Genomic DNA, 144,179 nt, shown 5'->3' on the forward strand with positions numbered 1-144,179 from the left:
ATAGCCGACTCAACGTCAAATATCACTTTAAATTTTAATGTTGGTAATAAAGTTAGTTACGGGTCGCACAATTTGACGGCCACCATCACAGTACCAGAGTTTGGGATTTGTCTGTTGTTTATACCCGTGTCAGTCCTATGGCGAGTCGTTATTTTTTGTTAATCTAAAGTTTATTGTTATTTATTCATATTATACTTTGATTTGTTAAAATGTAGTTTGTTGATATTCAAAATTACAAAAAACAACATTAGTTTTGATTATAATTTCAAATTTCGTCTTTTTCGTCAGTCCTATGGCATCAGTCCTGTGTCAGGTATTTAGTTATTGTTCTTTAAGATGAATATTTCTTAATTTTGTTCATATTTGTTCATTTTGTTGATTACTTATTTGGTAAAACTATGTGAAAGTTATAAAAGATAGTTGAATAACGTTACGTTAAATGTCGAAAGTCTGTTTTAAAAACTAATATAGTATTTTCTTATAGTATTACATATTAATAATTGATTTTAATTGTTACTAAGTGATTTTAAGTTATCATTAATAAATCCTAAGAGATTTTTACTAATTTGTATAAAATTTCAATATAATACTTTCAAAACTGTGTATACTCGTCAGTCCCCTGGCAGTCAAATTCTGAAATTTTCAAATATCATACAATGTACTGAAAAAAGTGACTGGCCCGATTGGGAGCAATAATTTTTTAAAAGATTAGCTATCATATACACCCGAATTTGTAGACGTTGGATTTAATAACTATCGTAAACAAAATATCCTCAAAAGTTACCCATTGTATAACGTCCATTGACATTAAAGTTCAATAAAAACCTTAAATTACCTTTTAGTCCACGTCCACATGGGAGCGACCAACTAATTTAGCACAAAACTTAGTTCCGATTTTTTAAATGCTTGGGCATTATAATTCTTTTGTAAGGGGTGGTCGGATTCAATATCCCTAGTCCCAAAAATTCAAAAGCATATCCAAAGGTCGCAAAGATTTAAATTTTTCTTAAAAATGTTTGGTATTCAAATCATTACCTTGCGGAATTAATATAAGTTTATTTATATTTAAAAAAAATAAGAAAAGGAGTAGATATACATAATTGTATATAAACTTTTTTATTTTAAATAAAACTCAATATATACGGTTTAATTAATGTTTTAATCTGTATATTTTTTCTTACATATTGTTCTGACATAAATTCTTCTTTTAACAAATTCTGATATAACTTAATGAAATGTACATTTTTATTACATTAACATATTTTACGAATATTCTGTTTGTGTATTCAATAATTACTAAATTTGAGTTTCTTTTTATTCGACACCAAATTATGTTTTTACATCATAAGCATCCTTTTTAAGAAAAAAGCACATAACGTATGAAATCTTGCATTCTTTTATAAATCTAAAGACAGTTCCAGAATTCGAGACAAAATTAAATTAATTTTTTATTTGCGGACAATTATTTATGCATTTATATAAATTATTATATTTAATATACATAAATAAGTAGTTATTATTTTTAAGTATGTTTAATTGTTCACGTTTTATTTTATTTAAATGTCCTTGTATATATTTTATGAAATAAGTGGGAAAGAGTATGGTATGGGATTTGTATTGTTTTAATGTTAGCTTACACATGTTTTCATACTGGTGAACTGGTTTTATTTTGTGTATATTTCCCTAAACGCTGTATGAACCCAGATGTTAACATAAGCAAAGGTTTAATTACATAAATCTTGACTATATTCAAGAATTTATGAAATCGAAATTGAGTACGTCTAAATTTTCTGTTGGTACTATTCTTAGGTTTTATTGTTATATACCTACATTTGTATTTAAGGCAAACAATATATTGTTGAAATATTTGTACGAGTATTATTTTCCATTACAATACGAATACATCTAACAACAAAGAGCTAAAAATGTATTCTAATTCAACTTACTGAATGAATGAAGCGCATAGATACCAAATTATTTTTTTCAAAAATTGCTGAATCAAGCACAAAACAATCACAGTTTAGGGACAGAAACAATCAGGAATATTGGCGTTATAAGCGAATAAGAAATGCTATCGAGTTAAAAAAAAAAATAATTTAGTTGATATTCTTTTAATCCACAGATTTTGTAGGAAATGGTTTATGTAAGCATTAAAACATTGTTTAATACATTGGAATGTTTCAAAGCACGAAGTACAGGAACTTTTAAAAGGCTGTACATGCAGAAAATAAATAAACAACATAAGTAGGTAGGTACATAATGACAGGTACTTCAAACAATGGTTAAAAAAAGGTACCATCAAACTATAATGTTTTCTATAATTTACATTGAAATAATTTAAAAATAGAAGATACAAAGTATAAATGCATTTAACACTGTCTATAAAAATTAATCTATAATTTTTAGTATTGCTCAAAAGCAAAAGCAAACAAATTTTCTTCTTTTTCTCTAGTTCGCATTTCAATTGCAAAATATGAGTTCAATCCACTCTGCGGATTGTTTTATTGGTCACCATTTCCAATCCTAATGCAGGTTTGCCTATTTATTTTTCATCTATTTCAAACACAACATACAACCTAGATAACTTAAATGTTCAGAAATTTTAGTTAAATCAATTCACTTGTTACCGTTTTTGGTATATGCATATATAATGTATTTTGAAAGCTAACAATTTTAATAACCTATTATTTATTATAGTATTTTAATGCATAGTGAAATTTTTCGTACTGACAATATTGTGTGGTTTGCATATTTCAGCCTATTAACACAATGTTCTTTTTAACAATATTAAAACCCATAACTCTAATAGTATATACATTTAACTAGATAAACTATCGATGTATGCTTCTAAGTTTTTTGTTGATTAGGTGTGGTAAATGTGCATATTTGTGTATTATTCGTGTAATACATACATATCTTGATATAAAGTTATTTAAGTTATATAATTACTTTAGCATTGAACTTATTCTTAATTATGCATTTGATTCTTTAAGATTTTGTAAACGAGCCAACTGGTGTGGAGCCAGTTCTTCTGGTATGCTAGCTCTACCCCCAATGACTTGCTTGGGTGTTTCACGTTCAGCTTCGGCTGAGGCAAAAGCATCATCAAAATTAGCTTCAAAATTTGCCTCGAAAGCATTTTCATCGCTTTTATTTGTTGATTGAACTTCAAAATCAGCAGCTTTTTCATTAAAAGGATCTTTGGGTTCCGATTTAAATGGCTCAACAAGTTCCATGTTTGATGGGGCCTTCTCGTCCGAATCAGAAAGCGGTTCAGAGTCGTCTTCCACGTTTTCGTTTTCATCGCATAACTTCTCAGCACTTCCGTCATCAACAGCAGAACGATTCGGCTTTTCGGCTGCTCGTGATCCACCCCTCTCGCCTACAGGGGGGAAAGATTTATCTGTTCCATCTTCAACCATAGGGGTTGCAGCTGTTACAATTATTTGTGCCATACCTAAGTCTAATGTATTTGAATCATCCTTCTTGGCAGTTGCTTCTGTGGCTAAGGCTGATGACTTTAGTTTTTGTGAAACTGCTTTCATGTTAGTCTCAGTATCATTGTCCTAAACAAATGTAAAACCTATTTTTAAGTACGCTCACAAACTTAATTGCGTTATATTGAAAGAAATAGTTAAATAAATTAATTTATTTAAACACAAAAACAAATATCATAAGAAAGCATTATACGATGACAGGGAACAACCGTGTTTTTCAACACAACAATTTATGTATGTTTATTTAAAACAGATTCTTTTAACAAAAGAAAGCAAAAAATTAATAAAAATAATAGTAATTCGTTCTCTTACTAAAAGTACAGTACAAAGGTCGTTAATAGTTTCATACAAAATTCTGACAGTAATTTTTTCACATCGATTCACCGAGATTGTATAAACTTGATTCAGGTAGTTTTGCCCCTGAATTCATGAAACATGTTTTTTTATTGGCTAATGATAAAACCACAAAAAATCAACGCTATTTACATTGACAACCAGGAATGAACACCCTGAGAATGAGGAATTAGCTGACTTTTAAACAAAATTTGTTTGACATGTAATTTATATTTATATAATTTTTTTAAACTTAAGCCACTCTATAACGTAGGCCCCTTAAGTGCCAACAAATGTAAATTAATCATAAGTATCATATTATTTAAGATCCAAATTGTGTATATTATGTTCAATAAAAAAAACTCTATTTAATGTCTTTAAGTTCAGTTCCTGTTTCGCAGTTTTTAATTTCAGTACGATATCTTTAAGATCAATGGATTTCAGTATTAGAACTTAGTAAGCTCCTCATCTCAAAATAATTAAAATTGTAAACATTTTGGTATTAACAATACTAAAACAATCACAATCAAAAGCTCGGTCAGTAAGAACTATAAAATTGTAACCTATTCAGTTAACTCAATATAATAGTATTCAAAAATGGGAAGAAATTATAATTGAAAAATAAAACTGAGAGTTTTATTAAGAAAATTTAAAAAAGAAACGGAACAAAAAGTTTTGTTTTATTATAATTGATTTGATTTAATATTTAAAATTCACACGAATAAAATGTGTCAAAAAAAAAAGAATTTGTTTATACTTTTTGTTTCGTAACTTCCTTGCAACATTTTCATATACCGAAAATTGTATTTACCTCTATATCCGGTTCTTGAATGATAACTAACAAAAAAAAGTTAAGTTACTTGTAAGGTATTGAATAAGTGTATATATTTTATAATGTATACAGCTATTTTGTTTAGGTATTCACTTTTCGTAGTATTTTTTTATTTAGTTAAAAGTGAAACTATTTGCTATACCAGATACTTATTATTTTTAAACAATGTTATTGTTTAATTTTTTTTTAATTTTAACTACGTCAAGTGAAACCATTGTACAAATAATTGTACACTTTGTTTAAAGAAGCATAATAAATGAAAGATTTGATGTAAAACGAGAGTAAAGTATTTTGAAATTTTGTGATTATGATGCGATAAATATTAATAAACATTTATAAGTAAGTACTATAAATACTTTTGAAATTGCCTTTATCTGTAGCAATAAATATATGAAATGTTAATTGAAATATTGTAAAAATCTAGACATCAAAAAGTACAGTAAAAGCTGGTAGATATTTTAGATAATTAAAAATACATTTAAATATCTTACCTGGTGGAGGAAAACTTGGAATTCCATTCGGTATAGGACTTGAATCATCATCTGAAAATCAATAATAATTTTAGTTCGTTTTTTTTTTTTCAAATAAAAAAAAAGATATTTTCAAGAATACAGGGTAAAAACAGAATCAGTTGTTATATTATGCTCATATTGCTTACAAAAATTGAGTCTTTAATTTGTTTGTTTTGATTCTATAATTATCGAAATAAGGTATAATTTTTATCTAAATTCACATACAAATACTCGTATGTATTTGAAATTTTTGAATCAGTCATCATTTTTTACCATGCAGCACTGGTGCTATTTGCATCAAAAATGTATTACAAATCTAACGTATAGCTACGCAAAGTTATTGCTTTAAAACTCTGATACGAATATTACATACTAGGCATTTATTCAAAAGTGGAACTTGTTAAATTCTTATTTAATACGTTCGAAAACATTATCGGAAGTGCAAACATTATTCGCCTTTTTATACCACATTTTAAAATTGATAGCTATGCATTTTTTATTTTAATTTGGTAAGTAATAAAATAATACCTGGAATATCCGTTGACTGGAACATATCCTCATTTAACTCGTCAGCATACTCCTGTGGAAGAGGTGGAGCCATAGGAAGCGCTATGCTGGGTGGTGCTGTTGGTGGCGGTGATTCATCTCCACCGTCGGTTAGAGGTTCTCCATTTTCGTCGCATTCTTCCACGACCAAAGATGGGAAATTACCAAACTTCCCATCAAGTTCGCCTTCCCACCATCCATCGTCAACTCCATGTGCGCTTTTTGTTACAATCTTTATAATTTGACCTTCCTCAAAGGTTAATTCATCTTCAGCAGTGGCATCGTAATCATATAGAGCGATACAGAATTCTTGTTCAGGCTTTTTCTTATGCGGTGCCATTATTACAGAAACCTGATCAGGAGACTGTATGGAGTCTACAGTAGGATCCTCGTTATCCACTGTATAATCAACTGATGAGAATGATATCTGAGAGCGAAGTTGGTTAGTGTTTGAAGTATTGCTAACGGATTCTTGTTCTATGTCCAAATAATTATGTGGAACATAACCTTCTTCCCCACGGTAATTTCGCGCACGTAACCAACCATCACCATCCCCTTCGCCAATAACTTCTAACTGTTCGTTTTCAACAATGGTTAGCTCATCAGGATTTTGAGCCTTCATTTTGAAAAAGTTGGTGTTTAGTATAATTTTATAGTAAAATAATTTGAAATACGTATACCGTATAGCTATATAGGGCAGTGCATTTGAATATGGGTTCCTTAGCCTCGGGAATGGCAAGCTCTTCATCTCGGTCATCAGCACCCCAATTGACTTCAGTTGGGTCTTCCCAAGCTCCTACAGAAGGAGCAATAGCTTCTACAACGCGAACTTCGTCTTCTTGTTCTGAAATAGCATGCTTTAAAAAACAAACCAAAAATAAAAAAAACTCTGCTTGCCTTCATCACTTTCACTAAATGTCCTTGCTCTAGCCAACTCCTTATCTTCTAAGGGCGTTTTAACATGAGCAACAGCTTCAACTGCTTCCTCTTTGTCACTATCATAGAAAGAGTCAGAACTGGGATTCTCCTAAAATAATAGTTTATTTTACAATAAACGTAAATGTAAAGCCAAAACTTATTTTTGAATCGAATAAATTAAATACATACACCCTGCCCTGAAGCATCTGTTCTCATTGACAAGGAGCTTGCAGACCTTGTTAGTTCTTGAACACCCATAATTTCAGCTTCTTGTACCCACTCATCTACGTTGATTCCTCCATTCCTTAAACACTCAAGGCAAGCTTCCGCTTTAGCCTTTTCTGTTTCGGAACGTCGAATGGATTCTCGGAACTCTTCTATTTTCGTGTCCAAATCAGGTCCATTTGGATCATTAGGGTCGGTTCTTTGGCCTGAATCTCGTAGCGCAACACAAAGAGCTAACTTCTTTGCATTTTCCCTGACACTACTATTTTCCTTAACTACACGCCCTGCAAGGTTTTTGGCCTCCTTAGTAAGAGTCTCAGTTGCTGATTCATGTTCAGCTGTAACCTTTCGCACTGGGTCGTTGTCACAGGGTTCAAAATCATATTGAATATGTTGCTTTAATACAGGGTAAAAGAGATAACAACACTGCAAATTGTAGTCTCTAGTCAGTTGTTGTGCTTGATCTCTTATTTTTCCAAAAGAATTTTGAGTTGCAGAACATGTAAGCAGCTCGGTACGTCCCATTAATGTCAAGTATTCAGCAACCCGCTCAAAGACGTAATTTTCCATTGTAGTCATTGTTGTCTGTAAATCAACGGTGAAGTAACGGTTTTGATGTGCATTGGCTGCTGATAAACTAAGAATGTAATCATTTCGAGCTCCCGTGGATTTTTCTTCAAGTAATTCTTTTCGTGAAGTAACACGTGCACTATTTTTTTGCAACGACGTAATGGATTGAAAGAACGATCCTTTTTTCTTTTTCAGTTTTTCCTCAATGTCTCGAGCCTTATCCCGAACGTCATGTGCGCAATGTTCCTCGTCAAAATATTGCTTTTTCGTCTTATCTACATCTCCTACCGTTAGATGTAGCTCCTTTTGGATATTAACAACTTGATTCAAACATTTCTTCGCAATCGCTAGTTTGTAATCGCGTAATACTTTTGCTTCATCAGCGATTTGCTGTTGGAAAACTTCGATTGCTGCAAGACGAGCACGAGCCAATTTTTCATTTTCTTCTAAAACTGTCCGCCAAACGCTCCACATATTCCTAAAATTAAAGAATTAAAAGAAAAAGGGTGTGAAAATGGCTATAAAATATGAATAATATAAATAATATAATAATATACCCTCTTAAGCTTTCTTATAATATTTTATCGAATTCAATAAAACAAGTAAATTAAATTATTCTACTTTTGTATGTATTTTAAAATAAACATACCTACAACTTGTATTCATAGGAGTTAAAGCAAAATAATTTAACTCTTCAAAACTTCGACTTTTAATACTAATCTGGGTGCACTAGACTCACTTTAGCACAGAGAGTAAAGATGAGGGATTAAAGAAACGCTTTTTAAAAATAAATTTTTTTCTCGTGAAGTAATTTTAAAACAAAACAAATTGTGAAATTTTTAGCGTGCCGACAATTTTGATGATAGTTACTCACATTTCCAACTAAAATTACCACAAGATCTATCAAACAACTACTCATTCATTAAAACAAATGTAAAACTCATAAATACATTTTTTATCAACTCAATAAAATCACATCATTCACGACATCATTTGGTGTGTGAACTTTACATGTGATTTCTTCTACCAAATTTTTTTTAGAAATATTATTTTTTCAAAATATACATTTTTCATTATTTTTTTTATTACTAAATGTTTCAAATAGTTAAGCAAAGGACAAATTAATACATATAAGACTTAATTTATGTTGTTATGTTATTTATGGCCCAATCATTGCAATGAATGTGTATACATAAGGGTTTTTTTTATTTAATTTATTACTATACATAAAATGAACGAGGTACGTTTGTATGTAGCTAAACAAATTAGTAATAAATATATTTATTCTGATTACTGATATAGAAATCAGGACAGAACGGCAGTTATTTTGCAACATCGTAGAAAAATTTAAACAGTTAATTTGTTTACAAAAAGATTTATAAGCCTTAAAAAAAGAATTGAATAAAATCTTACCATCTTTCCTCCATTCCTTCCATTTTGATATCAGGAATATTTGGAATCTTCTTATTCAAGTATGCCGAAGATATCTTCAGCAGTGCTTCACTGTAAGATTTCTCGATGCTTGACCGTTTAATAGTAAACTGCCGGATGTCCTCCAACAAGTCGCACTCATGTTGGTTTTTAAGTTGCAACTTAGAAACTTGCTCGGTATGCAAATTTTTTAAAAATTTAACATAATTTCCCTTAAACAAAAAGAAAAGTTTCCCATTCAAATTGATATATGCATCAAAGCTGCTGATATAGAATATAATTAAATAAGCAAGTCAAGAAACTTATATTAAAACACAAATTTGTAAAAAAAAAATAGGCAATGGTTAACGAGAAACTATTAAATTGCATTGTTCTCTTGTGCACAAACGCACACAAGACGAGTTCTTTTACTTATCGATTAAACTTAGAATTTTGTATGCTAAATTGATAACTGAATGAATGAATGAATGAACAAATTTTCTGTTTTTTTTTAATAAGTGCAATGAGACATGTACTTCAATTGAAAAGATGCTATGATGCTTTACCTTTCGCGGTGGTGGCTGCATGGTTTTTAGCTTTTTGTGATTTAGAGATTAACTTCAGATTAACAAACTGGAGCGGTAGTTGATTCGACTATGACTTTTTAAAACGCCCAAGCAAAAAGTTAATGATACATATTAAGTCAAATTATGTTTAAGGCTTTTTTTTGTCTATATAATACTTTTTGTTATCACAGTTAAAATAAAAATAATAAAACTATTATATAATACTGTTTGAATCATTAGAAAAAATTGTTAGATAGATAAGAATATGAAAATAATGTTGGTTTTACTAAATACATTTATTTTACAGTGGTTTTTTATGTGGGTGTGATGAATTTTAAATACTTTCGATAGAAAAAATGTTTCAAATAAAATATATGTATGTTAGAAAATATAGTATTATGTATCGAAGCAGATTCATAGAAATAGCATTTAACTTTGAAAAATAATTAAATAATTAAACTTTTTTACAGTAGTATGGTTTTAATGTTTTTTTTTTTTTGTTATAGGCGCAACCAAAAAAGTTTTTTGCTGTTATATTTTATGTATATAAACTTCGTTTCCTCTAACAGTTTTCTTGGCCATTCCTTTTCAGCTATAATCACTTGTCTACTTTTTATATTTTTCTATGCTGTTTAAATATCCTTTTACACATAAAACACAGAATAGTAAGAAATATGAAAAATACTGACAATTTTTCTGTTATCGATTACCAACTCCGTCCTTATTTTTTTCTACTTCCAGTAAAAGCTCTTCTGGAATAGAGAAAGTTCTCAAAACTTGGCGAAATGGGAACACATGCTAAAATGACATTTAGAAAACTAAAATTGTAACGCGCAAATGCCAGTTTGATTATTTTTTACTTTATCAAAAACCACAAAAAGAAACGTTACTTAGGCACTTATTCCATAATAATTTAAAATACTTTTGATTTTCAATTTCCTTAAACGTGATTTTTTTTCAAAAAAGATTTCTCCAGAACAAAAATTCGTACATAGGTTCATATATGCTGCAGGTATAGAAATACTATAAATCCAGAACACTTTCTATCTTGACTATTTTTTTCAAAAATGATAAGAAACATTATCTATTTAAAATAGTTAAGGGGCCGATATCACTTTATCAGTGGCAATAATAAGATAAATGAACTCAAATGAAATATTTATTGAGTCACAATTTAATCAATTGATTGATAAAGGGTGATTCCAATTTCATTGTTTAAACAATTATTCCTTTAGTTGTATTTTTTTGTTTACAATAACTGAATCGTAAATAGTTTTTAATTCCAATAATCACGAATTTTTTATAAATGTAATAAAAAGAAATAACATTTTGAATGTTATCATTTTGTAAATTGATTGTATTGGTTCATTTGCATAACTCGAGTTCTCAATTAGTCGTGAATACTTGTAATTTAAGTTACAGAAGTTTCGTTATTATTTGATAATTTATTATTCTAATCTAAAAGCATTTTTTTTTATAATCATCAAAGACTTTTGGTTATGCAGTTCTAAAAAAATAACATTTTAAAATTAAAAAAAAAAATCTATATTATATTATGCTTCAGATTAGTTTTTTCTCTATTTATTGCTTTATTATTTATTAACTAAACCTGTTTAAAACAGAATTTATGTCACTCTGATATTTAAGGTTAATTGAGGAGGTTTCTGGACGACTCAGGAAAAGAGATATTTCGATTACTAGGGTAAATTTATGTTTTTAAAATAATGCTTTTAGATAGACCGCAGAGTGACTTAAGAACTTAACGAATTAACCTTTTTTAATTCTATCTTTAACAAGAATTGTCATTTTGTGAAATTTAAATTTAGCCCGTTTAAAGCTCTCACGAATATTTCTATTAAACTTCATAAAAACTCATAACTCAAAATTTCAGATTCTTATACAACTTAAAGCTGGTATTCTTTTTATGTTATTAGCTAACAAAAGATATGTTTTCAATAACAAAAGGTTTTAACGAGCATTATTTTTTTAAATAATGTATTGCATAAAAAAAAGTGAAAATCAAAATGTTATAGATGTTACGACCAAGTTATTTGGAAAACGTAACATACATTTAACAAAAGATATGTTTTCAATAATAAAAGGTTTTAACGAGCATTATTTTTTAAAATAATGTATTGCATAAAAAAAAGTGAAAATCAAAATGTTATAGATGTTACGAGCAAGTTATTTGGAAAACGTAACATACATTTAAATTATATTATATAATAATTCATATTTTATTTCAAATGTATCATATTATATTTCAAATGTATATCGATAATTACTGAATTCAACCAGACCAAATCGTACTTTTTAACAGTCGGTTTTGAGTGCATTAAAAATAATTTGAATTTATTCTGTATGAGATTATCTGAGGTTTATCTACCAACCTAGTGCCAAAGGGACACTAGAACATGTCCGATTAGCTCTACATTGAATTATATTAGCCAACCTCTACGTGCGAAAGGAATTGTAACCTTCGAACAAACGTTATAATTCAAGTCAGTTCTAATGAAAAATACTATAGTCGTAACTTTCGATCATTTCAAACAAAAATATTTATTATTTATTTATTTTATTTGTGCGCTTTTATCACTTTATTGGGCTGTACATACACATTTTTATCATTTACTGTATAACGATGTGATTCATCTAGGAAACATACTATAACACTTTCCTTATTACTTGATAGCATTTTTTTCCCCAAGAGAATGTAGCAATTCGAAGATCCTTCTATTTGAACTTTTGCAAGGCATGTTCCATAAGACTCTTCTCTTTCAACAATTACTCCGTTGGAACCACAAATTATTTCCGTCCGTTGCTCATAGTCTAAAAACCCTGTATCAGCTTTTGCTTTGTTGATGGCTTTTCGAAAACTTTCCGAAAACCCACCTTTTTTGGTTGTACATTTTTGCTTAATCTTTTTTGTTCGCCGGAGATCCTTCTCTATTTCATTAACGAAAGAGTCCAGTTCACAATATGAATCATCATTTGGACGGATTTTTTGGCTCGAATTTCCTTCCGTTTCAGACTCATTGGAAGATGACCAATTGATCTCAGAATCCTGAAGTGTACGTTTTAAATATTGTTCTCGGTGCGTAACGCGCCGATTCTGGGCTAGGGATTTATTTTCTTCATTCTCAGACTCATTAGAAGACGAACAAGTGAAGTCAATTTCATGGTGATCATTTTTTAAATTATATCTTGAAATTGCAATACCTACACAGCCATCGGACTCCTCGTTTGAAGAAGACCAAACGATTTCCGAATCCATTATATTACACTGTGAAGAATTTAATTTGCTGGTTGTGTTTGTCAAGTTAGGTGTGGTTTTTTTTCCAAAATTTCTAGCTTTTTTATTTTGCTCATACTTTTTTTTGTTTTGAATAGATTTTTTTCCAGATTTGACTGCGGTCACTAAAGTTTTATCCTTAACCAGTTCGAATGTGCCCAAGACTTTGCGCCATTGATCTCTGTTTTGCTATAAGAAAAACATACATAGGTTATATTAAATACCCGATTTAAGTTGAAGTTTACTTACTTTTGGACTATTTACCGTTTCTGGAGATGAATTATAGGAAAAACTAAAAACATCTTCAACTTTTAAAGAATCCTTTTCGAACATTTTTATTTTACACTTAAAATTGAGTGATGACTTTATTTTTAATTAATTGTTTAAGATTTATTTACTCACAACATACGATACTAAAAATTAACAAAGAAGAACTCTACAGCATCACAGCTGCTGAGTGCTGATCATATGTTAATGACAACAAGAACAAGTAGAAAAAATGTAAAAATCACCAAAAATTTCACCAACATATACCGCGTTTACAAGGAGAATTGAATCCGAATTGAATCAGGATTTAGCGCCGTATAGACCTGGATCGGATCGAAATAGGATTACTCGATCCGATCCCACTGAAAGAGGTGAATCGAATCGAAAATTTGTTTGTAAACCTGAATCGGGGAATCGAGTTAATGGTGTGTGAGGTCTTGCTTGTGTGCGTGCGATAAATTTTTTCTTTCTTGTTTGTTCTAAGCAAAAATACTCCATTTAAATGAAGTATTTTTGGTTATAAGCTGAATTTAATTTGGCGCTCGTCTTTGTGTTGAGAGCATTGTTTTAAAATTTGAAAATTATTCACGTAGCAGTACGCACACAAATACAACCCAGATGTCATTTCGATTCCATTTGAATTCGATTCCTCGATTCAGTGCCACCATATACCTGGATCGAGATCTCAATTCGATTCGATTCGATTCCTCGATCTACTCTTGTAACCAGGGTAATAGTACGTTTCCAAGAGCATAGTACGTTTACAAACTTTCAACTGTTTGTGAATTGTGAATCGATATGCCGAGCCGATTGCAGATTGAGAAATCGAATCGAATTCGAGTTCAGAATTCAATGGGTAGATTCAGGTCATAATAAGTCCGGTATTACACAGCGCATGATTTTCCTTGCATCAATGAAGTGCGAAAAAGAAGGGAAGAGATAAAAAATGAAATAGAAATACAAAAATTTGTCTTGGCATGCACGTACAAGCTATTCCTTGCATGTTTTTGACGTTTGTCTCTGCTTTTCTTCGTATTTTTTCGCATTTGCTTTACTTCGTGTTTGTGTTTAGTACAGCTTATACCTCAATATCTGACACCAAAGTGAATTTAAGGGGACGATAGGCACAAACAAAGTTTGTGTCCATATTGAAAAATAAACATAACCAATTGTAGGTAAAAATGACCAACATAATCCAAGTGCGAACAATTTGTAGGCACATTTTAATGAATTCATCACATTTTTTTTAACATATTTTCCATATTATGCAGATGATATTTAGATTTTAACTACGTACAAATAAACTCACATAATCCCTTACAAATTTAATTAGATTAGATTTAGCAAAATAAAGATGAAGAAATATAGAAACAAAGCGTTTTAACATGATCACAGTATATAAGTTTTTACAATAGTTTTATTAAAAGTAGGTTGGCTCGATTTTGAGAATTTTTACGGCTTGTGTATTGCGTAGATAATTCTCTCTGTTTCATATTCCAATTCAGATCAAGAGTTTATATTTGCTGAAATAAGTTTTGTTTCTGTTAAGCCAAGTGAGTGTGTTAAAATAATGGTTTCGTTACTTTAATCGAATAAAAAATGACCATTTGAATAAGTGAAAAAATAATGACCAAATTTGGAACTAGATGACTAATATGGCAACTGTATGTTAGGTACACTGAGAGAGCAACCAAAGTAGAAATAAAAGATGTCTGTCAAAATAATGCACAGACTTAAACATCCGAAAAGTCTTCGTGTAATAATGCGCGCATCACCGAATGCCACTTTAAAACAAAATAACCGATTAATGCGCATTAAATACATGCGCTGTGTAATATCGGACTAACTTACCTCATTTGAAGTCAACTACAGGCTTTGAAGGCAAAATAAAAGCTTCGATTTCAGCTCAAAAAGTGTTTTCCTTTTCTTCCAATTAATAAAAGATTGTTCTCGGTGAACCACAACTCCGGTACCTTTTAACATAGGTGCAGCATTTAAGATATTTTGTGCAGTTGCTTTGTCACTGAACTTTAATATCATTGTTTCTTTATTGTTGTTCTGGTTGATGAATTCTTGTGATTTCTCATACTTCAGTCGTGTATTTACATCTAGATCGAGAAGGCTGAGACAAGTTTGTTTTGCTTGACTATCCTTGTCAGTTTTCTCATCTGGGGGCAAATGCAATACAACCATTTTCTTATGCGAATTTTCATGTAGAAATTCCAATTGTTTTTCAAGCGTTTCACAATAGCTTTCAACAGCAGCTAAACGTCCCGTAAGGTGTTCATTTTGAGACCGCAAGAGCTGTATTTCGACGGAGATAGCACGTATGTCCTCTTTAGATGAAATATTTTTCAAATGTTCTGCCATCAATAATAGATTTGATTTCATTAATTTGTGATAAAGTGCTCATATTTGTGCTTCTATTGAAATTCCTTTTTCGTGGGGTTGATTTTTTGCTTGTGGGAGGGGTTTAGATGGAAATATTTCTCCCAATTTTCGTTTCGATAGCATATGCAATTTCCTCACACAGGCAAAGAAGAAGATGGCTTCTGGTTCTGACCGTGCGAAACTTAAATGAATTTATAAATCCTACCTTTTAAAATTCTTTAGAGGATTTGACTTTAGATTTAAGTATTAGATTTTAGACTGTTTATTAGAATTAATGTTAACAACAAATGTTTCACTTTGAGGTAAAGAGTAAAAATTTAAATAGACAGGAACACTTCCACCTCACTCACTCACACTTACTTTCACTTTCAAATTTATACCAGTTCCAAATCTTCTCTTTGTTTTTGCATTTGGTTTCGATTTCTTCCCCCTTGAAATTTTGGAAAATAAAAATATATTTAAAAATATATTCTCAGTTTTTATAAAAACGATATCTCCAAGCTGTGTTCAACTTGTCGATTTTTGAAAAGAGGGCTAATCTAGTTCAGAAAATGGCGTATTATTGTGAATAACGCCATAAGCGAACTCTACTACAGGGACATCTAGTATTCAAATTCAACAACAATCACTGTCATTAAAAATAAGTACCTGAATGTTTCCAAGCCTGTGAGTTAGCATAGCACTGCAGAGCCAGATATATAGAAATGGAGGCGAAAGCTGAAACATTTTTGGAATTGCTAGTTTTCTGTTTAAAAATATAATTTCAATCAAATTAGATATCAAAATAGGAAAATAATTTGGGTTTATGAAAACAACACAAAAGTTTTCTTAGATATAATCATTAAAGTAATCAACAATTTCAATGTAAGTTTCACATTAAATTTAATGCAATTATACCCAATTGAAAAGAATAAAGAATTGAGTTGGTAAAAAAAGCATTTTAATCGATACAATATTTCTTAATACATGAAATCGTCATCTTTTTTCAAGAAAATAATTATCTTTTTCATTTCAGTTGTTATTTGTGGGCAAAATAAAAATTGAATAGAATAATCATGTCGAAGAGATTAGCGGACGAGGCAAGCAATGCCAGCGGTTCCACCATCGGCCAACCTCCTATCAAAAAGGTTCATTTTGAACCTCACTTAATTGGACCGGTTTCTACTCTAGAGGAAATGGATATTAAAGTTTTAGAATTCCAAAACAAAAAACTAGCCCAGCGTATCGAGCAGCGAATGCGAACAGAAGCTGAGCTGCGTCACAGAATAGAACAACTTGAAAAGCGACAGACACAAGATGATGCTGTTCTCAATGTTGTCAATCGGTATTGGAATCAACTCAATGAAGACATAAGGGTTCTTTTGCAGCGTTTCGATGCAGAAACAGCGGACGAATCAGAGAACAAAAATGAAAATGAAGTAACAACATCATTTTTGACACAATTATCTACTTGGGATAAGGAAGAACTCGACGATAAACTCGCAAATAGAGTTCAAGTTTCCAAGAGAGCGGTGGCAAAAATCGTCCAAGTTATAGATCGATTAATGCAAAGAAATGAAAAAATAACCGTGGCACTGAAAAGTGAAACTGTTGAAGATGGTGAAAAAATAACGCCAATAGAAGAAACACTAAAGGTGTCGCATATTGAAATTATGACGGAAAATAGGAACTTACAAAATTTGAACACGTCTCTCCATGAAAAATTTCACACTATGTCGTTGAAAATGAAGGAGTATCAAGATGCTCTTACGGCAAAGGAAACAGAAAATGCTGAGCTAAAAAACCAAATTGATGAGCTACAGTACGACCTGGAGAAGATCCATTGCCGGAACGACAAGCTAGAAAACCACTTAGCTGAAGCTATTGAAAAGTTGAAGGCTTATCATCAGATGCATGGTGATCCAAGTAAGTCTACTACATCGGCAGTCAAAGGTACAACACCTGCCAACGTAAACAGTCAACACTTTGAGGATCTTCAGAAAGAACTTGAAGAATATCGCGAACTAGCTAACAATCGCCTTCAAGAGCTAGATAAGCTCCATGCAACACATAGGGAAACCTTAAAGGAAGTCGAAAAACTTAAAATGGATGTGAGTCTGATGTTTGTTTGTTCTTTGAATTTTTTTCTCAACTATCCTTAAAAATATCATTTAGATACGTCAGCTGCCCGAATCGGTGATAGTTGAAACTACGGAATATAAATGCTTGCAATCTCAATTTTCAGTTTTGTATAACGAATCTATGCAAATTAAAACGATGCTCGATGAAACAAGAAACCAATTGCAAACCAGCAAGAACCAGCACCTTAGACAAATCGAGGTTATGGAGAGTGAGGAGCTTATTGCCCAGAAAAAGGTTCGCAGCGAAATGATCCAAATGGAAGATGTACTGGCTCAGATTAGGAAGGAATATGAAACATTCAGAATCGAATTCGAACAGAATATGGCTGCTAATGAGCAAACAGCACCTATTAATCGTGAAATGCGGCATTTAATTACTTCTTTGCAGAATCACAATGGTCAACTAAAGGGCGAAGTCCAGCGTTATAAAAGAAAATATAAAGACACATCGGCTGATAACGTAAAGGTAAGGCCGATTTATTAAAGCAAAAGATTTCTTCATATACACATCTTTGCAGTTAAGAAAGGAACTCGAAGATATGGTTATTAAATTAGAAGGCACTAAAAATCAATCATCATCAAACGATGAATTGAAACAAGAAGGATTGGTTAAAGAAGAAGTTGGTTCCGATGCATTGGTATCAGTCAAGGAAGAAAACAGTGAGACTCATGTCAAAGGTATATTTCTTTGTTATTATTTTTGTACTACTAAAAATCTTTCATACTTTTACATTGATATTTCTTTAAGAAAAGAAATTCTATCAATTAAGGATAAGAGAGCATAAATCAAATGTTTATATATACATACAAAACGTCAAGCATTTGAGTAAAATTAACTAGATATGTATCCTATTTATCTGAAACCGTTGCAATATTTAAAACCAAATAGGTATTTCATTTTCAAATTTACAGAAGCTTTAGAATTAAACGTCTATACAAAGTTTACTATTGCCTAAAGTGCAATAAAATGGTGGAAGCCGTTGCAACAGACATTAATTTCTCTTTAGAACAAAAATTACTATTCAAATTAAAATACTCGTCCTTTTTCACCTTATTTTCGATAAAATACAAACAAATAGAGTAAGTCTATTTTTTAGAAATATCAGATACCGGCCTTTTGTTTCTTGTCAGTAAAGTTTAGTAGGGCATTCGAAAGTAAATCTAAAATTAAAATCTAAATGTTTAATAAATTAAAACTTAATGTTATTTTTCTTATAAGTGGAAGGCGATGATGCAGATGATGATTCCAGAGAACCAAAGGACGGTGTTAAACAAGAGAAAAATCTTTCGTCTTCTCCGGTTGACAAAAAAGAATTGCAAACTTGCACGAGTGGGTCCAATGTCAAGGTTGAAAGAGACACAAAAGATGTTCAAAAAGTCAAAGAAAATAAAATAACAGAATCCGAGCTTGTTAGAGATTTAAAGGCTCAATTGAAGTAAGTATACAAAAATGTTTTTTTTTTTTTGTTTAATGACTACCAACATTTTGTATAGGAAAGCTATAAACGATCAGAAGGAGATGAAACTTTTGCTAGATATGTACAAAGGAGTACCTAAGGATCAACGAGATAAAGTACAATTGATGGCTACAGAGAAAAAACTTCGCTCAGAGATTGATGAGTTAAGGCAACAAATAAAAAAGATTCAAGAGAGTAAAAGGGAAGAGCGTAAAAAATTAGCCGACGAAGAAGCAATCAGAAAGATTAAGCAACTCGAAGAGCAAAAATATGAACTGCAGAAACAAGTTGCTAGTCAAAAACCAGTTGAGAACACTTGGGGAGCTGCACCTGGTTATGTTAGACCATTTGTTGGCTCGCATGAAGAAGAGGCTTTGCTTAATGAAATGGAGGTAACTGGGCAAGCGTTTGAGGATATGCAGGAACAAAATTCGCGGCTTATTCAACAACTGCGTGAAAAGGATGATGCTAACTTTAAGCTGATGTCCGAGCGCATTAAAGCCAATCAAATGCATAAATTATTGCGGGAAGAGAAACAAATATTGGACGATCGAATGGCTACAAGAGATACACAAATTGAAGCTATGCACATAGTTTTGCGAAAACTAGAAGAAAAAGAAAGAAACCTGCAAAATACGGTCGCAACAATAGAAAAAGAGCTTGTTTTACGTCAACAAGCAATGGAGATGCACAAACGGAAGGCAATAGAGTCTGCCCAATCAGCTGCAGATCTAAAATTACACTTGGAGAAGTATCATTCTCAAATGAAAGAGGCCCAGCAAGTGGTTGCTGAAAAAACAAGTTCACTTGAAGCGGAAGCCTACAAAACTAAACGTTTGCAAGAAGAGTTGGCACAATTTAAACGCAAGGCTGAACGTATGAAGAAAATAGAAATGGCAGGAACTACTATAGACGAAGTTATGTTAGAAGAAATTCGTGAATATAAGGAAACTCTGACTTGTCCTTCGTGCAAGGTAAAGCGAAAAGATGCCGTTCTCTCCAAATGCTTCCACGTATTTTGTTACGACTGTTTAAGGACACGATATGACACCCGTCAGCGCAAGTGCCCCAAGTGTAATTGTGCTTTTGGAGCAAATGATTATCATCGCTTATATCTTACATAAGCACCTTAGGTTGTTTAATATTCTAGACATTAAAACAAAATTATTTGTATTAGATATAAAAAAAATTCCAGAAATACATTCTAGGAATCAACATTTTTTTTTATTTTTTTCCAGAAGAATGCTTACATTTAAATGCATATAGAAATAAAGAGTTAGTCTTCAAAAATAAAATGATTGTTTCATACATTTTTAAGGGAATTGTTGGTTAAAATAAGATGATATTGTACGCAGATCATTAAAACGAATAGTTGATTGTTAAGGCAACCTTAAGTGATATTATGTTTTTACACTAGGCAAAAAACAGTTTAAAAAATTATTGGTTGGTACCTACTTTCTTATAGATACAATTTTCCAATGAACTCTTTGAAAACAGAAATATTTTATGTACTGAATAGAGCACAAACAATACCTATTTTACTTATTCAATTAAAAGGTAAGAATCTATTTACATATATGACTTGAAATTTTAAAAATCAAACCAAGTTTTTACTAAAACTACGGAGCTCTTAATTGAAGCGTCAATTTATTCGTGTATACATATAAACCAAAAAAACAATGAACTCCATAAAGTTTCCGACAACCAGGTTGCTGAGAGGACGCTAGGTCTTATCTGCTTGACTGCATATTCCCCACGAACAAATTTAGTTGCGAGCAACTTTGCAAATTTGCTTACAACATACGGCTAAGACATATCGACCACAACATCGATGTTGTTTGACAGTAGCGTATGCTCTTGAGGCCAGTTAAACAATTACAGTTTATCTATTTTAACTTAAGGTTATCTTCAAAATGAAAAAGTGTCATCATCTCTAAAAAAAAGACGAAAATATTTTTTTTTTTTCAAATTTGTATATGGAGATACAGATTCATTTGAATATGCCATTATATATAATATAATAAATGGTGAAGCCTTTTATTTGATTAAAGTGTTATTAGCTATTTAGAAATGGTAAATAATTGTAAATTTTATATATTTAAAATTAAAAAATGTTTTAAAATATGTCTTGTACACAAACAAAAACAGTTTGCGTAATTTTCTGGTGTCGTGTCAACACAGCCTTAAATATTCTTTTCGCGTGAACACGTTCACTTTTATGTTTTGACACTTATACAGATCGAATAGCTATTGTGAATGCGAATTGTTTTATCAAATCGTCCATCACTCATTTTTAAAATGAAAAAAAAAAACATCAAACCGTCAGGGCTTGATATTGCAATTGATTTTTTTTGCAAAATTGTAAAGTTTTTGTTTTTTGAACAAAACGAACAATTTCGTTTGGAATGTTAGATAATACATATATTTGCCCTCCATTAACTATTGTTAGTTTTAAATAATCACTTATGTGTAAATATATCAAACAATTCGAGCCATTCGCTTTCGCACAAACTAAAAAATCGAAGCTGATGAGTTCGTTCGTACTTCATTTCGTATAACAGCTACAGCGTCGTCGGTCGGTCGGTTCGAAATCAAAGCCTGTGTAGAGTTAATTGTGTCTAAAATAATGTTATGTTTTTTTATTTTAATCTAAAAGATTTTCATTGAAATGAAAAGTGTCTACGTTCGATGCGTTTATTTTGTAAAAGTAACTATAAACTATTAATTTTTATTGTATTGGCTTTAAAGTGCAAAACTTCTTTTTCATCATTGATAGTAAAATGGTACTTTTATATTTATGCTATACTTTTCATAATAAACCAAATAAAAAAGATGAATTTTATGTCTTGTTGCAAAGAAAACACTAAGTTCAAATGTTTTTTGTATTACAAATTCCTGTAATTTTCAGCATGCCCTTGATGAGTATAGGTACATACAGAAAATTAGGCAAATAGGTCCTGATATCCAAAAAAAATAAAGGTTCATGTTTTCAATGCAATAACCTCTGCCCTTTTATATGTAGTAATAAAACCGAGGCATAAATGAATGTTCGCAATTCGGTATTAAGTCTAAGAGCTGATTACATGAAACAGTTTATCACCACATTCTTGGATATAATACAGTGATGGAACGATGTAATACAACTAGTCTCATATTCAAGACAATGTTATACCCGTACTAATAAAAGTGTAATTCATTAATTAACTTGGGCTTAGGCAGAATTGCTTTTAAATTTGAATGTGATATTTTTAAGGTATCTGTCTCAAATATCAATAACAATTACAAGCTTTTTTGTGAATTCACTAACAAAAGATTATAGGTACATAGGTATACTTAATTTAAGTTTTTATTTTCACCTATTTTCCTTTAATAAAATACTTAAAATTTTTGATGAATTAGTAGGTAATCAAAATGGAAATCAAGATAAAAACTTAATTCAATTTATATACCCACTAGGCCTTTTAATCTGTCCACTACTGTATATAAGTGTGAGATAAATAAACATAGTATGTAGGTGCCAAATTTGTAGGTAGCTACTTTCAGAACTTGTTAACTAAACTTTGTCAACTAATTTAATACATTCCTATAACTTCCAATCTACTGTTAGGCAATAGGAACCATGATTTTACTTGTAATCAAATATGAATCCAAAATTTGTTTGGAATGTTAGTTCGTTTATTGAATTTTATTTTATAAAGAAAGTACTTATTCTAAAAATGTTTGGAGTTTTTTTTATTTATTGGTTTGAGTAAAATTATTAGACGCACTTAGATTTTATGCAAAATCTTAATTTCTAGCTATTTTAATCAGGTTTCGAATATTGTAATGCATTTAAATTATTTTGTATGCAGAATATAAACTACTTCCTAGAAATAAAGCAACAGATTTAAATATTTTTTCAGTTTTTTTTGTTGTTATTTTTGTAATTTGTTTCAATATTTTGTTGAACCTCTTCTGTTCTGGGTGACATACTGTCAAAGAATGATTTGACTGTTTCCAGCATCTGTGGGTGGTGATTGCACACATAAATTACTCCTTCAATAAGTGACCGCATCTTTAGCTACTTCCCTATCCATCATCTTCCATTCGTTTTCAATTTACATTTGGTTACATTTGGCTTACATGGACTTTTCTCTATTTGATTTTAATATTGCAGACGCAAATGGAAATAGTTTTTTTACTATTAAACCGTACAAAAAGATCACTTCTTAATATCTACATATATCACTACTTTCATAAATAACAAACTCATATTTCACAATTCATCTTCTCAAGTGTAAAGTAGTAGATCCCCATGAGCGGCTTCAAATGAGGTCATTTGCAACTGTTCTAATACTTCAAGGAATTACTCTAGTGTAAAAATATGTACACAAAAGAAATTTGCAACCCTAGAACCTAGTATGAAAATGCGCAGCCAGAAACTGTAAGAACTAAAATATCATATTGCTTTTTGTCGTGTAAATTCTAAGCTATAATGATCACATCGCAATTATATGTTTTGCTTTTTCTACCTGTCTAATTTGTATTTACTTGTCTTTAAATTTACTGTAATTAATTATTTTAGTAATGTTTTTTCTTTTTCAATTACAATACTATTTTTTTGGAAATCCGATTTAAAGTGATTTTTTTTTCTTAATTAATGATTAAAAATAGAACAATTCCAAACAACATATTCTATTATAAAAGAATGTAATGAAGGTTTTTTAATAATAGATAGTACTTTTATTGAAATGCTTTTTATGTAAGATTTATTCTTTTTTATAATAAAAAAATTTCCAACATAACGTTTTTGTATTAATTTTTTAAACACAAAATTATCAAAATTTGAAAGTTTAATTTGCATGTACCAAGAAAGGTACCAGAAATAGAATACAAAAAAGACATTGTGTGTTCTAAATGCGAAATTTTAAAAGAAACACTTTTCTTGTACTTATTTTAAGGATGTAAGAAAAAAGCCAAAAGGGCAAGAAAATATACCATGTATGATATAATTTAAATGAGATTAATAAACACAAAATTAATTAGGTTGGTGAGATCTGGCAAATTATCAAGTGTTAAGTATTATTATAATTAGATATTGGTTGGCAAGAGATGCAATGCATAGCACCTTAACCCAAAATATTTGTAGGTACATTGTTTATACCTACGCTATTAGGTTGAACATATTGTTCACTGTTTATAATGCCCTTAGCAAAAACTTCTTATACAATATTTTGAATTCTGCAATAGTTGTGATAGTTGAAAAATTTTATCTTTTTGCTATAGCTATATCATTAAATACTATAATAATGCTGCAAATAACAAATGGAGACAGTTCTGAAGTGGAATTGAAAAACTCTGTTCCGATCATAGACATCCCCGATCAAAAAGAAGATGTTTGTGAAAATGTTTTAGAAGGCAAAATGATAAGTACAGAACTAAACGGGACTGCTGATCCATGTTCCAAAACTATTCTTAACTATGATGGAAGTGATAGTGGTTTGGATATAGCTACAACTGTAAGTCTACGTTTGCAACGCGCGCTAAGCAGTAATAGTGGTGATTACGCTAGCAGTAGCGGTGGGATAGATGTTGAGTCAAATGTCAACGATAATTTATCATGTGGATCAAGTATGATAAGTTGTACATCTGACTTATGCAGCGAACATAAAACAGTTAGTACAGTTCCTCACCAGAAAGCCAATTATGAGTGCTGTAGTGAAAATGGAAGCGAAAGCTCTTCAGTAGCTGTTGGATGTAAGATTCGGAAAACTAATAATGTCAAGAAAAAAGTTGGAGTGTTTGACCCAAATTCCAATAAATCAGTTTGGAAGATGAGCGATGGAAATCAACAAAGTACACAACTGAATAAAATGAGATCCCGTGTGAGTAACACATCACATACAAAAACAGAGAATTTTTCTTTGCAAATACGTGAGCGTGCAAGATCTCGCGAAAAAGCGGAAAAACCACTTTCAAACTCCTCAAGCAAAAATGGTACACCTCCATTCCGTTCGACTCCAGTAAGACGCACACCAAAGCCAGACTCGTTGCCAAGTGCTTTAAATTCCACAGTTTGCTTACAACGCGGTTCCTATCGTACTCCCTCAATGACAAGAGCACGTACACCAGGGACTCCCTCAGATGATGGACGCTGGCCTTCAATTGGAGGTAGAGGTGCAAGCGTTGGTATAGGTCCAAAACGTGGCACCTCTGTAACACCAGAGTTGGGGTCACTTAAAATCCGCGGACAAATAATGTCTTTTGACTCTAAGTGCTTGAATTCTAGTGGAATTTCATCAAATACTTTACCTCGTAGAAGAAAACAGAAATCAGTTGAAGATTTAAGGGGTCGAGCTTCAAGAAGTAGCTCAAATTCCAGAGATAATGGAATGGTTTCATCGATTACAGTAACGACAAGGAACAATATGGGCCCAGCGTTTTTTACACCTAAAACTTTTACTCCCCCAAACAAAGTTACTAATAGAAAAACGACTTCAAAAACAAGAATTTATCATGAGATGGGAATACAAACTGTTATGATTGGACACGATATTCAAAGAGCATTCGACGGCAAAACATGCCGATGCGTTCAAATAGATTCAGCTGAATTTGCAGAAAAACAAACGCAGTCAGATATAAGAGACATTGAAATAGAGCGTCTTCGCGGGGAGATACAATCGCTTATAAGTAAACAATCAGAGTTATCAAATAAGTTAGACGAAAAAACAATAAAAGTTCAAACTATGGAACAACAAATAATTAAGGAAAGAGAAGAAAAAATTTCAATTCAAAGAGAATTAAATCAAAACACTGAACGTGTGATCGGTATGTTAGAATTTACACGCCAATCGCAGCCAGAAGAAGGCAGTTGCGACAGCCTTATGATGTTAGAATCTCAAATACAGATGTCGGGTCACGAACTAGTGGAAAAACAACATGAAATTATAAAATTAAGAAAGCTTTGCCGCACCTTACAAGCAGAAATGGAGCGGGTATTGGTCTCACAAGAATGTCTGATGCAGGAAAAAATATGCATGGAGCGAGAAGCAGTTGAGCTGCAAGACTTCCTTCAGCATGAAAAAACAGCAATGTGTGATGCACTCAACGAAAGTGAGCTTGAATATAAGCATTGCAAAAAAATGCTCTCCGAAAAAGAAGAAGAGATCAAGGTCTTACGTGACGAGTGTCGTCATTTAGTTAGATTAAATGAGCAACGAAGGTAAGACTTTTATACCTACATACATAATATTAGTTTGTTACATAATTTACTTATTATTTTTTTCTGCAAAGGCAAGAAAACAAACTAATGCAATCAAAATATTCACTTCTTGAGTCAAAAATCAAAGACCTTAAACTCAATCAAAATACAGCAGTAAATGGGGCATCTATGGCGCTTTCAGGCCTACATGCTAGGTTGGACAACTTAGTGGAACAACTTATATCATCATATAATATATCCGAGCAAGATTTAGAGGTGCACATTCTACTATTTTGAATACAAACTTCACTTAAATTAACTTTTCTGTTTTATAGGATTTTGCATATCACAATGAAGCTTACCCCAATAGTATAAGCAGCTGTAACGTAACTCCTGAGTATGAAAATAATGCCGATGTGGGGCATACCGACCAAACTGATGGCTCATTGTCGCCGCAAAGAAATCAGTCATTTATTGCAGCAGTCATTAGTGCCATTCGAAATGCTACAGTTCCAACTGGTAAAAAATTCCGGTCGTTTAGTAGTAAACAGTCAGAGGCGGCTAACGGAGGTAATAAGAAATTAAATATCCTTAAAGCTAAAAAAAACATAGTTTTGTTCTTATTTTTATAAAGACGAATCTGATTCTACGGAAATGCTTGATTCTGAAACGGAACCCTGCCTCATGATGGACAACGTGTTAGAAGATGTGACAATGCCTGACTCTCATTCGCATAATATGGTTTCCTCAACAGGAATTGCAATTTCTCAAATAGAACTGCCTCCCGATTTAGTTCATGCAGGGGACGATTCACTTCATAACTTGTCGCAGGCAATTACAAATCGCCAACAAGCTGAATTGCAAATAACATCAACAGCTTTGAACGTAGTTTGTCAGTTGGGGTAAATAAATTTCAATATAAAATGTTTTTATTTTCGGGGCTAATGAGAAAAAATATGCATTTAAGTGCCATACAAAAAATTTTGTTTGCTTCAATAAATATTTTAATAAATATTTTATTTCCAGTAAAAACGTTGAGAACAGCTTGGTGGATGAAATAAGTTTCCATGAATCTGTTGCTGAAATGCCGTCTATTGTAGACTACTGTTCGACACAAGCACTTGTTGATCAAGTGATAGAGGTTGATAACCTTATTACAAAATTACTGAAAGTTTTGAGACTGATTCAAATGGATAACGATCTTTGCATTCAGCAACTAATTGTTGATAAGTAATTTAAACAAACAATGTTGCTTTTAGTTAACATAAAATAATGATTTAAACATTCAATTTCAGAAATAAACTTCAACAAAACAAGGAAGATATGTTGGAAAAACTCAAAGATCTTCAGGATATGAATAACAAGTTGCAGGACGAACTGATGGATGCTACACAAGAGCTAATGATGAAAACCGCAGATCTTACTACTTCTAAAGCTGATATTCAGAGACATAGAAATGAAATAGATGTAAGATTTTAACCCGCGATACTATTTATCTATTTAACCAAACTTCAAAAATTTAATCTTTGATTCAGAAAACATGCATCACATTTTTTCAGTATTGTTTTTCTTTTTTTTTGTTAAATTATTTTTTTTATCAAGTTTCATAAAAAGTGATTCACTTTCTTATAATTTTCGGTGTGTTCGTTTTGATATTATGCTAGCTATGGTTAAGTAAAAAAATATCTATAGGATTTTCAGTCGCATCATTAAATTTTCTCATGTCATTAAATTTTGACTTAAAAAACACGTTCACACATATGTAGGTACATAATTTTTCTATGCCGATAATTATTTTGCCATACATATTTGATTTTGTAATTTTATTTTATTTGTTAAGTTATATAATATAGTAATTGCTGAGAGACATAAATTTAAACATGCGTTTTTAATATCTTGTATTTCTAACATTAATCCGTTAAAGCTCAAGATTGTGTGTGAGCTGATTTAAGGTAAAGGGTCATTTTGGTTTAGCTTCCAGATAACAGTAAAAATGCAATAACTTTAATGAAATCTCTTTAGATTGAAACATATGTGATGTGCACAAGTTGCAAAAAAAAAATCAGAAATAATATATTGGATATATATTGCCATCAATTCGCAACATATAACTAAACCAAATATTCAAATTATTATTTAATAAAAAAAAACATTTGAGCAAGATCAAGTATGTCCATACAAATATGATATATACTTTAATAAATTGAATTTAATTGAGTTCTACCATAAAAGAAATACTATCTATGTATGTTTATTAGGTTTTATTATATAAAAATGGAAACAAGAAGCAAGTTTGTCAGGAATGACATTAGATCGAACAATTAGGGCCTGATTTTTTGTAATCAAAGAAAATGGAACGGAACACTTATTTTCAACTTTGATGGCCAGAAATGTTTTCGATTTTAAAGTTTTATCCTCACCTTTCCTTGTTACAAATCTTCAAAAAAGTGGGAAGCGTCATGTTTTGTATCAATATTATATTAAGTTTTTTTCCAAATTTTAAGACTGTGTAAGAGTCATATAAAATACAAAAGTAAAGAAATTTAGCCAAATTTATCAATTACTACTACAATTCCTTCTGCAGATGTGTATGGAAAAGGCTTAATATATACAAATATTTTTTGATATAACACTCTCTCTTCTAATTGAGAATTCAAAAAATGGTGGCTTAAGAAACTGTTTTGTTAAAACTTCGTATCATTAATGTGTGGTCCATAACATTAACCAACAAAACGATGCAACAAACAACTTAATTCTGTTCAATATAATAGTTAGTAAAAAGCGGTTTTGTTATTTTTGACACTTAAAATGTTTTTAACGAAGAGCCGTTTTCACATATTTTTCAAAATCTACTGTTAGCTGTTGGTCTATAAATTTGTAAGCTTTATGAACAATTTTATAGATTTATAAGATAGTTTGTAAACTTTGAGAGTCACAGTTTTTATTACGCTTTAGAAACGGATCGAGCTCAAGTTAAATTCTTGCAAAAAAAAAACTGCGGCAGGAAACGAAAACAAAGAGACGAACGGCGATGTTTCTTTATTCTTTCGCAAGATAAGTGAATAAATGGATTTATGGTCAACTTAACTAAACAAAATGAATATGTAAACAAGTAAGTACAAACATTTTTATAATATGATGGTACATTGGATATGGATGCAATTGTCTAGTTTATCAAACTAAATTAAAACCAGATTTTCTACCATAAAAAGATGTTATTTTAATTCAGACCCATACCAACTGATTTAGTATCATAGTTGGTTGGAAGAATGTGTAGATGTTAGAAGTTATTAATAGATCATTTACTTATACGCCCAAAGGTTTTCTTAACACTCAAGCTTTTAAATATTTGGTACACAATACCCAGTTTTGTTTCTAATTAATTTAATTTCTAAGAAATTTTGAATAAAGTTTAAAATACAGACATATGGACCATTTTTAAAAACCAACATGCCTTCTGTTTCGAAACCCTTAGATCTTAACAAGATCTTGTTAATTAAGTCTACTTACATATACCTTAACTTGGAATACATGTAAATTTCAGCAAAAGTTATTTAGCTTTGTAATTTATATATAAAACATTTATTAGTAATCCAGGGACTCGACTCAGAGGATTGATTTGAATGGCTCTGAATTTGGTATGCGATTTTAATTAATATATGAATGGAAATGACAGCCGTTAAATTAATTTAAACATCTTCGAATAATAAACGTCTACATTGTCTTTTAATTTTTTTTCTAAGTTAAAATATATACTATATCTGTTTTTTGAGTCTGAGCACACTCGTTATATCATGTTTTTAATTTAAAAGTTGTATGTTTATATTTTTTAAAATGATATTGTTGTAAGCAGACTTATTTTAATTTTTTATTTTATTTTACCATAATATCGCACAATCGCCTTCATATTAAATGTTCACGATCAACATATTAAGCAAATAAAGGTTACTTGTAAACTTACATTTTCTTTTTTATTTGAATAGAGACTCAATGAAGACATTTGCCAGCTCAGTACATTATGTAGTCAAAATAATTCACAATGCAATTCTTTGGAGCAAGAGGAAACAACGGACGGTATTTTGAGAATGTTAAAAAACTGGAACCAAAATGGACGTTTTGAAGAAGCAGATCTTAAAGGTTATCTGGAAAGCGTTTGCATTGAGGTACTGTTACTGTTATTTAGATTCTATTTTTAAATTAAACACGACTAACATATTTTTCCGAACTACACACAGCCCCGAGAAACTTTAAAAATTCAAAGAAACTTTCTATCTGTTTCATATGAAAAACCAATACATGAGATTCGTCGACAGTGTGAATTGATAAATAACGCTTTAAATGTTCTCAATAAACTTGAGAACATTGTTCGCGAAAATCCATTACTACTTCAATTGCAGCTCGACCTTGAGAAAGTCAATGTGGAATCCAACAAGACTCTTTCATTTTATTCATCATCTTCACAAGAAGATATTAACGCTAATGACTCATCAGTAACTTTAGCTAAAATTAGTTGCGAAGATTCCACAAATCAAACACCGGATTAAAAAGGAACAAAATTGGTTGGTATATTTTTCAATTACAAATTTAAAATAGGATGTTTAAATTATAAAAGACAGTATGACGTCCATTTTGATTGTACCTAATTTAATTTATGTTATATTATTAACATACCCATTACTATTAAGAATGTCCGATAAAGATTATGCTTTAGCGAAAGTATACAAAAATCTCAAAAAGCTTGCCAATTGAATTATCATATAAGTCATAAACAATAAATTATATACAATAAACTAAGTCCGCATTTATTGCTTTTAGATTTGAAAAAGTATTTAATAAAAGTTAATGCTCATTTATTAGTTTTGTTTTATTGAACACCGACACATTGTAGATTCACTAAAGGTTAATCTATATTACATAAGCGTTAAGTTTTTGTTTGTTTTTAAAGGAAAATGTTACTCTCTGTAGTGTAAAAGTGGTAAAAAATAAAAAAAAATATATCTGTATTTAAAAACTCTTTTTAATGATGGACTGGAACATAAAAAGAAAGTTGATAAAAAAACAAATACCCCCAATGTTAAAGTATATATTTAAATTGGTTTCTCTAGGTTATGATGATTATGACCCGTAACCGTTAAATATTTAATGTATTTTTTGCCTTCAAATTGACAAATAAAAACCTAAATCTGAATAAACTTTAGATCAATGTTTGAAACGCAGTGGCTTTTGGGATTATAATTTTATTAATATTTTACTTTATTAGTAAACGCAATATCAAGGTATAGCTTATATTTTTTCAAAGCCTTATTAGCTAGGCCATTACGGAATCTGTGGCAATAACTACGTAACATGGAATAAATTTAGAAAAATCTATATGCAAAAGTAAGTGGATAGATTATTATTTGTGAAAGAGTCTATCGAGAGAAATCGATTATAATATACTTATTTTTTAAATTAATATCACAAGTGTGTATCTTTTACTTTGAAAATCTACATATGTACATATAATCTACAAATAAAATGAAAACTATAAGCAATTTACATTATGTAGATATTATTATTATTTATACGAAACAAACAATCCCCAACAATATCGCACAAGCAGTGTGTATAGAAAATACATACATTTAGTGACGAAAAATGCACCCACCCTTTATTCATAGCTATTTTTTGGTAAAGCTAACATCAATTTCAAAAACTCAATAAAAATAAATTTAGTGTTAGGCGTGAAATCTCAAAAAATTATATACATAACACACATACTATAATACCATTCCATAGTTCCATTTCGCGTCGAACAATGAGATTTTCATGGAACTTAAGTATTTTCGAAAGCAAAACATTTAACGGATGTATTTTTGGTTCACGCATACAATGGTGTCACGCTTAAAATGATGTTGAAAACGCAAATTTCGATGGAGCTACAAATTACGTTTTGCTTTTAGTTAAGGATTGATCTTTGAGGAATCTGGTGATTTTCAGTTCGGAATAATTTTTCTTTGACATAAATCGAAATAAAATAAATAAAATAAAATGAGTACTCCTTTTGTTGTAAGTGCAATATTTGTGTGTTTGAATTAAAAAGTTCGGAAATAAAAATGTAAATTATTTTATTATTTATTTAAGGATGAAGATCTTACTCCAGAGCAGATTGCCGGTAAGTAAATAATGTAGATATGTTCTTTGTAAAAATAACACTTACAAATTATACTACAGCAACCATTTAGGCGTATAATATAAAAATCCATATATGTATGTACATGTTAGATGATGAATAAAGTGCTTTAAAAATCAATAAAAATTAACATAAAATAAAATATGGGGGACTTTTAAAAATACTCATGTATACAAATTTGCATACATATATAAAGTTTAAGGACTTTATTTTGTTAATAATTTATTATCCCCAAAAATTTGCTCAAAAGATTGAAAAAGATTTACAAAAATATACGTTTTATGTGTTCCTATAGTTCTTCAAAAGGCTTTCAACAGTTTTGACAACCAAAAGAGCGGATCTATCCCAACCGAAATGGTAGCCGACATTCTACGCTTGATGGGTCAGCCCTTCGATAAGAAAATTTTGGAAGAACTTATTGAAGAAGTTGACGAAGACAGTAATTAGAACACATACATTTGCTTTAGAGTTTCACTTAGAAGAATTTTTTAACAGAATCTGGGCGTCTGGAGTTTGGAGAATTCGTTCAGCTTGCCGCCAAATTTATTGTTGAAGAAGATGCGGAAGCGATGCAAAAGGAATTGCGCGAAGCTTTCCGTTTATACGATAAACAAGGCAATGGTTTCATCCCAACTTCCTGCCTCAAAGAAATTCTTAAAGAATTGGATGACCAACTGACAGAAGCCGAGTTGGACATTATGATTGAGGAAATCGATTCAGATGGTTCAGGAACCGTTGATTTCGATGGTGAGTAACAACTTTTATTTTCAAGTTCTATTTAAGATTTAAGTCCTAATATATGATATTTAAAACAGTATGCATTAATAGAAAATGGCTAATCTAAAAAAAATAATTTCATATTTTTATTGCGGTAAAATCTACATTTTTAACAACATAATAATATATGTATGTAAAAACAACTAATAAAATATTAAATTATATTTTTAATACCACCGACCACTCCCACGGAAAATAATCTCGAAAAGTACTATGATTAAAATAATTCCAAATCATTAACATTCTAAAAATAAACAATAAAACATTCAGTAGAAAAAAGCCATATTGCTGATTTGTTTTTGTTTTTGTTATTTCCATGAAACTGAAACCATTTTTCGTTTATTTTTGGAATGTATTTGTGTTCAACAATTTTTCGATGTATTCATTTAAAATCTATTTCTGATTGAAAATACTCTGCCGTTAGGTATATTTTATCTGCGCACATGAAAAGGTGTAGTGAAAGTAATATTGCTAGCAATTAAAATCGTTTCTTTTTGTTTACAGAATTTATGGAAATGATGACCGGGGAATAAACTGAAGAAGATGGAAACACCACCTGTACTTATTTCGATCCTAACTCTTATTCACTGTTGTAGTGAATCTCTTCTGTTAACAAAAATATTTTACATTAATTCTAAGTTTTTTTAAAATATATTTGTTTACTTAATTTTAATAGTAACAGCAATTACATTCTCAAAATGGAGCCTTTTATTAATTATGAAATGGGAATAAACCTTATTTTGGAACTATTAAAAAGTAAATTATTTTGAATGTTGTTTTGAAAGATAAGTATGTATGTATATAATATGCAACTCGGTATATTTTGTTTTTAAATTTTTGAACTACAAAAGTATTACGACTTAGGATTAAACAACTTCCAATTTAATAATTAATTTGGTACTAATGACGAGAACCACGATCTTTTGCCTCAACCATTGTTTTGAATAAAATAGAATTGGTTTTTGCCGAACTCAAACAGTTAAAATGAGAAGCACACTTTTTCGAGCACAAAATATTTATTTTTGGTGGATTTTTTATTTTCGTCGAAAAAAAATGTATTCTATTTGCTACCTATTCCATAAACAATATTTAAAAAAAATTGCCATGGCACCTAGTCCCATACATTGTGTATTACCAATAAAGAATCAAAACTATAACCACGTGTATGTACACATGTAGGTATACATATGTATTTTATAATTTCACATTAGTGGAACATTCCGTAAAAATGGTTTTACAAAAACTATTGATTAACCCTTTTCAAACTATAACAATACAATTTCTAAATAATATGTTAAAACAAAGAATTTGAACTTCAGGTAAGCATACAATAATCAATAATTAGCCATCAAATTTTCGAATTTATAAGGTTACTTATAGCTTGTTTTTATTCCTTATACAGATTATACATATACAAAGTAAAGTGTATAATTTTGAATTCTATCGAAGGGACTACAGTTGTAAAAATATATGTTAACAAAAAGGTGTCAAAGCACAGAAAACGAATACCAGTAGACAGACGTTGAAATGACTTCAAAATGTTTGCAGTCGGGAGCAGACGCTTAAACAAACCGAACCAGTACATATCTATGCTATTTAATTTTTGTATTGTGAAGATAGTGTCCTAAAATATATGTCAAGTAAAAGAATTAGACCTTTGAAAATGAAATTATAATTGCAGACACTGCGAATACTATTGCGTATAAATTTGTCAATTAAATTATAGAGATAATGTATTGAACTACAATAATGGTTTTTCATGATCACACTAACGTGTCAGAACAATAAATCTTATTTAAATGGTTAAATATTGTAACGTCATTGGTACCATTTAAAAACCTATTGTTTGGATAAATCATCTTTCCCTCAAAACGCAGTTTAATATTGCTCAACGTACCATTTTCAACATACATTTATGTTCTACAAAAAATATTTGAGTTTTCTATTTCTGAGTACATTTTTCCCAACTACCAGTTTTTAACAAAAAAAAACATCTTTCAATACGATTTGATGTTTTTTTTTATAAATAAATAGTATTGACTATTGCGGCAGCGGTGAAGTGGAAATTAACAGTTTCTTTCAAAACGAAAAGGCCAGGAATTTTATTTGACAAAGATAATAAATAAATACTCTGTCAGAGATTTAATAAAATTGTAGGTATGCGTTTATTTTTATTATTATTTTTTATTCATTTATTTCGAAGCTACAGTTAAGAAAGAGAAAATTGTAAAATTAGCAATCAATAACTTACAACAATCTAAGTTAAAACTTATCTTATCTATATCTTATTAAAAATGCTTTTCGGTCTACGAACTAACTTTACATAAATCCTAAGAAATGTTTTTTTATTTTTAGCAAAAAAATGGGTTTTTATGATATATTTAAAAATAAAATTCCAGGAACCTTAAAAGTCCACAAATTTGGTTTTATAGTAGGTTACGGAAAAACCGTTATCCGCGTTAAAAAAGTTGTAGCAACAATACAAACTAATACTTATTTTAGTTTAGGCAAAAAATATAATACCCGAGAATCGGTTGAAATTTGGCAAAGTAAAGTCAATTAAAAAAAGAGCTGAAATGAAAAAATTACCTTACAAGTTTTTCGACTTAAAATACTTCAGGAACTCATCGTTGCTTCTGTGGGACGCTCTGTACATACAATACAATTAATTTAACTTCTCAGAACAGTTAAGGTAGGCATTTTGGTGTTTTTATGTACATATTGTGTAGGTGTGTATATATAAATTTTTGATTTTTTATGAATTTAATTTAAAGAATGAAGTTTGTTTGTTTTACATACAACACTGTTACATAAAATACTCAAAATAATTAATACGTTTAAGTTTCTATAACCGAACATTTTTCCACGAATGATGTGATTACTGATTTCACGTAGATACCTTATAACTTATTGACTTCACCACGGTCAGCTGTTGGATGTTTTGTGGGGTAATGACAACCGAAGTTCTCTATCTTTATTATTTTTTGTCTCAGGTTAGGTTTGATGTTTGCCTGCTATGGTATATGGTTCTATCTTATTATCGTAGTTTATTAATTTCTACATGTCAAAAATGGCTGACACAGAAAAAGACGAAGCGAAAAATTTAGTAAGAATTTATATTTATTTGAATTTAACTTAATGTTTGTATAATTTAAAAAAAGAAAATAATAATCCAAGCAATGGAAGTTAAAACATGAATGAGAAATCTTAGTTTGTAGCGCTACACATCTCTTTTGTTATTGATTGATAAGTGTCAGCTGATAGTACTAAGCAATAAACCAAAATAATAATTTTATTTAATATTAACAAGACTTATATAATTTCCAGCAAGTTGAGTTCGAATGGGTTCTTCGTGATGAGGTGCACCCAATACTCAAACAACTGCGGATGATCCTTATCGTGAGTAATACATTTTTAAGTTATTATGCTAGTCTTATTTGTCTTATCTCAGGAATGTGCACATCGCTTCCCAGTGCCTCTCTATGAAAACGAAGGAAAGAAGACGGAGAAATTTGTTTTAATGGCTCCACACGATCAATTAAAGTGTTCAGTAACTCTTACGGGAGACAGCATTACCCAAGCGGTGCGAAGAAGTGCATGATGATAAAAATAATTTTAAACTTATTTTATTTATTACAGGATATCAACTTTAAACTCCAGAAAGCTCCTAATCAGGTGCAGAGAACTTCAATTACACAAGATTCTCCTTGGAAGTTACAACAAGTTCAAGATGCTGCTAACCATTTACAGCAAGCAATAAATCATATTGACAATGTTGACGAATCTTATCATTTTAAGTAAGGAACTATTTATTTGCTATGTTCAATGTTTTTAACTGCAAGAAAACTTTGTAGAACATCTGACGAAGTTCTTCACATTGTTGGAGATATACTTGGTGCCTTGCAACGAGGTCGTACTAGTCTGGTTATACCAAAGAAAAAGCCAATCGATGAACTTATGAAGGGAAGGAACATGGTAAACGAACAATATGAAGATAATAGTATAGTTTATTGGAATTCCGAATATTGTTATCACAAGGCTTTTGATCTTGATTTGAATTTTACCACAGTACATATGAATTGCATGATTGATTTCTGTTACTGCAAACATTACATAATACTTTACAAATTCCTATCATTTAAAAGTCTACTATTTAACTTTAATGAAGAGCGATTTTCAATTTAATGTTACTCTTTTCTCAATTTATTATTGTAGTTCATTAGAACAATAGCATCTTCCAAAATAAACAAAGCTGACCTGCGCTATTATGCATGATCATAATAATTATTCTATAAAGTTCTTCTTAGTTCTTCTAGAATTTTTTTTAAATATTTTTTAGTATCTACTTTCAATTTTATGAAAACTTTTATTCTAATATACTCAATGAAATCCAAATTATGTTTTTCCACAGAAATCACTTGCACCGAATCTGCCTGAGGATCTGGCTATAAGCTTCTATCTTCAAAGTCACAAACTTATAATCGCCGTGTATCAATTGACAAACATTCAGGGAACTATGAAATTTGACTCTTGTCAAGCTGAGTTTTCTGTTCCTTGGTTAAATGAAGTGTTGGTTTTATTTACTGTTGGTTTACAGCTTTGTCAACAATTGAAAGATAAGGTAATACTACTTTCATAAATAGCTTCTGAAAAGCCGAGTTATTTAAACAAAGTTGGTATATTGCAATGAACAGATATTGTAATATACCAACTTTCATGAACACTAACAACTAAAAAAAAAAGTGTCCTTGCTGTTCACGATAGTTTGTTTTTTAGTTTAAACTTCTTAAGTCTAATTTATTTATTGACTTGTTTTGATATAAATATAAATAAATATTATATTAAAGTTGTATCAAGACACGGAACGAAACTTAAGAAAGCATTTTTTGCATCCAAAAATTATATTTCAATTAGAAGTAATTAATTGTTAAATATGTTTTTGTTCTTTTTAAGTTTTATATTGTTGAAAACTTTAAAAACAATATTTGAACGCACATCAAAAGAAAAAATACTTTTATTGAGTAAAGTAATGAATAACATCATTAACCAAATTTATATTTGAACGTAACACAAAAGATATTAATGACAAAGTATTGCTATATATATTTTCTTAGCCGTAAACAAATTTCATTGCAAACAAATGTTTTGTTATTTTTTAACATGTGTTTACTTTTTTGCTTTTTGTATAATTTCACTTCATATTCCAGTCAATCAGATGTTTTGATTTATTACGTATCATAACTTTTATACAAAATATTTTTAAAGAGAAATGCAACACAAAATTTTGTTTTATTTGTTTGGAATTTTGTCATCATCATGTTGTTTAATTTTTGTTTAATTTATTTTGCATTGCAGATATCCGTGTTTTCGCTGTATAAAGACTTTACAGTTGGGTCCCGATCACCGTCTGCGCTTTCATATTAAAATAAATTATCAGTTAAGTTTAAATTTATTTTTGTCTTTATATAGTAGAAGTTAATTTATTGTATTAGCTAAAGTTGTCGATATAGCAATTTTATCGAAAACAAACAACTCTCTACCGTAAAAATGTTAACTTAATAATAATTTTTATATGATTTAATGTTTTAAGTTTTATTTTTTTTTGTCAAAAAAAATGTGTATGCTAAATAAAAATCATTTACAAATTTGACATATTACCTTTAGTTTTACTGATTATATTACATTTATTTTGTATTATATTTTTCATGAACAATCACATATTTGCTTTTTTTTGTTGTCAAATAAACCATGCCACGAAATAGATTTGTCTTATTAATACGTTTTGGAAATTTCTTAAAACTTCGCTTCCACTTACCTGCAAATTTCATACGATTTTCTGACGTACCAATGTTCGAATTTATGAAATAAATCTTACGAAGAAATAAGGAAATATTACACTTGTGGAATGGTTCAGAGAAGAGATTTTTTGAAACGAAGAATTTTTGCACTAAATTGACTAAATATCTAAACATACATTTTTAATTTAAATTAAAGATTTAAAAAAAGTTTCCCTAGGTATTCATACAAAATCTAATTACGTTTTGTGGTGCTGTTCACAAGGTCGAGGGATTTTAATCTTTGCTTTTTGTTTAACATTATTTTTAACCACTGAAAATAAACCTTGACTTAAATTTTCCAATTCAAGATATTCCAAGACCTTCGATTTCAATACGCAATTAAAGAAGATCAAATTATTTCTTTGCTTGCGACGAAAAAATGTGTGCAACAAAAATCATGAGATCTCATTTTCAGGTTCACATTAAGTATATTAAAGATATGTTTTGTTCATATACGACAAAACAAACTTTAACAAAATTATTCCAGCCAAACTTTACAGTACGTACACCTTGTCTTTGTATCGGCATCATCTATTCAATAGGGATTTCCTTATTATTGAAATATTTCGGACGTTTGATTTAACAATTGAAAGAAACCTGTTCAGCAGCTTAGATAGAACACTTCTTTTCCAAAACGAAACATGAAAAAACTTGTTTTATTAAATAATCTTTCAAACATAAAAAAAATTTTAATTCTGACAAATAGTTTACATTTTATGGTCGATTTGTAATCAAAAATTAAAATATACATTCAACATATGTATGTATATATGCATACATATGTAGATACATTTTCAAACCAAATAGAAAAATGAATTCTAAAAACATTTATTCTTTTATCTACAGGTAATGATCTAAGGACGACTCACTTCTGACACTGGAGACAATGTTTATCCTTTCAAGTGGATTTAAAAACATGTATTGTTTTCTTTTTCTAAATGCGCCTTTATTATCAAATTAATTACAATTTGATTTAACTAACTTCCAAAGTAAAACTAGGCAAATAGATGTTGCAATTTTACCTTGACGAAACAATAACATACTGTTCCAATGACAATAATAATTATATGGAGTGGGTGGTCAATGAAGATAACTAAATGAAACTACAAAATTAATATTGATACAAATTTAAACTACATATATTATTGCAAAAAAACACAACATTTACTTATTATTGTATTGTTAATTATGATTTTATGCATAATAAATACATATACTCGTTTAATGTAAACAAGAGAAAATAAACAAAAACGAAATTTTTTAGGATATTGGTAACGATCCGGAAGATCACCATAACTACTATGTACACATTATAGCATAGAATCTTTTAAGATCTTAAAAGATCCTATAAGTGTTTCAAACTTTAAGTTTAGCTGTCCAATAGTATTTTCTCCTAACTTAAAAACTCCTAAAAAAGAGTTAATACATGTGTGGAGAAGTATATATATAAAAATAATACGAATTCTAAATAGACCCTATTTTCACTATTAAAAGAAAACCTACATTCAATTATTGTTAAGAAAATATAATAATAAAATAACAAAGTTATGTATGGTAGTTTTCTTATTGAAATTCGAAAAACAACTTTAAGTTTTAAAATCAATGAAATAAAACTTGGTTCAAATTAATAATTAATTGAACTCTACAACTTGACGATTGTTTAACAGTTTCTTTATTACTAATAAAAAAATCCAAAAGATTATATAAAGTGCAAATATCGAGTAAAATATTACCTTTTCGTATAATATTTTGGAAAAGTCGTTTCTTTCGAATTTGTACAAATTTCCATAATTTCCAGTCAAGTCCCATAGAAAAATCTCAGATGTAGAAGCTGAAAACAAAATGGGTTAATATTAAACATATGAAAGAGGCAACACTTTTTAAATTTAATTAATATCCTCAATTTAGAAATAATTTATTTAAATTTTCTATCATTAGACTTTGATTAACAAATATTAAGTACTTATGTACAAATGAAAACAGGTCTTTGTAAACAGGTCAAACGAGGAGAGATGTTAACATTTTTGAAGCTAAAAACCCAATACCACTTATACAAAGAATTCCTCAAATTTGGTTTTGAAAAACTACTCAATAAAATTAATTAGCTGTTATACGTCGATGAAAAATGTTATTGATTAGATATTTGATACACCCATACTAAAAACTGATATCACTTTGAAAACAAACAAAATAAAATTACGATATATGTATACCTATGCTTTGAAACACTTGTGAAGTTTTTAAAATGAACTCTAATCTAGCTTAAGGATTATTTTAAAGAAGTTAAATTTAGTTAGAGCTTTCATGTAATTAATAATGTAACTTCATAAACTTAAACACTTTCTTAATCCATATAAATAAATAAAATTAGCCGTGTTTTGTTAAGAGTCAATTGTTTAAAATAGAAATAAGTATACAAAATATTTATAAAATAAAATAACATGCGTTCATATATAACAAAACATAAAATGTTCCAATATTTAAAAACAAACGTTAATTTACTAAATACGAAAATCTGATGAAGCAATAAATAAACAAACATTAAAAACAAGTTATGCTTACATGTTTAATTGCGATTGTTATTGTAAAAATCAGTGTAACTATTGGAAAACTCCGCAATTTGAGATAAATATAATTGCAGGTAAGACTTTTTATTTTCCAAAACCATAAGTATAAGTTCTTAATACATTTACACCTTTTTTTATTGATTTAATGGGACACTTTTATATACATAAATACAAAAATGACAATCTTTATAGAAAAATGCGAGCTTAAACTTTTCAAGTATCTCGAGGATTTAAAATATTTCGTAATATTTTTGAAGGAGATTATTCTAGAAATTTAAAATAGAACAAAGTAGATACCTTTTAGATATCAACTAAGTTTTTGAAAAGCAATTTTTTTACCAAGAAAAACGATTTATTTTGATTTCTCAAAATGTTTAAAGTTGTATAATAGTTGTATATATTTACTCAAAAATGATCTCCATAAAAAAGTTAAAGATTTTCAGGCAAATATTATTTAATTTTTGAATACTACGACTAGTATCATTATAAATAAGTTTTGAAATTAAAAGTTAAACACTCTTGTTTTTTTAGATTCATATTTATTCAAAAAATAAAACCGCATTTTATTTTTTAAACATCGAATCCATAAATGTTCCATAATTTATAAAACTTTAATTCTTTAATTTTGTCTTATAATGTAGTTATGAATTTTTAAAATGATAACTCAGTAAAATTGATTTTTGAATTGTTAAGTCACAATATTTGTTAACAAAAAAAAAAAAAACACTCTTATCCCCATGTCTTTGATAAAACTTAGTTAAGCAAACGGAAGACCTTCCCCTACCATGATTATAATCACAAATAGTCTCATACAGGTAAACAAACAGTTTCTGGTTATTGTATCTGGTGGTATCTAGCCGTGTCTAAGATGCTTAGCTGGTCAGTGTCGAATTGTGTAGTGAGTGCGCCAAACGTGAACTTCGTCTTTATTCAAGTTTCTATACCTACAAGTGAGTGGTAAATTTTTAATGAGGCTGTGAAATTTTATTCTACCATTTTTATTGAAAAAAATCTTTTAAAAACACTATGATGAATAACTGTGGAAAAGTGAAAACTTCATTAGTGTACTTTGATGTGAAGCATGAATGTGTGAATTTCCCTTGAGTTAATACAAATCATACTTTTATTTTCTATGAAATAAAAATGATTCTCATTTTTTCAAATTTTGTGTGTTACAAAATTGATTCCGCAATAGAATTATCTCAGTGAGACAGCTGTTAACTTTTTCATATATTTGTACCTGTTTTATACTAATTAAATATGTGTGTTTGTAATTTTTCAAAACAAAATACCTCACATGAGCGTATGCTTAGAGCTTGTTTTTTTTTAATGAGTGGTATTCGTAAGTCAAATATGCGTTACTTCTTAGTCGTTGATCTTTCAAACTCGTTTGTTTTTTCTCCATATTATAATTAATTATTAATTTCCTGATTAGCGAAAGGGCCTTATTTTAAACATGCAAATATGTCAAGGTTGAATTGTTTCCTCGACCTTTTATAATGTTATTGCAATGGTGTGAATGCGATGCGTTTGTGGTGTTGTGATGAGATCTGCACAATGCATGTGCGCCAGAAAAATCTGCGCAAAGTTTTGAAGAATTAATGTTGGTAGCTTAAATGAATGTATAATTGTGATAATAACAATATAAAGCCTTAAACAAAGCGGAAGTAATGATATGATTCTTAAACTTACAGATTTTATTTAGGTTTTCAACTAAATAGAAATAAACTTAAAAATTAGTATATTATACATTATTTATAAAGAGACTTAATTCGAGTATAAAAAAAGATATTTTCAGGGATTTGTGTGTTTTAAGGAAAAATTATTATTTGAAAGTTTATAGCTTTTATTTTTGTTTTACAAAACTTAGTGATGAAAAGTAATCAAACTTCAGTTATTTAAAAAAATTATTCTTTTGTAATATATTCTAAGAGCAAATTTCTCTATAGTGAGGCCTACTCTGAATTATGTATATATGAATTTACAGAGGAACACAATTAGAAAACTGCTGCAGGTTTTCCCAAATATCACTTTTAAAAATTAAAAAGATATTTCCTCCTGCCGATCAAGGGAAGGTTGTAGAAATTCAACTACTCCAATTTCTTTAAACTAATTGCAATTCCATTCAATGATGGAAACCAACGAACAAAAAAATAATATTTATATTTTAAATAAAACAAATATTTTACCCTGCTATATATATAGATGGTAAAACCGTCTTACAATTATTTGAAACCGCTCAGAGTTTGATGAGAAAACTAAATTTTTAATATTAAATATTTACTTACACAAACATACATACATATATTTATTGCAGAAAAACGTAAATTAAATAAACATGGCCGTCAATGAAACTGTTCTTGTCATCGGTGGAAGTGGTTTTCTGGGACAACATTTTATAAAATTACTTTTTCAATTTAAGGACGAGCTAGAAATAAAAGAGATTCGGTCTTTAGATAAAGAGCCCTTCACAAACAAAATTGGTAATAAAATGGTATATTAGATATGTATGTGTTTTTTAATTTATACTTAAAAATGTTGAACACAGGGGATTTTGATACTTCCGAATTGGTCACATTCATTGGTGATATATGTGAACCCGAAACTTTATCACCAGCCTTCATTGGTGTAGACACTGTATTTCACTGTGCCGCGTACGTGAACATTCAATACCCTCCAAATTATGATGAACTTGAACGCGTTAATGTTGACGGTAAGTATCCAGAAACAATTTGAACACCATTTTTAAATTATTAACACATTTTGGCGGAACTAGTACAGATACACATTTCGGAAGAAAAATTATGATGAAAAGATATCTTGTCGAAACAAGTTTGTGTTGACGATCTGTACTTGCGCGAACTGGGTAGGTACTTAACAAAATAATAAGTATACCTACAGCTTTTCGTGGCCTAGTTTACTTTATTAATTTGTTTACCTAATTACCTACAAATAAAAATAAAAAAATCTCATTTAACGGATGATATGTAATGTTATTGCATGTTTTTATTACATTTTATTAAAAAAATTATATAAAGTAAAATAGCATATCTATAGAATTTTTGAGTCACTTTGATTTATATAAGAGAAAAAACATTTAAAAATATCGAAAAACACAATTTTTGCCATACAAATGTCCGTTTTAGGCAGTTGTTTACTTTAATTTAAACATTATCAATAAGTCAATGCCTACCATTAAAGTTTAAGAGGAAAAAGTTAGAAATGTATTTGAATTACAATTATATATTTATTTTTCAATAATTAACATTTTTTTATAATTATAGGTACGCGGTCCGTAGTTGATATGTGCGTGAAAAATAACGTCAAGCGATTGTTGTACACGAGCTGCGCATCTGTTTGTTTGATCCCATTCAAAGGCAGCACTTTTTCCATTATAATAAATCAGACTGAGTCCAAGGCCAAGACGCCTGTTTTTAATACACAAAAATCACCGATAGATTTTGATAAGGGATTTCTTATACCAGGGTACTCATCGTCTAAATTAAGAGCTGAAACAATAGTGCTAAACACATCAGGAACTACATTAAGCAATCAAACAGGTTAGTTCCTCGAAAATATTACTACGTACTTGTAAGGTTGAAGCTGTTCCGTCTTGGCCAGTTAATTAAAATTGCGTGAAGACATTTTTTTTTTAAATAAAATATCGCTAAATTTCTACAACTTTATAAACAAATTTGGGTAGTACTTATATTAACTTAACTTATTTTTAAAAGACGTTCAACTCTTCAACATTTCAAAACTAATAGTATATGCCAATAAATTGTATGTATACAAACATTTCCAAATTTAAAAAATCATAACCTGACAATTTACAATACTTAAAGATTACCTTCATACGGTTGCAATACGCCCACCACTTACATATGGAGAAGGCGATAATCATTTTGTGCCTGCAGTTTTCAAGTTTTTGTTAAAAAGGGGCAAGGTTTACCCGAGAATTGCTGGTTCAGGGGGAAAACAGCAATTGGCCTATGCAGGTAAGTGTACTCAGTTGAAATTCTATAACACCAAATAATTATTAATACAAACATTTTCAGGAAACGTTGCATGGGGACACATTTGTGCTTATAAAACTTTAAAATCAAAGCCGAAAGCAATTGCAGGCCTTCCAGTTTTTATAACAGATGACACTCCTATAAATGATATGGCTAGATTTATACAGAAAATGGGAAATGCTACCGGTACACTTAAGTTCAAGACAAGTTTTTGGTACATACCACACTTCATTTTTTACTTCCTTGCATTTCTAACTGAAATGTTCATTAAGGCATCAAATCCTTTGTTCAATTATAAACTTAATTATTCCCTTCGGGCAATAGCCTCGTTTACAGCATCAGTTTTATTATTTAATCGTTTACGGGCCGACATACACATTGACTACGAACCACTTTTTGATGAGAAAAAGTCATTAGAACAAAGTGGAAAATGGTATAATAAATGGTACCAAGAGTACATGCAGAATTAATACAGTAATTTGATTGACAAACTTGTATCGTGTATAATTTAAGTGGATAAAGGAATTGAATAGTAAAATTTATTAAAATTAAAAACAATATTGTTATGTGTATATAAAATTCTTGTGTTCATTTGAATATCAAACTTCAAGTTATGTCAAAAAATTTGTTCGCTCTTTATTGTTAAAAACATGAAAAAAAATATAGTTAAGCTAATTAAATTTAATACTTGCCGTTTTTAATTTTTTATAACCTTTCGTTTTAATCCACAGGCATTTTTATTAACATTTTCTAAAAAGGTCAAAGTGTAAAAGAAAAAGAAAACACGGTTTTTAACATTATCTGTTTTATTTGTTTAATTTTTTCCAGTATATCGTAATCAATATTTTAATATAATACTTTTCACATACACACGGCACGTTGTGAAGAATTTTCCACCATATTTTCCCTACACTTAAATTTAAATTTAATGTATGTTTATTCTATATCTGTCCCTCTTTATATATATATGATGTTTTTTCTTAAATATTGATTTAAACGTTTGCCTTAGCATTCGTTTATATTTTATTTTTCAATAAAAATTCTATACATTTTGTTGTAATTGTAATTATAAAGATAAAGTAAAATGAAAACTTTGGAAGTCTTAAAAGACTGCTAAACAAGTTTTCTTATCTTTTTCGTGTATGCTGTTCTTTACTAACAATAGTTATACATTTTTGCACTATATGTCTTTTACAAAATGTTCAATTTAAATTCTTTTTTGATTTAAATATATATATTCCTTGTATATGGTATATGGTTTGAGTTTAGTCATCAGTAAATATGTTCAACATGTTCATTAAGATAAAATGGCTTGACATTACTTTTTGTTGTTTCTAAATACAAATCGTCTTGTTTACAAAAATTAAAAGTTTTATAATATTATTCTTGTCTATCAATATTGGCAACATGAATCTGACGATTCACTTTCTTTTATGTACACTAATTTATCTTGTCAGATTCTAGATACATATTTTTAAAAAACATTGATCACACTAATGACTACAATGTATAGTTACTCTAAGCCAAGGGTTGTTTTAAGCCTGGGGAGGACTTGTAGACATGAAAAGTTTCTTCAAGGTATCAGCTATTACTCATGTTCTATTTTCTAATTAATTGATTTATTTATGCTAAGAATAAAAGCATTATTGCCTTACAAAATGTATCTACTTGCAAATAGTTAATTTGCAACGATTATCTTCATTTTAAAACTATTACAGTTTATATAAGTTGGGTAAAACTTTTAGACTCTGTTTTCTTAAAATCTATATGTCATTATATGTTTTTTTGTAAATTGTTTACTTTATATTTGATTAATATATATTTTTCTTATTTTGTAAAAATGTATGTTTATTCATTAATAATCAAACTGTTATTGCTTTTAATTCTTTTTTTAAAAAAGGGATACTTAAACAAAAATAATAAAGGTAAATAGTTTCTTTTACTTTCACGTCGGTAAGGCCCATTATAAAATGAATAAAATAATACAAAAAAAAAAACATTTTTTAATAGATTTAACCTACTCTATGTAATTATGAATTACATAAAGCAGCATGAAATATGTAACATTTCTTATTTATTTATCTAAACAGTTTTGTATGCTAATTTACAGACTGTATATAGAAAGCTACATATATACATATCATTATATATTTTTCGATATGTATACATATAGGTATACACATATATATTTTTTCAAATGTTCCTTTACACTTCTCAGTGTGTGTATAAAGATTTAAATTCTTTAATATAATTATTCATAGTTTTTTTTTTATAAATATGGTTGTTTGTAAAATTTATATTATATTGTCAATTAAACATAATGAACCATTTTGCGGAATATTCTTGTTATTCAATAATTCTCCGCAAAACAAATCCACAGTCGAAAATACCAAAATCTAGCAATTCTGCTTTAAAAATTGCTTTTAAGTGATAATCAATTTAGTTACGCAATTTATTTCCCTTAGGCTGAAAATTGTTGATTTAAAAGGGCTTATTTCATTTAAGCTGCCCCAAAAAATGTGCAGTTCATGTAAAAACCCATTAATGTTATGTCTTTGTAAAAAAAGAGAAAAGTATGATATGTCCTCAAAGAATCAGTTTATTTGTTTGAAAAAAATTAAGGGTTGCCAAAATAAGAAAGTACGTATGTACAAGTATAATATGTTGTATCAAATATAGTTTATCTCTTGATTTTAAGATTGATCCTTGTTTTACACATCAGTAAATTTTTTAATTTATAGATTTCAAATTTCATATCAAAGTAAAATTGACTCTTCATAGGGTGTTATTCTTACTTTTATTTTGAAAATGGGTTTAAGTTTGCTTATTGACTCTTATGCGCGATTAATAAAATTCTTTTAATAATTCATTAATATCTAACCAAAAAATATGAAATTAGAAATAATTGACTGGTTTCAAAAATTCATTATTTATAAATAAATGTAAAATTTAAAAACTCTTCAATCGGAGTCTGACTATAATAATTTTTAAAAATAAAATTTTACATCAAAATAGGTTCTAAATTTCCTCACTTTTCTTAAAGAAAAAAACTCAAGTGAATTTAATTAGTAACTTACTTGAAACCAGCTATATGCTGATGTTTAGTTCATTTCTATAAGGTTTAATATAATTTACTTTAAAGAATTTCATTCCTCCCAAAAAGATAACAATTAATTGTTCAATACTCTTCATGAAAAAAATAAGTAACTATTTAGAAAATAATTGATTTTTACGTTTTTCTATTTACATTTAATTTTCAAAATAGTTTGAAATGTTCAATATATAACTTTTGTCATTATTTCAGAAACTATATTAAAGAATTGCACATTGTTTGTTAATTCATTTTAACTTGTATTGTATATAGTTTTATTGCTTTTAGAACTTTTCTTATACATATATATATATTTAACTTTTGTCCTTATATTATATAGATCATAATACATATCTCTAAACACTTGTGTAGAGACTTTATCTTTTAGTTTGCTTTCGTTATAAAAGAAAAATTAGTCAGTCAACCAATAAACAAATAGAAGAAATGATGTACAGTTTATTATTCCTCTATGTCACTTCGATACATATTTTTAAATAAAATGCATCCAAATGTTTTTCTTTGCAATACATTAGTTTACCATTTTTGTTTATGTTAATCAGTATATCACTATCTATCTTACTTAATTATAGCATCTACATCTGTTTTGTAAATATATTTTTTTAATTTTTCTTTGTGTAAAATGTTATCAATTTTTAAATAGAGTTTTTTTTTACATTTGCTTTGTTATATATAATTGTAGAAAAGTATAGATATAACTTTTTTAATTTTATTTTATAATAATTCTGCTAGGCAAATCAATTTCGATAAATTAATTTCGATAACTTGGAAAAGGCAAATTCAAAAAAAAGTTTAAACAAATTGAATTTCAAATGCTTCCACATTTTTAAGAAAGAATAGTTGGTACAATGATGTTGCATACAATTTTTTGTACAGAGCAATCTAAGATTTTTGTTAATACATAGTAAATAATAACTAACTAACTAAAAGACACAAAAGAGAGAAAAAAGGAAAAAACGGAGATATTTAAATAATAATTGTTATTTTATTATCTTACTTGAAAAGGAAATAGAACTTATGTAAGGTGACTTGGAAAACCTATACTATCTATTCTTTCTTTAACTTTTGTTGCCTATCTATGAAAATAAATAACATTGAAATTATTGCGTGTTCGAAATGGTGGATGTATATCTGAACATAACTATTTATGTAATATTGATAAATCTTAGTATCTTAAAAATTGGTGTTTTTGTTTGCTTGGAATTTGTTTTTTGGTCTGATGCCATTGTGTAATATCATTTAGTGTGGCACAAGCGAATTTTTCTGAACTCAAAAAGGAAAATACCTATCGAATAAAAAGTTCATTTTTTTAATGAAAATTATTAAATAACTCCATTAACATTGATAACAATTGCTGTAAACTGGATATTTAAATAATAAAAATTAATAACAAAGTTTTTGACCGTACTATTTTTTAAAAAACATTTTCTATCTAATGACAATAATTTTAATTTTCAACTTTTAACTAAAGAACACATTTAAAACTTTGAAAATAATTTTAAAAAAACTTATATTTTGATTACATTAGGGAAGATTTTTTTCACTTGCAGATATTTACAAGTAGTTAAAAACGGTTACAATTTTCATGAATTTTTTGTATTCTCTCTTACTTTTATGGGCATCTCTAATTATCTCCTTTTAAATTTATGTTTTATTGAGTAGTTTTTAGTTAATTTTCATCGTATCATGGCTTCTGTAGTCTTATACTGAGTATATTTATACAAATGTTTGTAGTTAAAAATATAAACTGTTTTTATATCTACGTTTCATATTAATATAAACTTACACAATATATTTATGTATGTATATACCGATATATACCACCTAGTTGGGTAAAATATGGTTTATTTATATTTCACTATTACTTATTCCATTAATCAGTTAATCATTTAATATTTTCTTACAGTTTCAGTTACATAAATCTTATGTTTTAAAATATGTATTAACTGTTGTAGCCAAACATTAGAATGGGTGCTTGTTAAAACCTCACATTTTTAGGTTGGCCAAATTTTAGTAGATGTGACATCTTAATTGTTTATTGTTTAATGTGTGAAGTGGTTTCCAGCAATTTGCTGATGCGGATGCTTCAGTAGCCCAAACAAAAACAAAGTTTACAAAAGATGAATATTTTAGTGGTATCCATTTGTGAAAGCTGCAGGAATGAGTGGACCCTAGAAGAGAAACATATTTTGCTATAAAACAATTATAAATCATATTAAAGAAAATTTAAATCTTTCTTATAATAAATAGGTGAGTATATTTAAAAAGTTTAATTTATGCATTTCATAATTCATCATGGTAAATTTACTATCGATTCACACTCTCTGAACGTGTTAAGTGTATTAAGTCTATTTTGTTTTGAGACATTAAAAAGTGTGTGTTTTTTAGTTCAGAAACATTAGCAAATTAAATAACATTTTAAAGCATTTTGGATATGAAATTTGGAATATTTGATTTTCCAGAGCTCAATGTAGTTTTTAGGTATGTTTAAGTTTAAACGTCATAACCCTTTGTTTTGTACTTACCGGACTGTAATTTAATGGAGCCCGGCTAACTGCTATAGGAAATCCTGATGGCTGCGGACTGGCTGCCTGGACATAGCCAACGCTATCTGCACCACTGGAGCTGTACATATCAATAGTTGGACCAGGCGAATTTGTTGACGGAAAGCCTTGCCTGGGAGTTGTTGTATGAGGTGATGCTGACGGTCCAAAACCTTGGGCAGCTGCTGCTGCCTGATAATTATTCATTACTGTAAATGTTTGGTAAGAGGGTAATTCTATCAGAATTAGGTTAGTGTTTGTAGTGGAAACCGATTTTTTTAAATACAAAGCTTAATAATAAAAACCTAGTTCATCATAATATTTGTTTACCTGAAAGAGCCTGAGTGAGTAGCGGTGTGTTATTATTTGGAGTTAATTGGCCATTTGAAAGATCAACTGGAATAAAGAGTAAAAGAAATATTTATTATTGTAATGAGTCAATTAACTTCTCCACAAGTCTATTTTAATATATTTTCAACTAGGTGAATCTACTTCTTAAAAAAACATGAAAAGTAGAATACATACTAAGCACTTATGTATATTTTGACTAGTAATAAAACAAATTTGAAAAAGGAGTATATTGGTTAAATTTTGAATTAATAAGTGTTTCTTAAAACATAATTATCCATTTCTATACCACTCCACTATAACTCGATATACCTAATTGTAATATAATAATTTATTGAGAAAATCAATATTCTACTAGAATATAAATTTTATCTATAAGATACATTTTGATCGTCTTAAATAAGGATTTCACTTATCGGTATTTTGTCAAAAGCACTTTAGCGAAGAATAAAACGACTTCCACAAATATGGAAACTTAATATTACAATCAAATGTAATGACACAAAAATATAAAAATATATTTTATCTTACTTAACAAAAAATATATTGGAGATTTTAAGTATGCAAGAAGCTTATATTTCAGCTCAGATCACATATGTTCAGCTAAGCCATTTTCAATAGTGCTGAATTGTATTTTATATTCTTTATACAATTACACATAATGTTAATAGCCTACTTCACTTGACGAATTTTTTCTTGCGCCCTTTTATCTCAGAAGGTAAACATATATACAATATACATACATATGTATGTATGTATGTATTTACTATTTATTGCCCTCTTATGTTTATTAGCAATAGGTAAGGCCATTAACTATATATTTTAAGAACATGAAATCTAATTTTGATAGATAATCGAAAATAATCAACACATTGAAAACTCTTATAGGTACTTTCCATACTATTAATCCATTTCGTTTGAAAATTCTATAAAACTATAGGAAATTAAATCCAAATTTACGATACTTATACACATTAATGTACACCTTTCCATTAAATAATTGTTCATCTAGAACTCAATTAAGTTTTGGATAATTTATTTTGTTTCAATTCACTTATACCATAGCTCAGTACATCAGTAGCTAACAGTTCAGCTAGCTCTTTTGTTTGTGCACACTCGCTACCCTGCATATTTCATTTTAATACAAAAGCCAAATTTTAGTAAGCGAAGTCAAATGTTCTTTATATTTAAACGTCGTTTTTATTTATAAATAGGGATAAATAAATTAATTGTGATGAACTCAAACTTTTTTGTTAACATATTATTTTATTAACCACAAATTTAAAAAATTAATTAATTAAGTTTAACGTATTTTTGTATTGTTATTTATACGATAGTAATTTTGTTACTAGCTCAACAAAAAAAAATCTATAATATGAACGGTCATATCATTTAAACATCCAAAGGTCATATAAAAATCATCCATCGGCTCCTAAGTGCAAAAAAGTATTAATTTGAGGGCTTTTTGATTTTTGAAAAAAGAACTTTTTGAAATGTATTCATATCGTTACAATCCATATTGGGGTCATCGCTATTTTCATCAAAATCGGCAGATTTGTTAAACTTCTCTTCATAAAACGCGAAAATTAATTAGATTTGATGTAACTGAAAAAAGACTTTTAATCTTCAATACAACTCTCAAAGAGAATAGGTTCAGTGGTGTTAAGTTATTGTAAAAATATTGTTTGCATATGAGTGAGCCATAGATAAAATTATAATAACATCATGACACTTTAAGAAAGTGATTGCAACTACCGAGATTGCCTCCACCATACATATAGTAAGTTTAATATGATTTAATCTATGGTATGGCGATAAAGTAGTAGTTGTTGATTTGAACTCCCCTTCATGGGTGCAGTTTTTTTTATTTCATAAGTTGTTCCAATTCGCATTTCAAATATCCTTTTTTAAAAGATTTTTTAACATTATTGATTAATGATTTTGAGATCCCTAATTGGAATATGAACTCAAAACTGCTTATTTAGTTTCTTTGAGTAGTATTTGTATTCTTAATGTTAAACTTCAATATGCATACAACAAAGTAGAATATTTAACATTGGCATTCTTGAAAATCCGTTTATGTGGTTATCAGGATTACTGAACATATCAAAGGTATTAAGTCCAAACCGTTAAATTTTCATAAGCGACATGATTACTTTGTATTCAATAAAACCAATAATGCATTAGTCTAAGGGATGTATTGAACATAATTATTGAAAGTATTTTAACTGAATCATGGTTTGATTGATACAAGTGCTACTAGAGAAAAGCTATAATTTTTTTCTTTAAAAGTTTTTAATATAGTAGCACGAGCATACAATATACAATATTTCATTATAAGTGACATTTACAGTTTAAATGCAAATTATTCAATTTTGTTTTCAACGTGATCGACGCAGTTAACTGATTTAACCGAAATCGCTGCGCGATGAAAATTTCTGCAGTTATATTATTTTTATTTATTATTTATTTAACTGAATACAAAAACTTTATACATAAAAACATTTATTTTATGAAAAACAACGAAAAACAATACATTTATCAAAATATTCGGTATTTTTTCTACTTTTACAGTGCTGTCATTCAAACGAGATCAGAAAGTTTTACACGATCTTCTATTTTCAGAGTAAAATCAAAATACTGATGCTTTGGACATATTAAAAATACATTTTTGCACCAATGAAATGAAATAAATAAATTACTTCTTAATTAAAAATTATAAAACGGTGCAAACCATAGAACAGAAGAAAAACGTTTGATAAAAAGGAGCATATAAATTGGAATATACATACATACATATATTGGGTTTGGTGGATAAGAATTAAATAATCAGTTTTTCGTTTTGATTTATATAAACTAATAGTAAAATGTTTTAAAATAATGTTAACAAAATCTACATACACACACTAACAATGAGTTATCTAAGGCAAAACTATGACAAAATTATGTTCTATGCTAATACAATCTCAAGCTTAGATTATACACCAAGTCGAGGTTAAATCAAAGCTGACAAATTTAACGAATGGGACGTGAACAAGAAAAATTGTAATTAATTTAAACTTAATTACTGATCGGAAAACATATTTTCAAATACTCACGAACGTTTTACTTTCCTTGAACATATAAATTAAGCTTGAGACTTTATACATTTTTTAATTTAACTAAGTTTCTAAAAAGGTCATGAACTCAGTAAAAGTTTACTAATCAAATTATAGTTGCCTACACACAAGTTTATACAAGTATTTTAGTATCTGACCTTTTTTCGTAGTGATGTTGCCTCTGGAAACGCGATTTCAGGTGCAATCCGTTATGTGTTAGCTAGTATTTCTCATAGTCAATATTATAGTATTGATAGTGTTTCAAAACCATTTAAAATAAAATTATTTTGAACCTTGAAAACATTAACTAAACTTTTACTTGATAACTGAGTCAAAATAATATCAAAAACATCAGTAAATGATTTATTGTCATTTATATAGAAAAAATATTTGTTTTTGCGGTATCGAAATAACTCTTTATTTTGCATAAATATTTTGTGCTTAAATCACAGATTACATAAAATTAGCAAGCAAGAAGCAATAAAAATATTTTGTATTTACACAGTTGCATTTATTTTGGCATCATAAAATAGTATATCAGGATCATTTGATAAGTGAAATTTATTAATGAAGCAGCTTACTTTTATTAAAAATAAGTATATTAAGAGATTGTAATCGTTAAAATATTGTTTTTTATTTTGCAGATGTATAAATTTAATGGAAAGAATCTCATTCGCAATATTGATATTTTTTAATTATTTAGTTTTCTTTCACAAAAATGGATGGACATTTTATTTTAAAATACATTTCTTTTGAGAAATCGCTTCACTTAATTACTATATATTAATACCGATATATTTAAAATATTTGGCAAATAGATATGTATGTATCTACCGTTAATCCAAAATACTTAATGGAATAAAAATAAAAAAACATACAGCTGTCTGGTACTACAAAAGCAAACTACACATCAATATCAAATTACTAAAACTAAAAAAATTCTACAGCTAATTTATATCAAAATTGTACGAATATATCTTTGGTATGTTTTGATTATATCAACTATTACTTTTAACTCAACTACGCCTATATTCTACTTTATTATAGAAAACGAATTTGGTTCTCGTAAAAGAAGTGATTTTTTTAAATAAACCTTTATAAATTGGTATCTACAAAAACCATTTATGTATATACGCTAGATCTCGTATGTGTTTTTACCTCATTTTTCATTCTTATTGTTTAATTATTTTTTTTTCTTGTAGAAAATGAATTCACTATTAGACGGGAAAGATCATCTCAACATAAGGGCAACATATTGAGGCTCATTTTTAGGGTCATCACGTAGACATACATACCGGAATTGGTTGATTTGCCTGCTATGATAATATTTCCACACAGAAATATATTAATTTTGCGTATTATAAAATTAAAAAAAATGGCAACTTCCGATCTACTGTAGGTATATTAAAAATAAAAAAAGGTTACAAAAACGACTATGAAGTACATTATCCCGTAAACAGTTTGGTTACAAACTTAACCCTAAGTATGTAAATCCAATCCTCTTAGCTCTATATGCGTGTATATTTAACGTTAATTGCGTACGAACGTTTAACTATAACATTATATTAGCGAAAAGTATTCGTCCACTTGCCGCATAAGCGCAGTTTTTTTAATTTAAAGTTCTGAGCAAGATCGGTTTCCAAAGTAAAGACGAACTATGAATATTGCCAATGATTTGAAATGGAACCTATAAAAAAGTATTTAAAATTAAAGTACAAATGTTTTTCTTTTCAAAAATTAAAATCACATTTAAGAATAGTTAAGTATGTTCCATAAATTGTATCAGAATAAAATCCAAACGATTACAATTATGAATTTTATAAAATCTAAATTCTATAATACTCGTACATTGCATTGTTCTCCTTTATTAATTTTGTTATCATGCATCATGAGACCGATTGAGGCAGGATGAAACTATGGTAATGCTTTTACTCTTTTCAGATAGTTACCTACTTTTTTGAAATCTAAGTTTACACTAAAACAAAATAAATACAAAACACTAATAAATGAATTAATCTTTCAAATTTAGTTTGGAAAATGATAAATCTGTTTGGTTTGTTCGAGCCTAGAAAATTATTTTAAAAAAATATATGGTATTCCTTTATGAATTTGTTTCATTTAAAATGTTACATTTCCCAGGAATTGTGACTTGATGGCTGTTGTACGCGCAAGTGCAGTTGCAATTGGCAGATTTAAGGCCTGTTGGTATCCTGATGAAGGCTGTGTGGAACTTGTATTACTATTGCCACCGCGCCTTACTGAGTTTAATGTACTACATGTGGTAAAACTTCTACCAATTCCACAAATTGTTAAACCTAAGAGTTTATAAAGGAAATTAAAAAAATAACAAAGTATTTTATTACAATAATCTATCTACTAGTAAATGTTTGTTTTGATTTCATCATCAACTTGAAAATCGATCGAAAAAAGATAACGTGGAATAACTGTATATTTACACATAAAAATACCTTCCATAAATTATAAATATTATTAGTTAAATTTAAATTCTATGATACTCTGTGGATACTCTTCTTAGAACGTGTAAATTATTAAACAATAAAAACTCGTTATTCATTCAAAGAATAACTGATATTACTACATTTGTCACAAAATAAAACAATTTTTAATAAATAACGAAATGATTATATAAAAATGTTTGTTTTTCCAATTAGCACTTGTTAAAGCTTAACTGAAAGGACATACCCACTAAAGGCATTCCAGTACAAAACATTAAAAATAAATAAATTTCCATAATAAGATCTCATTATATTTATATATATGTATATATTTTGTGGTATGTTTTTTCTTCCTCAAATAACTTTCATAACTATTACTAGTGAGGGACAAATTTGATTCTGGTTGGAACCAAAAAAAAATAATGTAAGGAGTAAGGTTTATGTATTTTGTTCTGTGGTTTGGACCTTTAAATGCTTTAAAGGTGGTCTAAAAAATAAGGGAAATACCTCTGCATGGTAAATACGTACAGTACAGTAGTTGCTACATAAAAAAGAATATCATAGTCTCTCTACTTCAATCGAAAGTAATTTATGAAGTCGATTAACCTTTAAATGCATCTTGTATCAAAAATGATACAAAAACTTTTACTCGCTCTTAAAATATTTTTGTTTTTGTTATTAACTAACGGTTTTTTTTTAATGAGAACAACTATTTCTTAACCAAACTAAAAAAAAAAATTACGATCGATCTGTTATTGGTGATTTGTACGATATCGTTGACTCGTAGGCGGCAATTTTGCAATACAGTGAAATCTAAAGTTTTCTTTTTTTGTTAATAATTAATTGTGTGGTTAAAATTAAAAAAAAAATAATCAACAAAGGTAAGTATTTTGTTTATGTAAATGCGTGGTAATTTTTTGTTTGTTTTACCTTTGGATGTGAAAAACAAGTGCTTTTTTGTTTGTATCAAAAATGATACTTCATGCATTTAGGACTTGTTTTGAACTAAGATTAGTTTGGTCGGAGATGTGATTTCTTGCATTTTTTTAGAATAGACGAAAGACCAATGTTGGATACTGATTATTTAAAACAATTGGAAAATGGGTATTTGTCAGAGGATGATGACGTAGATGAAGGTGACCTTGGGGAGTTGTTGACTCGTGCGCAGTTGGAAGCGCTTTTTAAAGATGAAATAGAAAATAAAATTGAAATTCAAAATGAAATTGTAATTGAGGAGCTTTTCACTGAAACCCATGAGCAGAATGCCCTGCTGGATAAAGATAAAGACGCATCGCCGGTAATAGTCAATGAACCAGCCCCATCTACTTCTCGTGGATCTATTCCTAAGCCATTTGATATGCAACGGCTTATATGGAAAAAAAAACTCTTGTCTTTGATGAGGAAAAGATCAAATTTCAAGGTTGCAACACCTTTCCATAAAATTTGATGGATCTTGAAACTCCTTTAGATTTTTTTTTCTTTTTTTTACTCAGGATCAAGCGTTCGTTCTTATTGGAATAATGGACATGGATTTCAGGGCATAAACGATACAACATAGACCGGTAAACGACCCTAACCATGACAGGCTCCATAAACTCCGCCCTCAACGAAAGGTATGCTAGCGTACCAATGGATCAACGTCTTTCCATTGACGAACAAATATGGGGCACTCTATGAAACAATATTTGCCCTTGAAACCACATAAGTGGAGTTTCAAAATTTACGTACTCTTCTCCCTGGCAGGGTATGCGTACAAATTTATCATATATTAGGGCAATGTCACATATATGCTCAGAGCTGGGACCGATCAGTTTGCCAAACGTTCCCATAGGTCGTTTTGACATTGTGCCATTTTCGTTTGTCCGGTGCATTACTGCATTCATCATTATTCCCAACCACTCAGCCATGGATACAACAGTTTTTATAAACTTCATTTTCTTTTACCGAATAAGATTTACATTATAATAAATTTCTTTTTATCAAATACCTAAACTCCTTTTGATATCTTAAATTAAAAAAGAAAAGAAAAATATACAATAGGCAAGGACAACGAACCGAATGTTAGAAAATGAGATGGACGTTGGAGCGGTTGGAAACGTTGTGATAAAGCTCTCGCGAGCAATTGAACGGAGAGTGAAACATATCTTGTACTTCGACAATTTGTATAGTTCCTTGCCACTAATTTACTATATGGTCAAGGAAGAAATTTTCTGCCTAGGAACAGTACAGAGAAACCACCTCGGAAAAAACTGTAAGCTTCCAACCAAGCAAGAGGTAATGGCAAAATCTGTGGAAAGGGGATACTACGACGAATACCTCACAACTTACGACGGTGTTGAGATGACTACTGTAAGTTGGAAGGACAACAAACAGGCTACTCTCTTGTCAACTTATGTAGGAGCAGAACCTGTAACTACAATTGAAAGATACGACAAGGCTGACAAAAGGAGGAAAAACGTCAATTGCCCAAAAATAGTCAAAGAGAACAACGCCCATATGGGTGGAGTGGATTTGATACGTGATGGAACCGATCACAAACAAATAAGGCAGAGCAACCGTATGCGATGCATGATGCCAGGATGTAAACTCCTAAGTAGCATTATGTGTGAAAAATGTAAAGTTTACTTATGTTCAAAAAAATGCTGATTGTTTCAATAAACTCCATTCTTAATTATTTCTAATAAATGAAAAAGTCAAAAATGTTTACATTATGTTTGTCTACCAATTTCCAAGTCGCAATGAAGTCCTAAATGCATGATGTATCAAAAATGATACAAACAGTTTTTTTTCAAAAAAAAAAAACGTTATTTCATCAACAGGAATTTTAAAATATTTTTTTTCATCATTCGTAAACATGTTCCCATCCAAAAAAAAATGTTTGTTTTTAGAAAATAGAAAATCATGCATTTAATGGTTAAATGTATAAAGAAATCGAAATAGTAGGTACATACAGACTACCAAATTCAATTTAGAACACAACAATCAAAGAGTAATTAATTTGATCTTTAAGACTAATAATGGTCACGACACTATCTTGGATGCCTTAAACTTTGAAGAATTAAAGGAAATTATCTAAAATGTAGATGATTGATAGGATTCGCCCGAATCATTACCAACATTTCTTCGCAATTTCTATCTTGAATATTAATTATAATGCACTAAGACACAGAAAGGATACCGTTTGAACTCTTTTGATTTCTTTTTGAAGGTCACTAGATTTAAGAGAAGGTTAGATATTCGTTTATTAGAAGAAGCCACTTTCCCATTTAAAAATATGAGTTTGTATTACCAGCTTATCGCATTTGTACATAAAATTTTGTAGTTTTACATTTAAATAAGAGTGTTTCGTCAACGGTTTATATGAAGGTACCTGTTCAAACGATTTTAACAATAAACATAGACTGGTAGTCTTCAAATTAAATTTAGTTTCAAACGTATAGATTCACCTTTGAAGTGAAATTAAATTTCAAATAATTAATACGAAGGAAAAATGCTTCTTACCTGTAGGATAAGGTAGTCCAAAACTGGGATATCCGGAGTACCCTCTGCCTGCAGCGTATGCGGCATAAGCAGCTGCTGGAAAGCCTATAATAGACGTTAAATTGAAAAGTTATTGTGGCTATAAAGCTTAGCATATATGGTATATACATAAATATAAAGCCAAATTAAATTTTAAGCTATTTGTTACAGTTATTTTAAAAGTAACAAAGTTTAATTTAAGACTTAAAATTTGGATAAAACTAAGGGTTGTGGTCAAGATTTGGCAATACAAAATTCTGCACCTCAATATTCTGCTTCGTCAATTTATTTATTAACTACTACCTACTTTAACAAGACATTTTAAAATAGGCACGCGGCCAAACAAAAATTCTTGAATAACAGAACTTACCATCAGGAAGTGTTCCAAGCCCCCACATTATATTATCTGTGAAATTAAAAAAAAGAAATTCATTGTTTAATATTAAAAGAAAATTTAAAAGATGTTTCGCATTGAATACATAACTCCTTTCTTATAAAGATATTATATTGAAAATAATAAATATATATTATCAAACTATAATTGGCTAATAATCCTAAAACAAAACATTGATATAAAGGTATATTTAAGACTGGATGTTTGGTCATATTTTGTATGTCCACTACAAAATTATTGGCTTTCTAGTGAGCCTCTTAGTTTGTACTTCAAACACTCTTCTAATATAAGTAAGTAATAACATCGAAAAAACTGTTTGAGTTATAAATATGAACAATAATTTTTGCATACAAGTATCACCCAACTTCATATTAATAGAATGTTTAATAATTCATTTTATGCAACAAAAAGTTGTATTTGTTTTCAAATTGCACGGATATGGCATTAACAAAAACAACAGTTTAGAGTAAATGCTATGGTCTTCATTATTTTAAATAAATTACTTACTAACCGATTATAATTTTGAATAAAAAGGTTGAGTCTTGCTGATTTTAATTATATTGTTATACTTATCATCTTATCATCTCATACTTTGTCTTCCTATCTCTCTCCCTCAGAAGTTCAGAAAGAAACTTATTGAAGATGCAATTATTTATTACCAACTTTTAATTTAAAAAGAAAAATGTAAGTTTTGAGCACATAAGTCGATTTCATGTAAAAGATTTTCAAGATTATGCATTTAATAAGCTTAACTTAACTATTCGTTTATCCTGTAAAATATCGAGTTTATTATTGTGTGGATGAAAAATTTCATTTTGTTTTCTTGTTAAGTAAATTTACATTACTTTTTTTAATAATAAAAATAAACATTCTGAAACATAATTCCGAAAAATGAAAACATTTTTAAAGATAATCAAACTAAACCAAACAAGGTACTTGAACCATATCAAAAAATATTAGCCAATGGAAATAAGATTCGAAACTCTAACCATCTAGCTAAAAGCTTATGACCTAATATTGAATTATTTTAGGTGACATGAGTAGTTGGTAGAATCAATTAAAAACAAAATATTCTTTTATGTTGCTTGTAACTGAGAGAGAGATACAATATGGTAGATTTATAGCCTGAGTGATACGAGTAATACAAAAATTATTTTTATAATTTCTACAACATTTTTCTTATAATATTAGTATAAAATTGTTGGTCCAAAGCACAAATTCACAGAACACAAACAAAAATTTGAAGAAAATAAAATTGAAATATATTTGTAAGTCTAAGGGTTGCTTCCAATCGCAATGCCTTTATAATGAAAATCGGATTATTATATTTCAAACTTATTTTTTTGTGAATTTTTTCATTGAATCAACTCTATAATTAAAATATATCAATGCACAGAAGCACTGGTAAATCTAGAAATAAAAACTAAATAGATTATAATGTATTTCATAAAAAATGTTATGATTTTGCATAGTTATAATAAAACGACACACACACATTGTTCTAAAAACTGTGCTACCCGTGGAACTAACCCACAAGTACTACTTTAAACTAAATAGCAGTTAGTAACCTAAACAAAAAGATTAGATTAATACTAAAGCGAATATAATATATATGTAAGTGTTAAGATTTAATCACACTCTATAAAAGAAATTTTTAAAAAGATAAAACATTTTTTTTTATAAAAGCCAGTTATAAGGATATAACCTTACTATAAAATATAATTTAAAAGACACAATTAGACGTAATTGTATGTTTTTTTTTTTACTACAATGCATAGTTTGTTTTCCAATGTATTTCCAAATATTCACTGTATCGGTGCTTTTTTTTCATCTGGATGAGGTTGTTTAAAGTATGTCTAAGTAGCATGTATAAAATAAGTAAATGTTTTGTGGTTATTGAGCAAATAAGACATTATTCATTGAAAAAAATCAGTTTTCTTAAATTGCAGCAGTTATAAGATTAATAAGTAAATTACATTTTCATATAAACGCGGGATGTTTTTATAGCCCTAAGTCTATAATTTTAATTTAATCTATAAACGAATAAATTATTACACACGCATGATTTTAAATTCTTACATATAGAATATTCAAACTAAGTTATGATTTTACATCCTAATTATTTCATTTTAACATTTCATTTCTAATACAAAAACAATGGATATATTTTAATTTTAAAAATATTTGATGATATAGAAATAAGTTTCTAATTTTTGTTTAATTCAATGAAAACCATAAACAAGTATTAAGATAGATAAAATGTGTATATTGTAATCATTATTTGTATTCTATTTATTTATAATAATTTTTAGTATTTTAAATACAAACGTTGAAACTAAGTTAACTGTTAGTTTTGTCTATTATTTTAATTGGTAGTATAATTTGTTTAAGTATATTAACAATTATCTTGTTAAGTTACCAACGGCTTGGAAGCCCTAATTTTTAAAATAATTTTTAGATATTATCTATACCTAGTGAAATTAAAATTATTAGGTACTATTAAAATAACAAATACATCAAATGTTAATGAAACCCCCGAGGATATAATTTAAAATTGCATGTAGGCACCTTATTATCATCAAACTAAATACATAGGTATAATAGAAGTACGTTAAAAAACTAAAAAAAAACGAAGTTTTCAGCGTCAAATGAGTGCAGTACACAATCCTGAATCTTCTTGTGTATACTGTGTTAAAGCCAAACATTTTTCAAGCGCATGCGTTCGGCGACGACGTATAGATGGAGACTTTTGTATACAAACATTTCTGGCTATTCGAAAAGTTCTTCTTCTTGAAAAAAGAATTTGAAACTTTTCAAAAAAGAAGAATTCAAAGTATAAGTGTAGTGGCTACTTTTTTTAAAACAAACCAACCTTGTCGAAAGTAAATTGTACAATTATTTAACAATCTTTTGGGTTGTGGAAATAGTTTCGAAATTATTTTAGATGTTTTGTTAATTTTTTTTTTTTTAATTAATAAATTTAAATTATGATTTGATATTGCAAACAATGTTTTAAGCATTATCTTACGACACACTTGTGTAGAAATAAAAAAAATCAAATTTTGAATACTTTTTCAAGGTCCGTAGGCCATTTAACTAAGTTGCTGGGTATAGTTTTCAAGCCGGACAGTCAGTCCAACATGAATAACCGGAATTTATCAAATCTTTAGAAATGGATAAATTAAAATCTATAACGAATATGATAAATGTATAAAATTAAACTGTTCATGATCATAAGGTACCCAAAAAATATTATTTTAGTCGTGAAGTATTTCAGTTTAATTTGACCAATATACCAAGAACTTCTTTCTTTGCAAAAAAAAGAAAACAAATAACACTAACGAGAAATAACTATTGCTGACGGGGAAGCTGAGTAATTACCGTCGTAGGTGGTCATAAGCCAAGTGTATTAGTTCCTGGTATTTGGTAAAGGGTAGCTGTTGGCAAGTCAAGCCCCTGCATTGACAAAAGATCGCTCAAGGGGTAGGTGATCGCGGTTGAAGAGCGCATTTGGGGTTGTTGCGAAGGAGTTGCATTCGCTTGTGGTCTTATTTGTGCAGCAGCTGCTGCTAAGAGGCGCTTATAACTAACTATTGCTGCTGCATCATACAAAGAAGCTGTTTGTTGATTGTTTGCAGCTGCAGCAGCATATTGTAAAAACGTAGGACCATGATGGGTTAACTGTCCTGCACCCGTATTTGTTGCAGGGGGAATAGGGATTATAGTATGAGTTGGTGCGGCAGCCACGGCGGCAGCTGCCATAGCTGCCGCATTTTGTTGTTGATGCTGTTGATGCTGGATATGTTGCTGGTTAGCAGCAGCCGCTGCAGCTGCTGCAGCTGCAGCAATATTAGCTGGCATCGGATATGGTGTATAACGTATTGAAGTTGAAGCTGGACCCGAGCTCACAGAGCTAGATTGATGAATATGGTGATGGTGATGTGCGGTTGAATGGGCAAATGTACTTCCCACAACACCACCACTACTACTGCTATTTCCCCAAACTACCAACTCACCGTATGCTGTTCGGCCTGCAGCGCGAGTCTTAGCCAGATTTGCTGGTAACATGACTTCCTTAGGCTGGGCCTTCTTGCACTCCACCTGTAAATAAGTAATAAAAATAATATAAAATTTAACTTAGTTGCAACATTTAGGACAGATCTGTTACTATACTAGGACATAAACATAATCATATATAGGTATTTTAAAGTTTAATTATAGGTACATTGTTTTGAGCATTTTCCTTTTATCAAAGATGCTGTTTTTTTATCATTAGGTATACAGACGTTTTTAAAATTTGTAATTGACAAATCATTTTCACGATATACATATGTACATATCTATAACAGGTGAAGAGTAATGACAAAAATGGAACTATTTCAAATTCATGTTAAGGGTTACTGATACTGATAACTATCAGTAAAATGTTTATACAATTTGAAACAGCAGCAACCTGAAATTGGTTACCAGGCTATTATAGCAATCAGTAAATTTTAACATCTGCATTAATTATTGCAGTTTGTATGCATAACTTTCGTTGAGAAACTTTAAGTAGAAATACACGCGTCGTCTTTCAACACATTTACAAATTGCAAAGGAAATATCTTCCCTCCAAAATTAAAAAGGACATGTAAGATTGAATTTATATATACATATTATGGTAAAATTAACAACGTTTATGCAGGAATTTTTCCTTTATAATTCTTTTAGTTAGGTACTTTGTAAATTTGTGTTTTTTTTAGAATATCCATTACTATTCAAAATATGCATTTATATCATAAAAGCTTGTATTTGGGTATAAGGTAAGCCAACTTGTTATGAATTACCAGTAAACTTTTATAATGCCGGGTAAGCATGGTTGTATTGTTTTTGAATTGGTATAGGTAGGTACATTTATTTGCGTAAAAAAAAGAAGAAAAATGGAAACAAAAACTTGTAAGATTTTTTAAAACAAAAATGATTTAATTGTTTTGAGTTAAGTCATTTCGCAATTAAGGATGGTAGATAAATAGGCATATTTTTTTTAATCTCACCATTTTGTTGTTAATTTCATGAAAATGAATTTCGCAGACCTTATCAACTACATCTTCGCTCTGAAAAGTAACAAATCCAAAGCCTAGAAAGAGAAGAAATTTGCAACTATAATTTTTTTAAATATAAAATGAAATTTGAAAAGTAGCATAATTATTATCTGTTTTACTCATTAACTAGGGTTTTTTAGAAAGCTTTGAAGCATACCTGAAAAAAGGAAAAGCTTACTTAATACTAATGAACTGACTTTGATAGATATGTATTAGCATTTAATCCAAAACACACTAAATTATGCCTGATTCCTACAAAACAATTTTTAGTAAATTTGAAACTATAGAAAGAACTTTTGAGTGATTAAAAGAGAAAAATGATTTTAAAACTTTTATTAAATATAACTATTAACCATTAAAATTACAAATTTTAATTTTTTCGAACTCACAGATTTATAAATTAATCGGCAAGCTTCTCAAAGAGAATAAAATATCCAAATTTAATCCTTGTGATCTGTAATTCAGGTAAACATTTTATTATAATATCACGGGAAATTTATATGAATTCTTCTTTTATTAGTATGTTAATTAATCTAGTTACATTATGTAAAAATAAGCCAACTATGGTCTTAATTTACAGTACTAATTTACATATACTAATTGCTCATTGGCGGAACCAAGAAAGTTTTATGACATTTTCGAATTAATAATGACAGGACTAGAAAGATATTATAATATTCGTTTTCACTTTAAAGTTTTCAAAATTGGAGAACCAAAAACAAGGATGGTAAAGATGTTTTAGTCAGTAATACAATTATATTTGTTGTACAGCGATCAGCCATTTACATATTTGACGAAGATCTTTTAATTAAGGAATTACAAGTGCACTTATGTACATTTATATAAAAACAGCAAACTTCAGAACTTAACATTGTATTTTTTTATATTGTCAAGAATGTAATTGTCAAATCTAGTATCATGTCAGCAACTATCCTAATATACATTTTTTAGTTATGTGCCAATCACCTGAACTTAATGTACATACATATGTAGATCTCTTTGTGTTTGAAAAGAAGATAAGTATGCAACAATTTTGTTTGATTGTTTTGATTTTATAATAAAGTTTGGACATTGTTAGATGCCATTTTGATTGAGATTAAAAGATTAATAATAATAGTTTGTGCAAAAACTTACACATTCGAAGAAATGTACACGCACTTCTATAAAAATAAAATCATTAGAGTACAAAATAGATATGTACATAATGTTTATAAAATACTCTGATTTATTTATAAGAAAAATAACATTTAAGCTCCAGTACTAATTAAAACTACACCATGAAACAAGATTTTTTCTCGATTTAAAGGCTATTTCTTTAATAAATAAATAAATTTGTAAATTTGTAATGTAGTAGTATCCCTGATACCGGGAACATAAATATTTATGTTTTGTGTATAGCTACGGTACTCCAATTATATTAGCTGAAGAGTCAAAGTTTTCAAACGAAAACAATAGCACAAAAGTTGTTATTGCTTGAGTCTAAATGATAAAAATGCCCGATCGTTTACATGATTGTGTCTTGGTTCGTAATTTTCAAATCCATACAACTAAACTAATGTACCTTTGTATTGAAAAAAAAAAGTATTTTAACCTTTCTTAGATAAACATTTCAAAGAGATAAACACATGTATGTAATGTCCTTGCAATATAATTATAAAGGACTTAATAGAAGAAAAGTAAATCTGATGGTGATAATTTTATTAATAATTTCCTTATTGTTCTTAAATTATGATGTTATCACCGTTTTGTTATTTTAGTCTATAAAAAATTATTATATATTTACAGGATTGTGTTGTCTTTATATGTGTCTTACCTCTGTGTCTATTTGTTTGTTTATCAAACATAAGCATCGCATCTTCAATCTGAAAGGATGAAATTATTTCATTAGTGACAAGATCAAAAATAGATTTCAGTTTTTTTTAATGTAGGTATAATGCATTTTTAAAAGTAATTTTTTTAAAAACAACAGCCTAAGCATTTTTAAAACGCTTTTTACTTGGACTTTTACATATTAACAAATCTTAATATTAACAAAATAATAATTAAATTATTCCAATACGCCTTATAAGAAACATAAACACATCAAGCAAAATTCTTAATAATTGTATACATTCCTTTCTTACATTCCTCTCCAATTCCAATAGGCCTTAAATAAACATTCAATCAAAACAGGTACATCAGTTTGCTTTTATCTGTACTTTTTCCTTAAATTCTCATTTTTATTTTGTACACCTTTTCCAAGGTTACCTTTAGATGTCATTTTGACTTCTTTTTAGCGTTCGCACACCAGGAGAACTATTTTCAAAAATAAGGCAATCTAACAACTTTTTGGACACTATTTTAAGCAAAACAACTATTTGTTGGAAAACGGAACGCAACCCATCAGTCGCAAACAACCAAAATAAAAAATACCTTACCTACTCCAAACTATCTATTTCTATCTCTATCTTTCTTATCCATATGTAAAATCTGTATATTTTTGCATTTGCATTAAATGCAATTCACCATGCACATGCACTCACACTACAGAAAACGAGAGCTTTGCAAGTTGTTTGGCACATGGATAACTGCGTACATTATTGACGCACGTATGGGTGTTATCTGTTATGATGTTTATTCTTTGGTTTTTATTCCTTCACCTTCCCATCTACATAATGTGCTAATCTTTGTGGTCTGGTCGGTTCGTCTGCGTGTCGTTTTGAATCCGGTGTCTAGAAGTGAATATTTCTTTCTAAATAGAAATTAAAAATAGACAGGTAATTCCAAATTAATGTGGTGATGCATAAAAGCATATGATATTGTTACAGATTTTATTTCCAGCTTCATTATAAGAAATCCAAAAAATGACCCTTCAACTCCCCAAAATTTGCAAGATGTAAAGAGCGAGAAGAAAACTTAATATTAATCTATTTCTGATTCAGAAACTACTTCAAAAAAAGAGAAGAAAATTTCAATGCGAGTGGGAAGTAAAATATATATACCTAAATGGTAAAAAATGGCCTGTATATCCGCCGTCCTTTTTGTATTGTTTGCAAGCTAATATTGACGAGTCAAAAACATGCAATTACAAAGAAACATACAGATATCTCTAAAAAATTGCTTCCGAAGCTCCACAAATCCTACAAATAACATCATTTTTGTCAAGAAGTATAAAAAAAATGTAAAGTCGTCCGAATGATAAATAACAATATTGCGAAAATGGTAAGTCTTTTTTTTTTACTAAGGAAGGCGTAAAATCATTAATCCAAATCTAATTAAAGGTAACTTGTGGCAGAACTAAATGAAAGCAAATAACCCAATTTTTGGCAGAAGAAGGTAGCGGTTTACTTGTGAATAAAATGAAAGCAAACACACAAAACAAATGCCTTGCTTTTTGATACGTAATTTGGTAAAAGTTGCGGTAGTTTCATCAAGCTATTTGAGTTGGAAAACGGGGCAGGAGAAGCTATAGGTATTCGCTAAACTTTTATGGTCCTTGGAGGAAAGTGAGATTCCTTTATCCACATTTATTTTATTTGCATCCGATAATGCAGCAGTGACGATGGATCTAAATAATGGTGTAGTGGGTTTATTAAAAAGACGTATGCCAAATATATTTTATTTAGGCTGTATATATAAGGCCATTCAATTGCCTTATATATAATGCTGCTAGGAAATCTACTCCATCCAATGTAAAATAACTTTGCATAACTGCATATAAAAATGCATTTCTTCCTTACAAGTTTTATCATTCTACTAAACCTAAACTTAATACTCAATCACAAATGGTAAGTCAGTTTGCTTTTATTAACACTTTTTCCTTAAATTCTCAAAAGCTATAAATATTTCTTTTATTTTCTACACCCATTACCCTTCCATATACACACAATACATTGCAATGCAGGCGAACAAAAACACTCTATATAAAGATATAAATCCCCGGTAGACATCTTGGTTTGCCTACAAGCTAAACCGGAAATCAGCCTCATAAACTTTTTCATAGTGTGCGTGTAATTTCTCCTCCAATTTATTAAATTTCCCCAAAAAACTCAGTAAGTGTGTCTATGTATGCGTGAAAACACGTCAATTTTTTGTCGTTGAATTCGTTCACATTACAAATACAACAATGTAAATAAATGGGTTTTGGAGGGTGATACGTACGAAGGATTTATATCTTTACTAGAGTGTTTTTGCAGGCGAAGATCATTTTTAACTTTGTCTCTATTCATTTCTATATTTCTTTCTTTTTCTTTTCAACCTAAGAAGATTTTCAACATAATCCTCTCATCCCTGCTTTGACCATTTCAGTAAGCTTCAGCATCAGCACAGCACCTATTTTATTTTATCCTATTGTGAAATGTAAATGTAAGAATACCTTCTCTCTTTAAATAGAAATACCAATAACAACAAGACTCAAACTTTACGTTATTTGCGAGCTTTGTCCTTACATTTAATTTGCTGCAGTGTGAAAATATTGAGAGACAATCAGTGAATGCCGAATGGAGCGCAAGCGCAGTCGTCGCGTCGTCTTGTCTATAATTAGTACGCGTAATTCATTAGACCGCGAGTTGATAGTTTTAAAAGACCGTTAGATTTCTTCCGCGATCAATGAATGTAAAATAAAAATGTTTTAATTTAATAAAAAGATGATGTGAAGTATAAAAGAACTAAAGATTTAGAATTAAAGTGAAATAAAAAAAAAATAAGCAATGACAACGTTTTTATTTCGTTTCGTCGTTTTTTGTTCTTTCGGTTATAAAAAATAAGAAATTAAAATCAAAGACTATTTAATTTTAATGAATGAATACTAACTCCTTTCAGTGATTTAAAAAGTTTGTTTTGATTGAAGAAGAAAGGTCTTAAGCAGCTATAAGTAGGTCATGTGCAGGTTGGCTGAAGGATTCCATAAATAATATTTTCTTAAATTGTAAGTAATTTTTAATGTTTTTAACATAACGTATTCAATTTGTTAACTCTTTTTACAAAAAGTAACTTTCTAAAATTCGTTAATGGTTGATTTTGAAATTTCTTCCCTTTTTTTGGGGGGATTTCCTTGATTTTAGTGCTTAAATATAATTTTCATCAACCCAACTCGCAACCCCCCCAAATCCTGTAGTGATCCCAAGTAATGTTAGTAGGCGCCGTGTTATCAATTCAAAAAAAAAAAAAAACTTGTTTTAGACCCAAAATACGAAATACAAAAAAGTAGTGATAAGTCCGAAAAAGAAAATATTTTTGTTGTATGACTTAAAGGTGTTTCCTCGCCTTAATATTTAAAATATGTTCTATTGAGACTCCTACCTAACAGAAAAAAAAAAACAAAGAGGGTTACTCATGCTGCGGTAATGGAAAGTCGCCCCTTCAGTTTAAATATTCATTGTATTCGGAAAATATATTCGAAAAATTTTCATAAGTTGTTAGATTTCACCTGTCTTACATAAATCTGAACCATTTTTGCTAAAACGATTTTTAACAGAAAAACGCAAATAGGAATGTAAATATTAATAATAGTATTTTAAAATCAAAATTTGTATTTGGTTTTTGAGTGGTCAAGAAAGGGTGTTTTAAAGAAAAAAATAGTTTCCTGTTCAGTGGTAAAAAAGTAAGGCTTGCATTAAAAGAACGCTATCCGACATGCAGTCCATATCTTTGATTCATATAATGTACTTAAACTAACTTTAATTTTCGCTGTCTACCCTGTTTTTTGCCATCTACTTTGAGTGCATTAAAAAAGCTTTTGTAGAGCCTCAGGATGCCACTTAATTGGGAAATATTTAATAAAGCTTATGTAAGGACCCATTAGAATAGGTTGGATGTTACAAAACGTAAGGACAAAAAAAGCACCAATTAATTCATACTTTTTCAAAGGATTTGTTGTCTATGAGATCCATTTTAAAATATACCTCTTTAAAACATTTAAAAAAATATAAATCACATGATTTTGTAATACCTGACAGAACATTGTTTTACATAAAAAATTGTGTAATCATTTTAGGTACATTTAAAATCCTTTAGTATCATACTTACTATCCTGAAATTATCATTATTTAGAAGAGAAACGGAGGCTTTTATTTTATTCCACGATTAACTACATACAGTTGTGTTCAAAAAATAGGAGTGCCTGTTCTTTTTAGACTAAATCGTGACTCAAAAGTTGTATAATTTTTTAAATTTATTTTTTCTTTTGTACAAAATAGGTAATACAGTCCTTTATTATTATGCTTAAAGACTACTTTGTTTAAAACAAATAACGTAGTAAAAATATGAATTTTATCAAAATAAATCCAAAACGAATTGTTCAAAATAATAGGAGTAAACAAAATAAAGTAAAAAAACTAAAAAAAATATTCAATATTAAGGCGTGTTTCGTATCGTTGTGTTGTTGAAATACCCATTTAACCGGCATATTCCAACTCGCATAAGGCAGCATCACACTGGACATTATATCCACATAAACGCGCTGGTCCATCGTATGGGGCCAACACCAGCATATGAGAAACTGCCCCATGCCATCACTTTAGCACCTCCGTTCTTTACAGTTTTAATGGTGTACCGAGGCTTAAACTCGGAATTTTCTGGACGTCGGACGTATTGCCTAGAGCCAGTTCCACAGAATAAAACAATTTTGGTCTCGTCAGTCCACAAAATGTTTCGCCATTTCTCTGCAGGCCAATTAGCATGGCTTGTTGCAAATTTCAAACGAGCGGCTACATGATTTTTTGTAAGCATCGGCACTTTTCGTGGACTGCGAGCGAAAAGATTGTGTTCCAACAATCGCCTTCTTATTATTACCCTACTTACTGCCAGTCCTAGATCTTCCTGGATTATCTTGGAGGAGGCAGAAGGATCGTTTCGGCTGTAGTGAACAATACGTCGATCGTCATTTTCACTCGTTTCTCGTTTCCGTCCCCGGGTTTCGACTTTTTTTTTCATATTTTACAGCATTGGCGATCATTTGGTCAGAGCATCCCAACGACAACTTTATATCCTTATAAGTTTATCTTTCATTTCGCAACTTTTTTATGATTTCCCGTTTTTCGTCGGTGCAGTGCTTTCCTCGGCCCACTAAATAACAAAACTTGTTTAGATATTCGATATTCCAACTACTTAATATTCCTATTTTAATTTAGTTACTGTTTATTTGTTTAAGTTTTTTTTTTACGTACAATATAACTCACACTCCTATTATTTTGAATAGCCTGATTGAGAGTAAAGATCATTTGATCTCTGGTTACAAAATATGTAAACGGTTATGAATTCCAAACCAGTTCATTGTTTTATCATCTTTAATGTCCCGTTATACTTACCGGTAGAGAAATGGGCTGATTACTAGTATACACATGGTAAAAAAAAACACTTGAGCAAATTTTGTAAAAGCACTCCTATTATTTTGAACACAGCTGTATAAGAATACATTTCTTTCTTACATTCCACTAAGCCTAAACTAAACACTCAATCAAAACAGGTACGTCAGTTTGCTTTTATCTGTACTTTTTCCTTAAATTCTCATTTTCATTTTGTACACCTTTTCCAAGGTTACCTTTTGATGTCATTTTGACTTCTTTTTAGCGTTCGCACACCAGGAGACCTATTTTCAAAAATAAGGCAATCTAACAACTTTTTGGACACTATTTTAAGCAAAACAACTATTTGTTGGAAAACGGAACGCAACCCATCAGTCGCAAACAACCAAAATAAAAAATACCTTACCTACTCCAAACTATCTATTTCTATCTCTATCTTTCTTATCCATATGTAAAATCTGTATATTTTTGCATTTGCATTAAATGCAATTCACCATGCACATGCACTCACACTACAGAAAACGAGAGCTTTGCAAGTTGTTTGGCACATGGATAACTGCGTACATTATTGACGCACGTATGGGTGTTATCTGTTATGATGTTTATTCTTTGGTTTTTATTCCTTCACCTTCCCATCTACATAATGTGCTAATCTTTGTGGTCTGGTCGGTTCGTCTGCGTGTCGTTTTGAATCCGGTGTCTAGAAGTGAATATTTCTTTCTAAATAGAAATTAAAAATAGACAGGTAATTCCAAATTAATGTGGTGATGCATAAAAGCATATGATATTGTTACAGATTTTATTTCCAGCTTCATTATAAGAAATCCAAAAAATGACCCTTCAACTCCCCAAAATTTGCAAGATGTAAAGAGCGAGAAGAAAACTTAATATTAATCTATTTCTGATTCAGAAACTACTTCAAAAAAAGAGAAGAAAATTTCAATGCGAGTGGGAAGTAAAATATATATACCTAAATGGTAAAAAATGGCCTGTATATCCGCCGTCCTTTTTGTATTGTTTGCAAGCTAATATTGACGAGTCAAAAACATGCAATTACAAAGAAACATACAGATATCTCTAAGAAATTGCTTCCGAAGCTCCACAAATCCTACAAATAACATCATTTTTGTCAAGAAGTATAAAAAAAATGTAAAGTCGTCCGAATGATAAATAACAATATTGCGAAAATGGTAAGTCTTTTTTTTTACTAAGGAAGGCGTAAAATCATTAATCCAAATCTAATTAAAGGTAACTTGTGGCAGAACTAAATGAAAGCAAATAACCCAATTTTTGGCAGAAGAAGGTAGCGGTTTACTTGTGAATAAAATGAAAGCAAACACACAAAACAAATGCCTTGCTTTTTGATACGTAATTTGGTAAAGGTTGCGGTAGTTTCATCAAGCTATTTGAGTTGGAAAACGGGGCAGGAGAAGCTATAGGTATTCGCTAAACTTTTATGGTCCTTGGAGGAAAGTGAGATTCCTTTATCCACATTTATTTTATTTGCATCCGATAATGCAGCAGTGACGATGGATCTAAATAATGGTGTAGTGGGTTTATTAAAAAGACGTATGCCAAATATATTTTATTTAGGCTGTATATATAAGGCCATTCAATTGCCTTATATATAATGCTGCTAGGAAATCTACTCCATCCAATGTAAAATAACTTTGCATAACTGCATATAAAAATGCATTTCTTCCTTACAAGTTTTATCATTCTACTAAACCTAAACTTAATACTCAATCACAAATGGTAAGTCAGTTTGCTTTTATTAACACTTTTTCCTTAAATTCTCAAAAGCTATAAATATTTCTTTTATTTTCTACACCCATTACCCTTCCATATACACACAATACATTGCAATGCAGGCGAAGATCATTTTTAACTTTGTCTCTATTCATTTCTATATTTCTTTCTTTTTCTTTTCAACCTAAGAAGATTTTCAACATAATCCTCTCATCCCTGCTTTGACCATTTCAGTAAGCTTCAGCATCAGCACAGCACCTATTTTATTTTATCCTATTGTGAAATGTAAATGTAAGAATACCTTCTCTCTTTAAATAGAAATACCAATAACAACAAGACTCAAACTTTACGTTATTTGCGAGCTTTGTCCTTACATTTAATTTGCTGCAGTGTGAAAATATTGAGAGACAATCAGTGAATGCCGAATGGAGCGCAAGCGCAGTCGTCGCGTCGTCTTGTCTATAATTAGTACGCGTAATTCATTAGACCGCGAGTTGATAGTTTTAAAAGACCGTTAGATTTCTTCCGCGATCAATGAATGTAAAATAAAAATGTTTTAATTTAATAAAAAGATGATGTGAAGTATAAAAGAACTAAAGATTTAGAATTAAAGTGAAATAAAAAAAAAATAAGCAATGACAACGTTTTTATTTCGTTTCGTCGTTTTTTGTTCTTTCGGTTATAAAAAATAAGAAATTAAAATCAAAGACTATTTAATTTTAATGAATGAATACTAACTCCTTTCAGTGATTTAAAAAGTTTGTTTTGATTGAAGAAGAAAGGTCTTAAGCAGCTATAAGTAGGTCATGTGCAGGTTGGCTGAAGGATTCCATAAATAATATTTTCTTAAATTGTAAGTAATTTTTAATGTTTTTAACATAACGTATTCAATTTGTTCATGGGGTTTAAGTTCTGACTGCATCAGAAGAGAGTTTCGAACTCTTTTTATAAAAAGTAGATTTTAAAATTCGATTATTCTAATAGAAGTTTTACAGTTTTTCAGAACGAGGAAGCATTTATTTCTATTTTATATTTAATTTAAAAGTTCACTTTTTCACATACAACACACGCAAAAATGGTTGATTTTGACATTTCTTCTCTTTTTTTATTTGGGGGGGATTTCCTTGATTTTAGTGCTTAAATGTAATTTTCATCAACCCAACTCGCAACCCCCCCAAATCCTGTAGTGATCCCAAGTAATGTTAGTACGCGCCGTGTTATCAATTCAAAAAAAAACTTGTTTTAGACCCAAAAAACGAAATACAAAAAAGTAGTGTTAAGTCCGAAAAAGAAAATATTTTTGTTGTATGACTTAAAGCTGTTTCCTCGCCTTAATATTTAAAATATGTTCTATTGAGACTCCTACCTAACAGAAAAAAAACAAAGAGGGTTACTCATTCTGCGGTAATGGAAAGTCGCCCCTTCAGTTTAAATATTCATTGTATTCGGAAAATATATTCGAAAAATGTTCATAAGTTGTTAGATTTCACCTGTCTTACATAAATCTGAACCATTTTTGCTAAAACGATTTTTAACAGAAAAACGCAAATGGGAATGTAAATATTAATAATAGTATTTTAAAATCAAAATTTGTATTTGAAATTAACGCAAGAATTATTTGATGTGGTTTTTGAGTGGTCAACTAAGGGTGTTTTAGAAAAAAATAGTTTCTTGTTCAGTGGTAAAAAAAAGCAAGGCTTTCATTAAAAGAACGCTATCCGACATGCAGTCCATATCTTTGATTCATATAATGTACTTAAACTAACTTTAATTTTCGCTGTCTACCCTGTTTTTTGCCATCTACTTTGAGTGTATTAACAAAGCTTTTGTAGAGCCTCAGGATGCCACTTAATTGGGAAATATTAAATAAAGCTTATGTAAGGACCCATTAGAATAGGTTGAATGTTTAAGACGTAAGGACAAAATATAATGTTGGAAAGTTTTGCTTTCAGAACGATGAAAATCTTATTTATATTAATTCATTTTTTATATTTTTTCTTACTTGTGTAAGTAACCTTGCCTTTGCTATAAGTTTTATATTTCAAGAATATGTTTATTCAATTTATCAAAGAAATAAAATATATAATATAATATTCACACATATGAGTATGTATTGTCTCAATAACTTCCTAGAAAAAGTAAATTCAGTTTTAATGTTATATTTTTTTAAATTATTATATTGTTAATGTTTTTTACGTACATAGGATGCATGTATGTAGGTATACAACTTGACATTGAAAAATCTCCAGGATTTTATAGAATCTATTAAGGAATAATGAACATATACGGGAAGTATAAGGTACTCGTGTATATATACATATGTAGTTGTTTTTCAAGTTTTTCCTGAGAATATAAATTTCAAATGCTAAACCTTGTATCTACCTGCCATATCAGTTCTCTGTGGCATATGAAGCAAAGGGAATGCTTTGTTTAATGGTAAATTAAGGAAGGCGTTGAAAGCATCTGAGGGCTTATGAGTCATATTATTTGTATGTAGTACGTATTATATATTCGCAAATGATGCACTGAAGGGATGAAAATGTGCATGCCACATAACACATATTCTTCTATCTATATTAAGAACGATTGAGTCTTGGATGTGTTGTTTGTGAAACTCTTGAAAATAATGAAACCGAGTCGGTAACCTGCTTTAAAATTCTTGTTGTAATTTTTCCATATTCAGTGACTTAGTATGAATAAAACAATAAGTCAATAAGATATCGCTTGTGTAAAAAAAATTAATTGAAATATTTTAACCTTCCGAGGGAGTTGCGGTTTTAATATTTATTTTATAAAAATTATAATATTCAATTTCGAACGTCAAGCTGAAGCAAGGAGTAAATTTTTACTCCCAAATATTCATGTACATATATGTATGTATGTGTCGTTGTAGTTCTAAATGCATGCAACTTTTAAATTTCTTAACTAACATTTGGTACGCTTTTTATCGTGGCATGACGAAAGTTAAATTTCCGCATGAAGCAGAACTTTGCTTAAAATATTACTACTTCTTACATAATATTATAAAAAGCATAATGTTTGCATATTTTGAACAATGTTAGCCCAGGAACGAAGTGATTAGTGGAGTTGTCTTGAGGCCTAATGTACTCGTATACGTAGGTATTATCAATTGCCGAGATATCCGCCAGAACTTTAATTTGTATCTACTTTAATGTGCAACGATTACTATCAAGCATGATAAAGATTGACAAAAAAAACTTAAACTAGTTATTAAAGTGAATATATACTGAAAAGTCAAGCGAACAGTTTTTCTTTAAACATATAAATAAGTAATTCATAAGGTGTTTTTTAGTGCCATTTTTTTGTAATAAAGTTGACTATCAAGCTTTAAAAGAAACTTGAAAGTGTTTTGCACAACCTAATACATTATAAGCTGTACTTACTCGCAGCTAAATATACTTCTTGAACGCTTACGAATCTCTAATTTAAAGCTTATATCAAAACTACTTATAATCGTACTTTATAATACATATGGACTTACCGGTCCAAACTGCTCAAAATAACTTTTCACGTCTTCCAGTGTTGTAGGAGCTGAAAGCCCACCGACAAAAATTTTTTTCGTCCTCGTCACCATCTGAAAACGAAAATACATTTTATATTTCATTTATAAACACTATAGAATATATGCATGTATAATATTTAGTACAGTTGCAAGCAATGAAAAAGTAGTGATTTTCAATTTGGAATGAACTGTGTTGTGTTTAATTTATTTTACTTGTTTTTTAATTCTCATCTTATACACATTTTCTTTATTTTATTTAGAGGTAAAGACTGACGTCAAAAAGTGTGCAGTCCCTCAAAGGCAGAACTTAAATCTCGTTCTTAACTGAAACGTTAAAATATGGAGGATGCAGTCTTATGATATAGATCTGTTTTTCTAAATATAGAGTTGGTTTTATACCTTGGCTCTAAAATATCATGAAGCATCCAAATGTAAAAAAAATAAGAAACTTTATGCGTGGATACGCAACTCAAAGAAGGGCATTTTAATAAAATAGAGACTATAATTGGTTCGAGATTAGAACTATGGCCCTTTGGAGCGGCATTCTCAGTCTCTTGACCTAAATCTAATAGGGAATTTTTGAGTAGATATCAAATAGAGGGTTTGGAAGACAAAACCGAAAAAATCAATGAGCTATGGATCGTGGTTAAGAAATTATGGAAGGAAATTTACGGAGTTCAATATTAAAAAAAAATGTTTAAAAAATTAAAATAAAATAAAAACAAGACATTTTAGTCCAAATTGGATAAACTTGAAAAATCACTACTATTTTATTGCACGCAACTATGATTAAGCAGAAAACCTAGGGTAGACATTTGTTCAAGGTTTTCATTTAAAATTTAAAATATTAGATTGGCTAATCTAAACTTGCGATACACCCAAGTACATTTTTAAAACAAAAATAGGTTGTTCAAATATTTGTATTTAATTTTAATTAGGTAGTGGGTACAAAAGTTATACTACGTCTTTTAAACCGCAATTAAACAAATATAAACTCTAAAAATGCAATATTCAACATATTTTAACGTACCTATTAAGAAAGAAATTAGAATTTTAATTTTAACAAAATAAGATCCGTCGTTAATGAGTAATACTTAATGATTAAATTAAACTGAAAGATTCAGTTGTTTTCCCATCTAAAAAACGTACAATTTTCAAAATGAATAATCGACTAACCGATTTTATACTTACAATTGACTCTTACGTTTTACATAGAAAAAGTCATTATACGAGTATGTATGATTTTCAAAAAGCGGTTACAAAAAAAATTACTTAAAGCTTCATCAAATAACTATTTAATTTCTTTAACTGTTTTTAAGAGAACTCGAGTATAATTTAAAAAGAATACTAAAACTCGGATATTTAGGTAGACATTTATGTCTTTATAAGCATTGGCCATATTCTTTAAATAACGTTATATTGAATAGTTTATTAACTTTAATTTCGCGATTGAATTGCACTTTAAAAACAATACGTATACATACATACATACATATATGCATATAATTTTAAACGAAATACAAGTATCTAAAAATAATTGTAAGATACTTGTTAAATCATAGTCGTATTCAAATAAAATTTTTATAGTAAACATGAATTATTTGAGAGAACGAAAATATTAAATTAGAAATCGTGTGCAAAAGGGGTAGTTTAAGCGAAGAAACTACCAGGGAGGGTGGTTTAGTAGAACAAATATCACGCGCATTATTAACACCGGGATGCATTAAGACCATCAAATTTAAGAATTTGCTAAATCTATATATTATCTGAACAATAATTCTTATAAGTGCAGTGGATAGAATGGTCCAGTTATAATAGGTCCGTTTAAGAGTATAAGCTTCGTTAATTTTCACGAATTGTCACTTTTTAGACATGTTTGGGCTATCGTTTTAAAAAAGGCAATTAGCAATATATAAGTAAGCAAACCTTAGGAAAGGTTTAAAATTTGTTGGACTCTCTTAGTATATTGCTAAATATTTAGCAACTTGACAACTAGTTAATTGTTTAACCGTTAAAAATAGGTTGTTTAAAATGTTGCGCCATTTACTTATGTACTTACTTTACTAAGTGAACTGTGCTTTACAAACACTTTTTCTGGTAAAAGCAATTGTTGATACACCTATGTTGGCTGCCTGAATATTAAATGTCATTTAAAAAGTATTTTTCTCTGTGAAAAAGGCATTTAGCCCTTTATTTTTATTTAAAAGAAAATACGAACTTTAAAATCTTGATAGACCTTTTCAAGTTATCAATATGTGAAACGCGGTTAAAAAAGTATTATATTCTTATCTTAATTTTAAATCAAAACATTTAATAACCGTGAAAATTATTTCTTATACAAAATAATCTGAGGGTATAATTATATTAGAAAATTGTTTTTAGGATAAAATCATAGTAGAAAATGATAATTTAAGATTTCAGATAAAATTTACATTTATAAAATAGACAAGGAATTTCGAAACTTAGTATTTAAGATAGGGCCAACACAAAGCAGGCATATATTTTCTTTTGAGATTGTTAGCTTCTTAATCAGCTATGAGCACTATGATCTCAAATAATAATGTAATAGTATCGCGCGGGAGAACTTTTGTATCCCATTGTCAAAAAATCCAGGGACTTGACATTCGATTGCCTATACCTTATAGGTTGTATAAAACAATATGCTTAGCAAAGGGGGGAACTGTTTTTCGATGTTTAATATAAAAAAGAATTTGTGTCTTAAATCAAATCTGCTCTGTGATAACTGTGTATCGATTTATTGTGTACTGATTTATAAACATAAGAAACTTTGCTTTTAAAATACGACTTTGGGCTTTTACAATTATGCTCTTGGTACTTGGATATTATCTATTGATTATGCATTTGTAAGTTTGAATTGATTGTTGGAATTCTCAATCAAAAACTAGAATTTTTGACTTAAATCTTATAAAGGTATAAATAAGATAGTGCTTATTTATTTTTTTTCAACTAGAATTTCATACCAAATACAAACGCAATGTTTTAAGGAAAGACATCAACCTAACTTTGTTACTTCATATTTCGTTATTTAAAATATCTTTGGTAATTTTTTCCTAAGCTTGATTAAGAGTTCAATTGATATCTTTAAATGATATCATTTAGTTTTTTTATTTTATGATATCCTCTCACTGTTAGTGTGAAAACCTGCTTACTACACATCATTTTTATATGTACATACATACATTATAATATTTTTTCCAAAAATTGATTAAATGGAAAAGCTTCCAAATCTCCTCAGTTTTTTTAAGTTATGTTAAAAGGTCTACACATAACATTTGCATTTTTCTTAAAATTCCTATTTCATATTTTGTTTAGACCGAATGTAAACCTCCATTTTGTTTCACATAATACTTAATCATAATACACAATATTTGAACCCTAAAACATCGTTATAATAATTTAAAGTTTTGAAGTTCATTGACTGACTTTAAAACTAAGCAAATACAATCAATATTTTCTTGACTTTAAATAAAAGTTCTTGTATAAAGTAATAGTAACTACACAGAATATGTTAAAATCTTAGTTAGGAAATGAAAAAATCTTATTATGTACACACAAAAACTGTACACCGACAAAATCCCCCCCCCCCCCAACACACACATACACACAATCCAAAAGGTTTATAGATACCTACATTATGTAGATTGACATTAGATAGGTAGCTATAATTTTTGTACGCACACATTATTTTTATGTTTAAGACAAATTATATAGCTTAAGGTTGTTTAAAATGTTTGCAAAATTGTTATTGTAGAAAATCCAATTTATAACAAAATATTTTTTCGCGCTCTGCCTTTTTTCTTGGATTATATGGAAAACTCTTATCAGTTGTTACATAAGTCAATCCTTCATTTTACCTGAGAAAAAGTTGTTTTTACTTCAAAAGTTCATAGAACTATTTCAGATACCTACACATAATTTACATAATATTTTGTATTTTGAAAATGTGCACTTATGTATGTATTTTATTGTTAATGCGGTATACTTACAATTAGTTTTTTTGGAATTGACGGGTTTGTTAACACTGGTGGACTGATTGCTTTAACAGCCTGCGTTGGAGATTGAAAAATCTCCGCGGGCTGTTTAACGTAAAACAGATTAACTCCAAAGTGTGAAATTTTGTAGACCTTAGTTATACTCCCGACGAATCAAAAATTAAGTCGTTAGACTATCACTGGAAAAATCGATTTTCTTGGCAGAAAATTTGTGTCTTTATAAGTAGTTAAATATCCTCAGAACACACTTTTTTAAATTGCAAAAAGTCATAAATTTTTTGAGCTTTTTAAAACGTAATCCAAGCTAAGCACTCATTAATTTTGTTTGCAAATGACGCTATTATACATGCAAAGAGTCTGATTTTTTTTTACGAAATTAAAGTTCCGATTAGTGCACACAGAAAATACTTCAAAAATCCTTTACACAAATGCAATGTGTGAAATAATTTTGTTTAACTTTGTGTCGAAATGCCTAGTCTAAACATTAATTATTATATTTAAACAGGACGGTACAATCGATGCTGATTCGTGGAAAGCTTTATAGCGAATGCTTAGTAAGGAAAAAGTGGCTTTTCTTATCCGGGTCTGGTTATGACGCTACTTTTGATATGAGACACAAATTTGCAAAAATTCCTTCACACAACGCTAAGAATTTACTTGAAAAAGCAACCACTAACTCTATATTCTGGTTATTGAATCTAGACTGAATCGAGTTGGAAAAATCCCAGCCTTGTGACGACAATGCTATGACGGTGAAGCTATATTTTTTCCTCTGAGGGGAATATTACTGGAAATATTGTATACCGACTAAATGGTGGAGAACTACAAAAAAAAAAAAACTTTCTATTCCAGCGTCATGCAAACATTTACCTTTAAAGCGGGGGTGGACATAAAAATACAAGCAATATTAACATTGCGCATGACTATTTTTTGTTTAAATATGAAACGAGATTGTCTGACAAAAAATCTCAATAATTTGAAAGGTTTGTACCTACTGGACTAATATAATTGATTTTAATTATAACCAAATGCCAACAAGACTGAAAGAATATAAAAATATGTACATACAAATGTATATATTGTTGATAACTTATAAGTTTCACTTTCATCGTTATGTTTTAAATGCGGAGCTCAAAATAAATACATTCCAAGTTAAAATTACTTAGCCCGGTAAAAATAAGGACAAGGCAGCTAAAAATAATATTTTAATATTTGTTAGCATGAATTAGTAACTAAAAGTTATAAGTATATTGTTACAAACATAAAATAATCGTTACGTATACGACGAAAAGTGCGTAGAAAACATAAATATACACATGCGCAGGATTTTGTATTCAAAGTTACCTAATCAAAGTTTTGGGAAGTTATTGAACTGCAAACAAAAACTATATTTCAGTAGTAAGGAATAAAAGACTTTTAATAAGTGATAAATTTTAATTTTGCTCCAGATTTTAGTTTTTAAAATTTGGGGGTAAGGTCGTTTCATTGCTTTATAATAATTGTATTGTAATAAATTTTGCAGCTTCATTATATAGATCATGCGCTTATTGGATAAGATAGAGAGAGCGCCTAAATTCTCACTGGAAATATTTATTTTCCGGAAGCAGACAACCCCCTTTGTTCTTCATGTACCTACTTTGACCTCCAAAAAGGTTTCAGCTCCCGAACTGGAACAGTTAGTTACATAATTTTTGAACGTTCATCATTTTGATTGTTTAGAAGTAAAAATTTATTAAAACTAACAACATTTTTTTCCATTACGTAACTTTTATGTATGTATGCATATGTAACTATATATGCATAGTCATGGAGTTTTTAAAAATCTTCATTCATTTTCAATTAAAAAGAAGAGGAACAGAATTTTAGTTTTAACATTTACATAGTCCAAAAGTTAATGTTGAAAATGGTGAAAATTGACTTTTGTTATTATTGATATAGTTTTTTTTTATTTCAGCCAAACATTTTTAATATTATTTGTTATTCGTCTGAAAAAAAAACAAAAAGTCACAAGGGGGATATGATTAAATGATAAAAGAAAAAGTGTTAAATATTTTTCTTTTTGCTTTTCATAGGATTTAAAATTACAGGCTGTTTCCTATTTTCTAATAGAGAATGTGAACATTTTAGAAAAGTTCTAAAAACTTCTTTTTAATTTAGCTACAAGGCTTCTCAGAGTCCATATCATTTTTTTTTTTAAATATTACTAACAATATAATATAAGATATACTTGATATAGATATGTACATAATATGTTTTATCTAAGGATAAATTATTGATTAGAACACTAGTTTGGCTCGACTAACATTTAATTTATGTTCTTGTTCAGTAAGAAACTCTTTAGAGATTATGAATGTATTAAAATTTAATTTTTAACCGGCACTCATTTGAAGGCAATTTAGGACACTTTATTTTAATAATTGTTTTGTGCAATATTTATCAACACTTACTTTGGGATGTGCTCTTCTTGGGAACGCCACTTTAGGGTCAATCTGAAAATATATACAATTAGGTGCTTATTACGTCTCCAATTTAAAAAAATGTATGTATAAATGTTAAATCAATCTTTAAAGTTATTAGAACTCTACGATTGGCCAGTAAAACTTAAAGATAAAATAAAATAAATTGCGTGTCAAATTCTTGCACCGAAATCTTTTTGTCTTGTTGGCGTTCTTGTTTCTGAAAGGGATATACAGGTAAACATTCTTGTGACTCTACAACTTTAAGTCTCAACGTTCTGCTGCAAATTAATACGTATTATTGTTTCAATGTCCTTGAAAAATGTTTGGTGTTTTTTTATGATCATTTTTTTTTCCGACAAAGTTGTATGGTTTTATAAATATGCATTGAATATTTCTGTTTCAAAGATAAATATTTCTAAAAACACCAGTTTATCTGAAACTCTGGATTACCAAAATGTATGTCTTTGAATTAAAAAAAAAATTGGTTGAAACCTTTCCATATTTTTGTTTCAGGGAAATTTGAGATGCATAAGCTTAATTTACAAATCCAATTGGATTTATTTTATTTTCAAATTTATTAAAGCATAAAACAACTTCTAAGAATTATACATAATGCTCTTTGCGTGATGCTCGCTTTGCAGCTTTAAAATTTATTAAAACATTACCTTTTTACCATCGAGTTCATGTGTACCCTGAGCTAAGACTTTATCTACACTAGCAGGATCACTAAAGGTAACAAAGCCAAACCCTCTGAAATGAAAAACAAAAATAAAGACACTTCAGTTAGGATGCTTTTTTATTTATTATAATTTGTATTTAAGGATTCTTTTTTGAAACTATTCTTTTCCGATCCCGTACTGAAATTGTAAATATTTGAAAATAAAAAAAAATCTCTGAAAATTTCAGCCCTTAACACTGGATTGCACGCGTGGCCTGCTATAGTAGACCACAGTAATAGTTTTCTTCATAACTTAACATTAGAATTGAAATCATTTTTTTTACTTTACACTCCAACCTAAAATTCATAAATTATGGTTATTAAATGTTTAAGGCTAATTGGATGTTACGCACAACTATTTATTTCATTTATATGTTTTTAAAATAAAAAATTATTAACATTATTAAATGGTCTATCATAGCAGGCCACGCGGGCATTGATGTAAAAAAAATAGAGCGTGTGTACTCCAGTGTTAATAGTTACATAGTTCTCTTCCTCTTTATTAAATATGTAATGTTCACCAGCCAATTATGTTATAATTTTGGGCAGCAAAGAGTTTTTCTTAGAATTTTACGTCCGACAAAAATTAAAAACTGCGATTTTAGTTAATTTAAAAAAATGCATTTCATTTTGTTGGTAAGTTTGTATCAATTTGGTTGACACAATATATAAAATTTGACTAAAGTCGATAGCGTAATTGGTTCTTGAGATATTTGTGACCAACCAAATTTTTCAAACATTTGGGCGTATAAACTAACGTGTACACACACATACAGATATCGTGCCAAAAACCATGGATTAAATTCTAGTGACCTTGAAACGTCGAAAAATGCTAATATTTCAGACCGATTTTAATAACATTTTAGAGGAAGTCAATAAAATTAAAAAGTCTTGGCATTAATCGTACAAAAAATAAGAAAATTTAAGAATGGTATACAATTTTGTACAGTCGATACTTTTCTTAGTGCCCAATTGCAAAAAGAGCGAATTTAATAATATTTATATGTGAATGTTATATTTAAGAATTACAAATCTGGATCATTTTGCTTGTAAAAATGCAGTTCATTAATTGCGTCAATTCACAAGCTCAAACTAATTATTTTAGCTGACCACATTTCGAATATTTTTTACTTTATCATATTTATTTAAAACATACACGTTCGCATAAACTTACCTTGACCTTCTCGTTGTTGGATCTTTCATAATCATAGCTTCTGAAATTTCACCAAACCTGCTGAAATAGTCTCGCAAACTCTCTGCAAAAAAAGAAGGAACACATCAATTTTTGATAGACTAATAAACAATTAATTTGATTCTTTTGAGATACTGTATGGGTTTAAATCCAGAGGTGGTATTTTTGGTTCTAAGTACATTTCAATTATTCTTGTAAAACTTACATTAATACTCCTTTGGTGCCCTGGTTTGGTGCCCTACTTTGGGCATGAGTTAGTTTCTGTCTTTATTTGTTTTTAATTAAATCATAGAACGAAGAATTTGCATATTGATTTTAAATACAAAAATTTCGAACACAGCATAATTTTATTTATATAAGTTTAATCAACATTGTCTAGTTCACTTTTTATTTATTCTTCAAAAAAATTAAATAACTATGTGCCTACTTGTTTAATAAAAACTATTTCCATTTTATGGGTTACACTTACTAGATTATTTCCTTAATCGAAAATGTTTTGTCAACAACAAATAATCAAATTAACTACAGGAAAAGAAGTATGAAATGAACGCAAAGTATGTACTTGCCTACTAGTCCCACTGCTATCTATGAAACCATTTCCTTACTAATTCTACTTCATCAGTCCTTGAAAATCAATTAAAATGTTTGTTTCGTTTTATTTTTCGTTTATGAAATTGTAGGTTATTTTTGCAACGGAAAGGTAATAAATTGAATTGAATGCTTCAGCTTGAAATTTCCTTTAGCGTCAGTTATTCAATATTTTTTTGATAATGAATGTTTAACATTTTATTTAAGAACTAAAATGTATTTGCTTCAAAGTTGTTATGCCAAATTTATTCATGTTAAATAAATACAATAGATTATTATTTATAATATCCAAATCATGCAACGAACTTTTAATATTAGTACTATCATGTGTATAGTTATAAATAAAAAAGGTAACATACGTTAACTCGTTTCACCATGTTTTTTATATCAAATAAAAATAAAGCTTTTGCGACAGTACGAGTTAAAGCAACATAAAATTGCGTGTCTGACGTTTATCTTCAATGTTGGTGCCTTGTTAATTAGGATTTATAGTGTCTACAATTTTTGTTTGTAGATATTAAACTTTTTGGTCATGATTTTCTGTCCGGGACCATAATTTAAAAAAATTAAACGTTGTAGTTTCGTCGCAAAACTTAAATATTTTTAAAAGATTTATTCCATACCAGTAAAAAATGAGATTGACAACACTTCATAACCAAATTGATGGATATTTTTAAAATGGGTATAGTTATCTAGGTCTACACAACTACATCACAGAAGAGTGCATTTTAGATTTGACATATTAAACAAACAAAAAAAAATGTTTGCTTTAACTGACACTGTCTTGGTTTGGGATGTTATTGTGGGTTTTTAAATCTTTTTGCTACACAAAAAATATTGTTGTAATCTGTTGTTCCTGATACTAATTATTTCCTTGCAATAATCAACATCACTTTACATATTTTTTGCCGAGAATTAAAACACCACTAGGATGAATAGATAATTCAAATCTCGGAAAACCCGGAATATCAAAAAAAATATATAAAATGTGCGCAATTTTTATTTGTTGTATACGATAATAATCATGTTTGCATCAAATTATTTACAGTATTTTTAAAACTGCCTTTTTATACCTGCGTTATGAGGGAATATACTTTATTAGTTGGGTAATGAGCTTCTAACTTCTTTAAAGTAACTCCTATTTTAATAAGAAATTAAAAACTGCAATAATTTTAAATATAATACAAACTTAAATAAAAAAAAACAGTAATTATAAACACGACCATAAATTATTTAAATTATTATTACTTCTTTATTCTTTAATTTCTTATACGTTGAGAACGTTTAGTTCAAAGATATATTCTATTTTATTTCCGGGATTTGGGTTGTTGAGATCTTAGGTTTGACCATTTCTGTTAAATTTCACACAATATGTAATATAAATATATATGAGAAATTTATATTTAATGTGCCAAAATATCGAACGATATATTTAAGAAAATTATTTTCGTTTGATAAGACGAAAGATCAACATTCACCTTAAGGTTTAGTTTTAACACTACACACGCTATATATTTATATTATGAAAAGAGTCAAATAAATCTTTTCTTGAGTCTATTCGCTTATTAATCCCAAAGTAAAAATGGGTTTAAATAAATGTATACCAATTAATATGTCATTGAAAGCATATGGTGATAACTCCTAATGACATGAGTTTGTGCAATTGTTTTATGAAGTGCGATGCATTTATCACATATTTTCGTGATTGATAAATGCACTTTTGTTGATTTGCCAAACACTATGTATACTTCACACTGTATTGTAAATGTGTACTAAAAAAACTTTGATTTCAGATAAAGTGATTATTGCCAAACCTAAAATTTTAAAAAAGCATTTTTTTTTAGAGATATAATGTCTACAAAAACATTTGTACATTTTACAATAAACAGTTTAATTATTTCCTAGCCCCTGGATACCAATTTCAAAGATGTTCGGAAATTGTAATTATAAGTTTGAAGTGAACTACAAATACAAAAATAAAAACATATTTCGTATTAAATGGAAAACTCCTAAAATTAAATTTCTGTTTTTAATTATAAGAACAATAAATATGTAAATATTCAATCGTCCACTTTGCAAAGATACAGTGCACAAACATAAGCTGCGCTTAAGTTTGATCATGATCTAATTTAAATATTTGATTTACAATTCTTTCTTGTGTCCCAGTAATAAAAAAATTTGTTGAATTAAATAAATTATTTACGTTAATTTATAGAAAATAATTTGATAATTCGGACAAAACAGGCTTAACTTAATATCTTGTTATTTTTAAATAACTTAAGAAAAACATTTATGTAGTATGTACGACGTACGTGTAACGTTTAAAAAATTGTCCCAAAGTAGAGAATTAGTGTTCAATGGTTTCGTATTTCATATACAATATACAGGATTTTCCATAACTGTTGGGACACCAAACTGAATATGTGAGGTCAGAATTTGGTAACTTGTATGTACCTTATCCTTACGGATTTCGAGTATCGGTTGTTTTAATAAAAAATACATTTTTAAATATTAACTTCGAAAAATATTTTGTAGTTAACAAGTTTGAAGGCATTGCAATTCAGGAAAAAGTGAGCACTATACGATTTAAAGTCAAGTTTGTACTTCAATCTTTGGTTTTGGCTGTTTTTTATTCTAATTCTTTTGATTTTAAACTTTCTAAAAATATATTAATTTTATCACGATAAGATTAAATTAAAAGTTTTAATTTGGTTCTAAACCATCTCATTTTCTTCATCTTTCGAACTACTCTTATCTATGTACAATTTTAAAACCTTTCAGAAAGTTTAAAAAACAAATAAAATGTGTATGTGAGTATACATATTATATATACACATTTTTGTATGTGGTACAGACAAGTTCCCAAATTTCCCAAATTCTGTTAGGGCATGATACCTGGACCTTCAATATATTCAGCTTTAGCGATTACTTATCAGACACCCTTAACATTGTATCAAAAATGCCTTAAATTGTAGGAAGAAGATACAAGCAATGATGATAATTTTTTTTGTTCATATAGTTATATGCAGTTTGGACACATTTGTTCTTCATTCAACTTACCTTACATATTTGTTTTGCATTGGTAGCCTTATTTTCCTTTCATTCATTCGACAACAGACAAACACAACTTTCTACACTAATATAAAAACACTAGTTATGATCTTGGTGAAAAATAATACAAAGATGCAAGGAAATGTATCACACTTGCAAAAGAGAAACTTAAAAAAACACATTTTATTATTTAAAATGTTTAAATATCTTTTTCTTTAGTTGTAATAGTAAGAAAATATTCGAAATATTAAGAAAACATCATTTGTTTTCACAAACATTTTGTATTAAAAATATAAAAACGAATGAAGCGTGCCTAAACATTTTTTAAGCATAATTGGTTTCAACTAAAAACAACTCCTCTTTTAATTTGTCTTGTTAATATTGAGATTAATACTAAAGAAGTATAGAACGCTTAGAAAGAAGGTGACACTAAAAGCGAGTGGTGTAAGGCTTGTCATGTTTGATAGTAGTTAAAGATAACTCAGGCAAAGAAGGCTCTCGAGGAAAGGGTTGATGACTTGCTCTGTATTAAAAAGCTGTAAAAAAAAAACAATTTTATAAGTACCTCCGTTCTCTCTTAATACAACAACATATCGAACTTTTAGAAGCGTGGCTAACGACGTGAGCTATAATCTTATAAGAAGCATTTGTTAAAAAAGCGCTTCCCTTTCATAACACTAACACAGTTGTGATTCAAGAGCATCTAAAATTACAACTGTCAGCTTATTTAAGACAAGATACATATGTACATAATATGCAATAAAATTATACGATGAGCTCAAGGAAATAAAATATTAATTGAATATCATTTACTGTTTTTTTTATGGAAACATTTTTTTATTTAAACCTAAATACCATATGAACCAGCCGAAATACAACCTTTTAATTGTTATGTTCACTTTCCCGAAAAAAATTCTATTTTTATTTAAAAATTCATTTAAAATGATAACTCAATAGAAATATTTAAGATCAATTTAATTTACTATTAGATAGATATAACGAAAATATATGACCTGCAAAATGGGTAGGTTAGGTACACACAATTTCGGGACAAAAACGAAGACGAACTAATGTGCAATATTTTTAAAATGGAGTAAAATATAGATTACTGAAACTGGAGTTATATTTTTTGTTGTAATCTTATTACCTTATGGAAATATCCAAGATAATAGGAAATCATGGTCATAATGAATGTTTAAATGATTGTCCAGATTGGTTTCATCTACAGTGTTGGCCCAAACATTGGCGACTATAGCTACTTCCATCTTTATGTCATTAAAAAATTATCAACATAAACAAATCATGTTCATTTTTTTTTCCAAAATTTAATACATTATGTATTTACTTCTAAATAGACCACAAGAGAGAAAAGTTTTTATAACGGTTCATTAAATACGACATAGGCAACTTTTTATTGTTCATTTGAATCTATTTATTAGGTGTAATTTAACGGGCAAGTTAATCAGGAAACAAGGACTCTAACAAAATAAAATATTCCATTTTAAAATCGGTGATTTACCAACTAATAAAATCTTACAAATCTAGAAAGTCATTCCAAACGTTCATCGAGGTGGCAGACCAATAAAAAAGACAAAACGAGGAGATTCTACAATAATAAAATCAATTAAAAGACCCTTTTATATCATCGAGAGAAATACGAACCCAACTGGACCTTAAAACGTTATTTCAAGAAAACCGAATTGACGTGTTACAGTGGCCAGCACAGTCCCCAGATCTCAACTGCATACAAGAACTAATTGCAAAAATAAAAACGATCTATTTGATCAAATTTAATTGGCTTGGGAAAGTATCCCAAAACAGCATAATAAGCAATTTAGTTGACCCAATACCTCGAAGATGTGCTGAAGCTATCAAAAACAAAACAATCAATATTTTAGAAAGTCTCAAAAAAATTAATGTATTTTTTTAAAGTCGTTTTGACCAGTGCTATATTTAATGAACAATTACAAAAAAATGTATTGTATTTTCCATTAGAAACTGTAAGAATTTGTTTAAATTTTAACCAATGCATGGTGACCTACTGGTCTGTGAGATCGGTAATAAGTTGATTTAATATTATTATTTTATTGTCACGGAGCATATATATTTAATAAAAAGCAAGAAAAATGTTGTTACACATTTAGAAAAATCTTCCGTGAGACCGGGTCACCATTGATCAAAGTCAAATTTGCGTCACCAATGGCGAATATAGAATAATTGAATCTTAAACTTGTTTTTAAATTGTTTAATAACCGCGGCAATTAAAGTTGCTTTTGTTTTGGCCAACACTATTGATATCACCAGTCAATTTGGTATTGATTTGTATACTATGATTAACCCCATATGGAGTGAAATATCCCATAACGATCACTAATGACCCGACGACAACGTGCTGGACACTCTGTTACATTGGTTTATGAAAGGGCGTTTGATGTACGGTCTTTCACCATTTCCAAACACTTAAAATAATATTCGTCACAACAAACGATCAAATTCCAAAAAAAAAATATGCTGTTGTGAAAATGCTTCGTGCGTAATATTTTGTTTTGACACTATTCCATTCAGGTTCTTATTCTTGAATTACTCATATTATACTCTCATATCATGTTTGCTCATTTTACTAAGATTTAATTGTTTTCCAGTTAAAATACACTAAAAATACATAAAAAGATAATTTGAAAACGTCCCAATTTAAACGGATGAAAAAAATAACCAAATAAACTGAAATCGATTAAATGGCTTTATTATTTGTCCACTTGCATCATGACCGTATGACAAATAACGGCGAGCAACTTGATTACATGTGAATGTTCTTCTTCGTCATATGTGTTTTTCTTACTAAGTTAACAGTTGTTAATGGTCGTTAAAGAAAAGAAATCTAAATTGGTGCAGAATCACAACAGTTACAAATAATGTTTGTATTGCGGATAAGTTGTCTGACCGCCATTGCACATACATATGTATCTTACTATTTCAGCGTAAAATAATTGCGTCGATATATTTTTAAGATAAGGAATAAGCCCTATCAACGTTTATGTAATTTATTTTTATACCAAATCAACTGGGAACTGGTGCAGGCTCCATAGAGACAGCCTGGACCGTTCGACTTTTCACTCTTACTGCAACTACCTCCTTTGACCCTAAACTATTCATAGGGTTATAGATTTTTTACCGTACACTATTGGTACTAAATCACAAATATTTATGTTTATTTTTTTAAATTCCGATCAGCAGCCGTCTACTGATTACATGAGTATTTTAAGTTTGACATTCATATATGTGCACAGTTCGTTCATAATAATATATATCTATTAGCTTAACATAAACATAATTCCCCTCTTGTAGGTATGTATAGTACATCTAGAGAATGCACATTTATAAGTAGGTAAATATGTTTACCTACAAACAATGCAATATACGCATTTCAATGCTCTTTCATTGATATTCCAAGCTTTTGAAAGCTTTACTATGTTTTCCGCATAATTTCAGTTTTATGAATGAATGTTAAAGCTTTTACAATCCAAAATAAGAGATTCCTTTTATGTACTCTCTGAGTAGTGAGTATTAGTTGTTTTTAGTTTGATGACATTTGCGCACATGTGTTATTACGTAATGCTTTGTTTGGGTTCACAATTCTTTTATATTATATTTTGTGTTTATTTTCTTTAAATTATATCACAACATTCATAATCTGAGTTCAATTCGAAACTGTTAAGTTTTTTGATGATCTCTAAAAACTTAACAAATATTGAGTTTTACACTTAAATACTTGAGTGTTAAACTTATTTTGTTGTAAGAGCGATGAAACCTTATAATTATTGAATTTTTAATTAAACTTTATTGGTAAGTAGTTCATTTCTCTCATTACCGCAATAGTGAACGCACTCTTATGGACCACTATCTACTTATTCCAATGTATGAATAAGAATAATTAATATATGTACCTAAATCTTAGGTATCCAGATTTTTATCATTTTTCTTTTCAATAAAATTCGATTATAAAATTAAAGTACAGATTTGTGGGTGTTATTATGAAATGTCCATACCTATATGTACACCTACAAAACGCTCTAAACATTCAAACGTCCTGATTATAAGTTTTAGAAAACAGATCTATTGAGTTAGTACTTACTTAGTATGGTCCTAAATATTTTAAGTAAATTTTGCATTTTAATGCAAATAATCGGCAATGTGCATAAATGTTTTTCTACGGAAAATATATGTCTTTGGGAACTATTAATTAGGGGGTGAAAATAAAAGCATTTTGTTTAGTATGGTAGTTAGGTTTATGCAACTTGGTTCAACTGTATGCTCTAGATTGAATCGCAGTAGACGTAGGGAGGAAGTGCAGACAGCCATATAAGGAATATATAATAGCTAACTTTTATTCTCTTAAAAATTGCTTTATTCAAACATAATGGATAATCATTTTTTGGTTTGATTTTAGGTCTCATTTGCAATAGTATGTTTTTAAATAAATTGAAAGGATCCGTTTTTATTTTAAATGGAGCTTACCTGGGCTTGTTTGCCAACTAAGTCCACCGACGAACATTTTCCTAAAATATAAAAAAATTCCTGAATTTTTATAATTATAAAAAAAAATAATATATAAAAAACAAACATTTTTACGAAACTGATAAATTGTATAGACAAAAATGTACATATAAATTAAGTCAAAAATTGGAGAAATTAACATCAAATAAAATACGTAATCTCTAAGTTGGCACTTAAATACTTGGATATATTTTAAACGTTATTCTATTGCACGACTCCAAAAACGAATAAGGACATCGACTCTAAATTAAATTCATTTTAGATAATAATACGTACAATGCGCATGAAGAACTTATAAAAAAAGTACGGTTTTACTAACTTCTAACTTAAAAACACTGTACCTATTGGTGTGGAATTACTCGAGAAAATAAAACGATTTGACTTCAGTAAATGTTATTATCTAAATAAAAGCTACCTGTCTCTTATGTTAACGTATGTATGTGTGATAGATAGATAGATATTTACATATCTGATGGGTTAACTTTCCAAAACCAAATATAAATTAAAGTAACTTCTTGAAGTAGATCATTAAAACTCTAACTTATTAAAATAAAGGCTACTTGTAACCAGCTACTCATAATTCTTCATAATCTCAAAAATGAATTTTAATACTCTGTCATTTATTTATTTGTTTTTCAGAGTTGTTTGGTGATACGAAACTCATGTTAATATATAATTTGAGGAAATTTTGTACATAATAGTCTAGAATTTATTTGGATATAAACATATAGAAGTAGCATTTCATATCAAATACAGACAACCCCTGAACAAAAAAAAACTGAAAAAACCACATGTCAGATGTTGAATTTTAGTATGTATAATGTATTGAAATTTTGTATTAGCGAACATATTTTTTAAAGTCATGTATGAAAGGATTTCTTGTCAAATTCGAAAATAAATAAAATTACGAATGCAAAACCATTGCATAATGAATACAAAAATCATTTAATTAAATTGATTTGAGGTCCCTATATATCTCCCAGAAGTACCCAAATGTACATGAAATTGTATACTATTGTATGCAACGGACAGTAAAAGTTTGGGAAGATCCTGACAGCCAGCGCATTGAATAAAAAGTTATATTTAAAATTTGAAATAATTCAAATACAAAAAAAAAAAACAAGTAACTACAGAGGGTAATTGGCATTTTATAAGGCCTCTTACAATATAATTAATTCATTGAACAAGAACGAGGAATACGACATAAAATAAAATTATATTTTTTAGTTTTTTTTTGATACAGTCGTTCCCTAATCAAAAATCTTCTATCCATGACTTTTGCAAACAAAATTTCTTCAGTTTTGTTCACAATTTTTTCACGATAAAGAATCCAAAACTCAAATTTATATCCATCTTTCTTGTATCGTTTTTGTTTTATATAATTCGAATTGGGTCATTGAAACAACATAATGTGGTTTTCAATATTTAATTTTAAAAATAATGAAAGTAACAATTCAGCTTTCTGTAGACCAATAACTTCACTTTTAAGTAAAATTTTATTAATAAAACTTAACTTGCGATACAAGATACAAGAAGAAACTTACCCTGGATCGTTGGGAACTTCAGAAGGTGAACAAACGGCAACTATGTCTGGCTGGCTTTGATGTTCCATTTTCAAGTCCATATTTAAAAATTTTATTAATTTTTTTTTATTTGTATTGCACTTATTTATATTTTATTTAAATTTGTATAATTAATGCCTTTTTATGTAGTATATCACTGTTAGCAGATGTTCAAATTAGAGTCTTTAAGACAAGCACAATAATTGAAAATCGAATGCATTTAGAGTTTTTTTTACAGAAGAAATTATAAAAACAGAATACTCATACTCAACCTTTCAACTATCTGGAATTAAAAAAAAAAACAATCATTATTTAGGCCTTTGCATTTAATGAAGATAAATGAAGCAAAGTTTTAAACCCACATAAGTTAATTGTGGATAGGTATTGTGGACACATTCTATTTATTACGTAAACAAGAAACTAATGCATCCAAGAACACTTAAATGATTGTACCTATTCGCTCTTTATAGAAATGTGAATATTTTTAAAACTTAAGTTTGTATGTACACATTCATAAATCTTTTCCATGTGTTAAAAATTGAAAAAAGTGTTCTTCTTTTAAATATTAAAATGTTACCGTTTTAAAATACTATCCGTCAACGTTTTGTAATTGATAAATTAATTTGAACTAAAAACAACTGACGAAGTAGATAGGTATGAAGATTGTAGATACCTACATAATATAAACGAAAAAACCAATAAAATGCAAGATGCACTTATATAGTCATGAAATATATGCTTCTGTTATAGGAACCTATATGAAACATAGCTTTTGAGTTGCATGTGCTTCGATAAACCACTGATATTTGTTTATACATGTACCATTTACTTAAAAATGTCATTCATATATTGAATCTTGACTGCTTTCATTCTTATGTAAAAAAGGGTTATAACTGAAACTAAAATCAATTTTCTATTTTCATTGAACAGTAAATGTGGTCTCAAAGATGTCATTATGAAAGATTTTTAAGCGACACGTGATTTTATAACGTGAAATGCTTTTTGTTATTGTGTACATTAAACAAAAAATGCACATAATTAAGCTGTTTTGTTACGACGATGCCGGTAATTCACTGTATCCGGAAGGGTAGGTCGTAGGTGTATTGTGTAACCAGGTTATATTTTCACTCTCATTTTCTAATAGATTTTGCATTAAACTAAATAACATATGTATCCAATTCACAAAAGTAGAACACTATTATTATAAACGAATTTTTAATGTTATATTATATACACGAATTTTTGCGCTTACAATTATTAAAACTTATAAAATAAATAAAACTCGAATGTAGCTTAACAATTAAAAATATTCAGAATTCACACGGCAATATCCGACACAATACTGAGTAAGGTTAATAGTGTAATGTGTCCAAAAGCTTTTTTCAAAGTCAAAATGTACCACTGCAACCAACTTACTAAAGCAATCATCAAACTAATTTCTCTTACAAGATACATTCCTACGATGGCCAGGTCATATCTCGCTCTGGTGCAGCTTAATTTTGCTAATGTAGATAATATACCTATAGAATAATATAACATACATAGGAAACATACGTACATACTAGTTCTGATGAAAATATAAACAATAATCAATGAATTTCAATCAATTTCAAATAGATAAAAAGCACTGTTGCATTTGTATTACGAACATCAGAATTAGCACCACTGTGAACATTTTATAATAAAAGCTTTTTGCAAAGTTTATGCATGTAGAGTAGAGAGTGAGTACTGAGTAATTACGTCAATAATAATAACATACATACGTGCATCAACATATCTACATTCTACATACAATTGTACGTACTCAAAGAGTTTTGAAAATTCTGATTTTGTATAACGTTTCTTAAGAGAGTTGAGGCTGGTCAGTTTTTTAAGAGACTTATCAGCATTTCCATCTGGCCCAAACAAGCTAAGTACTGCCAGATTAAATGCATTATGATACAACAAAAACAATTTTTTTAACAGAAATTTATCTTGCTTTTAGGCAAGACGAAGGTCTCGAATTTGTAAGGATAATAATAACAAAAATAATAATATAATGCAATAGATTTATGTTTTTAGTACTTCATTTGACACAAAGTCGTTTTAACTTCTATAATAGATCGCCAGATATTGATATAATATGGATTTATTAACTATCATCGGAATTAATAATTATAAGGTTGTAACAATATGAATAATTTATGAATCTTATTTATGTATAGGTACTGTGTGTACTATGTACACGAATGTGGAATGCTGAACCATAGTCAATTTTTTCCAATGTGCACACATTTAAAATCAATGTGTATTGGTTTCTCTTTTCTAATCCTATCCTCTTTTCCTCATTGCTCGCTCTGTGTCTAATCAATATAAGGAAATTCATAATCCCATACAGTAAAAAAAAGAAAAAAGACGATTGAATCTTAACTTAACGGTAAGCGTGTTAGCTACTTTCGTTTAAAACTGTATAATATGGTGGATTAGTTTGCTTAGAATGAGTTTTCACTTTAATTAAACATGAAAAACGCTACGTTTTGCGTCAGAAATTAAAAAAAAAACCATTTATTAAATAATAATTTAAAAAAAATGCTGTCACACGGGCTTGAACCCACAACCTAAAGGTCTCAGCAGGCCTGTCTTTTTTTTATACCTATTTACTTTGTTAAAAAAAAATTCAACGTGGATTTGTTAACATACCTTTGCATGATTTGTGTTGCTTTTTCATATATATTTAGAATTTATGTTGGTATCTTCATTTAAAGTTTTTTTTTGCAAAAAAAATATATAACATTTTATCGGGTTGGAACCCAGTCCCAAATACTCTTGGCTCCTGAATCCTGGGGCAACACATTTTTGTCTACATTTTAACTTCTTAAGCTTTACTTCACCTATAGCTCCTATATATCTGGGAAAATTATAAAATGATGGTCATCAAACAGTAACCAGATATTAATATAACTAAATTTGTAAGTAATTTTGTGGACTTTAGATATCCGTATAGGTAAATTCGAAAAACCAGAAGCGACATGTTTTTGTTTGTTTGACGTCGTCATAGAGGGACAGATTACATTTGAATAAATTCCTTCTGCGGTTTAATATCATCTAAAACATCGAGGAATTTATGTGTTGAATCTGCATACTAATTTAATAGTTTTTAATTAGCTTCCTTTTTCCAGGTGAAGAGAATAAAGTCGGGTCAATCTTTTGAATAAAATTGAAAACATAAACAAAGGTCTAAAGAGTAACAGCCATTGACTTGAACTCAACTGACAGCTAATTTAAAATTGAATGTGGAAAATAATGTCTTGCTCAGCTTTTCAGTTCGCGTTGGAGCTTTAAAAAACGTATTGCATAACACACACTAATGGAACCTATTATCAAGTAAGATATCAACAACTTTGAGTTGCGTGGAGTTTCCCCAAGTTGCTTAGTTGCAACTGCAAGAAACTAAGTTGTGTTGCATCGCTGATTTTTTTTGTATACCAATATCATTCAATAGCATGAAGATAATAATTGCGAAATTATAATTTTTAAAGAATAAGTGCTACGTTCTTTAAAATCAGAAAGTACATTAAACAAAAAAATTAAGCCAAATTATAAAAGGTTAACACCCCCTTTTTTAATGTTTCTTGCCGATGAAAAAAAAAGATTATTTTTATTTTCCTGTCGGTACCAAAAATTTGTTGCTGAGTAGGGCATACTCCTAAGTTACCTAGCAGAGCTGTAAAAAATGCAATCATTTTTGTATTGCAGTTAAATGATTGAATAGACTTACATTTTGAATAATTTGACTTCATGTCAGTACTTAACTTCGAAAAAAAAATCACAGCTAATTTTGAAGTCTTTTGTAAAAAAATCATTTAGAGCAGTTAAAAGACTTAAAGTCAAAAGAATGCATTACTTTTTACTGCTTGCATTCTTGTAAGTCTTTTAAAAGTCTTTTACATTCTTTGCATTCATTAAGTCATTTGATTGCATTCAATGTAGTGCAGTCATTTGAATGCTTTGAAGTCTTTTTACTGCTTGAAGCAGTAGAAAGATTTCAAGCAGTAAAAAGACTTCAAAGCATTCAAATGACTGCATTACATTGAATGCAATCAAAAGACTTAATGAATGCAAAGAATGTAAAAGACTTTTAAAAGACTTACAAGAATGCAAGCAGTAAAAAGTAATGCATTCTTTTGACTTTAAGTCTTTTAACTGCTCTAAATGATTTTTTTACAAAAGACTTCAAAATCAACTGGGAATTTGTTTTCGAAGTTAAAGTATTGCATTAAGCAATGTTAATGCATTCTCAAAATTCAGTTAAATGAATGGGACTTTTCGCGATGAAATACCAAATGATTGCATTCTTTTACAGCTCTGTTACCTAGTGAGTAGAAGGCTTACTTTATTACGACAGCGCTTTTCGAACGGAGCCAAAAAAAAAAAAACGATGAGACGTCAAATAATAAAGTAAGTCGAGTTTAAGTATGAGTGGAGTGGAGTACCGGTTAAAATAAAAATTGCGCATTACACCATCTTTGTTTAAATATTTTATAAATAATTTAGGTTGTTGCGTTTGGAGTAAACTATTTCAAGGAACTATTGTGAAGCAGATAATGTATCATACTTTTTTACTATTCGAGCATTTAAGGTATGTAATTTGGACCGATTGAAACATGATTACTGTTGTTATAATTAATTAAACATACTTTTTTTTAACTTGCTTTCAGTTCAACAAACTTTTGAGACAATTCGATTAGGATAAGAAGTGCGCATAACACTACAGCTGCTTCTTTAAATATTTTTAAAATAATTTGGTTTGTTTCGCTTTGAAGTAAAACATTTTTAGGAACTACTGTGCAATCATATACATATATGTATGTATATACCTAAATATTAAAAATTACGACGCAGATTATGTATTGTACTTTTTTGCTATTGGAGCATTGAAGGTAATTTGGACCGATTGAAACATGGCTACTCTTGTTATAATTAATTGTACATATTTTTTTTTACATGATTTCAGTTCAACAAATTATCAAGACAATTCCGTTTAGGATAAAAGTGCGCATAACACTACACCTGCTTGTTTAAATATTTTAAAAATAATTTGTTTTTTTACGTTTTGAATAAACCATTTCAAGGAACTATTGTGCCGCCGATTATGTATTGTACTTTTTTACTTTTGGAGCATTTAAGGTAATTTGGACCGATTGAAACATGATTACTCTTTATATAATTAATTATACATACTTTTTTTCAAACTTGCTTTCAGTTCAACGAGAAGAAGTGCGCATAACACTACAGCTGCTTGTTTAAATATTAAAAAAAAAAATGGTTTGATGCGTTTTGAAGTAAAACATTTCAAGAAACTATTGTGCAATCATATACAGATATATAAATAAAACAAACTACGCCGCAGATTACGTATCCTCCTTTTTTAATATTCGAGCATTTAAGGTAATTTGGACCGATTGAAACATGATCATTCTTGTTATAATTAATTATACATATTTTTTTAACTTGCTTTCAGTTCAACAAATTCTCAAGACAATTCCGCTTAGGATAAGAGTGCGCATAACACTACACCTGCTTTTTTAATATTTTTAAAATAATTTCTTTTGTTACGTTTTGAAGTAAACCATTTTAAGGAACTATTGTGTCGCAGATTATGTATTGTACTTTTTTACTATTGGAGTATTTAATGTAATTTGGACCGATTAAAACATGATTACTGTTGTTATAATTAAATATACATACTTTTTTTAACTTGCTTTCAGATCAACAAATTATCAAGACAATTCCGTTTAGGATAAAAGTGCGCATAACACTACACCTCCTTGTTTATATATATTCAAAAAAATTTGGTTTGTTGCGTTTTGAAGTAAAACATTTCAAGGAAATACTATGCAAACATGTACATATCTATAAATATTAGAAAATACGCCGCAGATTATGTATCCTACTTATTTACTATTATAGCATTTAAGGTAATTTGGACCGATTGAAACATGATCATTCTTGTTATAATTAATTATACATATTTTTTTTAATTTGCTTTCAGTTCAACAAGAAGAAGTGCGCATACCACTACACCTGCTTGTTTAAATATTTTTAAAATAATTTGGTTTGATGCGTTTTTAAGTTAAACATTTCGAGGAACTATTGTGCATATACATATATATAAATATAACAAATTACGCCACAGATTATGTATCCTCCTTTTTTAATATTCGAGCATTTAAGGTAATTCGGACCGATTAGAACATGATTACTCTTGTTATAATTATTTATACATATTTTTTTAAACTTGCTTTCAGTTTAACAAATTCTCTAGACAATCCCGTTTAGGGTAAAAAATGAGCATAACACTACACCTGATTGTTTAAATATTTTTTAAAATAATTTGGTTTGTTGCGTTTTGAAGTAAAACATTTCAAGGAACTATTGTGCAATCATATACATATCTATAAATATTAGAAATTACGCCGCATATTATGTATCGTACTTTATTTAATATTCGAAGATTTAAGGTAATTTGGATCGATTGAGACACGATTACTCTTGTTGTAACTAATAATACATATTTTTTTTAACTTGCTTTCAGAACAAGGAATTATGAAGCCACTTCCGCTTAAGAGAATAAGTGCGTATAACATTAAAGTTTTTATAAATTGTTGCTTTTTAAAGTGAACCAATACAAAAACCTGCTGTGAAATCATAAATATACTTAGAAAACAAACACGTCGTTTTTCAAACTTTTTGGATTTATATCAACTTATGTAATAATCAGGTAAAACAATTTAGACCTATCTAAGCATAGTTATTCTTGCTATTAATTAAAATATACTTTCAGTTTAACTTGCTTTCAGTTCAACATATTATCGAGCCAGTTCCGTTTAAGATAAAAAGTGTTCATAACACTGCGTCTTCTTATGTGAATTATACTTTTTTAAAGAACTTAGAAAACACGCTGCAGATTAAACAGTTTGGATTCATATATCGTACTATTGAAGCATTTTAGGTAATTCAGACCGATTCCATGATTATTTTTATTGTACATACTTTCTTTTCAACTCCCTTTCAGAACCAAAAACTAATAAGCCACTTCCGTTTAAGATAAAAAGTGCGCATAACATTGGACCTGCTTGTTGAAAGCTCTTAAATTGTTGCTTTTTAGATTGACCCATTTCAAAAATTGTTTTCAAATCATATACTTATACATATATGTACTTTCAAAATGCAAATGATACTTTTTGAACTTATATATAGTAATTATTTGATTATCAAACAGGTAAACAAATTTAGAACTATCGAAGCATTATTATTCTTGCTATTAATAATTAAATATTTCCATCTTGTTTTCAGTACAACAAATTTTAATCCAGTTCCGTTTAAACGAAGAAGACTTAGAAGTAAACCATTTCAAGAAAGATTGAGATTAGAGATTATGGGCCTTATATCGTACTTATTAAGGATGAGCACGTAAGGTAAGGTAAATTATATATTTATTGCTATCGATAATTATAAACATTCTTTCTTGTTTTCTTTCAGTACTATAAATTACTAAGCCAGACATCCAATACTAGGGGTATGTTTAAATTGATATATATTTTATAGAACAAGTTAATTTTTACTATCTTTAAATGCAAAACCGAATGAACTTGTATATATATTTAAGTTGATTTAAACACGTACATCTTCTAATTCTTTTGGGAAAATTTTTCAAATAACAGACAAACGTATGATCTCGCAGACTTTTTGCAGGCATAATTGAGTTTTGTAATAATTTAATTTATGATAAAAAATATTCTCATATAATTTTATATATTTATAAATTATTCAAATCATACTAAAGAAACACATTATTAGAACGGAAACAAGTTTTCCGTGTCGATAACAGAAAATGCAAATTTTAGATATTCCGATTAAATTAAGGATTTAAAATGTTATTTAGCTTATCTGCATATATGGTCAAAAATGTGAGGAAAAACATTAAACAGTATTATAAACCAAATTTAATTATATTTGCATAAGTAGGTACAGACAATTTGTAAATAACTCTCTTACAACTTTGTTGCAATGAAACTATAAATTGCCTATACTAAATTTACAGAAACATTTTATTCACCATTACAAATTTGAATTGTTTCTTCTAAATCGATGTTTCTGTTGAAAGAAAGCCATATGCCAAAATCAACATTTGTTGCTCGTGTTCAATACGTATAGCAAAGTTTATTTTTTACCAATTTAAATGAATTAAGTGTGCAGACAAAAAGGGGCTCTTTTGGTTTAAAATAAAGTATTTCAAGCTAAATATCTAGGTTGGGTATAATGCATAATGTGTCTTTTTCATCCCTAACCTTTTGTTTTAAACATCCAATCTCATTGGAAGTCTCTTCAGTTAATTAAACATAACTACAAGATTCATAAATCATTGTAATAAACCCAAAAATAAGCTCAAGGTTAAAAAACACGTTTTTTTACAACCTCCAAAATTCAACTTAAAATTTAACTCTTAAATTGTGTATTTAATAGTTTGTATATCTATGATTACTATAGCAAAACATCGTATACATAAATAACGCTAAGCATTAAAAAGATTATTTTTGCTTTTGTCAGCAAAAATTTAAGTTTTACAATTCTCTCTTCACTTTTGTTTGCTTTGTTAATAAACTGGATCTCGTCAATGGTATTAATGGATCGTCAATATTATCTGAATTTTTCCGCACATAGTTTTTTTTGAAAAGATACATTTCAGCCTTTTGAAAAAGTCTTATTTTCAACTGCTCCTTCTTCATTGTAACATTTTATAATAAATTGCACTTATGTGGAATGTCTGCTATTTACTACCTGTCCAATTTCTCCAATCAAATTTTCAAAGTACATTATTATTAAATTTGTTACATCTGTTATAGTTGAGGCGTTTTGCCTACCCATTTTGCTCAAATTGGAACGTGCTGGAGAGAAATATTAACAATAATGTCTGATTTGAAAACCGGATATTAAAGTACCTAAATATCACAAACTATGATCTGTAAACGCATTTCACGAATTTTATTTGCAGATGTTTTTTGATTTCTGAAGGAAATTCTTGTCTATTGTAATGTTGGTCCATATTTTATTTTTCTAAAACAAACATTTTATTAATTAATATGCACTTTTTTTAAAACCAATTGTTTCATTCTTATTTTTATATATTTCTTATAATGAATACTGCAAGTACGAGTTTTAATATAATTCATTGTATTTTAAAATACGGGAAAACAATTAAAATTAAAACTAGCTTTTCTCTGCAAAATATTTCTTCTTTAAAATTGTCCTACTATTTGGACGAAATACTCTATTTGGCTTTCCCTGTTGTGACATTTTTATTTGTACAAAACACAATTTCATAAATCAAATTCTCATTCATTAGAAACCTCATGCATTTAACTAAGTTAACAGTGAGAGGTAAAAGTGGTACAAAATACTAAACAAATAGTTTTGATACATTATCCAAACAAAATTATTTTCTAAAAAAAAAGTACTACTGTACTGAGAAGCGAACTCATGACCTTTGAGTTAGAAAGACGACCGCTTAACCCGCTCGGCCACGAAAATAAAAAATTTTCGCGAATTCCAACAGAAAGATGACACAACTCTGAATATACAACAAATAGTTATAATGTGATTAAGATTTTAATATCATCTCCTATAACCAAGTATAGTGGAGTTAGTTGGTCGTAGGGAGAATGGCTCTATGATTCTGAGTTCGAATCCTGCAAACGGTGCCGAGGAAATTAACTTAATTAAAATCGGATCTAAGGTTATAGGGAAGAGAAAAGGGCCAAGTTGACGAAAAAAATAGTTAGAGAAGATAGATAGGATAGATAAGGGGTCCCCCCCTGCCACTGTAACGAGAAGAAGAAAAAGTTTTTTGACGGTATGACGGCCGCGCGCGGCCGTCATACCGTCAAAAAACTTTTTCTTCTTCTCTCTTCTCAACTTGCGGTTCCAACTTCGTGCATTAACAACGTCATCACATCTCTCTTTCATCTCCCGGGTCAACCGAAAAATCGGTAAAACGCTCTGGACGCTCAACCAGCGGTCCAAAATGACCTGGCTGTATCTAGAATGATAGATCTTGACTAGGCGCCACTTTCCCTAGTACAAGTGAAAATTCTATTTCCAGCGGTTTAGGAGGGAGCGGTAGTCAAGCGGTACACGTCATTTTTGGGGGTGTACTTGACTTAACCATTTTATGTGGGAAAACGCTCTGGACGCTCAACCAGCGGTCCAAAATGACCTGGCTGTATCTAGAATGATAGATCTTGACTAGGCGCCACTTTCCCTAGTACAAGTGAAAATTCTATTTCTAGCGGTTTAGGAGGGAGCGCTGGTTAAGCGGTACACGTTATTTTTGTGGGTGTACTTGACTTAACCATTTTATGTGGGAAAACGCTCTGGACGCTCAACCAGCGGTCCAAAATGACCTGGCTGTATCTAGAATGATAGATCTTGACTAGGCGCCACTTTCCCTAGTACAAGTGAAAATTCTATTTCCAGCGGTTTAGGAGGGAGCGGTAGTCAAGCGGTACACGTCATTTTTGGGGGTGTACTTGACTTAACCATTTTATGTGGGAAAACGCTCTGGACGCTCAACCAGCGGTCCAAAATGACCTGGCTGTATCTAGAATGATAGATCTTGACTAGGCGCCACTTTCCCTAGTACAAGTGAAAATTCTATTTCCAGCGGTTTAGGAGGGAGCGGTAGTCAAGCGGTACACGTCATTTTTGGGGGTGTACTTGACTTAACCATTTTATGTGGGAAAACGCTCTGGACGCTCAACCAGCGGTCCAAAATGACCTGGCTGTATGCAGAATGATAGATCTTGACTAGGCGCAACTTTCCCTAGTACAAGTGAAAATTCTATTTCTAGCGGTTTAGGAGGGAGCGCTGGTTAGTCAAGCGGTACACGTCATTTTTGGGGGTGTACTTGACTTAACCATTTTATGTGGGAAAACGCTCTGGACGCTCAACCAGCGGTCCAAAATGACCTGGCTGTATCTAGAATGATAGATCTTGACTAGGCGCCACTTTCCCTAGTACAAGTGAAAATTCTATTTCCAGCGGTTTAGGAGGGAGCGGTAGTCAAGCGGTACACGTCATTTTTGGGGATGTACTTGACTTAACCATTTTATGTGGGAAAACGCTCTGGACGCTCAACCAGCGGTCCAAAATGACCTGGCTGTATCTAGAATGATAGATCTTGACTAGGCGCCACTTTCCCTAGTACAAGTGAAAATTCTATTTCCAGCGGTTTAGGAGGGAGCGGTAGTCAAGCGGTACACGTCATTTTTGGGGGTGTACTTGACTTAACCATTTTATGTGGGAAAACGCTCTGGACGCTCAACCAGCGGTCCAAAATGACCTGGCTGTATGCAGAATGATAGATCTTGACTAGGCGCAACTTTCCCTAGTACAAGTGAAAATTCTATTTCTAGCGGTTTAGGAGGGAGCGCTGGTTAAGCGGTACACGTTATTTTTGTGGGTGTACTTGACTTAACCATTTTATGTGGGAAAACGCTCTGGACGCTCAACCAGCGGTCCAAAATGACCTGGCTGTATCTAGAATGATAGATCTTGACTAGGCGCCACTTTCCCTAGTACAAGTGAAAATTCTATTTCCAGCGGTTTAGGAGGGAGCAGTAGTCAAGCGGTACACGTCATTTTTGGGGGTGTACTTGACTTAACCATTTTATGTGGGAAAACGCTCTGGACGCTCAACCAGCGGTCCAAAATGACCTGGCTGTATCTAGAATGATAGATCTTGACTAGGCGCCACTTTCCCTAGTACAAGTGAAAATTCTATTTCCAGCGGTTTAGGAGGGAGCGGTAGTCAAGCGGTACACGTCATTTTTGGGGGTGTACTTGACTTAACCATTTTATGTGGGAAAACGCTCTGGACGCTCAACCAGCGGTCCAAAATGACCTGGCTGTATGCAGAATGATAGATCTTGACTAGGCGCAACTTTCCCTAGTACAAGTGAAAATTCTATTTCTAGCGGTTTAGGAGGGAGCGGTAGTCAAGCGGTACACGTCATTTTTGGGGGTGTACTTGACTTAACCATTTTATGTGGGAAAACGCTCTGGACGCTCAACCAGCGGTCCAAAATGACCTGGCTGTATGCAGAATGATAGATCTTGACTAGGCGCAACTTTCCCTAGTACAAGTGAAAATTCTATTTCTAGCGGTTTAGGAGGGAGCGCTGGTTAAGCGGTACACGTTATTTTTGTGGGTGTACTTGACTTAACCATTTTATGTGGGAAAACGCTCTGGACGCTCAACCAGCGGTCCAAAATGACCTGGCTGTATCTAGAATGATAGTTCTTGACTAGGCGCCACTTTCCCTAGTACAAGTGAAAATTCTATTTCCAGCGGTTTAGGAGGGAGCGGTAGTCAAGCGGTACACGTCATTTTTGGGGGTGTACTTGACTTAACCATTTTATGTGGGAAAACGCTCTGGACGCTCAACCAGCGGTCCAAAATGACCTGGCTGTATCTAGAATGATAGATCTTGACTAGGCGCCACTTTCCCTAGTACAAGTGAAAATTCTATTTCCAGCGGTTTAGGAGGGAGCGGTAGTCAAGCGGTACACGTCATTTTTGGGGGTGTACTTGACTTAACCATTTTATGTGGGAAAACGCTCTGGACGCTCAACCAGCGGTCCAAAATGACCTGGCTGTATGCAGAATGATAGATCTTGACTAGGCGCAACTTTCCCTAGTACAAGTGAAAATTCTATTTCTAGCGGTTTAGGAGGGAGCGCTGGTTAAGCGGTACACGTTATTTTTGTGGGTGTACTTGACTTAACCATTTTATGTGGGAAAACGCTCTGGACGCTCAACCAGCGGTCCAAAATGACCTGGCTGTATCTAGAATGATAGATCTTGACTAGGCGCCACTTTCCCTAGTACAAGTGAAAATTCTATTTCCAGCGGTTTAGGAGGGAGCGGTAGTCAAGCGGTACACGTCATTTTTGGGGGTGTACTTGACTTAACCATTTTATGTGGGAAAACGCTCTGGACGCTCAACCAGCGGTCCAAAATGACCTGGCTGTATCTAGAATGATAGATCTTGACTAGGCGCCACTTTCCCTAGTACAAGTGAAAATTCTATTTCTAGCGGTTTAGGAGGGAGCGCTGGTTAAGCGGTACACGTTATTTTTGTGGGTGTACTTGACTTAACCATTTTATGTGGGAAAACGCTCTGGACGCTCAACCAGCGGTCCAAAATGACCTGGCTGTATCTAGAATGATAGATCTTGACTAGGCGCCACTTTCCCTAGTACAAGTGAAAATTCTATTTCCAGCGGTTTAGGAGGGAGCGGTAGTCAAGCGGTACACGTCATTTTTGGGGGTGTACTTGACTTAACCATTTTATGTGGGAAAACGCTCTGGACGCTCAACCAGCGGTCCAAAATGACCTGGCTGTATCTAGAATGATAGATCTTGACTAGGCGCCACTTTCCCTAGTACAAGTGAAAATTCTATTTCCAGCGGTTTAGGAGGGAGCGGTAGTCAAGCGGTACACGTCATTTTTGGGGGTGTACTTGACTTAACCATTTTATGTGGGAAAACGCTCTGGACGCTCAACCAGCGGTCCAAAATGACCTGGCTGTATGCAGAATGATAGATCTTGACTAGGCGCAACTTTCCCTAGTACAAGTGAAAATTCTATTTCTAGCGGTTTAGGAGGGAGCGCTGGTTAGTCAAGCGGTACACGTCATTTTTGGGGGTGTACTTGACTTAACCATTTTATGTGGGAAAACGCTCTGGACGCTCAACCAGCGGTCCAAAATGACCTGGCTGTATCTAGAATGATAGATCTTGACTAGGCGCCACTTTCCCTAGTACAAGTGAAAATTCTATTTCCAGCGGTTTAGGAGGGAGCGGTAGTCAAGCGGTACACGTCATTTTTGGGGATGTACTTGACTTAACCATTTTATGTGGGAAAACGCTCTGGACGCTCAACCAGCGGTCCAAAATGACCTGGCTGTATCTAGAATGATAGATCTTGACTAGGCGCCACTTTCCCTAGTACAAGTGAAAATTCTATTTCCAGCGGTTTAGGAGGGAGCGGTAGTCAAGCGGTACACGTCATTTTTGGGGGTGTACTTGACTTAACCATTTTATGTGGGAAAACGCTCTGGACGCTCAACCAGCGGTCCAAAATGACCTGGCTGTATGCAGAATGATAGATCTTGACTAGGCGCAACTTTCCCTAGTACAAGTGAAAATTCTATTTCTAGCGGTTTAGGAGGGAGCGCTGGTTAAGCGGTACACGTTATTTTTGTGGGTGTACTTGACTTAACCATTTTATGTGGGAAAACGCTCTGGACGCTCAACCAGCGGTCCAAAATGACCTGGCTGTATCTAGAATGATAGATCTTGACTAGGCGCCACTTTCCCTAGTACAAGTGAAAATTCTATTTCCAGCGGTTTAGGAGGGAGCGGTAGTCAAGCGGTACACGTCATTTTTGGGGGTGTACTTGACTTAACCATTTTATGTGGGAAAACGCTCTGGACGCTCAACCAGCGGTCCAAAATGACCTGGCTGTATCTAGAATGATAGATCTTGACTAGGCGCCACTTTCCCTAGTACAAGTGAAAATTCTATTTCTAGCGGTTTAGGAGGGAGCGCTGGTTAAGCGGTACACGTTATTTTTGTGGGTGTACTTGACTTAACCATTTTATGTGGGAAAACGCTCTGGACGCTCAACCAGCGGTCCAAAATGACCTGGCTGTATCTAGAATGATAGATCTTGACTAGGCGCCACTTTCCCTAGTACAAGTGAAAATTCTATTTCCAGCGGTTTAGGAGGGAGCGGTAGTCAAGCGGTACACGTCATTTTTGGGGGTGTACTTGACTTAACCATTTTATGTGGGAAAACGCTCTGGACGCTCAACCAGCGGTCCAAAATGACCTGGCTGTATCTAGAATGATAGATCTTGACTAGGCGCCACTTTCCCTAGTACAAGTGAAAATTCTATTTCCAGCGGTTTAGGAGGGAGCGGTAGTCAAGCGGTACACGTCATTTTTGGGGGTGTACTTGACTTAACCATTTTATGTGGGAAAACGCTCTGGACGCTCAACCAGCGGTCCAAAATGACCTGGCTGTATGCAGAATGATAGATCTTGACTAGGCGCAACTTTCCCTAGTACAAGTGAAAATTCTATTTCTAGCGGTTTAGGAGGGAGCGCTGGTTAGTCAAGCGGTACACGTCATTTTTGGGGGTGTACTTGACTTAACCATTTTATGTGGGAAAACGCTCTGGACGCTCAACCAGCGGTCCAAAATGACCTGGCTGTATCTAGAATGATAGATCTTGACTAGGCGCCACTTTCCCTAGTACAAGTGAAAATTCTATTTCCAGCGGTTTAGGAGGGAGCGGTAGTCAAGCGGTACACGTCATTTTTGGGGATGTACTTGACTTAACCATTTTATGTGGGAAAACGCTCTGGACGCTCAACCAGCGGTCCAAAATGACCTGGCTGTATCTAGAATGATAGATCTTGACTAGGCGCCACTTTCCCTAGTACAAGTGAAAATTCTATTTCCAGCGGTTTAGGAGGGAGCGGTAGTCAAGCGGTACACGTCATTTTTGGGGGTGTACTTGACTTAACCATTTTATGTGGGAAAACGCTCTGGACGCTCAACCAGCGGTCCAAAATGACCTGGCTGTATGCAGAATGATAGATCTTGACTAGGCGCAACTTTCCCTAGTACAAGTGAAAATTCTATTTCTAGCGGTTTAGGAGGGAGCGCTGGTTAAGCGGTACACGTTATTTTTGTGGGTGTACTTGACTTAACCATTTTATGTGGGAAAACGCTCTGGACGCTCAACCAGCGGTCCAAAATGACCTGGCTGTATCTAGAATGATAGATCTTGACTAGGCGCCACTTTCCCTAGTACAAGTGAAAATTCTATTTCCAGCGGTTTAGGAGGGAGCAGTAGTCAAGCGGTACACGTCATTTTTGGGGGTGTACTTGACTTAACCATTTTATGTGGGAAAACGCTCTGGACGCTCAACCAGCGGTCCAAAATGACCTGGCTGTATCTAGAATGATAGATCTTGACTAGGCGCCACTTTCCCTAGTACAAGTGAAAATTCTATTTCCAGCGGTTTAGGAGGGAGCGGTAGTCAAGCGGTACACGTCATTTTTGGGGGTGTACTTGACTTAACCATTTTATGTGGGAAAACGCTCTGGACGCTCAACCAGCGGTCCAAAATGACCTGGCTGTATGCAGAATGATAGATCTTGACTAGGCGCAACTTTCCCTAGTACAAGTGAAAATTCTATTTCTAGCGGTTTAGGAGGGAGCGGTAGTCAAGCGGTACACGTCATTTTTGGGGGTGTACTTGACTTAACCATTTTATGTGGGAAAACGCTCTGGACGCTCAACCAGCGGTCCAAAATGACCTGGCTGTATGCAGAATGATAGATCTTGACTAGGCGCAACTTTCCCTAGTACAAGTGAAAATTCTATTTCTAGCGGTTTAGGAGGGAGCGCTGGTTAAGCGGTACACGTTATTTTTGTGGGTGTACTTGACTTAACCATTTTATGTGGGAAAACGCTCTGGACGCTCAACCAGCGGTCCAAAATGACCTGGCTGTATCTAGAATGATAGTTCTTGACTAGGCGCCACTTTCCCTAGTACAAGTGAAAATTCTATTTCCAGCGGTTTAGGAGGGAGCGGTAGTCAAGCGGTACACGTCATTTTTGGGGGTGTACTTGACTTAACCATTTTATGTGGGAAAACGCTCTGGACGCTCAACCAGCGGTCCAAAATGACCTGGCTGTATCTAGAATGATAGATCTTGACTAGGCGCCACTTTCCCTAGTACAAGTGAAAATTCTATTTCCAGCGGTTTAGGAGGGAGCGGTAGTCAAGCGGTACACGTCATTTTTGGGGGTGTACTTGACTTAACCATTTTATGTGGGAAAACGCTCTGGACGCTCAACCAGCGGTCCAAAATGACCTGGCTGTATGCAGAATGATAGATCTTGACTAGGCGCAACTTTCCCTAGTACAAGTGAAAATTCTATTTCTAGCGGTTTAGGAGGGAGCGCTGGTTAAGCGGTACACGTTATTTTTGTGGGTGTACTTGACTTAACCATTTTATGTGGGAAAACGCTCTGGACGCTCAACCAGCGGTCCAAAATGACCTGGCTGTATCTAGAATGATAGATCTTGACTAGGCGCCACTTTCCCTAGTACAAGTGAAAATTCTATTTCCAGCGGTTTAGGAGGGAGCGGTAGTCAAGCGGTACACGTCATTTTTGGGGGTGTACTTGACTTAACCATTTTATGTGGGAAAACGCTCTGGACGCTCAACCAGCGGTCCAAAATGACCTGGCTGTATCTAGAATGATAGATCTTGACTAGGCGCCACTTTCCCTAGTACAAGTGAAAATTCTATTTCTAGCGGTTTAGGAGGGAGCGCTGGTTAAGCGGTACACGTTATTTTTGTGGGTGTACTTGACTTAACCATTTTATGTGGGAAAACGCTCTGGACGCTCAACCAGCGGTCCAAAATGACCTGGCTGTATCTAGAATGATAGATCTTGACTAGGCGCCACTTTCCCTAGTACAAGTGAAAATTCTATTTCCAGCGGTTTAGGAGGGAGCGGTAGTCAAGCGGTACACGTCATTTTTGGGGGTGTACTTGACTTAACCATTTTATGTGGGAAAACGCTCTGGACGCTCAACCAGCGGTCCAAAATGACCTGGCTGTATCTAGAATGATAGATCTTGACTAGGCGCCACTTTCCCTAGTACAAGTGAAAATTCTATTTCCAGCGGTTTAGGAGGGAGCGGTAGTCAAGCGGTACACGTCATTTTTGGGGGTGTACTTGACTTAACCATTTTATGTGGGAAAACGCTCTGGACGCTCAACCAGCGGTCCAAAATGACCTGGCTGTATGCAGAATGATAGATCTTGACTAGGCGCAACTTTCCCTAGTACAAGTGAAAATTCTATTTCTAGCGGTTTAGGAGGGAGCGCTGGTTAGTCAAGCGGTACACGTCATTTTTGGGGGTGTACTTGACTTAACCATTTTATGTGGGAAAACGCTCTGGACGCTCAACCAGCGGTCCAAAATGACCTGGCTGTATCTAGAATGATAGATCTTGACTAGGCGCCACTTTCCCTAGTACAAGTGAAAATTCTATTTCCAGCGGTTTAGGAGGGAGCGGTAGTCAAGCGGTACACGTCATTTTTGGGGATGTACTTGACTTAACCATTTTATGTGGGAAAACGCTCTGGACGCTCAACCAGCGGTCCAAAATGACCTGGCTGTATCTAGAATGATAGATCTTGACTAGGCGCCACTTTCCCTAGTACAAGTGAAAATTCTATTTCCAGCGGTTTAGGAGGGAGCGGTAGTCAAGCGGTACACGTCATTTTTGGGGGTGTACTTGACTTAACCATTTTATGTGGGAAAACGCTCTGGACGCTCAACCAGCGGTCCAAAATGACCTGGCTGTATGCAGAATGATAGATCTTGACTAGGCGCAACTTTCCCTAGTACAAGTGAAAATTCTATTTCTAGCGGTTTAGGAGGGAGCGCTGGTTAAGCGGTACACGTTATTTTTGTGGGTGTACTTGACTTAACCATTTTATGTGGGAAAACGCTCTGGACGCTCAACCAGCGGTCCAAAATGACCTGGCTGTATCTAGAATGATAGATCTTGACTAGGCGCCACTTTCCCTAGTACAAGTGAAAATTCTATTTCCAGCGGTTTAGGAGGGAGCAGTAGTCAAGCGGTACACGTCATTTTTGGGGGTGTACTTGACTTAACCATTTTATGTGGGAAAACGCTCTGGACGCTCAACCAGCGGTCCAAAATGACCTGGCTGTATCTAGAATGATAGATCTTGACTAGGCGCCACTTTCCCTAGTACAAGTGAAAATTCTATTTCCAGCGGTTTAGGAGGGAGCGGTAGTCAAGCGGTACACGTCATTTTTGGGGGTGTACTTGACTTAACCATTTTATGTGGGAAAACGCTCTGGACGCTCAACCAGCGGTCCAAAATGACCTGGCTGTATGCAGAATGATAGATCTTGACTAGGCGCAACTTTCCCTAGTACAAGTGAAAATTCTATTTCTAGCGGTTTAGGAGGGAGCGGTAGTCAAGCGGTACACGTCATTTTTGGGGGTGTACTTGACTTAACCATTTTATGTGGGAAAACGCTCTGGACGCTCAACCAGCGGTCCAAAATGACCTGGCTGTATGCAGAATGATAGATCTTGACTAGGCGCAACTTTCCCTAGTACAAGTGAAAATTCTATTTCTAGCGGTTTAGGAGGGAGCGCTGGTTAAGCGGTACACGTTATTTTTGTGGGTGTACTTGACTTAACCATTTTATGTGGGAAAACGCTCTGGACGCTCAACCAGCGGTCCAAAATGACCTGGCTGTATCTAGAATGATAGTTCTTGACTAGGCGCCACTTTCCCTAGTACAAGTGAAAATTCTATTTCCAGCGGTTTAGGAGGGAGCGGTAGTCAAGCGGTACACGTCATTTTTGGGGGTGTACTTGACTTAACCATTTTATGTGGGAAAACGCTCTGGACGCTCAACCAGCGGTCCAAAATGACCTGGCTGTATCTAGAATGATAGATCTTGACTAGGCGCCACTTTCCCTAGTACAAGTGAAAATTCTATTTCCAGCGGTTTAGGAGGGAGCGGTAGTCAAGCGGTACACGTCATTTTTGGGGGTGTACTTGACTTAACCATTTTATGTGGGAAAACGCTCTGGACGCTCAACCAGCGGTCCAAAATGACCTGGCTGTATGCAGAATGATAGATCTTGACTAGGCGCAACTTTCCCTAGTACAAGTGAAAATTCTATTTCTAGCGGTTTAGGAGGGAGCGCTGGTTAAGCGGTACACGTTATTTTTGTGGGTGTACTTGACTTAACCATTTTATGTGGGAAAACGCTCTGGACGCTCAACCAGCGGTCCAAAATGACCTGGCTGTATCTAGAATGATAGATCTTGACTAGGCGCCACTTTCCCTAGTACAAGTGAAAATTCTATTTCCAGCGGTTTAGGAGGGAGCGGTAGTCAAGCGGTACACGTCATTTTTGGGGGTGTACTTGACTTAACCATTTTATGTGGGAAAACGCTCTGGACGCTCAACCAGCGGTCCAAAATGACCTGGCTGTATCTAGAATGATAGATCTTGACTAGGCGCCACTTTCCCTAGTACAAGTGAAAATTCTATTTCTAGCGGTTTAGGAGGGAGCGCTGGTTAAGCGGTACACGTTATTTTTGTGGGTGTACTTGACTTAACCATTTTATGTGGGAAAACGCTCTGGACGCTCAACCAGCGGTCCAAAATGACCTGGCTGTATCTAGAATGATAGATCTTGACTAGGCGCCACTTTCCCTAGTACAAGTGAAAATTCTATTTCCAGCGGTTTAGGAGGGAGCGGTAGTCAAGCGGTACACGTCATTTTTGGGGGTGTACTTGACTTAACCATTTTATGTGGGAAAACGCTCTGGACGCTCAACCAGCGGTCCAAAATGACCTGGCTGTATCTAGAATGATAGATCTTGACTAGGCGCCACTTTCCCTAGTACAAGTGAAAATTCTATTTCCAGCGGTTTAGGAGGGAGCGGTAGTCAAGCGGTACACGTCATTTTTGGGGGTGTACTTGACTTAACCATTTTATGTGGGAAAACGCTCTGGACGCTCAACCAGCGGTCCAAAATGACCTGGCTGTATGCAGAATGATAGATCTTGACTAGGCGCAACTTTCCCTAGTACAAGTGAAAATTCTATTTCTAGCGGTTTAGGAGGGAGCGCTGGTTAGTCAAGCGGTACACGTCATTTTTGGGGGTGTACTTGACTTAACCATTTTATGTGGGAAAACGCTCTGGACGCTCAACCAGCGGTCCAAAATGACCTGGCTGTATCTAGAATGATAGATCTTGACTAGGCGCCACTTTCCCTAGTACAAGTGAAAATTCTATTTCCAGCGGTTTAGGAGGGAGCGGTAGTCAAGCGGTACACGTCATTTTTGATGTACTTGACTTAACCATTTTATGTGGGAAAACGCTCTGGACGCTCAACCAGCGGTCCAAAATGACCTGGCTGTATCTAGAATGATAGATCTTGACTAGGCGCCACTTTCCCTAGTACAAGTGAAAATTCTATTTCCAGCGGTTTAGGAGGGAGCGGTAGTCAAGCGGTACACGTCATTTTTGGGGGTGTACTTGACTTAACCATTTTATGTGGGAAAACGCTCTGGACGCTCAACCAGCGGTCCAAAATGACCTGGCTGTATGCAGAATGATAGATCTTGACTAGGCGCAACTTTCCCTAGTACAAGTGAAAATTCTATTTCTAGCGGTTTAGGAGGGAGCGCTGGTTAAGCGGTACACGTTATTTTTGTGGGTGTACTTGACTTAACCATTTTATGTGGGAAAACGCTCTGGACGCTCAACCAGCGGTCCAAAATGACCTGGCTGTATCTAGAATGATAGATCTTGACTAGGCGCCACTTTCCCTAGTACAAGTGAAAATTCTATTTCCAGCGGTTTAGGAGGGAGCGGTAGTCAAGCGGTACACGTCATTTTTGGGGGTGTACTTGACTTAACCATTTTATGTGGGAAAACGCTCTGGACGCTCAACCAGCGGTCCAAAATGACCTGGCTGTATCTAGAATGATAGATCTTGACTAGGCGCCACTTTCCCTAGTACAAGTGAAAATTCTATTTCTAGCGGTTTAGGAGGGAGCGCTGGTTAAGCGGTACACGTTATTTTTGTGGGTGTACTTGACTTAACCATTTTATGTGGGAAAACGCTCTGGACGCTCAACCAGCGGTCCAAAATGACCTGGCTGTATCTAGAATGATAGATCTTGACTAGGCGCCACTTTCCCTAGTACAAGTGAAAATTCTATTTCCAGCGGTTTAGGAGGGAGCGGTAGTCAAGCGGTACACGTCATTTTTGGGGGTGTACTTGACTTAACCATTTTATGTGGGAAAACGCTCTGGACGCTCAACCAGCGGTCCAAAATGACCTGGCTGTATCTAGAATGATAGATCTTGACTAGGCGCCACTTTCCCTAGTACAAGTGAAAATTCTATTTCCAGCGGTTTAGGAGGGAGCGGTAGTCAAGCGGTACACGTCATTTTTGGGGGTGTACTTGACTTAACCATTTTATGTGGGAAAACGCTCTGGACGCTCAACCAGCGGTCCAAAATGACCTGGCTGTATGCAGAATGATAGATCTTGACTAGGCGCAACTTTCCCTAGTACAAGTGAAAATTCTATTTCTAGCGGTTTAGGAGGGAGCGCTGGTTAGTCAAGCGGTACACGTCATTTTTGGGGGTGTACTTGACTTAACCATTTTATGTGGGAAAACGCTCTGGACGCTCAACCAGCGGTCCAAAATGACCTGGCTGTATCTAGAATGATAGATCTTGACTAGGCGCCACTTTCCCTAGTACAAGTGAAAATTCTATTTCCAGCGGTTTAGGAGGGAGCGGTAGTCAAGCGGTACACGTCATTTTTGGGGGTGTACTTGACTTAACCATTTTATGTGGGAAAACGCTCTGGACGCTCAACCAGCGGTCCAAAATGACCTGGCTGTATCTAGAATGATAGATCTTGACTAGGCGCCACTTTCCCTAGTACAAGTGAAAATTCTATTTCTAGCGGTTTAGGAGGGAGCGCTGGTTAAGCGGTACACGTTATTTTTGTGGGTGTACTTGACTTAACCATTTTATGTGGGAAAACGCTCTGGACGCTCAACCAGCGGTCCAAAATGACCTGGCTGTATCTAGAATGATAGATCTTGACTAGGCGCCACTTTCCCTAGTACAAGTGAAAATTCTATTTCCAGCGGTTTAGGAGGGAGCGGTAGTCAAGCGGTACACGTCATTTTTGGGGGTGTACTTGACTTAACCATTTTATGTGGGAAAACGCTCTGGACGCTCAACCAGCGGTCCAAAATGACCTGGCTGTATCTAGAATGATAGATCTTGACTAGGCGCCACTTTCCCTAGTACAAGTGAAAATTCTATTTCCAGCGGTTTAGGAGGGAGCGGTAGTCAAGCGGTACACGTCATTTTTGGGGGTGTACTTGACTTAACCATTTTATGTGGGAAAACGCTCTGGACGCTCAACCAGCGGTCCAAAATGACCTGGCTGTATCTAGAATGATAGATCTTGACTAGGCGCCACTTTCCCTAGTACAAGTGAAAATTCTATTTCTAGCGGTTTAGGAGGGAGCGCTGGTTAAGCGGTACACGTTATTTTTGTGGGTGTACTTGACTTAACCATTTTATGTGGGAAAACGCTCTGGACGCTCAACCAGCGGTCCAAAATGACCTGGCTGTATCTAGAATGATAGATCTTGACTAGGCGCCACTTTCCCTAGTACAAGTGAAAATTCTATTTCCAGCGGTTTAGGAGGGAGCGGTAGTCAAGCGGTACACGTCATTTTTGGGGGTGTACTTGACTTAACCATTTTATGTGGGAAAACGCTCTGGACGCTCAACCAGCGGTCCAAAATGACCTGGCTGTATCTAGAATGATAGATCTTGACTAGGCGCCACTTTCCCTAGTACAAGTGAAAATTCTATTTCCAGCGGTTTAGGAGGGAGCGGTAGTCAAGCGGTACACGTCATTTTTGGGGGTGTACTTGACTTAACCATTTTATGTGGGAAAACGCTCTGGACGCTCAACCAGCGGTCCAAAATGACCTGGCTGTATGCAGAATGATAGATCTTGACTAGGCGCAACTTTCCCTAGTACAAGTGAAAATTCTATTTCTAGCGGTTTAGGAGGGAGCGCTGGTTAGTCAAGCGGTACACGTCATTTTTGGGGGTGTACTTGACTTAACCATTTTATGTGGGAAAACGCTCTGGACGCTCAACCAGCGGTCCAAAATGACCTGGCTGTATCTAGAATGATAGATCTTGACTAGGCGCCACTTTCCCTAGTACAAGTGAAAATTCTATTTCCAGCGGTTTAGGAGGGAGCGGTAGTCAAGCGGTACACGTCATTTTTGGGGATGTACTTGACTTAACCATTTTATGTGGGAAAACGCTCTGGACGCTCAACCAGCGGTCCAAAATGACCTGGCTGTATCTAGAATGATAGATCTTGACTAGGCGCCACTTTCCCTAGTACAAGTGAAAATTCTATTTCCAGCGGTTTAGGAGGGAGCGGTAGTCAAGCGGTACACGTCATTTTTGGGGGTGTACTTGACTTAACCATTTTATGTGGGAAAACGCTCTGGACGCTCAACCAGCGGTCCAAAATGACCTGGCTGTATGCAGAATGATAGATCTTGACTAGGCGCAACTTTCCCTAGTACAAGTGAAAATTCTATTTCTAGCGGTTTAGGAGGGAGCGCTGGTTAAGCGGTACACGTTATTTTTGTGGGTGTACTTGACTTAACCATTTTATGTGGGAAAACGCTCTGGACGCTCAACCAGCGGTCCAAAATGACCTGGCTGTATCTAGAATGATAGATCTTGACTAGGCGCCACTTTCCCTAGTACAAGTGAAAATTCTATTTCCAGCGGTTTAGGAGGGAGCAGTAGTCAAGCGGTACACGTCATTTTTGGGGGTGTACTTGACTTAACCATTTTATGTGGGAAAACGCTCTGGACGCTCAACCAGCGGTCCAAAATGACCTGGCTGTATCTAGAATGATAGATCTTGACTAGGCGCCACTTTCCCTAGTACAAGTGAAAATTCTATTTCCAGCGGTTTAGGAGGGAGCGGTAGTCAAGCGGTACACGTCATTTTTGGGGGTGTACTTGACTTAACCATTTTATGTGGGAAAACGCTCTGGACGCTCAACCAGCGGTCCAAAATGACCTGGCTGTATGCAGAATGATAGATCTTGACTAGGCGCAACTTTCCCTAGTACAAGTGAAAATTCTATTTCTAGCGGTTTAGGAGGGAGCGGTAGTCAAGCGGTACACGTCATTTTTGGGGGTGTACTTGACTTAACCATTTTATGTGGGAAAACGCTCTGGACGCTCAACCAGCGGTCCAAAATGACCTGGCTGTATGCAGAATGATAGATCTTGACTAGGCGCAACTTTCCCTAGTACAAGTGAAAATTCTATTTCTAGCGGTTTAGGAGGGAGCGCTGGTTAAGCGGTACACGTTATTTTTGTGGGTGTACTTGACTTAACCATTTTATGTGGGAAAACGCTCTGGACGCTCAACCAGCGGTCCAAAATGACCTGGCTGTATCTAGAATGATAGTTCTTGACTAGGCGCCACTTTCCCTAGTACAAGTGAAAATTCTATTTCCAGCGGTTTAGGAGGGAGCGGTAGTCAAGCGGTACACGTCATTTTTGGGGGTGTACTTGACTTAACCATTTTATGTGGGAAAACGCTCTGGACGCTCAACCAGCGGTCCAAAATGACCTGGCTGTATCTAGAATGATAGATCTTGACTAGGCGCCACTTTCCCTAGTACAAGTGAAAATTCTATTTCCAGCGGTTTAGGAGGGAGCGGTAGTCAAGCGGTACACGTCATTTTTGGGGGTGTACTTGACTTAACCATTTTATGTGGGAAAACGCTCTGGACGCTCAACCAGCGGTCCAAAATGACCTGGCTGTATGCAGAATGATAGATCTTGACTAGGCGCAACTTTCCCTAGTACAAGTGAAAATTCTATTTCTAGCGGTTTAGGAGGGAGCGCTGGTTAAGCGGTACACGTTATTTTTGTGGGTGTACTTGACTTAACCATTTTATGTGGGAAAACGCTCTGGACGCTCAACCAGCGGTCCAAAATGACCTGGCTGTATCTAGAATGATAGATCTTGACTAGGCGCCACTTTCCCTAGTACAAGTGAAAATTCTATTTCCAGCGGTTTAGGAGGGAGCGGTAGTCAAGCGGTACACGTCATTTTTGGGGGTGTACTTGACTTAACCATTTTATGTGGGAAAACGCTCTGGACGCTCAACCAGCGGTCCAAAATGACCTGGCTGTATCTAGAATGATAGATCTTGACTAGGCGCCACTTTCCCTAGTACAAGTGAAAATTCTATTTCTAGCGGTTTAGGAGGGAGCGCTGGTTAAGCGGTACACGTTATTTTTGTGGGTGTACTTGACTTAACCATTTTATGTGGGAAAACGCTCTGGACGCTCAACCAGCGGTCCAAAATGACCTGGCTGTATCTAGAATGATAGATCTTGACTAGGCGCCACTTTCCCTAGTACAAGTGAAAATTCTATTTCCAGCGGTTTAGGAGGGAGCGGTAGTCAAGCGGTACACGTCATTTTTGGGGGTGTACTTGACTTAACCATTTTATGTGGGAAAACGCTCTGGACGCTCAACCAGCGGTCCAAAATGACCTGGCTGTATCTAGAATGATAGATCTTGACTAGGCGCCACTTTCCCTAGTACAAGTGAAAATTCTATTTCCAGCGGTTTAGGAGGGAGCGGTAGTCAAGCGGTACACGTCATTTTTGGGGGTGTACTTGACTTAACCATTTTATGTGGGAAAACGCTCTGGACGCTCAACCAGCGGTCCAAAATGACCTGGCTGTATGCAGAATGATAGATCTTGACTAGGCGCAACTTTCCCTAGTACAAGTGAAAATTCTATTTCTAGCGGTTTAGGAGGGAGCGCTGGTTAGTCAAGCGGTACACGTCATTTTTGGGGGTGTACTTGACTTAACCATTTTATGTGGGAAAACGCTCTGGACGCTCAACCAGCGGTCCAAAATGACCTGGCTGTATCTAGAATGATAGATCTTGACTAGGCGCCACTTTCCCTAGTACAAGTGAAAATTCTATTTCCAGCGGTTTAGGAGGGAGCGGTAGTCAAGCGGTACACGTCATTTTTGGGGATGTACTTGACTTAACCATTTTATGTGGGAAAACGCTCTGGACGCTCAACCAGCGGTCCAAAATGACCTGGCTGTATCTAGAATGATAGATCTTGACTAGGCGCCACTTTCCCTAGTACAAGTGAAAATTCTATTTCCAGCGGTTTAGGAGGGAGCGGTAGTCAAGCGGTACACGTCATTTTTGGGGGTGTACTTGACTTAACCATTTTATGTGGGAAAACGCTCTGGACGCTCAACCAGCGGTCCAAAATGACCTGGCTGTATGCAGAATGATAGATCTTGACTAGGCGCAACTTTCCCTAGTACAAGTGAAAATTCTATTTCTAGCGGTTTAGGAGGGAGCGCTGGTTAAGCGGTACACGTTATTTTTGTGGGTGTACTTGACTTAACCATTTTATGTGGGAAAACGCTCTGGACGCTCAACCAGCGGTCCAAAATGACCTGGCTGTATCTAGAATGATAGATCTTGACTAGGCGCCACTTTCCCTAGTACAAGTGAAAATTCTATTTCCAGCGGTTTAGGAGGGAGCGGTAGTCAAGCGGTACACGTCATTTTTGGGGGTGTACTTGACTTAACCATTTTATGTGGGAAAACGCTCTGGACGCTCAACCAGCGGTCCAAAATGACCTGGCTGTATCTAGAATGATAGATCTTGACTAGGCGCCACTTTCCCTAGTACAAGTGAAAATTCTATTTCTAGCGGTTTAGGAGGGAGCGCTGGTTAAGCGGTACACGTTATTTTTGTGGGTGTACTTGACTTAACCATTTTATGTGGGAAAACGCTCTGGACGCTCAACCAGCGGTCCAAAATGACCTGGCTGTATCTAGAATGATAGATCTTGACTAGGCGCCACTTTCCCTAGTACAAGTGAAAATTCTATTTCCAGCGGTTTAGGAGGGAGCGGTAGTCAAGCGGTACACGTCATTTTTGGGGGTGTACTTGACTTAACCATTTTATGTGGGAAAACGCTCTGGACGCTCAACCAGCGGTCCAAAATGACCTGGCTGTATCTAGAATGATAGATCTTGACTAGGCGCCACTTTCCCTAGTACAAGTGAAAATTCTATTTCCAGCGGTTTAGGAGGGAGCGGTAGTCAAGCGGTACACGTCATTTTTGGGGGTGTACTTGACTTAACCATTTTATGTGGGAAAACGCTCTGGACGCTCAACCAGCGGTCCAAAATGACCTGGCTGTATGCAGAATGATAGATCTTGACTAGGCGCAACTTTCCCTAGTACAAGTGAAAATTCTATTTCTAGCGGTTTAGGAGGGAGCGCTGGTTAGTCAAGCGGTACACGTCATTTTTGGGGGTGTACTTGACTTAACCATTTTATGTGGGAAAACGCTCTGGACGCTCAACCAGCGGTCCAAAATGACCTGGCTGTATCTAGAATGATAGATCTTGACTAGGCGCCACTTTCCCTAGTACAAGTGAAAATTCTATTTCCAGCGGTTTAGGAGGGAGCGGTAGTCAAGCGGTACACGTCATTTTTGGGGATGTACTTGACTTAACCATTTTATGTGGGAAAACGCTCTGGACGCTCAACCAGCGGTCCAAAATGACCTGGCTGTATCTAGAATGATAGATCTTGACTAGGCGCCACTTTCCCTAGTACAAGTGAAAATTCTATTTCCAGCGGTTTAGGAGGGAGCGGTAGTCAAGCGGTACACGTCATTTTTGGGGGTGTACTTGACTTAACCATTTTATGTGGGAAAACGCTCTGGACGCTCAACCAGCGGTCCAAAATGACCTGGCTGTATGCAGAATGATAGATCTTGACTAGGCGCAACTTTCCCTAGTACAAGTGAAAATTCTATTTCTAGCGGTTTAGGAGGGAGCGCTGGTTAAGCGGTACACGTTATTTTTGTGGGTGTACTTGACTTAACCATTTTATGTGGGAAAACGCTCTGGACGCTCAACCAGCGGTCCAAAATGACCTGGCTGTATCTAGAATGATAGATCTTGACTAGGCGCCACTTTCCCTAGTACAAGTGAAAATTCTATTTCCAGCGGTTTAGGAGGGAGCAGTAGTCAAGCGGTACACGTCATTTTTGGGGGTGTACTTGACTTAACCATTTTATGTGGGAAAACGCTCTGGACGCTCAACCAGCGGTCCAAAATGACCTGGCTGTATCTAGAATGATAGATCTTGACTAGGCGCCACTTTCCCTAGTACAAGTGAAAATTCTATTTCCAGCGGTTTAGGAGGGAGCGGTAGTCAAGCGGTACACGTCATTTTTGGGGGTGTACTTGACTTAACCATTTTATGTGGGAAAACGCTCTGGACGCTCAACCAGCGGTCCAAAATGACCTGGCTGTATGCAGAATGATAGATCTTGACTAGGCGCAACTTTCCCTAGTACAAGTGAAAATTCTATTTCTAGCGGTTTAGGAGGGAGCGGTAGTCAAGCGGTACACGTCATTTTTGGGGGTGTACTTGACTTAACCATTTTATGTGGGAAAACGCTCTGGACGCTCAACCAGCGGTCCAAAATGACCTGGCTGTATGCAGAATGATAGATCTTGACTAGGCGCAACTTTCCCTAGTACAAGTGAAAATTCTATTTCTAGCGGTTTAGGAGGGAGCGCTGGTTAAGCGGTACACGTTATTTTTGTGGGTGTACTTGACTTAACCATTTTATGTGGGAAAACGCTCTGGACGCTCAACCAGCGGTCCAAAATGACCTGGCTGTATCTAGAATGATAGTTCTTGACTAGGCGCCACTTTCCCTAGTACAAGTGAAAATTCTATTTCCAGCGGTTTAGGAGGGAGCGGTAGTCAAGCGGTACACGTCATTTTTGGGGGTGTACTTGACTTAACCATTTTATGTGGGAAAACGCTCTGGACGCTCAACCAGCGGTCCAAAATGACCTGGCTGTATCTAGAATGATAGATCTTGACTAGGCGCCACTTTCCCTAGTACAAGTGAAAATTCTATTTCCAGCGGTTTAGGAGGGAGCGGTAGTCAAGCGGTACACGTCATTTTTGGGGGTGTACTTGACTTAACCATTTTATGTGGGAAAACGCTCTGGACGCTCAACCAGCGGTCCAAAATGACCTGGCTGTATGCAGAATGATAGATCTTGACTAGGCGCAACTTTCCCTAGTACAAGTGAAAATTCTATTTCTAGCGGTTTAGGAGGGAGCGCTGGTTAAGCGGTACACGTTATTTTTGTGGGTGTACTTGACTTAACCATTTTATGTGGGAAAACGCTCTGGACGCTCAACCAGCGGTCCAAAATGACCTGGCTGTATCTAGAATGATAGATCTTGACTAGGCGCCACTTTCCCTAGTACAAGTGAAAATTCTATTTCCAGCGGTTTAGGAGGGAGCGGTAGTCAAGCGGTACACGTCATTTTTGGGGGTGTACTTGACTTAACCATTTTATGTGGGAAAACGCTCTGGACGCTCAACCAGCGGTCCAAAATGACCTGGCTGTATCTAGAATGATAGATCTTGACTAGGCGCCACTTTCCCTAGTACAAGTGAAAATTCTATTTCTAGCGGTTTAGGAGGGAGCGCTGGTTAAGCGGTACACGTTATTTTTGTGGGTGTACTTGACTTAACCATTTTATGTGGGAAAACGCTCTGGACGCTCAACCAGCGGTCCAAAATGACCTGGCTGTATCTAGAATGATAGATCTTGACTAGGCGCCACTTTCCCTAGTACAAGTGAAAATTCTATTTCCAGCGGTTTAGGAGGGAGCGGTAGTCAAGCGGTACACGTCATTTTTGGGGGTGTACTTGACTTAACCATTTTATGTGGGAAAACGCTCTGGACGCTCAACCAGCGGTCCAAAATGACCTGGCTGTATCTAGAATGATAGATCTTGACTAGGCGCCACTTTCCCTAGTACAAGTGAAAATTCTATTTCCAGCGGTTTAGGAGGGAGCGGTAGTCAAGCGGTACACGTCATTTTTGGGGGTGTACTTGACTTAACCATTTTATGTGGGAAAACGCTCTGGACGCTCAACCAGCGGTCCAAAATGACCTGGCTGTATGCAGAATGATAGATCTTGACTAGGCGCAACTTTCCCTAGTACAAGTGAAAATTCTATTTCTAGCGGTTTAGGAGGGAGCGCTGGTTAGTCAAGCGGTACACGTCATTTTTGGGGGTGTACTTGACTTAACCATTTTATGTGGGAAAACGCTCTGGACGCTCAACCAGCGGTCCAAAATGACCTGGCTGTATCTAGAATGATAGATCTTGACTAGGCGCCACTTTCCCTAGTACAAGTGAAAATTCTATTTCCAGCGGTTTAGGAGGGAGCGGTAGTCAAGCGGTACACGTCATTTTTGGGGATGTACTTGACTTAACCATTTTATGTGGGAAAACGCTCTGGACGCTCAACCAGCGGTCCAAAATGACCTGGCTGTATCTAGAATGATAGATCTTGACTAGGCGCCACTTTCCCTAGTACAAGTGAAAATTCTATTTCCAGCGGTTTAGGAGGGAGCGGTAGTCAAGCGGTACACGTCATTTTTGGGGGTGTACTTGACTTAACCATTTTATGTGGGAAAACGCTCTGGACGCTCAACCAGCGGTCCAAAATGACCTGGCTGTATGCAGAATGATAGATCTTGACTAGGCGCAACTTTCCCTAGTACAAGTGAAAATTCTATTTCTAGCGGTTTAGGAGGGAGCGCTGGTTAAGCGGTACACGTTATTTTTGTGGGTGTACTTGACTTAACCATTTTATGTGGGAAAACGCTCTGGACGCTCAACCAGCGGTCCAAAATGACCTGGCTGTATCTAGAATGATAGATCTTGACTAGGCGCCACTTTCCCTAGTACAAGTGAAAATTCTATTTCCAGCGGTTTAGGAGGGAGCAGTAGTCAAGCGGTACACGTCATTTTTGGGGGTGTACTTGACTTAACCATTTTATGTGGGAAAACGCTCTGGACGCTCAACCAGCGGTCCAAAATGACCTGGCTGTATCTAGAATGATAGATCTTGACTAGGCGCCACTTTCCCTAGTACAAGTGAAAATTCTATTTCCAGCGGTTTAGGAGGGAGCGGTAGTCAAGCGGTACACGTCATTTTTGGGGGTGTACTTGACTTAACCATTTTATGTGGGAAAACGCTCTGGACGCTCAACCAGCGGTCCAAAATGACCTGGCTGTATGCAGAATGATAGATCTTGACTAGGCGCAACTTTCCCTAGTACAAGTGAAAATTCTATTTCTAGCGGTTTAGGAGGGAGCGGTAGTCAAGCGGTACACGTCATTTTTGGGGGTGTACTTGACTTAACCATTTTATGTGGGAAAACGCTCTGGACGCTCAACCAGCGGTCCAAAATGACCTGGCTGTATGCAGAATGATAGATCTTGACTAGGCGCAACTTTCCCTAGTACAAGTGAAAATTCTATTTCTAGCGGTTTAGGAGGGAGCGCTGGTTAAGCGGTACACGTTATTTTTGTGGGTGTACTTGACTTAACCATTTTATGTGGGAAAACGCTCTGGACGCTCAACCAGCGGTCCAAAATGACCTGGCTGTATCTAGAATGATAGTTCTTGACTAGGCGCCACTTTCCCTAGTACAAGTGAAAATTCTATTTCCAGCGGTTTAGGAGGGAGCGGTAGTCAAGCGGTACACGTCATTTTTGGGGGTGTACTTGACTTAACCATTTTATGTGGGAAAACGCTCTGGACGCTCAACCAGCGGTCCAAAATGACCTGGCTGTATCTAGAATGATAGATCTTGACTAGGCGCCACTTTCCCTAGTACAAGTGAAAATTCTATTTCCAGCGGTTTAGGAGGGAGCGGTAGTCAAGCGGTACACGTCATTTTTGGGGGTGTACTTGACTTAACCATTTTATGTGGGAAAACGCTCTGGACGCTCAACCAGCGGTCCAAAATGACCTGGCTGTATGCAGAATGATAGATCTTGACTAGGCGCAACTTTCCCTAGTACAAGTGAAAATTCTATTTCTAGCGGTTTAGGAGGGAGCGCTGGTTAAGCGGTACACGTTATTTTTGTGGGTGTACTTGACTTAACCATTTTATGTGGGAAAACGCTCTGGACGCTCAACCAGCGGTCCAAAATGACCTGGCTGTATCTAGAATGATAGATCTTGACTAGGCGCCACTTTCCCTAGTACAAGTGAAAATTCTATTTCCAGCGGTTTAGGAGGGAGCGGTAGTCAAGCGGTACACGTCATTTTTGGGGGTGTACTTGACTTAACCATTTTATGTGGGAAAACGCTCTGGACGCTCAACCAGCGGTCCAAAATGACCTGGCTGTATCTAGAATGATAGATCTTGACTAGGCGCCACTTTCCCTAGTACAAGTGAAAATTCTATTTCTAGCGGTTTAGGAGGGAGCGCTGGTTAAGCGGTACACGTTATTTTTGTGGGTGTACTTGACTTAACCATTTTATGTGGGAAAACGCTCTGGACGCTCAACCAGCGGTCCAAAATGACCTGGCTGTATCTAGAATGATAGATCTTGACTAGGCGCCACTTTCCCTAGTACAAGTGAAAATTCTATTTCCAGCGGTTTAGGAGGGAGCGGTAGTCAAGCGGTACACGTCATTTTTGGGGGTGTACTTGACTTAACCATTTTATGTGGGAAAACGCTCTGGACGCTCAACCAGCGGTCCAAAATGACCTGGCTGTATCTAGAATGATAGATCTTGACTAGGCGCCACTTTCCCTAGTACAAGTGAAAATTCTATTTCCAGCGGTTTAGGAGGGAGCGGTAGTCAAGCGGTACACGTCATTTTTGGGGGTGTACTTGACTTAACCATTTTATGTGGGAAAACGCTCTGGACGCTCAACCAGCGGTCCAAAATGACCTGGCTGTATGCAGAATGATAGATCTTGACTAGGCGCAACTTTCCCTAGTACAAGTGAAAATTCTATTTCTAGCGGTTTAGGAGGGAGCGCTGGTTAGTCAAGCGGTACACGTCATTTTTGGGGGTGTACTTGACTTAACCATTTTATGTGGGAAAACGCTCTGGACGCTCAACCAGCGGTCCAAAATGACCTGGCTGTATCTAGAATGATAGATCTTGACTAGGCGCCACTTTCCCTAGTACAAGTGAAAATTCTATTTCCAGCGGTTTAGGAGGGAGCGGTAGTCAAGCGGTACACGTCATTTTTGGGGATGTACTTGACTTAACCATTTTATGTGGGAAAACGCTCTGGACGCTCAACCAGCGGTCCAAAATGACCTGGCTGTATCTAGAATGATAGATCTTGACTAGGCGCCACTTTCCCTAGTACAAGTGAAAATTCTATTTCCAGCGGTTTAGGAGGGAGCGGTAGTCAAGCGGTACACGTCATTTTTGGGGGTGTACTTGACTTAACCATTTTATGTGGGAAAACGCTCTGGACGCTCAACCAGCGGTCCAAAATGACCTGGCTGTATGCAGAATGATAGATCTTGACTAGGCGCAACTTTCCCTAGTACAAGTGAAAATTCTATTTCTAGCGGTTTAGGAGGGAGCGCTGGTTAAGCGGTACACGTTATTTTTGTGGGTGTACTTGACTTAACCATTTTATGTGGGAAAACGCTCTGGACGCTCAACCAGCGGTCCAAAATGACCTGGCTGTATCTAGAATGATAGATCTTGACTAGGCGCCACTTTCCCTAGTACAAGTGAAAATTCTATTTCCAGCGGTTTAGGAGGGAGCGGTAGTCAAGCGGTACACGTCATTTTTGGGGGTGTACTTGACTTAACCATTTTATGTGGGAAAACGCTCTGGACGCTCAACCAGCGGTCCAAAATGACCTGGCTGTATCTAGAATGATAGATCTTGACTAGGCGCCACTTTCCCTAGTACAAGTGAAAATTCTATTTCTAGCGGTTTAGGAGGGAGCGCTGGTTAAGCGGTACACGTTATTTTTGTGGGTGTACTTGACTTAACCATTTTATGTGGGAAAACGCTCTGGACGCTCAACCAGCGGTCCAAAATGACCTGGCTGTATCTAGAATGATAGATCTTGACTAGGCGCCACTTTCCCTAGTACAAGTGAAAATTCTATTTCCAGCGGTTTAGGAGGGAGCGGTAGTCAAGCGGTACACGTCATTTTTGGGGGTGTACTTGACTTAACCATTTTATGTGGGAAAACGCTCTGGACGCTCAACCAGCGGTCCAAAATGACCTGGCTGTATCTAGAATGATAGATCTTGACTAGGCGCCACTTTCCCTAGTACAAGTGAAAATTCTATTTCCAGCGGTTTAGGAGGGAGCGGTAGTCAAGCGGTACACGTCATTTTTGGGGGTGTACTTGACTTAACCATTTTATGTGGGAAAACGCTCTGGACGCTCAACCAGCGGTCCAAAATGACCTGGCTGTATGCAGAATGATAGATCTTGACTAGGCGCAACTTTCCCTAGTACAAGTGAAAATTCTATTTCTAGCGGTTTAGGAGGGAGCGCTGGTTAGTCAAGCGGTACACGTCATTTTTGGGGGTGTACTTGACTTAACCATTTTATGTGGGAAAACGCTCTGGACGCTCAACCAGCGGTCCAAAATGACCTGGCTGTATCTAGAATGATAGATCTTGACTAGGCGCCACTTTCCCTAGTACAAGTGAAAATTCTATTTCCAGCGGTTTAGGAGGGAGCGGTAGTCAAGCGGTACACGTCATTTTTGGGGGTGTACTTGACTTAACCATTTTATGTGGGAAAACGCTCTGGACGCTCAACCAGCGGTCCAAAATGACCTGGCTGTATCTAGAATGATAGATCTTGACTAGGCGCCACTTTCCCTAGTACAAGTGAAAATTCTATTTCTAGCGGTTTAGGAGGGAGCGCTGGTTAAGCGGTACACGTTATTTTTGTGGGTGTACTTGACTTAACCATTTTATGTGGGAAAACGCTCTGGACGCTCAACCAGCGGTCCAAAATGACCTGGCTGTATCTAGAATGATAGATCTTGACTAGGCGCCACTTTCCCTAGTACAAGTGAAAATTCTATTTCCAGCGGTTTAGGAGGGAGCGGTAGTCAAGCGGTACACGTCATTTTTGGGGGTGTACTTGACTTAACCATTTTATGTGGGAAAACGCTCTGGACGCTCAACCAGCGGTCCAAAATGACCTGGCTGTATCTAGAATGATAGATCTTGACTAGGCGCCACTTTCCCTAGTACAAGTGAAAATTCTATTTCCAGCGGTTTAGGAGGGAGCGGTAGTCAAGCGGTACACGTCATTTTTGGGGGTGTACTTGACTTAACCATTTTATGTGGGAAAACGCTCTGGACGCTCAACCAGCGGTCCAAAATGACCTGGCTGTATCTAGAATGATAGATCTTGACTAGGCGCCACTTTCCCTAGTACAAGTGAAAATTCTATTTCTAGCGGTTTAGGAGGGAGCGCTGGTTAAGCGGTACACGTTATTTTTGTGGGTGTACTTGACTTAACCATTTTATGTGGGAAAACGCTCTGGACGCTCAACCAGCGGTCCAAAATGACCTGGCTGTATCTAGAATGATAGATCTTGACTAGGCGCCACTTTCCCTAGTACAAGTGAAAATTCTATTTCCAGCGGTTTAGGAGGGAGCGGTAGTCAAGCGGTACACGTCATTTTTGGGGGTGTACTTGACTTAACCATTTTATGTGGGAAAACGCTCTGGACGCTCAACCAGCGGTCCAAAATGACCTGGCTGTATCTAGAATGATAGATCTTGACTAGGCGCCACTTTCCCTAGTACAAGTGAAAATTCTATTTCCAGCGGTTTAGGAGGGAGCGGTAGTCAAGCGGTACACGTCATTTTTGGGGGTGTACTTGACTTAACCATTTTATGTGGGAAAACGCTCTGGACGCTCAACCAGCGGTCCAAAATGACCTGGCTGTATGCAGAATGATAGATCTTGACTAGGCGCAACTTTCCCTAGTACAAGTGAAAATTCTATTTCTAGCGGTTTAGGAGGGAGCGCTGGTTAGTCAAGCGGTACACGTCATTTTTGGGGGTGTACTTGACTTAACCATTTTATGTGGGAAAACGCTCTGGACGCTCAACCAGCGGTCCAAAATGACCTGGCTGTATCTAGAATGATAGATCTTGACTAGGCGCCACTTTCCCTAGTACAAGTGAAAATTCTATTTCCAGCGGTTTAGGAGGGAGCGGTAGTCAAGCGGTACACGTCATTTTTGGGGATGTACTTGACTTAACCATTTTATGTGGGAAAACGCTCTGGACGCTCAACCAGCGGTCCAAAATGACCTGGCTGTATCTAGAATGATAGATCTTGACTAGGCGCCACTTTCCCTAGTACAAGTGAAAATTCTATTTCCAGCGGTTTAGGAGGGAGCGGTAGTCAAGCGGTACACGTCATTTTTGGGGGTGTACTTGACTTAACCATTTTATGTGGGAAAACGCTCTGGACGCTCAACCAGCGGTCCAAAATGACCTGGCTGTATGCAGAATGATAGATCTTGACTAGGCGCAACTTTCCCTAGTACAAGTGAAAATTCTATTTCTAGCGGTTTAGGAGGGAGCGCTGGTTAAGCGGTACACGTTATTTTTGTGGGTGTACTTGACTTAACCATTTTATGTGGGAAAACGCTCTGGACGCTCAACCAGCGGTCCAAAATGACCTGGCTGTATCTAGAATGATAGATCTTGACTAGGCGCCACTTTCCCTAGTACAAGTGAAAATTCTATTTCCAGCGGTTTAGGAGGGAGCAGTAGTCAAGCGGTACACGTCATTTTTGGGGGTGTACTTGACTTAACCATTTTATGTGGGAAAACGCTCTGGACGCTCAACCAGCGGTCCAAAATGACCTGGCTGTATCTAGAATGATAGATCTTGACTAGGCGCCACTTTCCCTAGTACAAGTGAAAATTCTATTTCCAGCGGTTTAGGAGGGAGCGGTAGTCAAGCGGTACACGTCATTTTTGGGGGTGTACTTGACTTAACCATTTTATGTGGGAAAACGCTCTGGACGCTCAACCAGCGGTCCAAAATGACCTGGCTGTATGCAGAATGATAGATCTTGACTAGGCGCAACTTTCCCTAGTACAAGTGAAAATTCTATTTCTAGCGGTTTAGGAGGGAGCGGTAGTCAAGCGGTACACGTCATTTTTGGGGGTGTACTTGACTTAACCATTTTATGTGGGAAAACGCTCTGGACGCTCAACCAGCGGTCCAAAATGACCTGGCTGTATGCAGAATGATAGATCTTGACTAGGCGCAACTTTCCCTAGTACAAGTGAAAATTCTATTTCTAGCGGTTTAGGAGGGAGCGCTGGTTAAGCGGTACACGTTATTTTTGTGGGTGTACTTGACTTAACCATTTTATGTGGGAAAACGCTCTGGACGCTCAACCAGCGGTCCAAAATGACCTGGCTGTATCTAGAATGATAGTTCTTGACTAGGCGCCACTTTCCCTAGTACAAGTGAAAATTCTATTTCCAGCGGTTTAGGAGGGAGCGGTAGTCAAGCGGTACACGTCATTTTTGGGGGTGTACTTGACTTAACCATTTTATGTGGGAAAACGCTCTGGACGCTCAACCAGCGGTCCAAAATGACCTGGCTGTATCTAGAATGATAGATCTTGACTAGGCGCCACTTTCCCTAGTACAAGTGAAAATTCTATTTCCAGCGGTTTAGGAGGGAGCGGTAGTCAAGCGGTACACGTCATTTTTGGGGGTGTACTTGACTTAACCATTTTATGTGGGAAAACGCTCTGGACGCTCAACCAGCGGTCCAAAATGACCTGGCTGTATGCAGAATGATAGATCTTGACTAGGCGCAACTTTCCCTAGTACAAGTGAAAATTCTATTTCTAGCGGTTTAGGAGGGAGCGCTGGTTAAGCGGTACACGTTATTTTTGTGGGTGTACTTGACTTAACCATTTTATGTGGGAAAACGCTCTGGACGCTCAACCAGCGGTCCAAAATGACCTGGCTGTATCTAGAATGATAGATCTTGACTAGGCGCCACTTTCCCTAGTACAAGTGAAAATTCTATTTCCAGCGGTTTAGGAGGGAGCGGTAGTCAAGCGGTACACGTCATTTTTGGGGGTGTACTTGACTTAACCATTTTATGTGGGAAAACGCTCTGGACGCTCAACCAGCGGTCCAAAATGACCTGGCTGTATCTAGAATGATAGATCTTGACTAGGCGCCACTTTCCCTAGTACAAGTGAAAATTCTATTTCTAGCGGTTTAGGAGGGAGCGCTGGTTAAGCGGTACACGTTATTTTTGTGGGTGTACTTGACTTAACCATTTTATGTGGGAAAACGCTCTGGACGCTCAACCAGCGGTCCAAAATGACCTGGCTGTATCTAGAATGATAGATCTTGACTAGGCGCCACTTTCCCTAGTACAAGTGAAAATTCTATTTCCAGCGGTTTAGGAGGGAGCGGTAGTCAAGCGGTACACGTCATTTTTGGGGGTGTACTTGACTTAACCATTTTATGTGGGAAAACGCTCTGGACGCTCAACCAGCGGTCCAAAATGACCTGGCTGTATCTAGAATGATAGATCTTGACTAGGCGCCACTTTCCCTAGTACAAGTGAAAATTCTATTTCCAGCGGTTTAGGAGGGAGCGGTAGTCAAGCGGTACACGTCATTTTTGGGGGTGTACTTGACTTAACCATTTTATGTGGGAAAACGCTCTGGACGCTCAACCAGCGGTCCAAAATGACCTGGCTGTATGCAGAATGATAGATCTTGACTAGGCGCAACTTTCCCTAGTACAAGTGAAAATTCTATTTCTAGCGGTTTAGGAGGGAGCGCTGGTTAGTCAAGCGGTACACGTCATTTTTGGGGGTGTACTTGACTTAACCATTTTATGTGGGAAAACGCTCTGGACGCTCAACCAGCGGTCCAAAATGACCTGGCTGTATCTAGAATGATAGATCTTGACTAGGCGCCACTTTCCCTAGTACAAGTGAAAATTCTATTTCCAGCGGTTTAGGAGGGAGCGGTAGTCAAGCGGTACACGTCATTTTTGGGGATGTACTTGACTTAACCATTTTATGTGGGAAAACGCTCTGGACGCTCAACCAGCGGTCCAAAATGACCTGGCTGTATCTAGAATGATAGATCTTGACTAGGCGCCACTTTCCCTAGTACAAGTGAAAATTCTATTTCCAGCGGTTTAGGAGGGAGCGGTAGTCAAGCGGTACACGTCATTTTTGGGGGTGTACTTGACTTAACCATTTTATGTGGGAAAACGCTCTGGACGCTCAACCAGCGGTCCAAAATGACCTGGCTGTATGCAGAATGATAGATCTTGACTAGGCGCAACTTTCCCTAGTACAAGTGAAAATTCTATTTCTAGCGGTTTAGGAGGGAGCGCTGGTTAAGCGGTACACGTTATTTTTGTGGGTGTACTTGACTTAACCATTTTATGTGGGAAAACGCTCTGGACGCTCAACCAGCGGTCCAAAATGACCTGGCTGTATCTAGAATGATAGATCTTGACTAGGCGCCACTTTCCCTAGTACAAGTGAAAATTCTATTTCCAGCGGTTTAGGAGGGAGCGGTAGTCAAGCGGTACACGTCATTTTTGGGGGTGTACTTGACTTAACCATTTTATGTGGGAAAACGCTCTGGACGCTCAACCAGCGGTCCAAAATGACCTGGCTGTATCTAGAATGATAGATCTTGACTAGGCGCCACTTTCCCTAGTACAAGTGAAAATTCTATTTCTAGCGGTTTAGGAGGGAGCGCTGGTTAAGCGGTACACGTTATTTTTGTGGGTGTACTTGACTTAACCATTTTATGTGGGAAAACGCTCTGGACGCTCAACCAGCGGTCCAAAATGACCTGGCTGTATCTAGAATGATAGATCTTGACTAGGCGCCACTTTCCCTAGTACAAGTGAAAATTCTATTTCCAGCGGTTTAGGAGGGAGCGGTAGTCAAGCGGTACACGTCATTTTTGGGGGTGTACTTGACTTAACCATTTTATGTGGGAAAACGCTCTGGACGCTCAACCAGCGGTCCAAAATGACCTGGCTGTATCTAGAATGATAGATCTTGACTAGGCGCCACTTTCCCTAGTACAAGTGAAAATTCTATTTCCAGCGGTTTAGGAGGGAGCGGTAGTCAAGCGGTACACGTCATTTTTGGGGGTGTACTTGACTTAACCATTTTATGTGGGAAAACGCTCTGGACGCTCAACCAGCGGTCCAAAATGACCTGGCTGTATGCAGAATGATAGATCTTGACTAGGCGCAACTTTCCCTAGTACAAGTGAAAATTCTATTTCTAGCGGTTTAGGAGGGAGCGCTGGTTAGTCAAGCGGTACACGTCATTTTTGGGGGTGTACTTGACTTAACCATTTTATGTGGGAAAACGCTCTGGACGCTCAACCAGCGGTCCAAAATGACCTGGCTGTATCTAGAATGATAGATCTTGACTAGGCGCCACTTTCCCTAGTACAAGTGAAAATTCTATTTCCAGCGGTTTAGGAGGGAGCGGTAGTCAAGCGGTACACGTCATTTTTGGGGATGTACTTGACTTAACCATTTTATGTGGGAAAACGCTCTGGACGCTCAACCAGCGGTCCAAAATGACCTGGCTGTATCTAGAATGATAGATCTTGACTAGGCGCCACTTTCCCTAGTACAAGTGAAAATTCTATTTCCAGCGGTTTAGGAGGGAGCGGTAGTCAAGCGGTACACGTCATTTTTGGGGGTGTACTTGACTTAACCATTTTATGTGGGAAAACGCTCTGGACGCTCAACCAGCGGTCCAAAATGACCTGGCTGTATGCAGAATGATAGATCTTGACTAGGCGCAACTTTCCCTAGTACAAGTGAAAATTCTATTTCTAGCGGTTTAGGAGGGAGCGCTGGTTAAGCGGTACACGTTATTTTTGTGGGTGTACTTGACTTAACCATTTTATGTGGGAAAACGCTCTGGACGCTCAACCAGCGGTCCAAAATGACCTGGCTGTATCTAGAATGATAGATCTTGACTAGGCGCCACTTTCCCTAGTACAAGTGAAAATTCTATTTCCAGCGGTTTAGGAGGGAGCAGTAGTCAAGCGGTACACGTCATTTTTGGGGGTGTACTTGACTTAACCATTTTATGTGGGAAAACGCTCTGGACGCTCAACCAGCGGTCCAAAATGACCTGGCTGTATCTAGAATGATAGATCTTGACTAGGCGCCACTTTCCCTAGTACAAGTGAAAATTCTATTTCCAGCGGTTTAGGAGGGAGCGGTAGTCAAGCGGTACACGTCATTTTTGGGGGTGTACTTGACTTAACCATTTTATGTGGGAAAACGCTCTGGACGCTCAACCAGCGGTCCAAAATGACCTGGCTGTATGCAGAATGATAGATCTTGACTAGGCGCAACTTTCCCTAGTACAAGTGAAAATTCTATTTCTAGCGGTTTAGGAGGGAGCGGTAGTCAAGCGGTACACGTCATTTTTGGGGGTGTACTTGACTTAACCATTTTATGTGGGAAAACGCTCTGGACGCTCAACCAGCGGTCCAAAATGACCTGGCTGTATGCAGAATGATAGATCTTGACTAGGCGCAACTTTCCCTAGTACAAGTGAAAATTCTATTTCTAGCGGTTTAGGAGGGAGCGCTGGTTAAGCGGTACACGTTATTTTTGTGGGTGTACTTGACTTAACCATTTTATGTGGGAAAACGCTCTGGACGCTCAACCAGCGGTCCAAAATGACCTGGCTGTATCTAGAATGATAGTTCTTGACTAGGCGCCACTTTCCCTAGTACAAGTGAAAATTCTATTTCCAGCGGTTTAGGAGGGAGCGGTAGTCAAGCGGTACACGTCATTTTTGGGGGTGTACTTGACTTAACCATTTTATGTGGGAAAACGCTCTGGACGCTCAACCAGCGGTCCAAAATGACCTGGCTGTATCTAGAATGATAGATCTTGACTAGGCGCCACTTTCCCTAGTACAAGTGAAAATTCTATTTCCAGCGGTTTAGGAGGGAGCGGTAGTCAAGCGGTACACGTCATTTTTGGGGGTGTACTTGACTTAACCATTTTATGTGGGAAAACGCTCTGGACGCTCAACCAGCGGTCCAAAATGACCTGGCTGTATGCAGAATGATAGATCTTGACTAGGCGCAACTTTCCCTAGTACAAGTGAAAATTCTATTTCTAGCGGTTTAGGAGGGAGCGCTGGTTAAGCGGTACACGTTATTTTTGTGGGTGTACTTGACTTAACCATTTTATGTGGGAAAACGCTCTGGACGCTCAACCAGCGGTCCAAAATGACCTGGCTGTATCTAGAATGATAGATCTTGACTAGGCGCCACTTTCCCTAGTACAAGTGAAAATTCTATTTCCAGCGGTTTAGGAGGGAGCGGTAGTCAAGCGGTACACGTCATTTTTGGGGGTGTACTTGACTTAACCATTTTATGTGGGAAAACGCTCTGGACGCTCAACCAGCGGTCCAAAATGACCTGGCTGTATCTAGAATGATAGATCTTGACTAGGCGCCACTTTCCCTAGTACAAGTGAAAATTCTATTTCTAGCGGTTTAGGAGGGAGCGCTGGTTAAGCGGTACACGTTATTTTTGTGGGTGTACTTGACTTAACCATTTTATGTGGGAAAACGCTCTGGACGCTCAACCAGCGGTCCAAAATGACCTGGCTGTATCTAGAATGATAGATCTTGACTAGGCGCCACTTTCCCTAGTACAAGTGAAAATTCTATTTCCAGCGGTTTAGGAGGGAGCGGTAGTCAAGCGGTACACGTCATTTTTGGGGGTGTACTTGACTTAACCATTTTATGTGGGAAAACGCTCTGGACGCTCAACCAGCGGTCCAAAATGACCTGGCTGTATCTAGAATGATAGATCTTGACTAGGCGCCACTTTCCCTAGTACAAGTGAAAATTCTATTTCCAGCGGTTTAGGAGGGAGCGGTAGTCAAGCGGTACACGTCATTTTTGGGGGTGTACTTGACTTAACCATTTTATGTGGGAAAACGCTCTGGACGCTCAACCAGCGGTCCAAAATGACCTGGCTGTATGCAGAATGATAGATCTTGACTAGGCGCAACTTTCCCTAGTACAAGTGAAAATTCTATTTCTAGCGGTTTAGGAGGGAGCGCTGGTTAGTCAAGCGGTACACGTCATTTTTGGGGGTGTACTTGACTTAACCATTTTATGTGGGAAAACGCTCTGGACGCTCAACCAGCGGTCCAAAATGACCTGGCTGTATCTAGAATGATAGATCTTGACTAGGCGCCACTTTCCCTAGTACAAGTGAAAATTCTATTTCCAGCGGTTTAGGAGGGAGCGGTAGTCAAGCGGTACACGTCATTTTTGGGGATGTACTTGACTTAACCATTTTATGTGGGAAAACGCTCTGGACGCTCAACCAGCGGTCCAAAATGACCTGGCTGTATCTAGAATGATAGATCTTGACTAGGCGCCACTTTCCCTAGTACAAGTGAAAATTCTATTTCCAGCGGTTTAGGAGGGAGCGGTAGTCAAGCGGTACACGTCATTTTTGGGGGTGTACTTGACTTAACCATTTTATGTGGGAAAACGCTCTGGACGCTCAACCAGCGGTCCAAAATGACCTGGCTGTATGCAGAATGATAGATCTTGACTAGGCGCAACTTTCCCTAGTACAAGTGAAAATTCTATTTCTAGCGGTTTAGGAGGGAGCGCTGGTTAAGCGGTACACGTTATTTTTGTGGGTGTACTTGACTTAACCATTTTATGTGGGAAAACGCTCTGGACGCTCAACCAGCGGTCCAAAATGACCTGGCTGTATCTAGAATGATAGATCTTGACTAGGCGCCACTTTCCCTAGTACAAGTGAAAATTCTATTTCCAGCGGTTTAGGAGGGAGCGGTAGTCAAGCGGTACACGTCATTTTTGGGGGTGTACTTGACTTAACCATTTTATGTGGGAAAACGCTCTGGACGCTCAACCAGCGGTCCAAAATGACCTGGCTGTATCTAGAATGATAGATCTTGACTAGGCGCCACTTTCCCTAGTACAAGTGAAAATTCTATTTCTAGCGGTTTAGGAGGGAGCGCTGGTTAAGCGGTACACGTTATTTTTGTGGGTGTACTTGACTTAACCATTTTATGTGGGAAAACGCTCTGGACGCTCAACCAGCGGTCCAAAATGACCTGGCTGTATCTAGAATGATAGATCTTGACTAGGCGCCACTTTCCCTAGTACAAGTGAAAATTCTATTTCCAGCGGTTTAGGAGGGAGCGGTAGTCAAGCGGTACACGTCATTTTTGGGGGTGTACTTGACTTAACCATTTTATGTGGGAAAACGCTCTGGACGCTCAACCAGCGGTCCAAAATGACCTGGCTGTATCTAGAATGATAGATCTTGACTAGGCGCCACTTTCCCTAGTACAAGTGAAAATTCTATTTCCAGCGGTTTAGGAGGGAGCGGTAGTCAAGCGGTACACGTCATTTTTGGGGGTGTACTTGACTTAACCATTTTATGTGGGAAAACGCTCTGGACGCTCAACCAGCGGTCCAAAATGACCTGGCTGTATGCAGAATGATAGATCTTGACTAGGCGCAACTTTCCCTAGTACAAGTGAAAATTCTATTTCTAGCGGTTTAGGAGGGAGCGCTGGTTAGTCAAGCGGTACACGTCATTTTTGGGGGTGTACTTGACTTAACCATTTTATGTGGGAAAACGCTCTGGACGCTCAACCAGCGGTCCAAAATGACCTGGCTGTATCTAGAATGATAGATCTTGACTAGGCGCCACTTTCCCTAGTACAAGTGAAAATTCTATTTCCAGCGGTTTAGGAGGGAGCGGTAGTCAAGCGGTACACGTCATTTTTGGGGGTGTACTTGACTTAACCATTTTATGTGGGAAAACGCTCTGGACGCTCAACCAGCGGTCCAAAATGACCTGGCTGTATGCAGAATGATAGATCTTGACTAGGCGCAACTTTCCCTAGTACAAGTGAAAATTCTATTTCTAGCGGTTTAGGAGGGAGCGCTGGTTAAGCGGTACACGTTATTTTTGTGGGTGTACTTGACTTAACCATTTTATGTGGGAAAACGCTCTGGACGCTCAACCAGCGGTCCAAAATGACCTGGCTGTATCTAGAATGATAGATCTTGACTAGGCGCCACTTTCCCTAGTACAAGTGAAAATTCTATTTCCAGCGGTTTAGGAGGGAGCAGTAGTCAAGCGGTACACGTCATTTTTGGGGGTGTACTTGACTTAACCATTTTATGTGGGAAAACGCTCTGGACGCTCAACCAGCGGTCCAAAATGACCTGGCTGTATCTAGAATGATAGATCTTGACTAGGCGCCACTTTCCCTAGTACAAGTGAAAATTCTATTTCCAGCGGTTTAGGAGGGAGCGGTAGTCAAGCGGTACACGTCATTTTTGGGGGTGTACTTGACTTAACCATTTTATGTGGGAAAACGCTCTGGACGCTCAACCAGCGGTCCAAAATGACCTGGCTGTATGCAGAATGATAGATCTTGACTAGGCGCAACTTTCCCTAGTACAAGTGAAAATTCTATTTCTAGCGGTTTAGGAGGGAGCGGTAGTCAAGCGGTACACGTCATTTTTGGGGGTGTACTTGACTTAACCATTTTATGTGGGAAAACGCTCTGGACGCTCAACCAGCGGTCCAAAATGACCTGGCTGTATGCAGAATGATAGATCTTGACTAGGCGCAACTTTCCCTAGTACAAGTGAAAATTCTATTTCTAGCGGTTTAGGAGGGAGCGCTGGTTAAGCGGTACACGTTATTTTTGTGGGTGTACTTGACTTAACCATTTTATGTGGGAAAACGCTCTGGACGCTCAACCAGCGGTCCAAAATGACCTGGCTGTATCTAGAATGATAGTTCTTGACTAGGCGCCACTTTCCCTAGTACAAGTGAAAATTCTATTTCCAGCGGTTTAGGAGGGAGCGGTAGTCAAGCGGTACACGTCATTTTTGGGGGTGTACTTGACTTAACCATTTTATGTGGGAAAACGCTCTGGACGCTCAACCAGCGGTCCAAAATGACCTGGCTGTATCTAGAATGATAGATCTTGACTAGGCGCCACTTTCCCTAGTACAAGTGAAAATTCTATTTCCAGCGGTTTAGGAGGGAGCGGTAGTCAAGCGGTACACGTCATTTTTGGGGGTGTACTTGACTTAACCATTTTATGTGGGAAAACGCTCTGGACGCTCAACCAGCGGTCCAAAATGACCTGGCTGTATGCAGAATGATAGATCTTGACTAGGCGCAACTTTCCCTAGTACAAGTGAAAATTCTATTTCTAGCGGTTTAGGAGGGAGCGCTGGTTAAGCGGTACACGTTATTTTTGTGGGTGTACTTGACTTAACCATTTTATGTGGGAAAACGCTCTGGACGCTCAACCAGCGGTCCAAAATGACCTGGCTGTATCTAGAATGATAGATCTTGACTAGGCGCCACTTTCCCTAGTACAAGTGAAAATTCTATTTCCAGCGGTTTAGGAGGGAGCGGTAGTCAAGCGGTACACGTCATTTTTGGGGGTGTACTTGACTTAACCATTTTATGTGGGAAAACGCTCTGGACGCTCAACCAGCGGTCCAAAATGACCTGGCTGTATCTAGAATGATAGATCTTGACTAGGCGCCACTTTCCCTAGTACAAGTGAAAATTCTATTTCTAGCGGTTTAGGAGGGAGCGCTGGTTAAGCGGTACACG

General features: G+C 33.5%; 8 protein-coding genes across 24 annotated transcripts; 5 read left to right on the plus strand and 3 right to left on the minus strand.

Moving 5' to 3' along the window:
- Positions 1-1,140: 1,140 nt before the first annotated feature.
- LOC129945381 (protein nervous wreck) lies at positions 1,141-10,143 on the minus strand. 9 transcript variants are annotated; one of them, XM_056055109.1, is made up of 10 exons: positions 9,410-10,140; positions 8,847-9,076; positions 6,828-7,911; positions 6,618-6,747; positions 6,401-6,564; positions 5,703-6,336; positions 5,154-5,204; positions 4,642-4,667; positions 3,458-3,566; positions 1,141-3,382 (listed from the first exon to the last, which is right to left on the minus strand). In XM_056055109.1, the coding sequence occupies exons 1-10, from the start codon at positions 9,428-9,430 to the stop codon at positions 2,973-2,975; spliced, it is 2,859 nt and encodes a 952-aa protein (XP_055911084.1). In that variant the 5' UTR covers positions 9,431-10,140; the 3' UTR covers positions 1,141-2,972. The 9 variants fall into 9 exon arrangements, with proteins under 9 accessions (XP_055911084.1, XP_055911083.1, XP_055911082.1 ...); XM_056055108.1 differs by having other exon boundaries at positions 1,141-3,403; XM_056055107.1 differs by having other exon boundaries at positions 1,141-3,412.
- A 1,796-nt stretch (positions 10,144-11,939) lies between these two features.
- LOC129945995 (uncharacterized) lies at positions 11,940-13,165 on the minus strand. Of its 2 annotated transcripts, none has more exons than XM_056055995.1 (2): positions 12,966-13,165; positions 11,940-12,890 (listed from the first exon to the last, which is right to left on the minus strand). In XM_056055995.1, the coding sequence occupies exons 1-2, from the start codon at positions 13,032-13,034 to the stop codon at positions 11,985-11,987; spliced, it is 975 nt and encodes a 324-aa protein (XP_055911970.1). In that variant the 5' UTR covers positions 13,035-13,165; the 3' UTR covers positions 11,940-11,984. The 2 variants fall into 2 exon arrangements, with proteins under 2 accessions (XP_055911970.1, XP_055911969.1); XM_056055994.1 differs by having other exon boundaries at positions 12,951-13,165.
- Positions 13,166-16,038: 2,873 nt separating this feature from the next.
- Positions 16,039-20,151, plus strand: LOC129946659 (E3 ubiquitin-protein ligase Bre1). Its single transcript, XM_056056915.1, has 6 exons — positions 16,039-16,223; positions 16,375-17,449; positions 17,514-17,945; positions 17,998-18,157; positions 18,699-18,915; positions 18,974-20,151. Exons 2-6 carry the CDS (start codon positions 16,415-16,417, stop codon positions 20,058-20,060), a joined length of 2,931 nt encoding a protein of 976 aa, XP_055912890.1. The 5' UTR covers positions 16,039-16,223; positions 16,375-16,414; the 3' UTR covers positions 20,061-20,151.
- A 1,069-nt stretch (positions 20,152-21,220) lies between these two features.
- Positions 21,221-30,969, plus strand: LOC129944469 (myosin-2 heavy chain). Of its 3 annotated transcripts, none has more exons than XM_056053911.1 (9): positions 21,221-21,643; positions 24,202-26,137; positions 26,209-26,392; positions 26,452-26,686; positions 26,751-27,018; positions 27,143-27,346; positions 27,412-27,583; positions 29,072-29,228; positions 30,100-30,228. In XM_056053911.1, the coding sequence occupies exons 1-8, from the start codon at positions 21,625-21,627 to the stop codon at positions 29,180-29,182; spliced, it is 3,129 nt and encodes a 1,042-aa protein (XP_055909886.1). In that variant the 5' UTR covers positions 21,221-21,624; the 3' UTR covers positions 29,183-29,228; positions 30,100-30,228. The 3 variants fall into 3 exon arrangements, with proteins under 3 accessions (XP_055909886.1, XP_055909885.1, XP_055909884.1); XM_056053910.1 differs by lacking the exon at positions 29,072-29,228 and adding an exon at positions 30,352-30,969 and having other exon boundaries at positions 21,223-21,719; positions 30,100-30,279; XM_056053909.1 differs by lacking the exon at positions 29,072-29,228 and adding an exon at positions 30,352-30,969 and having other exon boundaries at positions 21,223-21,643; positions 30,100-30,279.
- A 1,062-nt stretch (positions 30,970-32,031) lies between these two features.
- Positions 32,032-33,826, plus strand: LOC129944470 (troponin C). The gene is made up of 5 exons (XM_056053913.1): positions 32,032-32,164; positions 32,240-32,270; positions 32,584-32,727; positions 32,784-33,035; positions 33,570-33,826. Exons 1-5 carry the CDS (start codon positions 32,147-32,149, stop codon positions 33,596-33,598), a joined length of 474 nt encoding a protein of 157 aa, XP_055909888.1. The 5' UTR covers positions 32,032-32,146; the 3' UTR covers positions 33,599-33,826.
- Positions 33,827-36,045: 2,219 nt separating this feature from the next.
- LOC129947264 (protein rogdi) lies at positions 36,046-41,453 on the plus strand. 2 transcript variants are annotated; one of them, XM_056057767.1, is made up of 8 exons: positions 36,046-36,171; positions 36,393-36,464; positions 36,517-36,648; positions 36,705-36,862; positions 36,920-37,040; positions 37,477-37,686; positions 38,421-38,501; positions 39,749-41,453. In XM_056057767.1, the coding sequence occupies exons 1-7, from the start codon at positions 36,127-36,129 to the stop codon at positions 38,487-38,489; spliced, it is 807 nt and encodes a 268-aa protein (XP_055913742.1). In that variant the 5' UTR covers positions 36,046-36,126; the 3' UTR covers positions 38,490-38,501; positions 39,749-41,453. The 2 variants fall into 2 exon arrangements, with proteins under 2 accessions (XP_055913742.1, XP_055913741.1); XM_056057766.1 differs by lacking the exon at positions 39,749-41,453 and having other exon boundaries at positions 38,421-38,715.
- An 834-nt stretch (positions 41,454-42,287) lies between these two features.
- Positions 42,288-46,170, plus strand: LOC129948506 (3 beta-hydroxysteroid dehydrogenase/Delta 5-->4-isomerase type 3). Its single transcript, XM_056059532.1, has 6 exons — positions 42,288-42,419; positions 43,787-43,952; positions 44,018-44,182; positions 44,754-45,029; positions 45,315-45,467; positions 45,528-46,170. The coding sequence occupies exons 2-6, from the start codon at positions 43,808-43,810 to the stop codon at positions 45,953-45,955; spliced, it is 1,167 nt and encodes a 388-aa protein (XP_055915507.1). The 5' UTR covers positions 42,288-42,419; positions 43,787-43,807; the 3' UTR covers positions 45,956-46,170.
- A 1,889-nt stretch (positions 46,171-48,059) lies between these two features.
- LOC129948507 (RNA-binding protein Musashi homolog Rbp6) lies at positions 48,060-98,080 on the minus strand. Of its 5 annotated transcripts, none has more exons than XM_056059534.1 (15): positions 97,978-98,079; positions 96,708-97,008; positions 95,125-95,165; positions 86,953-87,034; positions 85,726-85,810; positions 85,049-85,090; positions 78,568-78,660; positions 67,847-67,895; positions 65,986-66,068; positions 64,969-65,053; positions 60,929-60,964; positions 60,541-60,624; positions 51,468-51,533; positions 51,120-51,346; positions 48,060-50,765 (listed from the first exon to the last, which is right to left on the minus strand). In XM_056059534.1, the coding sequence occupies exons 2-15, from the start codon at positions 96,785-96,787 to the stop codon at positions 50,724-50,726; spliced, it is 1,095 nt and encodes a 364-aa protein (XP_055915509.1). In that variant the 5' UTR covers positions 96,788-97,008; positions 97,978-98,079; the 3' UTR covers positions 48,060-50,723. The 5 variants fall into 5 exon arrangements, with proteins under 5 accessions (XP_055915509.1, XP_055915508.1, XP_055915511.1 ...); XM_056059533.1 differs by having other exon boundaries at positions 51,120-51,373; XM_056059536.1 differs by lacking the exon at positions 95,125-95,165 and having other exon boundaries at positions 51,120-51,373; positions 97,978-98,078.
- Between the last annotated feature and the right edge of the window lie 46,099 nt (positions 98,081-144,179).

Source organism: Eupeodes corollae, chromosome 2 (assembly GCF_945859685.1).
Source record: "Eupeodes corollae chromosome 2, idEupCoro1.1, whole genome shotgun sequence".
Taxonomy (NCBI): domain Eukaryota; kingdom Metazoa; phylum Arthropoda; class Insecta; order Diptera; family Syrphidae; genus Eupeodes; species Eupeodes corollae.

Excerpts from the sequence above, each read along its gene's own strand:
- LOC129945381 (XM_056055104.1), bottom strand. The coding sequence starts at position 9,430 with ATGCAGCCACCACCGCGAAAG. Across the intron at positions 6,337-6,400 it reads CTGCCCTATATAGCTATACG|GCTCAAAATCCTGATGAGCT; the intron begins GTATACGTATTT and ends TTCAAAATGAAG. Across the intron at positions 4,668-5,153 it reads TCCAAGTTTTCCTCCACCAG|TTATCATTCAAGAACCGGAT; the intron begins GTAAGATATTTA and ends TTTTTTTGTTAG.
- LOC129945995 (XM_056055994.1), bottom strand. The coding sequence starts at position 13,034 with ATGTTCGAAAAGGATTCTTTAAAAGTTGAAGATGTTTTTAGTTTTTCC. Across the intron at positions 12,891-12,950 it reads AAACGGTAAATAGTCCAAAA|CAAAACAGAGATCAATGGCG; the intron begins GTAAGTAAACTT and ends TTTTTCTTATAG.
- LOC129946659 (XM_056056915.1), top strand. The coding sequence starts at position 16,415 with ATGTCGAAGAGATTAGCGGACGAGGCAAGCAATGCCAGCGGTTCCACC. Across the intron at positions 18,158-18,698 it reads CAGTGAGACTCATGTCAAAG|TGGAAGGCGATGATGCAGAT; the intron begins GTATATTTCTTT and ends TTTTCTTATAAG. Across the intron at positions 18,916-18,973 it reads GATTTAAAGGCTCAATTGAA|GAAAGCTATAAACGATCAGA; the intron begins GTAAGTATACAA and ends CATTTTGTATAG.
- LOC129944469 (XM_056053909.1), top strand. Across the intron at positions 26,393-26,451 it reads TATCCGAGCAAGATTTAGAG|GATTTTGCATATCACAATGA; the intron begins GTGCACATTCTA and ends TCTGTTTTATAG. Across the intron at positions 30,280-30,351 it reads TGGAAAGCGTTTGCATTGAG|CCCCGAGAAACTTTAAAAAT; the intron begins GTACTGTTACTG and ends AACTACACACAG.
- LOC129944470 (XM_056053913.1), top strand. Across the intron at positions 32,271-32,583 it reads TACTCCAGAGCAGATTGCCG|TTCTTCAAAAGGCTTTCAAC; the intron begins GTAAGTAAATAA and ends GTGTTCCTATAG. Across the intron at positions 33,036-33,569 it reads AGGAACCGTTGATTTCGATG|AATTTATGGAAATGATGACC; the intron begins GTGAGTAACAAC and ends TTTTGTTTACAG.
- LOC129947264 (XM_056057767.1), top strand. The coding sequence starts at position 36,127 with ATGTCAAAAATGGCTGACACAGAAAAAGACGAAGCGAAAAATTTA. Across the intron at positions 36,465-36,516 it reads AACTGCGGATGATCCTTATC|GAATGTGCACATCGCTTCCC; the intron begins GTGAGTAATACA and ends GTCTTATCTCAG. Across the intron at positions 37,041-37,476 it reads TTATGAAGGGAAGGAACATG|AAATCACTTGCACCGAATCT; the intron begins GTAAACGAACAA and ends GTTTTTCCACAG.
- LOC129948506 (XM_056059532.1), top strand. The coding sequence starts at position 43,808 with ATGGCCGTCAATGAAACTGTTCTTGTCATCGGTGGAAGTGGTTTTCTG. Across the intron at positions 43,953-44,017 it reads GCCCTTCACAAACAAAATTG|GGGATTTTGATACTTCCGAA; the intron begins GTAATAAAATGG and ends TGTTGAACACAG. Across the intron at positions 45,468-45,527 it reads ACAGCAATTGGCCTATGCAG|GAAACGTTGCATGGGGACAC; the intron begins GTAAGTGTACTC and ends AAACATTTTCAG.
- LOC129948507 (XM_056059533.1), bottom strand. The coding sequence starts at position 96,787 with ATGGACTTGAAAATGGAACATCAAAGCCAGCCAGACATAGTTGCCGTT. Across the intron at positions 51,374-51,467 it reads ACTCACTCAGGCTCTTTCAG|AATTACCCTCTTACCAAACA; the intron begins GTAAACAAATAT and ends TAATTCTGATAG. Across the intron at positions 50,766-51,119 it reads CTCCATTAAATTACAGTCCG|GGTCCACTCATTCCTGCAGC; the intron begins GTAAGTACAAAA and ends TTTCTCTTCTAG.